This window comes from Bos indicus, chromosome 16 (assembly GCF_029378745.1).
Source record: "Bos indicus isolate NIAB-ARS_2022 breed Sahiwal x Tharparkar chromosome 16, NIAB-ARS_B.indTharparkar_mat_pri_1.0, whole genome shotgun sequence".
In the NCBI taxonomy this organism is placed as follows: Eukaryota; Metazoa; Chordata; class Mammalia; order Artiodactyla; family Bovidae; genus Bos; species Bos indicus.
The window spans coordinates 40,844,141-40,967,179 of NC_091775.1; the positions used below are offsets into that span (position 1 = coordinate 40,844,141).

At 37.5% G+C, this 123,039-nt stretch overlaps 1 protein-coding gene across 7 annotated transcripts; it reads left to right on the top strand.

Annotated features, from left to right (window-relative positions):
* Positions 1–19,069: 19,069 nt before the first annotated feature.
* Positions 19,070–108,603, top strand: SUCO (SUN domain containing ossification factor). 7 transcript variants are annotated; one of them, XR_002182481.2, is made up of 25 exons: positions 19,070–19,270; positions 42,445–42,553; positions 44,536–44,646; positions 46,929–47,089; positions 51,564–51,701; positions 51,933–52,086; positions 55,951–56,074; positions 56,758–56,894; positions 57,928–57,995; positions 64,646–64,753; positions 67,066–67,171; positions 69,692–69,712; positions 69,913–69,968; positions 70,689–70,780; positions 71,557–71,622; positions 77,470–77,538; positions 78,476–78,566; positions 82,135–83,295; positions 90,875–90,962; positions 93,650–93,754; positions 95,626–95,780; positions 96,227–96,318; positions 96,598–96,688; positions 105,311–105,366; positions 106,573–106,648. XR_002182481.2 is itself a non-coding variant. In XM_070768180.1 (24 exons), exons 1-24 carry the CDS (start codon positions 19,209–19,211, stop codon positions 107,014–107,016), a joined length of 3,774 nt encoding a protein of 1,257 aa, XP_070624281.1. In that variant the 5' UTR covers positions 19,070–19,208; the 3' UTR covers positions 107,017–108,603. The 7 variants fall into 7 exon arrangements, 5 of the variants coding, with proteins under 5 accessions (XP_070624281.1, XP_019832028.2, XP_019832029.2 ...); XR_011560792.1 differs by having other exon boundaries at positions 106,576–106,648; XM_070768180.1 differs by lacking the exon at positions 96,598–96,688 and having other exon boundaries at positions 106,573–108,603.
* Positions 108,604–123,039: the final 14,436 nt, after the last annotated feature.

The following is a 123,039-nucleotide window of genomic DNA, read 5'->3' on the forward strand; positions in this document are numbered from 1 at the left end:
AAGCATATTAGCTCTTCTCCAGCCAGATAACCATCTGCTGGTCTTTGAGAAGTAAGAGATTTGTTAGGTGATTTTTTTTTTTTTTTTTTAATTTAAGATTAAGGCCAAGGATCTGTATTGGCTCCTCACTGGAAGGAAATGGAAACAGTTCCACCCAGGGCTGCTGTCCAATGGGAAAAAAAGAGAACAGGACTATTGGAAGATTGAAGAGGCATTCAAGGCCTTCTATAATACGCCCCAAACTACCTTTACAGCCTTATCTCCTGTAGTCCCCTGACACGCCTGTAGCCTTCTCTCAAGGTAGACTGAACTTATTTCTCTTCCTTTAGTCTATGAGGCAGGCCCCAGACCTTAGCCTATATGCTCTTCCCACTGCCTGGAAAACACCATCCCCTTCCTAAAACACGACAGGCACACAGATGGGACCTCACGTGGTCCTTCTGCCGGGGAAAGTGCGTCTATCCGTGAAGGCTCCATCCTCAGTCCATATCTTCCTCCGCCTTCCTTGAGTGTCTCACCTTGCTCCATCTCTTCTTCTCTGAACACCTGTGGCACTTACTTGTGTCAGGCAAAATTTCACCTCCATGATGAAAACGTACTGACAGTGAACCTGAAGATGATGCTCTTGATAAAATTCAGCATGCTTTAAAAAAGCGGCATGTGTGTGTCTCAGTGAAGAGAGGGTGAGGAAAGTAGACGATGAAAACAGAGAGACTAACTAGAGAGAAGTGATGAAAGTAAAATATCACCTTCTGGTCCCGACTGTGTACCTTCCAGAACCCTTTTTCACTAGTCCTCTTGTATAGCTGTGCTAATTGTCTCTCTCTCTCTCTTCACTTTGGCCTTCATCCTGCAACTCTCAGTCATACTGATAGTAGAAACTCAGCAAGGCTTCTCAAACTCCAGTTCAACATTTTAGAAACATCTTTTCCATTTGGAGACACCACTATACATACCACACACACACACACACACACACACACACACACACAAACACACACACACTATATCCCAGTTGGCCAAATGTCCACTAAATTGTGCTTAACTTCCTAAATGCTGCCGCTGATATTGCTTTTGGCTCTTTCTGCATCCTCTTGGCCAAAACTAAAACCTGAATAGTTTATATTCTTCTCCCTTCCCTTCTCTAGCCTTTTCCTGAAAGTTTGAACTTGTTGTTAGAACAGCTTCAGGCAGTCTCCCTCTTGTCCTGCAGTCTAGTCTGCGCATACGCTGAAGGCTTTGACACATCAGACAAAACCACCTGGCGCTTTTGTTCTCTAGTGTTTATGTACCCATATCCTTACAATTTGGGATCACATACTCTCAATAAATTGTGAAAAATAAATTGTTAAAAAGCATTTTTCAATACCCTATTTTGCTTCTAGCTGCTGCTGCTAAGTCGCTTCAGTCGTGTCCGACCCTGTGCGACCCCATAGATGGCACCCCACCAGGCTCCCCTGTCCCTGGGATTCTCCAGGCAAGAACACTGGAGTGGGTTGCCATTTCCTTCTCCAATGCGTGAAAGTGAAAAGTGAAAGTGAAGTTGCTCAGTTGTGTCTGACTCTTCACGACCCCATTTGCTTCTAGAGTAAAGACCTATTTGAGAAAGATAATGGAAACCTTGTAGACCTTCAGATAAAATCCTAAAAAGCATTTATATACATATACATACATATATATATATATATTCATAGCCATACACATGTCAAACTTGATAATTGATAACTCATGTGGTTTATTTATTTATTTTAATTGGAGGATAATTACTTTATAATATCGTTATGATTTTGCTATACATCAATATGGGCTTCTCTGGTAGCTCAGATGGTTACGAATCTGCCTGCAGTACAGGGGACTTGGCTTTGATCCCTGAGTTAGGAAGATCCTCTGGAGAAGGGAATGGCAACCCACTCCAGTATTTTTGCCTGGAGAATTCCATGGACAGACCATAGGGTCGCAAAGAATTGGACATGACTGAGTGACTAACACACTTCATAGGTATACAAGTGCCCCCTCCATCCTAAACTGCCCTCCCACCTGCCTCCCCACCCTATCCCTCCAGGTTGTCCCAGAGCACTGGTTTGAGTACCCTGTGTCATGCATCAAACTTCCACTGGTTATCTGTTTTACATATGGTAATATATATGTTTCAATGCTATCCTCTAAAATCATCCCGCCTTTGCCTTCTCCCACTAAGTCCAAACGTTTGTTATTCATGTAGTTTTGAGATGAAAGAACAATGAAACAAATATGTAAAATATTAGGAATAAATCTTTCCTTCCTTCCTTCCCACTTTTCCTTTCTTTCAACAAATATTTAATACCTACTGTGTATAATATCCAAGCTTTCCAGGTGGTACTGTGGTAAAGAATCCACCTGCCAATGCAGGAGATGCAAGACACGTAGGTTTGATCCCTGGGTCAGGAAGATCCCCTGGAGAAGGAAATGGCAATGCACTCCAGTATTCTTGCCTGGAAACCCATGGACAGAGGAGCCTGGCGGGCTACAGTCCATGGGGCTGCAGAGTGGACAAGACTGAGCACAGCAGTACATACATACATGTATTTGCTGCTACAGGGAGTGCTTATGCTTACTGTCAGTCACTCAGTGTGTTTGACTCTTTGCTTCCCTTTGGACTGTAGCCCACCAGGCTCCTCTGTATGTGGTATTTTCAGGTAAGAACCTGCTATATATGTATTCAGTACTGTAGGGAATAGAAAGATTAAAATACTCACCTCTGTCCTAAAGTCTCTTTCAGTCTTGTTAGGAAGACAAGGAATGATGGAAAAGAATATATGATACAAATATTAAAAGATTAATACATAAAATGTCATGAAGTAATATGTGATTATGTAACAAATAAGTGGCATAGTGAATTAGTGCTATGATTTTGAGGTAGACATCTTTGTGAATTAGGTGGTCCCAGTAGGCTTCCTAGACAAGGAAGAGTTTTAGCTGGGCAGAAAAGAGAAGTGCAGGACCATTTTGATGGCGGGAACTAAACTAGTGGATTAAAAGACTGTATGTGGGATTAAAATATTGTTATCAATAATGTGGTCTCAATGAGATTTTTAAAAAAGATGCTTAGAAAAAGGAAGGACAAGGAATACAGAAAAAATACTAGCTGGTTGACTTTGAGCAGTGGAATGATTGTTTTCTTGGTAGTATCTGTATTTTCCAAATTAACTATCATGAACCTAAAAAAAATAAGATGTGATGAAACGTTGAAAAATCATGCATCAACCTTTGTTGACTTTTTGATCACAAATCTTCTAGTGACAACACAGGATTATCTCGCCTAGCTCATGTTTACAACAGGCCACTCAATTATTTTTCTCACAGAAATGCGTGTGTGGGGATTTCCATGATTAATGTTTTGTTTGATATGTTAGGTAGCTTTGTGTTCTCTTCCTTTCAGCGTATTAGCCATTGTTCCAGTTATCTTCTGAGTAATAAAATCATCTCCATACCTAGAGGAGTAAACAGGGCTTTATTGTGCTCATGGGTTCCATGAATCGGACGTAAGTGTATGCAGGGAGGATTCATCTTTGCACCATGATGTCTGGGCCCTCTGCTGGAAGATGAAAGGTTTGGGGTGACAACAGCTGAAGTCTGGAATTATCCGAAGGCTCCTTCACTCAGACAATCTGGCAGAGGATGCTGACTGTTGACTGGAAGTCAACATTCCGATAGCTGAGGCTATCGGCCAGAACATCTCCATGCGACCTCTCTGTGTCTCCTGGGCTTCCTTATAGTAGGAAGTCATTTTCTTCGGGTGTTTCCAAGTAAGAGAACTAGGCAGAATCCATAGCTCCTTATTTATTTATTTATTTGCAAGAGGTATTAACTGTGGCATGTAGGATCTAGTTCTTTGACTGGGGATCAAACCCAGGCCCCCCACCTAGGGAGCATGGAATCTCAAAACTGGACCGCCAGGGAATTCCCTGTGTCTTCTTTTCAGATCCTAGAAGACACAACCTTGGAAATCGCACAGCCTCACTTTCACCACAGTGTATTGGTCCAGGCAGTCACAAAGCCCACCTCCTCCTCTAGTTTCAATGGGAGGAGAGAGAGTCTCTGCCTCTTAATGGAGGAGTGACAAGGTTCCAGAAAAACACGGGGAACTAGACAAGTTTATGTGACAATTTTCAGTTCAGTTCAATCACTCAGTCGTGTCCAATCTTCACGACCCTATGGACAGCAGCACCCCAGGCCTCCCTGTCCATCACCAACTCCCGGAGCTTGCTCAAACTCATGTCCATGGAGTTGGTGACACCATCCAACCATCTCATCCTCTGTCGTCCCCTTTTCCTCCTGTCCTCCTCCTGACAAGGGCAATTTTGGGAAGATAAAATCTACCACAGCTGTTGTCATGCTTTTTCTTGCAGTTAAGTCAGTTGTACCCAATTGCTGCTGAAAAAGCCAGATGAGCCAGATTTTCAGGCCCAGATCTTTTTTTGATAGCTGAGAGATCCCTTAGTGCAGTGATATCAAGTATCTGCTGCAAGTTGATTTCCCGCTGAAGAAAGGCCTCACTTTCATCACTGAAATGGTTTGGTTTATAGTCCGGGAACTGCTGCTTATTAATATGTTGACCAAGACCAGGAAGTTCTGTTGAGAGATACCCTGTCTTATTGAAATTTATGTTCTGTGTTATATTTATGTCAGATTTTTTTGTTTTCTTTTGGCTATGCTGCATAGTACATAAGATCTTTGTTCCCTAATCAGGGGTCAAACCCTGTGCCCTCTTCATTGGAAGCTCAGAGTCTTCACCACTGAGGGACCACGGGAAGTCCCTTATGTTATATTTGTAAATACAGATATAAAGCCATTATTTGGGTATGGAAGGACAAAACAGACCCAACAGAGGGAGCAGGGAAAGAAGGAAAGTGAGTACGTGGGAGAGAGGATGAGTGGAAGGAGCTTTTTTAAAAAATATCTTCCACTCATCGTTGCCAAGTGGGAGATCTAGGTTGATAGCAGTTGGGGCCTGGTCAGCAGAAGATTAGCAGAATAATCTCCAAACCATTCTGCTTAGGTCTGTGAGATGTAGAGCCAAAATTAAAAAATGAGACTCCAGCCTTAGGATGTTTACTTGTCTCAATGAGCATGGGGAGGAGGAGGGCAAAGGAAAATCTCATACATATATACTTCACTTGTTCACTCTACAATGAGGATGGGAGTTGTCCATTAATCAGAGTGGTGGTACAACTTAAAAACTGACTGAAATTAGAATCAAGTTTATCAAATTTCCCCACAGCCACACTTTTAGTCCAAAACAATGGAGATGCTTTATATACTCCTGTACAGATAATGGCTCAAGGAGACGAGGGAACAATGTCTTAGAATAGTGTTTCCAAACTTATTTGACAGCAAACACCACCTCTTATGTATGGATTTCAGGGACTGTCTTCTGGAGATTCTGATTTTGTATTTGTAGGGTGGGCTTAAGAAACCATACTTATTACAGAGGATTCCATTACAAGGAAAATTTAGAAAATTGAGATCTAGGAGAAATTGCAGTTGACCAAAGAGGAGTGAAAACCCAAAGAACGGCTTGTGCAAATAAAAAAAACAGAAGCACAGCTCATTACATGCTTTGTGTACCTTTCACAAGTTGACTGAATCTACATCAGCAGGATTGCAGATAAAAACAGTAAAAATAAATTAATTCAAAATACGTCTGTCAAGATATTTCCAACAAATGTGAGTCTCTGACTAAAAAGTACATAGTTACTCACAACTGTGCAAATAAATGCATCACGTTAATTTTTTTAGCCTATAAGTAGTTTTTGAAAAAAGGTAAAATCAAAAACATACAATGTTTAAATTTAATCAAAGTCATTTTAAAGGATTCAAAATTTAAATTCTCCTCATAATGATCAAAAATCCCTTTCATCTTCATCCTTATTCTTCAGGAATAACCTTTCTTTTTTCTCTCTTTCCAAACTTCTTAGAGTATGTTTTTGTTTTCAATCGTATCTTGGAAGATGGAACTTTAACTACTGCCAGTCCTAATAAAGTCCTATAAAGAACGAATGTATCTAAACATTCTAAAAACGTGAGACTAATGTTCTATCTTATATAAGTAATATAAGGAGGGTCGTATTGCTTCACTGTAGCTTTGAGGTTTTTTTTTTTTTAATGTAAAATTACATTTAATGTAATTTTAAATGAAAGAATGGACACAAAAGCTCTAACTCTGAATATAAAAGATGCCCAATAAATTTAAGTGTCCCACTTTATCAGTCATTGTCAGCATCCCCAGTATCTTCCTCATAGGTCGACTTGATTCAGTGGCTCCTTTGTACCAAGACTCATGCTACGTGCTGTGGCGGTGACAGAGGTGGAATAAGATACTTCCCATCCCTCCAGTGAAGGACCCACTAACTGTAGTGTGTGTCAGAATATAATAATCCACACTACAACATTCACAGAGTGGAGGGATTGCACAGCAGGATTCTGCCACACTTTATAAAGTGGCTTTTCAGCCGATCTACAAAAAGTTTCTATATAAATGCAATAATCTCAACAACTTTCCCTAGAAGCATCCTTGTTACTCTTCATTAATTATTTGGCGATATGGAATGATGAATGTATAATGCTTTCTTATCAGACTTTCCCAATGAGTTCAATTAAATGGTTTGAGTAATTTCAGGGTCACGTATTGAAAGTTGTTTTGTGGAAGGAAACTGCAAAGGCTCTTCAATGCTAGTTTACCTTGAATATCGTTTCATGCAGATCCTTTAAAGATTTACTGACTGACATGCCTTAATATCCCATTATCTCCCTGTGCAAAATGAAGAGGTGAAATTACTTGATCTATATAACAATCTTCACAGTTTAGGCCTCAAAACAGGATAATGACTGAACAAGGAGGCAAAGTAAGTATGCCTCAATTATCCAAGTAGTTGCTTCACGTCATGGAAAAGTAGAAAGATGGTTTAAAAATAGATACAGATAACAGAGGGAAGCAGAAATTTTTAGGCCTTGGAAAAAGTTACATTTTAAACACTAAATAGGTGGTTCTAAAGCAGGAGTAGCCAGAACAGTTCTAATAACTGGCTTTCCTATTCTAAAAGAGAAAAATAATCAATAGGAAAGTGTTCATTTGCTCCACACCTCCACTTTTTATTATCTTCTTATATTTGACTCAGATTTTTAAGTCTAGGCACTGAATGAACAATTGTGAAATCAACACATCATAGCAGGTAGTTTACTTTGTTCCACAGATCCAGTACAGACAAATGGAAAAGGAAAAGAATATGAATACATGAAAAACATGAATTTATTTTGCCACAAATCACAAACATTATAATGAAATATCTTAATTTGGGGGAGTACCCTCATGGGAACTAGGCTGGATCCTAGTGGCCAGCATTCCAGGCTTTCGTTGCTGTGGCCCAGGTTCAATCCTTGGTCGGGGAACTGAGATCCCACAAACCATGCAACATAGCCAAAAAAAAGAAAAGAAATATTAATTTTTTAAAAATCCAAAGTTTACATGCACATAAGAATCAAACAGTTGTAACAAAGTTATGAAAAAATCAATTCCCTACTGCTCACCTCCTATTTCTTCCTGATCAAAAATCAACTGCTTCTACTACTTATTGTCAGCTATTTTCATATTTGCCTCCATATCCCAAAAACTGTATTGTTATTTTTTGTTTCTATTTTTCCAAGTTTTAGGCATTATTGATTGACATTCAGTTATGCAAGCTGAGGATTTTGCTCTTTTTTCTTTTTCCTGACCAAGGACTCCTACCAGAAACCTATAATCTTTCCAATCCTCCCATCCTTCTCATGCAGTTATAATTTTGTTTGGATTTAATTTTACTGTTTGTTATTAAGATCATATAAATGTTAATCACAGATGAAACTTTCTGCATGGCTGTTTTCTAAATTGTTATGTTTTAGTTTTCTAAGTGCTTCTCACTAATTCAACTCTTTATTTCATAAACATCTAAGTTTCCACCAAATCACTCAGATCCAGTAGATGTTCTACAGATGTCATCTTCTTGACAACATCTCTCTCAGGGCCGCTGACCTGCACCAGTCTGCATGGCTGCCTCTTTCCTATGTCTGGTTCTCAGCTGTCATGCTGGGTTCTTTCTTCACTATCACCCTGGGGATCCCTTTCACCTCTTTCCTCTGTACTGGATTTCCTGTTTCCTGTATCAAATGTCTTCTTCTTTTTGGTTTCCTCCCTTGTTTTGGTAGAGCAAAATCTCTTTTCATGAGAAATTCCCAACAGGTAAATTTGTTGAGATCTTGCCTGTCTCAAAATGTCTTTATTCCTCCTGGCACTTGGGGATTGATTGATGGCTTGAATGAACAAAGAATCCTTGGTTGGAAATAACCTTCCTTCAGTATTTTGAACATGCTGCTCCATTGCCTTTCAGCTTTCCATGTAAATGTAGACAAGTCTGAAACTAGTATTAATTCCTGATTCTTTGTGCATGGTCTATTTTTCTCTCCTGTCTCTAAAACTTCTGTGATCTTCTCTTTGCCTCCATTGTTCTCAAAGTTCACAGTGGGGCACCTTAGCGTTGGCCATGTTTATCCAGTATGCTGGTCCCTTTGACTAGGGAACTTTCAATTCAGAAACTCTGAACTCTAGGAAAACGTCTTGAAAATTGTTTATTATCTCATCTATGTCTTCTCTCTTCTTCTATTTCAGATACATGTCTGGACTTCCTGGATGAGTCCTTTATCTTTTTGTCTACTTTCTAGATGATTTCCGCAACTTTATCTTCCAATTTTTTTCTGTAGAGTTTTTTTTTTTTTTTTTTAATTTCATAGCTTTACTTGCTAAGAGTTCTTGGAAGATGTTGACAGGTTCCTTCTTTTTAGTATCCTGCTCCTGTTTTATGGTGGCAATATCTGGCAATGTTACAATTTCTTTCTTTCATTTAAGATTTCTTCTCACTTCATAGTCTCATTTCTTCTCACTTCAAGTTAACAGCTGCTCCTATTTGTTCTCTCTCTTTGAATCTTTGAAAGTAGGGTGCTGTCACCACATTTCACTCTTCAATATTTCAGCATAAGTCTCCTTAATGTGAGGACATTTCCTACATAATGGTATTATCATATCTAAGAAAAAATAATTTATTAATGACCAGTGCTTATTCAAGTTTTTCCAACTGATTGTCATAAAAAATACTCTTCTTCTTCTTTTTTTTTTTTTGCATGATACTTTTGCTTTAAACTATGCTCAGTTCAGTTCAGTTGCTCAGTTGTGTCCGACTCTGTGACCCCATGTACTGCAGCGTGCCAGGCTTCTCTGTCCATCACCAACTCCTGGAGCTTGCTTAAACTATGCTGGATGTTCCCAAATCCAAGCTTTACCTTTATATTCCCCTGATAATAAATCTATAGTTTTTTTTTTCTTTCTTTTTTGCTGGTGGTAGGGGAAGGGCACTCATTTAGCCATGTAGAGCAGTGGAGGGTCTCTATTTTTTAATTTGCAACCCCTTTCTACTACCACACTACCAAACACACATACCATCAACCTTACTTCCCATGGTACTTGGTGTATTGTTTCCTGAATGGGCTTTCTGGGGATTCTGTGTCACAATCGAAGTCAGTTCTTGCCATTTCCTGTTGCTAATTAGGGTTCATTTTTTTCATGTCTGCTATGTTGAAGATTATTATTTATTGTTCAAACAAGAACATATTTGAAAGTAAAATTTCCCACTATTATTAATTATGCCAGTACCATCAATAAGGGTAAACCAGAATTGTCCTTGGAAGGTCACATTAGGAAGTTGTTTCCTTATCAATATAATTTTCAGCTTTAAAGTTTTGCTCTTTTGATTCTCTCACCTGACCTCTCCATCCTTGTGACTTTATGTACAAAGAACAAATAAAACTTTCCTGTTGTTTTATGGAGTTTTGTGAGTAAAGGTAATTGTGTGTGTTCAACTGTATTATTTTTACTCAACTTAATGATCTTGAACTCACTGTGATCACTTTGTACTTGGCATCACTTTTTGGTATTTTAATGTTCTTGCATGTCTTGTTTCTTGTTCTTGAAGGCTATCGAAGGGGATAGCATCTCTAATACTTAGTCTTTAAAGTCATCATATGATCTAATGTGAATTATTTTATGTACATATTCAACAAATACCTGTTTCTTTATTTTTTGTTTAGAACTCACTATCACTGATTATGTCAAACACAGAGTACCAAATAAATGTCAGGCAAACCAAAATTATAAGGTATGTGGTAAAAATTGTTAAGGTAGTTTTTAATTAAATTATAGAGTTTACTGTTCTCTATACCTGAAATAGGTTCTCCTCACATCTCTATCTATTCAAATACTACTCATCTTTCAAAGCTTATCTTAAATCTACTACATTTTCAGGTCTTCCCTGATGATTTCCTTGAAAGAAAAAAATTTCTTTTTCCTCTAAAATCTTGTGACACATATGATTTGTATTGTTTGTTGCATTTATTCCATGTCTTATGTATCTTATTTCCCCTAGTGCAATGGCTTTCACTTGATTTTTACTGCAGCCCACATTAAGACATATGTTTTATACTGCAACTCAATATGCATATACACATATAACAGAACACACACAAATATACAACATGCATACATGTGCATATATATATGACATTTATATCACTGAAACAGTAGTAACTGAGATAATATTACCCCTTACTGAGACACTAATATTTTATAAATTATTACCTTTTGCTTTTTAAAAAGTTCTACTGATGTCCCTGAAAATTGATTACTTGACCCTCTAATGAGTTGTAACTCACAATTTAAAAAATAACGCCCTACTGCAGGGATTCTTGACTTAGAATCCAAATATGAATTCACTGGTCCATGAACTTGGACAAAAAATAATTATGTCTTTACTTTCACTAAACTTTTACTGAAATTTAGAATTCTCTCTTATTACAAATGGAGGTAACTAATCTCAGAAATTTGTCACTAATAGAAGTCTCCATGTCACATGATACATATTGTGCTCCTGCTGCTGCTAAGTCGCTTCAGTCGTGTCCGACTCTGTGCGACCCCATAGACGCAGCCCACCGGGCTCCCCGTCCCTGGGATTCTCCAGGCAGGAACACTGGAGTGGGTTGCCATTTCCTTCTCCAATGCATGAAAGTGAAAAGTGAAAGTGAAGTCGCTCAGTCATGTCCGACTCTTAGTGACCCCATGGACTGCAGCCTACCAGGCTCCTCCATCCGTGGGATTTTCCAGGCAAGAGTACTGGAGTGGGGTGCCATATATTGTAGGTATCTTAAAATACATTTTAAACTCATCACTCTTTTGCTGATTGAAAATCACCACTGGCAATGGTGGTTTAGTCACTAAGTCGTGTCCAACTCTTGTGACCCCATGGACGGTAGCCAGCCAGGTTCCTCTGTCCATGGGAGTTTTCAGGTAAGAATACTGGAATGGGTTGACATTTACTTTTCCAAGGGATCTTCCTAATCCAAGGATAGAACCCACACCTCCTGCGCCTCCTTCTTGGCAGGTAGACTCAATTACTAATCACAAATTTGCTTTAAAATAGTTTCACAACTGTATTTCAGTTTAATTGGTTTCCTTTGTAATCTATTATTTTATTTTATTCCCTTACAAATACTCTGAAGGCTTCCCTGGTGATTCAGACAGTGAAGAATCTGCCTGAAAACACTCTGAGAAGGGACTCATGTGTATCATGAGCCTGCCAAAAGGGTGCAGTCTGGAAGAAGATTAAGAAACTACAAGAACACTGAATTTCCTGGAGACAAATAATCTACTGCAGCACCTTTCATATAAAAAAAGCTCAATAAATATTTGTTGAACACATTATTTCCCCAGATTACTCAAGGATAATTTAAACCCAGAAAAGTTTAGTCACATACACGTCAAACAGTATTATGCTAAAAAGCTAATTTGGCTACTTGTAGTGGAAGAGATAGTTGGCTAGTATCTCTAGTCAGTTGCTAAAACTTAGGGGTTTGCTATTCCTAGGAATTGAAAATATTGGGCAGATTGTAATTTGGTATGATTAGACAAATGAAATAGTAACTAAGTAAAAAATCATTTTTTTGGCTCCTGTAAAAAAAACAAAACATCATGTTTTACATATATAACACATGACCTCTTTGCATAAGGAATTGATACACTGCTTGGGGAGATAGACATTAGGAGAAGTGAGAACACAGGGGTTTCAGAACTTGGCAAGCAGCATGGGCTGTGAGACGGTTGAGTCCTGAAAGGAAACAGTGGAGGATATGTCTTATACTGTCAGCTGAGTTGGATCCTGAGAAACTTTAAAAGCAGTACTTTATTCAACAAATATTTCAATGCTATTGGGGATTTTCTTTCCTTTTTCTTTTTTTTCCTTTCCAAAGAAAGGATGTGATGGGCAAAGATGTTTGTGTTTGCATGAGCTCTTTCCTTGGCCTGGAATACTCCTTCCCTGAATCCCTGGGTAGCTACAGATCTCCACCCAGATGTTTCCTCCTGGGGAGACCTGCCCTGACCCTTGCCCACCCAAGACATCCACCCATCAGCACCCTTCACACCCCTCAATCTATGCATCTTCTTCCCGGCATCTTGTCCTCTATGGGAGGTTCCTCGCTGTCCCGAGGGCTGGCACTCTGGGCCTTGGATGTGCCTGGCCAGTGGCAGGTGGCCACATGGACAGTACCATCCCCCACGTGGCTGCCAGTACTGCCACCCACAGGTCTTGAGAAAGCAGGTGCTGTGTTCCTCCCATAGGACGTGGGCACCATTAGGACTCATTACATCCTAGGTTCACGTCCGAACTTTGATGCTTGGGTGACCTTGAGGAAGTTACTTAGTGTGCTCATGCCTCAGTTTCTTTATCTGTACAATGGGGACAAGGCTGGTGCCTATCACATGGTGTCACAAGGATTAAATTAATTAATATGTGAAAACACTTAGCACAGCCCCAGCATGTGGTAATGATATCATGCAGGGCTCTGTGGGGCCCCTGGGTACAAGGCCTTTCTGTGTCCCCCATTTCTTTGATTATAGGAAATAGCCTTCATTCAACCCCCATGAACTTCCCTGAATTCCAATGGGCAGAGTCAAACAAGTAGTTGTTAATTACGGAAGGGAGACCAGGTAGGACAAACTGTTAAGAGCAGTGTTGGGCAAGGTGCTATTTCCCCATAAAAGGATACACACAACAATATCTTTGACTTGTATTGTAGATATTGAAACACCTTCTAGATGGGAGAAGTTAACAATTAATGATGGTGGGCGGCCCACAAGCATGTAGACCCCAGACCAGTTTGACCTGAAGGTCGATGATGCTGACTCCTACTTCAGTTCAGTTTAGTTCAGATCAGTCACTCAGTTGTGTCTGACTCTTTGCGACCCCATGAATTGCAGCATGCCAGGCCTCCCTGTCCATCATCAACTCCCGGAGTTCACTCAAATTCACGTCCATCGAGTCAGTGATGCCATCCAGCCATCTCATCCTCTGTCGTCCCCTTCTCCTCCTGCCCCCAATCTCTCCCAGCATCAGAGTCTTTTCCAATGAGTCAATTCTTCGCATGAGGCGGCCAAAGTACTGGAGTTTCAGCTTTAGCATCATTCCTTCCAAAGAAATCCCAGGGCTGATCTCCTTCAGAATGGACTGGTTGGATCTCCTTGCAGTCCAAGGGACTCTCAAGAGTCTTCTCCAACACCACAGTTCAAAAGCATCAATTCTTCGCTGCTCAGCTTTCTTCACAGTCCAACTCTCACATCCATACATGACCGCTGGAAAAACCATAGCCTTGACTAGATGGACCTTTGTTGGCAAAGTAATGTCTCTGCTTTTTAATATGCTGTCTAGGTTGGTCATAACTTTCCTTCCAAGGAGTAAGCGTCTTTTAATTTCATGGCTGCAATCACCATCTACAGTGATTTTGGAGCCCCCAAAAATAAAGTCTGACACTGTTTCCACTTAGCTCACCGCTAACACATCAGAAGAATGTCCACGAGCTGATCCTGCCCTCTTTGGACAATTGATATAAAACTTTTCACTCTTTTCCATAAGTTAGGACCCACAGTTTTGAGGACATGAGCCCGTTGTGGCCCCCTTTGCCTGGCAAAACAATAAAGCTATCCTTTCCTACTTCATCCAGAAAAAAAGGATGTGAAGGAGGTAATGTTTTAGGAAACTTCACCTGAGAGCATTATACAGGAGGGACTGGGGGCCATGGACTTCCCTGGTGGCTCAGATAGTTAAGATTCTGCCTGCAATTCTGGAGACCTAGGCTCGATCCCTGGGTGGGGAAGACCTCCTGGTGAAGGGAATGGTAACCCACTCCAGTATTCTTGCCTGGAGAATCTTATGAACTGAGAAGACTGGTGGGCTACAGTCCTTGGGGTTGCAAAGAGTCAGACACAACTAAACTATTAGCACCCTGAAGGACATAACAGTTAGAACTCTTAACACGTCATCATCAATTGCTTTGTTTCACTCCCTTTTGGGAAATACATATTTGTAAATACTTGCCAGATGCTTCCACCAGAACCTAAAGCTCAATACTACACTTCTAAAATCAAACTAATCTTCCTTACAAACCTGCAACTCCTGACTTTTCTATTCATGTCACGACCACATGCCTTCTCAGAAGTCCTCTTAGATTTCTCCCTCTCCATCACCCACTTCCTGAGTCATCCTTTCTCTGGCTGATTTCATTACTGCTAAACTCATGTATTTTCAAAGTAGACATTGAAAAGCCAATGTACCCAGTTGAGAAACCATGTTTTAGCATGGTTAACCAGTGATAGAAGACTAAACTGGTGGTCATAAAGTGCAAAGATTTTAAGGGGAAATCTTTTGTTATTTGCAATATAAACAGAACTAAACAGACTGACATTGCAGTTTGTGATTCTTCTGTTAAGAAACTGAGTTCTCAGGCTGTCCTAGAGAACCAAGTTTTTCTTATCTCCTTCTGAATTCTACCTTTAGTTCCTCAAGTAGCTACATCATCAGAGCTCTAAGGTAGATTTGGTAAAGTAGTTTAGGCTCTCCTCAGGCAAGCAAGCAATTTTAGTTGGTCAGTCATATCTGATTCTTTGTGATCCTTTGGACTGTAGCCCCTCAGGCTCTTCTGTCCATGGGATTCTCCAGGCAAGAATACTGGAGTTGGTTGCCGTTTCCTTCTCCAGGGGAATCTTCCCAATCCAGGGATCAAACCCGCCCCCGCCCCCCCCCCATGTTTCCTGTATTGCAGGCAGATCCTTTATTTGCTGGGCCATCGGGGAAGCCCTCCTCAAACAAGGAGTGGCTAAATAAAACAGGCACGTCCTATTCTATGCACATATCTATACACACTCAAAGAAACAGCAGCAAATGGAGTAAAGACAAATAATAATAAATCTCTATCTCTACTGTATCTATATGTAGATAATATTTTTAAGTGCTGATCACCACATTCACCCTTCTTCCCATCTGGTTTAGTCCCTTTCCTTGTCTCTATATTAGTCTTTTCTCAGTTCTCTGGGCTTTCACTGATTTTTGTCCTAACTAATTTTACTCTGGAAGCATCTAATTTCATTGAGCCTCAGCTGTTCCTCTGTAATACACAGTGTCTCAGTATTTTATAATATTGAAAAGGGCAGATAAATTTTCAACATATTCAAAATATGTCGAAGCTTGCTCACCAAATACCACCAACTTGAACAAATATGTCTTCTCTGGGGCTTTTAAAGTGTGATTTATATATGAGACAAAGTACAAAGGAGCTGGCCAGAGGGGTTGACTTCTTATCTGAGATCTGCTGGTTTTTTTTTTCACCATGAGCAAACAGAGTATCTGATTTTTATCCTGGCAGGGACTTAACCTGTCCAGTGTTTCTATGTCTTTAACCTTTTAAGAACAGGAGAACTCCTGTTCACCATGTGTCTTGTCCTTGGTGACTCCCTAAATAATCCAAGGATCTGCAAGGCACATAAGTTACATGTGTGTAGTCAATGCTTCATAGATTTTATAGAATTGGGTGATTCTGTTATAGGAGGGTTTCCCAAGCTAGGCATTTTTGACTTTTCAGGCCAAATCATTTTTTGTTGTGTAAGGCTGTCTTCTGCATTGTAGGATGTAGCATCCCTGGTCTCTACCCATTAGACGTAGCACTTCCTCAGTTGTGATAACCAAAAACGTTTTTAGACTTGCCAATTTACCCTCAAGGGAAACAGTTGCTGCTGGTTGACAATCACTGTAGTACAGTTAAGAGGTGGTAGATGGTGGTTAGTTAGCTTGCACTAAGATTAAATACACATTTTTCTTGCCATTTTCTGGCATGTGGTATATATTTAAGTATGAGGGCAGTTATCTATACTCAATTTATTTTATATGATACTTATTTTATCACATTTATTGTGCTAGAATAAAATTTATTCCATTATTTTTTCTCATATTTAACAACCATGTAGAAGAACATCTAGTTTTTCAAAGGTCAGCTCCACGGAACTTCTCTTATCCTATCTGAGGCCTCAAAACAAATAGGAATTAATGCAAATAGAAACTCAAGTGAAGAACTTAATTTATGGGGAAATTGAATTTATGCAGAAGCAAGTTCTATTTTATGTAGTGATGGTAGAATAAGTGTTATGTCCAGCCACTACTTGAAGAGAGGCTGGGATCTAGAGTTGACCTGGGAGTCAATTGTATAGCTGAGAACTGAAAGTATGAAAAATCCTAGAGAAAAATGAAAAGCTAAAGGGACTGAAGATTAAACCTTAACATGAAGCTATGGACATGAAACTAGCAAAAAGAGAAAAGGATATTTATTGCTTGAAACAATAGTAGCCAATGATTCATTAATAATAAGGGAATGACAACCCTACCACAGGGGTCACTCTAAAACCTCAACTGTAAGAAAAACGAAGAAAGAAAGGAAAGAAGGGAGGGAGGAAAAAAAGGAAGAAAAATTCTATCTACTAGTTGTATGTGGACTTGTGGGTTTGGAGTGAGAAGGACAGGATACAAGAGAGGCACCTGATAACTTGTCAGGCTTGAAATGAGTATGTATTCTAACAGAACTTTGTTGGCTGTGATCTATGGAGAAGCAGCTCAGGAGCACCTGTTCTTTGTCCTGAATAACCTAGTTCCTGGAGTGAAAGGAAGAGGGTGCCCAACATGGTAAAGAATGTAAAATAATCCCCATACTTCTTTTGTCCCTACTGCTACTGCTAAGTCACTTCGTGTCCAACTCTGTGCGACCCCAGAGACAGCAGCCCACCAGGCTCCCCCTTCCTTTAAATTTACATATTAATCATTTGATATTGCTCTTGGGCTAGTTAAGTGCTTGCCTACTGCAATGAGAGAGATAAAGAGCCTTTATTGTCATACACCAAAAGGGTCATGAACAGATCATTCTACATTTTGCAAGAAAAATTAGTTTAGGATGAATTCCTCTAAAACCAAATCATGCTTTGTAGAATTTTTTTAAATATCCAGTTGACTTATAGCAAGAATTTTAGAATGAGTCAAAACATTCAGTTTCCTGGGAATATAATTAACAAACAATTCAACCTAGAAGGTTTACAAGGAATTACATGGCTCAAGATTAGATGGACATTTTACGGAGTCTTTTTTCCTTCAATCACATAAGCAGTAAGTGCCTCATACTTTTGCTTTGACCACTGGACAATCGGACAGTTGGTCTCCATTCTCCCATCGTCTGGATGCTTTCTGGAGAAGGTAGTTCCGAGTTTCTGATAGCCAAAAAAAAAAAGGGGGGGGGGAAACACCATTGACTTATATTTCTTATTTTATAAAAGAAAATAAGCGACTCGGTAGCGACTAACTTCCCTGGTAGTGTCACAAGTCTGAAACAAATGTATCACCAGGGATAGAAGAATTGCGGACTTTCAGGCAGACGGTCCCTAAACTAGCTTCTGAGAGATCTCTAGAAGCCTCAGGGGCATAAAAATCTCGGGTGGGTACATTGCTCATTTTACAGATTGAGAAGCGGTCATTTTTTCGTCTCAGACGGTAACGAAAGACGTGCGAAGGCGACCAATTCCCCCGATTTCGGTGAACCCCAGAACTTGAAAGTCCCAGCAGGAGCCGCAGTTTTCCTTTCTGACCCCACCACAGCGAACCCAAAGCACGAATCCAAAAGAATAGAGACGAATCGAGCCAATTCCAACAGAGGAATCCGGCCGGCTGCGAAATTCTCCCTGAGGCGGAAAAGATGAGAAAGTCGTCCCACTCCAACCAATCAGGTTAGAGGAAATCTTGGCACACCCCCTTCCCGCCAGCCAATCAGCATCTAGTTCGATGGGCCCGGCCCACTGACAGGGAAAACGCCTTTAAAATTTTATTAGTATAGCTTCCCACCCACCTCCCCCCCACCGTCATTCTAGGCCTTTCCACAAACTGCGGTCAAAAAAGGAAAACTGCATGTAACACTTCCAAAGCTTGTCAGTCTTTCGGTAAGAAGCGAAACCACAGACCTCTTAAAACAGTGATACTAAGAGGGACAGGGACAGGGACAGAGAAACGAGCGTTCTATAGGGAGGTTTCTATAGGGAGAGAAAACTATAACTCCCAAGGGCCTTTGCGCGGACTACGCGCGCCCCGAGCAAGAGGGCGGACCAGCGTAGGTAAGAGGCTGAGGGTCACAAGGGTGCTCTAGGACTTCCTGAAGTGGGCGGGACTTGAGGTGGGCGGGGCGGTGGCCACCTCCGCTCTCCCGCTTTGTGGCCTCCTCCTTCGGCGTCAGCCGCCAGAGACGTCGGAGGGGGCGTGGCCCGCGCGGAGGCTGGTGGGGGTGAGAGCGCCGCGGGACGTGGGTGACGCGTCTCCTTCCAGCTCAGCGGTGTGTGAGGTGTCGCGGCTCCGCTGGCGATTGGCTGTTGAGAGGCGAGTGCGCAGCGGCCGTTGGTCGCCGGCAGCACGGAGCGAGAGCCGGGGCGGGCGGGGGTGATATGGGGCGGCAGCGGAGGTGGCGGCTGGAGAAGGCGGGCGCGGACGAGCCGGCGGCCGCGGCGGAAGCGGCGGTTCCCGGAGTCGTCCCGTGAAGCGCCCGGGTCGGCGCCGCCGTGGGCCCCTGGGAGAGGGCAGCCAGCGCGCGAGCCGCTCAGGAGCCTGTCCTCCAGCGCCGCAGCCCTTCGGACTCTCGGTCTCATCCTCACTCTCCTGCTCCGGCTCCTCCATCTTGGCCTCGGCAGTGGCAGCTGCAGGGAGGATGTGCCGCCTTCTGGCAGGGGGAAGAAGGAGGAGAAGATGAAGAAGTACCGGCGGGCCTTGGCCCTGGTCTCCTGTCTCTCTCTGTGTTCCCTGGTCTGGTGAGTAGCCGCGACCACACGGGACTTTCCCTTGAGGGGAGACGGGGCAGGGAAAGCCCGAGTCACACCCCCAAATTATCCTGGCTTTTGGGGTGCGGGTCTCCGAGGCGCGTATGAGGCAACAAACACATTATTCCGTGACTTCCCGGCGGACTGGCCTGGCAGCACTGTGTGTGGAGGTTTTCATGGTGCATTTTGGAATTTACAGAGTCTTAAGTGGCAGAGGAAGCGCCCAGGTGCCTTTGTACCCAATTACCCTGGCCCTTGGCGATGGAGGGGTGTTTGGGTAGTGTTCAGATAGAGACTGGCTAAGTTGTTCGGGCTTAGTACCAGCCACTTGTTTTCATGGTGTGCGAAGGGCAGAAAGCGTGTCGGATGTGGCGTGTTCCCGATAGGCGATTTTAACAACGTGACTTGGGAAGGTGAGTAATGTACGAACAGTAGTTCTCCTGGCCCTTTTCTCTCCTGGTCTTTGCCTCGGATACTTTTGGGGTTGCTGTTCTTGGAAACTTTGGGGGGCGTTATGAAGCCCTTTTTCAAGGAGTAGATGATAAGCTGTTCAGTAGCTGAGTGTGTCTTAGGTGTAGTGTGCACGGGTGTTTCTGATCGTGTGCCTCGGATAATGTCCCTTAGTAATAGAAGGATAAGCCCTGCATTTTGAAGGCGGGAAGAGTGCTTTGTCTATAAGTTTCTGTATGGAGTTTCTGTTAATCCCTGGCACATTTGGGTTTTTGGGGAGGAGCAGAGAAAGCTAGCTTATCAGTCAAAGGATCGTTACCATTGCACTTGAAAAATCCCTTCTGTACTCCGAGGGGATTTCTTCAAAGCTGTGTGATGTTTGCTGATTAAACAGATGCTTCTTCAGTCAAAGTGATTTGCTGTTACATTAAAATCTAGGTAAACTAAGTTTCTTGTTTAGCTTATTTCCGCAAAACACCAACAGCTGTTTTTCATTAATGTGGGGTGTCTAACGGATTCCAAAGACACTGAAGTTGTACCAGAAAATAATAGATAAATAAGAAAAGAAGACACTTGCCTGGCTGAAGAATTTTGAGTGGTAGGTTGATAGACGTTTTAGAGAACAAGAAATTTGACCTTTTTGACATTTACTCTCAACCCTTTAGCAAGACCAGTGTTATCTCATCTTAATACTTATCAGCATCACGTTGGGTACAAAAAGTGCTTTTAGGAAGTGAGTACACTCACTCATTTTAAATTTAAATTTGTACGTGAGAGAGGGAAACCTTGTATTCATAACCACTTCTTTCTTTTGGCTGTTTAGTTGTAGGTTATGTGTTTTTTCTCTTTCTCCCTGATCTTGCCCATCTTTAGACCATGTTGTTATTCTTCTTTACTTTGTGAAATGGTTTAGGGCAAAGAGGTTACACTTTTCATTCACATTTAAAACACACCAGGATCTCTGATTTTTTTCTTTTTTAAGTTGAAATATACCTGACATATAACATTGTGTAAATTTCAGTTGTAGAACATATTGATTTGATACATTTACATATTGTAATATGATTACCATTGTTGAAATAGTTAAGCACCTCTATCATATTACATAGCCATTTCTTCTTGTGGGAATAGTTAAGATCTAGTCTCAGCAAGTTGATAATTATCATAAAATAGTGTTGTTTATACTAACTATTCAGTGGTCTTCAGGACTAACTTATCTACCAGTTGCAAGTTTCTACCCTTAAATGGAATTGAAAAAAAATTGATTGGTGGCAGTGAAATCAAGCATTTTAGTGTAGTTTTAAAAATCATTTGTGAATTTATAATAACTTGCTTCTATTATTTTGTTTAATTTCTGGCTGTCTTTTGCTTAAGCTAATCTCAATATGGTTTCTCATCTTGATTCATTAGAAATAGTAATGAGCTCATGACTTGTTGTTCATTTGGTCAGTCATGTTCAATTCTTTGCGACCCCATAGACTGCCAGCACATCAGGCTTCTGTCCTTCACTGTCTCCTGGAATTTGCTCAGACTCATGTCCATTGAGTCGATGATGCCATGACTTGTTAGGGGAAAAGAAATCAGTTGGCCTATTGAAAACAATAGTCATAAAGTTCTGTAAAGTTTGTTGACTTTCACAATGAAAAGTGGATATTGAGGGTTTAAGTAGTGCCAAATTTAAGAAGCTTTTGTTTAAGAAACAACTGAGTTAGTTTGTTTTGAGATTTGTTTGCACTGCCAAATTCAGAGAGATTTTAATTGCTCTTTACTGAAGTGGTTGGGAAGGCATTAAAGTAGAATATTAAGGCTTGAGAATTTTTTGGAAGGGTCATGATGAGATCAGGAAGAGGAGTGGTGTATGGTGTGATTGGTAAAGAGACTTTTCTTCCTTGGGAAATTGGAATAATGAAATTAAGTCACTGACTCACCTGGCGATCTGGTCCTTGCTACAGTCTGGTCTGTTAGGTCATTTCTCAACATCTCCATTCTCCCTTAGCTTGATGCCATTGTAGGGTTCAGCAGGTTTTGCAAAACAGTCATTTTTGTCTTTGTCATTCATAAAGTGTTGCAAGATTTTGTGATTCTTTTCTTTTTTAAGTTGTATCATTTTGTAGATTTTTGAGTGCTATATGTTTATACTACAACACTCTAGTTTCTAAATTTCCAGCCTCCTCATCCTACCAATATTACTGCATTTTATAACCACCTTATTTATATTGTCACATATTTACAGATCTTGATTATGTCTCCTCTCTCCTTTTGTCTTTCCAGCCTGGCGTTCTAACCTTAGATTACTTTCACAGAAGACCCATCCAATCTTTATTATTCATTCTGGTTGCTATTTTTTTCCTTTTTTCATACTTTTGTGTGATTATCAAGTAGCACAGAGTATTTTAGGCATAAATGTACTATAACATCAAGAATAATTATGATAGCTATTATTTATTGTCAGCTGCCTCTTTGTCAAACCTGTGGTGTATACTTTGTACATTTTAGCGCTTTTAATCTTCAGCACCTTTAATCTTCACAACCACCCTATGTGTATTATTGATAAATTAATTTTACATTTTATAGTTGAGGAAATAGAGAAGTAACTTGGCTAAGGCAAAGCAACTATTAAGTTCTGGAGCTTGGATTTGAACCTAGGCTGCCTGATTCATAGGATCCTTGATTGCTGTAATCCTTTGACTATGGGCCAGAAAGCCTATATTGTAGTTATGGCTCCATCACTTAATAGATCTGTGTCCTTGGACATGTTTTGTGGTGTCTTTGAATCTTATTTCTTATATCCTAAAAGTGGGAAAACTAATTCGTTCACAGCCCACAGGGTTGTTAGGATGATAATATGAGAGAGAATATATATGATAGATCTTTGTAACATAGTAAGGGTACATTATCTATGTATTTCACCATAAACTCATTCAACAAAGGTTTTTTGCTCATTATGCTCATTATGTACCAGATGTTGTTACTGGCATTGAAAACCTGAAAATAGGGTAACCAACTTATCCTGGTTTTAGCAGTAAAAGCCCCAAGTCCCAGGAATCCTCTGTGTTAGTTTCCTATTGCCCCTGTAACAAGTTACCAAAAGTTTAGTGACTTAAAAACAACATACATTTATTATCAGTTTTGTGGGTCAAAAGTCCAAAATAAGTCTTAACTGGGCTAAAGTCAAGGTGTCAGCAGGCCTGGTTCCTTGAGACTCTAAGGGGAAGAATCTACTTCTTGACTTTTTCAGCTTCTTGGGTCTGCTTGCGTTCTGTTGATCGCCATTCAAAAAAGGAAAAAAAAAAAACAAAACACTTGCCTTAAGTGGTAGATATTCAGATTTTTTTGTGTCCTCCCCTCATCAGAAATTAAAAGATGCTTACTCCTTGGAAGGAAAGTGATGACCAACCTAGACAGTATATTCAAAAGCAGAGACATTACTTTGTCGACAAAGGTCTGTCTAGTCAAGGCTGTGGTTTTTCCTGTGGTCATGTATGGATGTGAGAGTTGGACTGTGAAGAAAGCTGAGCAGCTAAGAATTGATGCTTTTGAACTGTGGTGTTGGAGAAGACTCTTGAGAGTTCCTTGGACTGCAAGGAGATCCAACCAGTCCATTCTGAAGGAGATCAGCCCTGAGTGTTCATTGGAAGGACTGATGTTGAGGCTGAAACTCCAGTACTTTGGCCACCTCATGCGAAGAGCTGACCCATTTGAAAAGACTCTGATGCTGGGAAAGATTGAGGGCAGGAGAAGGGGACGACAGAGGATGAGATGGTTGGATGGCATCACCGACTCAATGGACATGGGTTTGGGTGGACTCCGGGAGTTGGTGATGGACAGGGAGGCCTGGCGTGCTGCGATTCATGGGATCACAAAGAGTCGGACACGACTGAGCGACTGAACTGAACTCATCAGAAAAACATTGTGTGTATAGCTTTATTATGTACTTAATTGTTTATAAGATTTATACATGTGCAAATATGGCATTAGTATATTTATATACTAATAGTGTACGTAATAAGTGACACAAAGTAGGTGGTTAAGAAAGGTGAGAAGGAAAATAATCTTAATACTTTGTTAACAGACCTTTTTGTTCTTATTTAAAAAGTAATAATTTGGTGAGAGTTGTGTAATTGACTGACTAGATTATTTTGCATCATAATGGGGATGAAAAATAGCTTGTACTTGGCCCTGCGATTTTGTTGTTGGCTTATGCTTGCCTTAGTATTATCTTTGTGGGAATTTTTTTCAGAGCCACTTCTCCATGTTGTGAGAGTCAGTTTAGTTAAAACTAAATAAGTTAATCCCCGAATCTGCTTCATTGGGCACATGTAAATGACATTACATCACAATATGCTGGAAGTAAAATATATTTTATGGTTTACTGTTTGTGGAATTTTCATTCTTTCCTTCACTTTCAGACTGTATAGTCTCTGCTGTTATGACTGGCTGACCTTTAGATGGAGTGTGAATCCTTATATTAATCTTGGTAAAGCTAAATAAATTAAAAGTTAACTTTTTTTTAGAGCATTTTTAGGTTCATAGCAAGATTGAGCAGAAGGTACAGAGATTACCTTTAATACTTGATCTCTGTCTCCACCACATGCAGAATTTCTTCCATTATCAGCATCTCCCACCAGAGTGGTTTAATTTATTTAAGACTAAAAAAGTCAATTTTTTTTCTTTTTGCACCGAAAAGGATCATTTGGAGGCGCTCATATTTAGAGCTAATAAGAGAGGAGCCTGACATTTAAACGATTCTCATACATTTGACAGATAGTTACAAAAAATAGTTTAAAAGGAAGACTTTGTATTCTATAATAGATATGGTCTATCTCTAGCTGTGTGTCCTGGGACAGGTTAGCTCTGTGAGCTTCAGTTCTCATCCATAAAATGTTTTGAGAATGGTGAAGTGGCAGTCACAGTAGGGGAGAGTTGATAGATAACCTAATTCAGAGTAGTCTGTTTTGTTGGCCTTTTTGGCCTTAGTATTAATAGTAATTTTTCTGAGGGTATGTCACCTAGTTTTCATTGATTTAAGAGGTTTATTGCTTGGTTTGTAATTTTGTCTCTGTACCCTTTATTTTGCGTTTTCTCTGACAGTTTTGCTGGTTTCTTGCTCATTTGTTAATATGCATAAGTGAGCAGAAAAATAAGAAACTTGATTTTTTTTTTGCTTATATTTGTATAAGCAGTCCCCCCCCCCCCCCCCCCCGCCTTTTAAAGATAATGATTAGAAATTTCCTTGGGGAAAAATTTTTCCTTGAAAAATCCCTACTCTGTCTTTAATCTGGAGATTTTTTTCCCTATGTTTTGTTTCTATAACTCTTTAAAGACTGTAAATCTGCTTTTCTGAATCAAATACTATTCAAAATAAGTAAAATAATAAAATAACCCTTCTTCTCCAAATCATTGATGACTTTAAAAAAAAGTCTGTCTTGTTCTGGGAATGAAATGTTCAGCATGGCGAGTGTACGTAATGATAATGTATTGTATGTTTGAAAGTTGCTGAGAGAGTAGATCTTAAAAATTCTCATCACAAGAAAAAGCATTTGTACTAGTGATGATGGATGTCAGCTAAACTTTTGTGGTGATCGTATTGCAATAAATACTAATATTGAATCATATTGTACACCTGAAACCAATATAATGTTATATGTCAGTTATATCTCAGTAGAAAAAATTAAATACTTTCTTATGGAACTTTATGTGAAAAAGTTTGGGAAGAAAGTTTATTTTTAGTCTGGGATATACATTCCATAGAAAATGTCTGGTACTTAAAAGAGGTCTTGGGTTGTTAAAAACAGTGTCAGATCCCTTCAGACAAATGAGATGAAACCAGATTGCCTAAATAGGAAAAAGTCTGTGAAAGAAGGTGTATGATGTCTTTGTGTAAAAGCTGAACACGTGTTTTCAGTAAAAAAATGATAAATAATTTACTTATAATATCCTTTGGAATTATTTTTTAAAGAAGTGGATGTATTTCATAGTAGCCTCTTTAGATTATTAAACATCCGAGGATGTATTGGAATAGATGCAAGTAGTAGACAGTAAAAAATGTCTTGGCAGACACTGAAAAAAACAAAAGATGTCAGCACCAAACTTACCTTTGGATGTTGGTTATTTCATTTTTCAACTGTTCATGTACTCTTTAAAGTATCTTTCACTTTCTCAACAATCTGAATAGAGAAATGAATCTGCATGTATACCTAATAGTCTAGTGCTTTTTAATGAAAGGAAAGAGATAAGTTTACTAAAAATTTAAGTGCTTTATTATTCTCTCAAGTCATCTTTATGTAGAAACATTTGTATATTTGAAATACGTTAGTGAGAAACTCAATACCTTTTGTTGGAAACCTGTACATGTTGCAGATGGTACTTCAGTGCCAGGTGTAGTTCACCTGTTTTGTTTTCAAGGCTGTATTTTAAGTAGTTTAAGAAAATAAAATTGTACATGTCTCAAGGGAATGAAAATTGCTTTTGAGTATTTGCGGTATGTCAGTCCTTTGGTATACATTTGTTTCATAAATGCTGAGTTTTTTGAAAGAAAATTTGATTTTATTTTTAGGACTTCATTTTTGTAATGACTCAGTTAAAAATTATATTTTTTGTAAAAGTAACACTTTGTTAGAAAATGTTTTGTAGCATTGACATAGCTCATAAATACTAAGTTTATTTTGTATTTCTTATTATGGAGTATTTGAAATCAGTAACAGGAGAAAATGTGTAAAGTGCTTAAAACAGTGCTTTGCTCTTAGTAAGCCCTGTTCTTATTATTCACTCAGTCTGGATACTTTGGCAGAAGTTGGATCCTAGGCTGAGGTATCAGAGTTCAGAAACAGGAATCCATATGTTTGTTCAAAATATTATTTGGTTGCCAACAATATATTGGATGTGGTGGGGGTTGCTGAAGAAGCAGGAGACTTGAGCTCTGCCCTGAGGAGTATACAAGTTGATGTCAAAGTATACAAAGGTACTGGTATAGTGAAAATGGCATGAAACCAAGTTAGAGCTTGATTGTAATCCTTTCCTTCCTGTATTAACAGTGAACCTTTTTGGGTACTTATTTTTGTTCTAAGTGCTTTATCCGCACTAACTCATTTTGACTTTATTAAACTCTTTTTGAGATAGTCACCACATTTTAAAGAGACTAAGAAAGGCACAGAAAAATTAACCAACTTGCCAAAATTATCCGTAAGCAATGAACTAGAATTTAAGTAGCCTTTGAATCTGAGCCTGTGCTCTTAAGCACTACCCTGTGCTACGTGGAGGCTGACAGGTGGCCTTAGGCAAGTTTCTTTACCTTTTCTTTGTCAGTTTTCTTATCTAAAAAATGAGGTTGACTGGATTCACTCAATGAGGAATGAATATTGAAATTACTCATTCATGAAGCTTTAAAAAAAAGTGCCTAAGCCACTTACCTTGGAAGTTTGCTAAGTTTGGAATATTCTTTTGTGTGTTCCAGTAGTTACTACTACATTAAATGAATTCTGAGATTTTTCTTTTGCACTTTTAACATTCTAAGGTACCTGATTTGAGCATTGGTGAACAGTACAAAAAGCTGAGTTGGTTAGTAGGGGCTTGAAGAGAAAAACTGGACAGGAGTTGTCAGGTAAGACTTCGTTTTAAGAGAAATGACGTCTGTGGTTTATAAAACTTGGCTTCTGTGGAATACAGGCGCTTTACAGACTGAAAGAAGATAGACTGGTGCTACTAAGATGAACAGTGGCCTTTCCCTAGTTTGCATGTGTGTGTGCTTCTGCTTGCCTGCCTTCAGTGGGCAGACAGTACTTAATTGTCAGGAGAAATGAGAAAGAGTTGTGGGTAAAGGAGACAGTGTACTTGATATGGGTGGAAATGATAGTAAGCAGACAAACCAAGGAAATAAAGTCATTCCTTGGTATTTGTGGGGGATTGCTTCCAGGACCCCACCTCGATGTTTAAGTCTGCTTTGTAAAATGGCATAGTCACTTTGCCCTCTGTATAAACGGATTTGGAACCTGTGGATGCAGAGGGCCAAATGTTTTCTGGAGATTATGATGGGTTTTGCAAGTTAAATCAAGGAGTTAGGCACCGAAGATCCAGCAAGAGAAGTGGTGTTTGGAGACTATTATTTTGACATCATTACTAGATATTTCTCAGAGAAGAACGGCTGGAGGGATGAATACTAAATGAAAAGCAATTGGAATAGTTGAAGTTTGTCATAACAAGGACTTAACTTGGCAGTAGAGATGAAGAGGATGTGTTGAACAGAGGTTTTGAGCAAGTCAGTGATAGGTTTGGTGATAGGTTGGCAATGCAGTAGAAACAGCATTGGGCTATGATTCAAAGGAACTGGGTTTTGGTTTGCCTCTGACCAGCTCTTGGTTTTTGATACTGCCTTTCTGTCATCTATCTCAGTGTCAAAAGATGTTTACTGAGGCTTCTGTTTGCTGTGTTTGGCAGGATTCTGGTGGACAAAACAAAGTAGCTGCTTTCTTGGAGCTGACCATGGTTGAGAAAATAAATTCTAGGGTCTAAAATTATGAATCTGAAATAAAGTTCAAAGAGAGGAGTGAAATTTTTCCTTTTAACTTGGGCAACTAGAGGAATTGGAGGTGTTAAAAAAGAATTAGAGTTGCAAAGAGTTTTAAAAGAGAAGGAGCTTTCGGTTGAGATGAGTAGAATATCCGAGTGGAGACATTTTATTAGTGAAATTCTGTCAGTCGTGTCTTACTCTTTGCGGGCCCATGGATGATACAGTCCATGGAATTCTCCAGGCCAGAATACTAGAGTGGGTAGCCTTTACCTTCTCCAGGGGATCTTCCCAACCCAGGGATCGAACTCAGGTCTCCTGCAGTGCAGGCTGATTCTTTACCAGATGAGCCACAAAGGAAGCTACAGGGGGGATGTTATATAGGCACTTTAATACAGACTTCAGTAAAGACGACACTTTGGCTGGAGCTGTTCTTGTAGAGGGGATCATTTAGGAAACAAAATCTTTTGACTGAACATGGAGTTGCTGCAGATACTTAGAACAAAGAAAGGTGACGAGCAAACTAAGGCTCTGAAGAGAAGGAAGAAACTAGGGAAAGAAGTTTAATGAGGTCAGAAATAGAAAAGTCTCAGATAGCCTGAGAAGCTTGAAAATTGAGAAAAGGACCTTGTTTTCAAAAGAGAGAGGTGATTGATAAACTTTTGTGAGCAGAAATAGAAAATATTTGGAGAGAGGTAGGTGTGAGTTCATACACATTTGTTTGGCAGCCAGAAGGAATGCAAGAGGTTGGAGTAGCTTCCTGTATGCTTCAAATTATCCAACCCATTTTCATCTGAGGTTGATTTGCTTCAAAGTATCCAACCCGGTTCTATCTGAGGTTGATTGAATCCAAAGATGCTGAGGGCCTCCTGCAAGGGACGTGAGCATCCATGGATTTTGGCATCTAAAGAGGGTCCTAGAACCAAGATACCTAGACAACTGTTTTCACTACTTTGGAATTTGATAAATGAAAGACCATGAGAAGGACAGCAGCTGATAGCAACTGCTGCCATATGAATGCATATTCTATGCCAGACTAAGCATTGCACAGATAGATTCAGGGGATGAGGTTTGATAGAGTGCCTGCAGAACTATGGATGGAGGTTCGTGACATCGTATAGGAGGCAGTGATCAAAACCATCCCCAAGAAAAAGAAATGCAAAAAGGCAAAATGGTTGTCTGAGGAGGTCTTACAAATAGCTGAGAAAAGAGAAGTGAAAGCCAAAGGAGAAAAAGAAAGATAAACCCATGTGAATGCAGAGCTCCAAAGAATAGCAGGGAGAGATAAGAATGCCTTCCTCAGCAATCAGTGCAAAGAAATAGAGGAAAATGATAGAATGGGAAAGACTAGAGATCTCTTCAAGAAAATTAGAGATACCAAGGGAACATTTCATGCAAAGATGGGCTCAATAAAGGACAGAAATGGTATGGACCTAACAGAAGCAGAAGGTATTAAGAAGAGGTGGCAAGGATACACAGAAGAACTATACAAAAATGATCTTCATGACCCACATAACCATGATGGTGTGATCACTCACCTAGAGGCAGACATCCTGGAGTGCAAAGTCAAATGAGCCTTGGGAAGCATCACTACGAACAAAGCTAGTGGAGGTGATGGAATTCCAGTTGAGCTATTTCAAATCCTAAAAGATGATGCTGTGAAAGTGCTGCACTCAAAATGCCAGCAAATCTGGAAAACTCAGAAGTGGCCACAGGACTGGAAAAGGTCAGTTTTCATTCCAATCCCAAAGAAAGACAATACCAAAGAATGTTCAAACTACTACCTAGGTGTACTCAATCTCAAGCTAGCAAAGTAAGGCTCAAAATTCTCAAAGCCAGGCTTCAACAGTACGTGAACTGAGAATTTTTCAGATGTTCAAGCTGGATTTAGAAAAGGCAGAGGAACCAGAGATCAAATTGCCAATATACCGCTGGATCATAGAAAAACCAAGAGAATTCCAGAAAAACATCTACTTCTGCTTCATTGACTACGTTAAAGCCTTTTACTGTGGATCATGAGAAACTGTGGAAAATTCTTCAAGAGGTAGAAATACCAGACCAACTTAACTGTCTCCTGAGAAATGTGTATGGAGGTCAAGAAGCAACAGTTAAAACCGGACATGGCACAATGGACTGGTTCCAGATTGGGAAAGGAGTATACGTCAAGGCTGTATATTGTCACCCTGCTTATTTAACTTATATGCAGAATAGAAAGTGAAAGTGAAGTCGCTCAGTCGTGTCTGACTCTTTGCGACCCCATGGACTGTAGCCCACCAGGCTCCTCAGTCCATGGAATTTTCCAGGCAAGAGTACTGGAGTGGGTTGCCATTTCCTTCTCCAGGTGATCTTCCCAACCCAGGGATTGAACCCGGGTCTCCCGCACTGCAAGCAGACGCTTTACCATCTGAGCCAGCAGGGAAGCAGGATACATCATGTAAAATTCTGGGCTGGATGAAGCATAAGCTGGAATCAAGATTGCCAGGAGAAATATCAATAACCTCACATATGCAGATGATACCACTTAATGGCAGAAAGCAGAGGAAGTAAAGAGTCTCTTGATGAAAATGAAAGAGGAAAGTGAAAAATCTGGCATAAACTCAACATTCAAAAAATGAAGATCATGGCATCCAGTCCCATCATTTCATGGCAAATAGATGGGGAAACAGTGGAAACAGTGACAGACTTTATTTTCTTGGGCTCCCAAAATCACTGCAAATGGTGACTGTAGCCATGAAATTAAAAGACATTTGCTTCTTGGAAGAAAAGCTATAAGCAACCTAGACAGCATATTAAAAAGCAGAGACATTGCGTTGTCGGCAAGAGTCCATCTAGTTAAAGCTATGGTTTTTCCATTAGTCGTATATGCATGTGAGAGTTGGGACTATAAAGAAAGCTGAGTGCTGAAGAATTGATGCTTTTGAATTGTGGTGTTGGAGAAGACTCTTGAGAGTCCCTTGGACTGCAAGATCAAACCAGTCAATCCCAAAGGAAATCAGTCCTGAATATTCATTGGGAGGACTGATGCTGAAGCTCCATTAGGACTTTGGCCACCTGATGCGAAGAACTGACTCATTAGAAAAGACCCTGATGCTGGGAAAGATTGAAGGGAGGAGGAGAAGGGGGCGACAAAGGATGAGATGGTTGGATGGCATGACTGACTCGGTGGATGTGAGTTTGAGCAAGCTCCGGGAGTTGGTGATGGACTGGGAAGTCTAGTGTGCTACAGACCATGAGGTTGCAAAGAGTGGGACACAACTGAGCAGCTCAGCTGAAGCATTGCACATGCATTATTTCATTTTCCTGTTTTACAGTGTTTATATTGAGACTTACAGCTTTTGTAATTAGTTTGTCCAAGAGAATGCACATAATAAAAGGGGGAACCTAGGATGTAAGGGTTGGTTTATAAAGAAGGCTGAGCACCAAAGAATCGATGCTTTTGAATTGTGGTGCTAGAGAAGACTCTTGAGTCCCCAGGACTGCAAGGAGATCAAGCCAGTAAATCCTAAAGGAAGTCAACCCTGAATATGCATTGGAAGGACTATTGATAAAGCTCCAATACTTTGGCTACCTGATGCGAAGAACTGACTGTTTGGAAAAGACCATGATGCTGGGAAAGACTGAAGGAGAAGAAGGGGGTGGCAGAGGATGAAATGGTTAGATAGCATCACCATTTCAATGGACATGAATTTGAACAAACTCTGGTAAATAGTAAAGGACAGGGAAGCCTGGAGTGCTGCAGCCCATGGGGTCACAAAGAGTTGGACAGGCCTTAGTGACTGAACAACAACACGTTTTGACTCTGAGGTCCATGCCCTAGCCACTACACTACAAAACTTTGTCTCTTGGGGCTGTTATCTAAATCAAGCGGTAAACATTGCCCCTCCTTTGTGGTAGTTCTTATATTTGTATCTGCAGTAACTAGCCTTAATAACATGATCGGTTCTTAAGAGAATGGATTAATGTTATTTTCTCACCTTTCTTTTCATTTATCTGTTGACTAGAGAATATGACATGGGAAATGCAGCGGTACAAAGATGATAGGCTTTGGAGAGATCTAGATTGGTTGAGTGACTTTTGACCAATTAACTTCTGAGGTTAAGTTTCTTTATTTGTAAAAGTTAAATTAATATTTTAATGTAAACAGCTTGACACATTAGAGAAAGACTGTGTTCTCTTCTAGAGACATCAGATACTTAGGATCAGATTGGTCATACTCAGTTTATGCTACATTCTTTATAGGTCCCCCTTTTTCCCTCCACTTTACATCATTACTCTTTTATAGTCTATCTTCATTTTCGCTTCTATCTCCCCCATGTTGGGCATTTACCCTGGAGTATATTTGATGTGTTTTTCCAGTTAATTGTCATGTATTTACTTAGATTTCTGATTTCTTCCAAAACTAATGTTTTGTTTATATGTTTTAAAATTTGCGTAAATGGTATAATGCTATTAATCTCATTCTTTTTCCTATTTCCTTCTACCTAACACTTAAAAAAAAAAAAAAAAAAAAAAACAACTAACTTGTTTTAGTTACTGGAGTCACCGTTATGTGAATTCTGCATAGTGTGACAGATGCCTCAGGAAGGGCTGATGTCATTTATTCACTGAGTATTTATTGAGCCCTTTGCATGTATGCTGCTTCTAAAGAGAGACTTTATACCAACAAATGCATTTGGGAGTATTTTGTTCCATGTGCTTATCTTTTGCTGTCCTAATACTATAGACTAATTAGAGTGGTTTTGTGATAAATCTTCATTATCTGTCAAGGTGAACCACTTTCCTTTGCTTTTTTTGTCAATATAGTTATTCTTAGATAAGTTTTTCCATATTTAGAACATCCTTCAGGTTTTTTTCTCTAGGATTTTCTTAAAAAATTTTTTTTAGTTTATATGGGAGTATATAGTAAATTTACAGTGTTGTGTCAGTTGCAGGCATACAGCAGTGATTTAGTTATGCATATACATGTATCTATTTTTTCTCATTTTCTTTTCCCACATAGGTTATTACAGTGTATTGAGTAGAGTTCCTGGTGCTATATGGTAAGGATCCTTCAGGTATTTTGATAAGAATTATATTGGAGTGCTGAAGTAGTTCAGGGAGAATTGCTGTCTTTACTTTGCTGTCAACAGCACTCCATCTATGAACGTACTAGATCTTCAGTTGTCTCTTCATTTTGTGGTCGTTATTAGAGTTAACATTTTTTCCTCTGTAAATGGTTGTGTAGTTTTTAAGGTTAATTTCTAAATTATTTTTAAAAATTGTTACTGATAATGGTTTATTATCTATCTTGTTATTACTGGGGAGGAAAATATTGACTTTATTGCTTATTTTTTAAATTGAAATAATTTACATACAGCTAAGTGCACATGTTGTCAACTGTATAGTTGGATCAGTTTTGACAAATACATACATCTGTGTAACTCACACCCATCAAGATGCAGAGCATTTCTATCACTCCAGAATGTTTTCTCATGTCGCATTCTACAGAATTCCCTGAAGCAACTGACGATTTGATTTCTATCACCATGGGTTAGTTTTGCTACTTCTGGAAACCTATTTAAATAGAATTAATACAGTATTTATTCTTGTGTCTGACTTCTTTCACTCAAGTGTAATGTTTCCAAGATTTATCCATCTTATTTCATTCATTTGTAATTCATTCCTTTTGATTGTGAGAACCAGTATAATACATTGTATGAATATACTACAGTTTATTTATATTCTCCTGTTGTTGAACATCTGGACAGCTTCCAGGTTTTGGCTATTAGGAGTAAAAGCTACTGCGGACGTTTTTGTACATACAGTTTTCATTTCTCTTAAGTATGTAAAAGTGGAATTGCAAGTACTTAAACAGATGGATATCCTGTGCTTCTGGAGATAGTACCCTGAGAAAGACACATTGCTTATGAAGGATTCCAGCCAGGAATATATAACCTAAATCTGGTCATGATGAAGGGTAAGACAAACCTCAAAAAAGGACCATGGTATTCATGGTCAAAAAAGAGTCCGAAGTGCAGTACTTGGATGCAATCTCAAAAACGACAGAATGATCTCTGTTCGTTTCCAAGGCAAACCATTCAATATCACAGTAATCCAAGTCTATGCCCCAACCAGTAACGCTGAAGAAGCTGAAGTTGAACGGTTCTATGAAGACCTACAAGACCTTTTAGAACTAACACCCAAAAAAGATGTCCTTTTCATTATACAGGACTGGAATGCAAAAGTAGGAAGTCAAGAAACACCTGGAGTAACAGGCAAATTTGGCCTTGGAATACGGAATGAAGCAGGGCAAAGACTAATATAGAGTTTTGCCAAGAAAATGCACTGGTCATAACAAACACCCTCTTCCAACAACACAAGAGAAGACTCTATACATGGACATAACCAGATGGTCAACACCAAAATCAGATTGATTATATTCTTTGCAGCCAAAGATGGAGAAGCTCTATACAGTCAACAAAAACAAGACCAGGAGCTGACTATGGCTCAGACCATGAACTCCTTATTGCCAAATTCAGACTTAAATTGAAGAAAGTAGGGAAAACCACTACACCATTCAGGTATGACCTAAATCAAATCCCTTATGATTATACAGTGAAAGTGAGAAATAGATTCAAGGGACTAGATCTGATAGATAGAGTGCCTGATGAACTATGGAATGAGGTTCGTGACATTGTACAGGAGACAGGGATCAAGACCATCCCCATGGAAAAGAAATGCAAAAAAGCAAAATGGCTGTCTGGGGAGGCCTTACAAATAGCTGTGAAAAGAAGAGAAGTGAAAACCAAAGGAGAAAAGAAAAGATATAAACATCTGAATGCAGAGTTCCAAAGAATAGCAAGAAGAGATAAGAAAGCCTTCTTCAGCGATCAGTGCAAATAAATAGAGGAAAACAACAGAATGGGAAAGACTAGGGATCTCTTCAAGAAAATCAGAGATATCAAAGGAACATTTCATGCAAAGATGAGCTCCATAAAGGACAGAAATGGTATGGACCTAACAGAAGCAGAAGATATTAAGAAGAGATGGCAAGAATACACAGACCCAGATAATCACGATGGTGTGATCACTGACCTAGAGCCAGACATCCTGGAATGTAAAGTCAAATGGGCCTTAGAAAGCATCACTACGAACAAAGCTAGTGGATGTGATGGAATTCCAGTTGAGCTATTCCAAATCCTGAAAGATGATGCTGTGAAAGTGCTGCACTCTATACGCCAGCAAATTTGGAAAACTCAGCAGTGGCCACAGGACTGGAAAAGGTCAGTTTTCATTCCGATCCCAAAGAAAGGCAATGCCAAAGAATGCTCAAACTACTGCACAATTGCACTCATCTCACACGCTAGTAAAGTAATGCTCAAAATTCTCCAGTCAGGCTTCAGCAATATGTGAACCATGAACTTCCTGATGTTCAAGCTGGTTTTAGAAAAGGCAGAGGAACCAGAGATCGAATTGCCAACATCTGCTGGATCATGGAAAAAGCAAGAGAGTTCCAGAAAAACATCTATTTCTGCTTTATTGACTATGCCAAAGCCTTTGACTGTGTGGATCACAATAAACTGGAAAATTCTGAAAGAGATGGGAATACCAGACCACCTGACCTGCCTCTTGAGAAATTTGTATGTGGGTCAGGAAGCAACAGTTAGAACTGGACATGGAACAACAGACTGGTTCCAAATAGGAAAAAGAGTTCGTCAAGGCTGTATATTGTCACCCTGTTTGTTTAACTTATATGCAGAGTACATCATGAGAAACGCTGGACTGGAAGAAACACAAACTGGAATCAGGATTGCCAGGAGAAATATCAATAACCTCAGATATGCAGATGACACCACCATTATGGCAGAAAGTGAAGAGGAACTAAAAAAGCCTCTTGATGAAAGTGAAAGTGGGGAGTGAAAAAGTTGGCTTAAAGCTCAGCATTCAGAAAACGAAGATCATGGCATCTGGTCCCACCACTTCATGGGAAATAGATGGGGAAACAGTGGAAACAGTGGCAGACTTTCTTTTTCTGGGCTCCAAAATCACTACAGATGGTGACTGCAGCCATGAAATTAAAAGACGCTTACTCCTTGGAAGGAAAGTTATGACCAACCTAGATAGCATATTCAAAAGCGGAGACATTACTTTGCCAACAAAGGTTCGTCTAGTCAAGGCTATGGTTTTTTCTGTGGTCATGTATGGATGTGAGAGTTGGACTGTGAAGAAGGCTGAGCGCCAAAGAATTGATGCTTTTGAACGGTGGTGTTGGAGAAGACTCTTGAGAGTTCCTTGGACTGCAAGGAGATCCAACCAGTCCATTCTGAAGGAGATCAGCCCTGGGATTTCTTTGGAATCCCAGGAATGATGCTAAAGCTGAAACTCCAGTACTTTGGCCACCTCATGCGAAGAGTTGACTCATTGGAAAAGACTCTGATGCTGCGAGGGATTGGGGGCAGGAGGAGAAGGGAACGACAGAGGATGAGATGGCTGGATGGCATCGCTGACTCGATGGACGTGAGTCTCAGTGAACTCCGGGAGTTGGTGATGGACAGGGAGGCCTGGCGTGCTGCGATTCATGGGGTCGCAAAGAGTCAGACACGACTGAGCGACTGATCTGATCTGATTTAAAAATAAAAGGATTATGTCCTTCAAAAGTGTCAGTACCACATAAGATAAAGACTAATAACTGTTCCAGGTTAAAGGAGGCTGAAGACACAGGACATGGTCTTAGACTTGATTCTGGGCTTGGGGTTGAGGAGGGGAGGGGGAGTGCTGAGAGGACACTACTGGGACATAGATTATTGTGTCAGTGTAACATTTCCTCAGATTGTTAATTGTAGTGTGGTTGTGTAAGAAAATATCCTTATTCTGAGGAAATACGTACAGAGATACTTCGAGATATATTACACGCAGTGGGGAAAGAGAGGGCCATGAACTTGCTGTGAGAATGGCAAATGATGGGACAAATGGGTCACAATAGGTAGAGAGGGTTTGCGGTTGTTCTTTTTACTATGTTGGCATTTCTTCTGAAAGCTTGAAATTATTTCCAAATAAAAAGTAGGGGGTAAAAGATTGGGATTTCCTTTTCTCTAGATAAGGTGTTGATTAATCCGCTCAAAATTTTTAAATTATTGTCAGTGATTTCCAATTTTTGTATACTTTGTCCCAGTTTTGTTATTTTTCTAGAAACATCCATGTCTTCTGAGTTTTCAAATATATTAGTATATGTAGCTGTTAATATTTTATGATTTTAAAAAGTATGTCTTGCCTGTGGTTATTTCATGCTTTTAGAACATATTTTGTTAATTCATATCACCAACTCTCCTTTACCAGTTTTTCCAGAGGTTTGTCTTTTTAATATTTTCCTTGGAGAACCAACTTTTGGTTTTAATCTTTTGGTTTGGTTTTCTCTCAGTGATTTCTGTCCTTAAGAGTCTTCCTTTTTTCCTTAGATTGAAACTGTCCTTTATCTTCTTGAGTTGAAAGAGGAGCTCTTTTGTGTTCAGTTTGTCTCCAGATATGCTCAGAAGGATAGCTTTCCTGCTGCTGTTTTACCTGCATCCTACCTACCAGTTTTGACCTGTAGTCTTCTGCTCTAATATTTTGTAATATGCCCTATATTTTCCTCTTTAATAAAAAATTATTCTGCTTTATAATTTAGTTTACAGGTTTTAGAAGGTGGTTAGCTTTTTCTATCCTAAATGACACTCAAATGCAAATTTTACAAGACTTTTAATTACATCTACTCTAAAAGTTAATACCTTTCCATATGAATGGTGAATCCATGCCACATTAGCGGGGTGGGGGCGGGGAGGTGACAAGAAGAGACAAGTGTCCTCTTATTTTCCAGATTCTATTTTTTGAGTTTGTGTGTTTGTGTGAGGGGGTGGTGGATGGGTGGTTGAGTTGGGGAGGTAGTGGTAGTGGTCGAGGCAGGAGATGGGGCTGATGGGAAGAGGAATGAAAAGTGATTGAATTTTGTTTCTGCTGTGTGCTGCAAAACAGTTCCCCTAAGAACCCTCATTAGTAAGTATTTGTTAAACACCTAATGTTTGCAGGTTTTGGCTATGTGGGGAGGGGCTAAAGTAGTTAGGGATATGAAATTGATTCTCAAAGAGTTTAAGTGTAAGACGATATACTTGGCTCACAATCAATTTCATCAATAGTAATAGAGTCTGAGGGGAGAGTGTCAGGGGCTCACAGGGGCTCCATTTATCTTGCTAGTTGTGATTTCTGGTGCTGAATTTCTTAAAACTTTTGAAAGTAATTTCATCAGGCTTGGGGTTTTCACAGTACAGTTTTTGAAAGTTGCTTCAGTAGTATGGAATCAGATCCATTTAGTCATGCAGCAAAGTGCCCTCAGCTATTTTAATGTGACCCAGTGATTCTTAATGATGGGGCATGCGTATCTAATTCACCTGGGAGAACTTGTTGACAGTAAAGAGTGTATTATAGAGATTCATTGTTCTTCAGTGTAGTTGGTGTGGGTTTGTGTTATTTCATTTTACTTTGGTGATTTAAAATTTCTTGACAGTTCTTAGTTGGTGATCATTTTTATCTATTTTAGGCTTTTTTCTTACACACAAAATTAAGGATATCTTTGCAGGTCTGTCTTTAATTAGCATCTGTCTTTATATAGGGACTGATATATTAGAGGTAAACAGTGATACTATTGATAAGGCTACTCTATAGCTTTATCAATAGGGTAGATAAGCTAATAATGTATTACATACTAATGTCAGGTATACTAGGGTTCTTCAGAGAAATAGAACCTACTTTATATGTAAAATGAGATGTTGAGTCACACGATTATGGAATCTGAGAAGTTCTACTGTCTTAAAGCTGGAGACTGAGGAAACACAGTGGTATAATTCAGATCAAGTCTGAACGCCTGTTAACCAGTGAAATAGAAGATATAATCCCAGTAAAAAGGCTAGACATGAGACGCCACAGCTCAGATAGTGAGGCAGGGGAAAAAAGGGCGAATTCTTCTGGTCAGTCCCTTAAAGGATTAGATGATGCCCACTCATATTGGGGAGGACAGTCTACTGAGTCCACTGATTCATATCTTGTTGTTGTTGTTCCGTTGCCAAGTTGTGTCTGACTCTTTGCAACCTCATGGACTGCAGATTCCAAAGCTAATCTCACCCCAAAAGCTCCTAACTTCAGATAATGGAATTTGATTATGTGATAGTAAAAATAAGTCTCATGAGATTTAATGTCTTTTGGCTGTCTTCACACTAACTGTGAATATTGGGATTTATATATACATATACACATGCAGAATTACTGATGATAAAAGTAGTATATGCTCGTAGTAGAAATTTAAAAAGTATAGAAAAGAATAAAGAAAATAAGGGGGCATAATCACCAAAATTCTAACACCCCTAGTTTTGAATATCTGAAACTTTTTGTTGTCCCAAATGTGTGTATATATACACTGACAAATACAACTACAAACACCCATGTGAGAAACAATGCAAAAATCTGTCAATAAAGAAATGTTTAATAAATAATGATATATCTATATGACAATTTGAATAAGTAATATATTCTTATGGCTCAAAATTCAGAAGACTTAGAGTATTAAAAAGTGAAAAATATCCATCTATCCAGTCAATCAGTTTTCCACCCTGGAGGCAACCACGGTGGTGCTTTTTTTCCCTTTTGTTTTTAATTCTTTCAGAGAAATTTATGGACCTACAAGTGCCTTTAGTAAACATGTGCGCACATAGTAGCATACTATATGTGTATGTTGTTATGTACTTTGCTCTTATTTGATTTTAATTTTTATCAAAATGATGTAACAAAAAGTCAGGTAGCTCTACAAGGATTTTTGTTTATTTGCTTTTGCAAAGAAGTCAGTCCTTCATCCCTCTTTCCTCATTTTTCCTTTCCAAGGAAACCACTTTGATCTTTTACCTGATGAATTTTGTTTACTTCTTTGTCTCTAAAATAATTGTTTTAATGTCACTTTTAGGTATGTTACTGCAAATGATCAGATTCTCCTGGTAATGTAGTTCAGTCATAATTTGGATTAGATCAGTATTCATGACTATAAATGATACAGCTGAGCCATGTGGTAAAACATGGTTACTTTTCCTTTTTCTGTTCTACTTTTCCATTTTCATGGGGCTAATATTTGACTTGTGTTTTCTTATTTTTCTCTTTAATTACAAATTATCTGCTAGTTGTGTAGATCTGTTCTTGAGATTTTCAGAGACTCCTCTAAGTTGTGCTGTTAATTCCGTCCTCCAAAAGAGGACTCTTCCAGAGCTTCTGATGACCTCCAGTTTAGTTTCGGTTGCCCTCTTTGTGTACATACAGCTGTCATCCATGAAATTTTCTTTGCAGTCACTCTGGGAATTCTCTTTTACTCTTTCATCTCACTACTATATTGTTGTAATTATTGTGGTTTCTTAGATGTCTAATTTCCCCACATTAAAATCTTATTGACTATTCTGTTTATATTGGAGAAGGCGATGGCACCCTACTCCAGTACTCTTGCATGGAGAATCCCAGGGACGGGGGAGCCTGGTGGGCTGCTGTCTGTGGAGTCGGACATGACTGAAGCGACTTAGCAGCAGCAGCAGCAGCAGCAGCATGCTGTTTATATGAACTTTAGAGTCAGTTTGTCTAATTTTTTTAACGCTTTCTTTTTTGCAACTTCAGTGTGTGGTTTTCAGATCTTCCATATAACTTTGAATTGTGTAAAACTGACTCTTTTTTTTTTTCAACTTAAAATAATATCAATTTCAAATATTTTTACTATTAAGAACACAGAACACATATGTGTGTTTGTGTAGAACATTTCTCGCTAAGTTTATATTTGGTATTTTATTGTTTCTATTATAAATGGGGACTTTTCTTCTGTTAACTCGTACAACTGGTGGTAATGATTTGAGCAGAGTATCTGTTGATTTCTTTCTTAATTTTATACCTGCTGCTACTGCTAAGTTGCTTCAGTTGTGTCCGACTCTGTGTGACCCCATAGATGGCTGCCCACCAGGCTCCCCCATCCCTGGGATTCTCCAGGCAAGAATACTGGAGTGGGTTGCCATTTCCTTCTCCAGTGCATGAAAGTGAAAAGTGAATTCGCTCAGTCTGACTCTTAGCGACCCCATGGACTGCAGCCCACCAGGCTCCTCCTCCGTGGGATTTTCCAGGCAAGAGTAATGGAGTGGGTTAGGAATATTATTTTATACCCAAGTCTTCTTTTAACACTTTTTAGTTTTCCAACCATATAAACTCATTTGCAATTAATGATAATTTTACTGTATCCTTTCTCATTTTTATACTGCCTTTGTCCTCATATTATGTAATACTAGTGATAATGGACATTCTTGTCTTGTTTCAGATCTAAATAGGGGTATTTCAGTTTCTTCACTGATTATGATAGTGACTCTTAGGCTTATGTGTTATGCATGTACTATGTATTCCCCATGTTAAATATCTACTTATTACTATTTTATTAATTTCAACATCTTGATGCCTGCATAAATTTATCAAATGTCCTTTGGTGAGGATAATCTTGAGATTTCTTTTCCTTGGTATTTTTGCATAGCAAAGTAAATGTATTTTAAACCATTTTGGAATATCAGAGCTAAACTCTACTTGACCATAACAGTGGTGTGTTACATCTTTGGTATGTTAATGGAGATTTTTTCTTTTTTATTTTCTTCAGAACTTTTGTGTTTGATTCCATATGTATTATTAACCTATAGTATTTATATATATGTACTGTTTCCATTAATTTTTGATATCATTGTTACGTTCCCTATAAAATAATTTGGAAGCTTTACTTCTATACTTTGAAATAGTTTAGGTAGCTTCAGCATTATCTGTTCTTAAATATTTGGTAGAATTTAGAATATCAGTGGCATCTGGAGCTTTTGAGGAGGTTAGCTGTTTGTCAGCTTTCTCTGTTCTTTCTGTGATAATTGTCAGATACTCTTATTATTGTGAAGTATTTCCTGTTTTACCTTTGTGAGATTAATGATGCCTAACTTGGAGTGCTGATAACACTATATTTTTCTTAGGGTATTAAATAAAAAAACCTTTGTCTTATGTACATTTGTCTTCATCATTAAATTGTCAAATTGTCAAGAACATTAGGATAAGAACCATCTATTGGTCTATTGCCTCAAATTCTAGTTCATGGTATGGAATATGTTGTTTTAACAGCCTTACTTTTTTTTTTTTTTTGATGGTGTCGGTGGATGTTTTACAGGCTTCCCAGTTGGCATGTGTGTTGTAAAGAGAGTTCTTCAGCTTCATCGTATTACTCTCAAGATGACAATTGTGCACTAGAAAATGAAGATGTACAATCCCAGAAAAAGGTACCTTAAATAAAGATGAAGTTGTAATTTGTGTATTAGCTTTCTGTCTTCTCAAAACATTTGGAATAAAAATATTTCAAAAATACTGTGACATTATTTTTGATGGAGATTTATAATTTTCTTTGCTATACTTTGAGAAGTTACTTAGGTAATTCTGAAATTAACCTAAAAATATTTATTTATTTATTCTTATCGCTTGTATTTGGAATATTGTAGTCCTACAGTATGGAGAAGGCAGTGGCAACCCACTCCAGTACTCTTGCCTGGAGAATCCCATGGACAGAGGAGCCTGGTAGGTTGCAGTCCATGGGTGGCTAAGTCGGACACGACTGAGTGACTTCACTTTCACTTTTCACTTTCATACATTGGAGAAGGAAATGGCAACCCACTCCAGTGTTCTTGCCTGGAAAATCCCAGGGACGGGGGAGCCTGGTGGGCTGCCGTCTATGGGGTCGCACAGAGTCGGACACGACTGAAGTGACTTAGCAGCAGCAGCAGCAGCAGTCCTACAGTAAGGAGAAAAATAGTGCCTGTTCAGAGAACTGAAAACTAGGACTTTCTTTTTAATACTTTAACTACTTAAAGTGTTTCTAAAGAAACCTGAGTCTTATAAATTAAAAACTATTAGAAATGAGAATTATAGAGAGAATCTGAAATGATTGGCTATGTACTTTGTTTCATACATTTGGGTAGAGTGAATAGACAGAGGCCAAAAAATCTGATGGTCTCTAAATAGTTTATTATTTTATCATTTTAAATGGTAAAAGGTGGTTATTGACTTCAGCTAGATTTGGCTCCCCCTCATCCCCCCCGAAAATCAATGTACTTACTTTAAATTAGAGGAATAATTTATACACACTGTAAGATATTCATCTTTGTATCCCCTTCCCATCCCCAAAGGAACCAAAATTTGCGTTTCTTATTAAAACACTCAGACCATTTTCTTTGGGTGTAGATACATCATAGCTCACAAATTAATGTTTTAATTTTTAGTAAAATGTCATAAATATTGCACAAGTTGACTTCCCCTCTTCCCCAGCAATATCTTGTGGATACCTTTGTATGTTACTGTATTATTTTGAATAGCTACATTTTTATTCCATTATATGGATGTGTTAAATTTATTTAAGTACTTTTTTGATTGAGAGGCTCTCAGCTGTGTTTATACGTGCATGTTTGTATCTGCATTTGTGTGTGTGTGTGATTGTGGATGCATAAACTTTAAATTATATGCTTGGGTGTTTTCTTTTTTTGGCATGATGTTTAGAATGGATTTATATTTCTGAGTTATACAGGATCTGTTTCAAGAATAGAGCAGTTAAAATTTTGAAGACTCTTGCTGGATACCTCTCCAAAAAAAGTGTGATTGTATGCTTCTATGCACAGTCTGTAAGACTTAAAGCTAATCTCTTCTTTGATGAGAAATAAGACTTAAATGTTAAGAATGATTTAAGCAAAGCGTTAAGGAAGGGGAAATAGACATTCTTTCAGTAAACATTTGGTTACCTATTATGTTCTTTACAGGGTTAGAATATGATGGATATGAACTTTGCTTTTATGAAACTTGTATGCTAGAATATACATTTAAAGACAATATATCTGAAATTCTAACTTAACAGTATCAAAAGAGATGACACAAAAAGCTATAAGCGTATATATTTACCAGATATTTACTGATCTTACTGTGTGTCTAACATACAGTGCTGGGTGGTAGGACTAAAGTGCGTATTAAGAAATCAAATGTAGTGTATGTTTGGAAGGCAGCTATGCTCATTACTATACCACTAGTGTACACATGTAGTATACATTTGAAGTGAAGCAGTAAGGAGAGTAATACATGAAGGAAGACAATAAGCATGGAAACAAAATTATTAAAATCACAATCAAGTGTTTTGGTTGTATAGAAAGACAGTCTTAATATTGCTTCAGGACTATTTTGTGAAGCAGTTTCATCAGTCGGCCTTTTCTTTGTTGCAATATAGGATGAAAGAGGGGGACCTGTCAATGCTGAATTATCGGGAAAAGTAGGTTCAAGCTTACCTGTTCCTCCAGAAGAAAACAAATTAAAAGATGATTACATTGTGAATGTACAGGTAAGATTTGTTGCTTTGATTTTTTAATGATATGGCTTTTCAAACCACTTTACAACATAGAATACATTTATTTGGTCAACATATTGTGTATTTTTTTTCCCCTTTCTTTTTGTGATACCATGCAACAGAATTACCAATGTAATAGTAAATGTGACCATTTTCCTTGTAGTATGGGTTTGGCTGTAAATCTTTCTTTTTAGGTTCATTTTGGCTCAGTATAATTTATCTTCTCTCAGGTTTTCAGCTGTCAGGGGACATTTTTTCTGACTTAAAGTATTTGTATGTAGAATACAGAATATTTTGATACCAAATTTTATCACTTAGTGTGGAATATTAATAAATAATCATTAATAGATTATGTTTTTTCCCCTTTTCTCTGATATTATATCCTAAGTATTTTTCATTTTGTATACCAGCTTTTATGAAATATGTAAAACTAGACCAGAGTGTAAGTTGATCAGAATGCTGATGCATCTGGAAACCATTTAATATCAGGAATAACTGAAGAAACTGGGGATGTTTGATCTGGAAGGAAGAAGGACTAAGGAAAAACTAAATATCTTAAATATTAACGAAAATAAATTTCAGCTTAAAAGGAGGGAAAATGCTCTTAAAAAAAACACAGCCAGAGTTATTTTATTGGGTTATCTAGGGAGATATAGTACATTGCATTTTAATGAATTTTGGAGGAGGTTTGGAAAAGATTTATGCGTAAGAGTAAGGGAACAGTGATCTCTGTAGCCCTTCAGTTATATGTGTATCCCAAACAGTCTTGCCATTGTTCATTTTCCTGAATTTTCCTCATGGTATCCTCTTATTCAAATATATTGAAGTGCTTACTGCATCTTTAGAGACCTGTGCTGTTCAGTACAGTGGCCACTAGCTACCTGTGGCTCTTGTGCATTGGAAATGTGGATAGTCCTAGTTGAGATTTGCTGTAAGTATAAGATTCACATCGATTTTGGAGACTTAGTATTAATAAAAGAGAAAAAAGAGTGTAGAATATCTTATTAATTTTTTATGTTGAATGATAATGCAGTATTTGATAATAATGTGATAGTTCTTTTCTCAAAGCCTCCGTCATAAAATACAAACTATTTGTATTCTTTTGCTAACTTTTCATTCCAGTGTAAATTCCTCAAATGATCACATTTCATTTTATATTCTTATTTTATAAAGAATTTTTGTTTTATATCACATTATTTATTTTATGTTCTTTTATATTTATATTCTTCTACATTTTTATTTTATATCACATTCCTTATTTTATATTCTTCTGACTCTGCCTCTTATTTTCTTTCTGCTGCTGTACTGCCTTCTCCTTTTCTTCAAAGTCCTAGTTCTTCTAGTTCATAGTAGTCCTTAGTTTCTCTTTTCTTTGAACTGAGCATGAGTACCTCTCTCTCATTTGATACTCACTTAGTAAGTATTGTCTACTGTGTGCTAGGTACTAGTACATGCGAGGCACTAAGAGCATGAAGATCAAGAAAACATAGTCCGTACTCAAGACATTTATAATGGAATTGAAGAAGAGAAATAAATAAGGGCAATTGAGGTGTTATAGATGCTGTGATTAAAGTCTATACAGATAACAGTAGAGGCATAGAAGAAGGGGAATGGCTAATTCTATATGGAGTTGGTTGGTGGGGGAAGTACTTATAAGAGGTTTTCAAACATAAGTAGGTATTAAGTACATTTCAGATTATGTTTTGGAAGAGTGAAACAACATACAGTCCTTAAAAGAGCAGCCAGAATTGTGTATTGCTTTGTAATGTTATTTATGCATGCCTTGTATTGTTATTTCTTGATACACATTATCTTCTAAACTGCTCAGGGACAAAAAACTATATGGTACACTATTTTATACTAGTTTAATATATACTATTATATATTAAATTCTAGTATATAGTATTTTATACTAATAAATAGTAATGCTATTTAATAGATACTGTTTCATGTATTTACATAAGATTTCTGTGTTGCTATAGGATACATTAAGGTAATTATAGTAAGAAATTTTGTAGGTCCTGATACAAAATAGGAAAGAAGAAAGATAAGCTGCTTTGTCCTGGTTTATGAAATGCTATGACAAATCTATAGAGCCTGTATTGTAATATGAGATGTATTCCTTAGGGTGTTTGTGTTAGAAGAAGGGACTTTTATAAAAGTAATTTTTTAATGAACATTATATTGTTACTTTTGAGACATACTTTTTATAATATCATCTTCAAATAAAGAGAGAATTTGTTAATCCCAACATTAAATACAACTGACTTTTTTAGAAACAGGATACGGAGTCAAAAAAGTTAAGTCCATCTGTGACTGAGACACTCCCTACAGTTGATGTTCATGAAGATTCTTCCAGTGTAGTTGTGGACAGTGAAAATACTGAAAATATTTCCAGTTCATCTACCTCAGAGATCACTCCAATCTCAAAACTTGAGTAAGTCATTACAAAGAAAAAAAGAACATCATTAGATAATGACAGAAGAATTTCTTTGATACTGAAATTTGACCTTTAGTCTATATAGCAGACCTATACAATAATGCATTTGTTTTGTGTTTTTTTAATGATCTTACGGCATAATGAGTATTTATACTTCTGTCTAACTCAGGGAAGCTGATTGTATCCCAGGCATGAATTATCTGCATAATATAGGTAAAGTGAGATTCTTGTTTAAGAAACATGGTGCTTAACTGAATAATCTTTCCTATAATTATCAAAAATTCCAATGTCAGAGTATTCATTTCCATTAAGTATTACTGTGTTATTCCATTCATAATATGTCTTTGTATGATAGCTAACTTTTTCAAGCTTGATAATAAATATTCAGAATATTTAGATATATTTGGAATATTTTGTTTCTTTTTCTCTCTTTTAAAAATGTTTTACAGCATTTTTAAAGGCTACTTTCCATTTTCAGTTATTACAAAGTATTGGCTCTATTCCCCGTGTTTTATACTACATACTTGAGCCTGTCTTATACCCAATACTTTGTGCCTCCCACTCCCCCACCCCTATTTTGTTCCTTCCTTCAGAAAAGGAAAGAATACCCATTTGAATGCAGAGTTCCAAAGAATAGCAAGGAGAGATAAGAAAGCCTTCCTTAGCAATCAGTGCAAAGAATTAGAGGAAAACAATACAATGGGAAAAACTAGAGATCTCTTCAAGAAAGTTTGAGATGCCAAGGAAACATTTCATGCAAAGATGAGCACAATAAAGGACAGAAATGGTATGGATCTAACAGAAGCAGAAGATATGAAGAAGAGGTGGCAAGAATACACAGAAGAACTATACAGAAAAAGATCTTCATGGCCCAGATGATCACGATGGTGTGATCACTCACCTAGAACCAGACATCCTGGAATGTCAAGTCAAGTGGGCCTTAGAAAGCATCACTACGAACAAAGCTAGTGGAGGTGATAGAATTCCAGTTGAGCTATTTCAAAGCCTAAAAGATGATGCTGTGTAAGTGCTGCACTTAATATGCCAGCAAATCTGGAAAACTCAGCAGTGGCCACAGGAGTGGAAAAGGTCAGTTTTCATTCCAGTCCCAAAGAAAGGCAATGCCAAAGAATGTTCAAACAACTGCACGATTGCACGCATCTCACATGCTAGCAAAGTAATGCTCAAAATTCTCCAAGCCAGGCTTCAATTGTACGTGAACCGTGAACTTGCAGATGTTCAAGCTGGATTTAGAAAAGGCAGAAGAACCAGAGATCAAATTGCCAACATCCACTGGATCATTGAAAAAACAAGAGAGTTCCAGAAAAACATCTATTTTTGCTTTATTGACTACGCCAAAGCCTTTGACTGTGTGGATCACGACAAACTGTGGAAAGTTCTGAAAGAGATGGGAATACCAGACCACCTTACCTGCGTCCTGAGAAATCTGTATGCAAGTCAGGAAGCAACAGTTAGAACTCGACATGGGACAACAGGCTGGTTCCAAATTGGGAAAGGAGTACGTTAAGGCTGTATATTGTCACCCTGCTTATTTAACTTATATGCAGAGTGCATCATGCGAAATGCCAGTCTGGATGAAGCACAAGCTGGAATCAAGATTGCCGGGGGAAATATCAATAACCTCAGATATGAAGATGATACCACCCTATGGCAGAAAGTGAGGAAGAACTAAAGAGACTCTTGATGAAAGTGAAAGAGGAGAGTGAAAATGTTGGCTTAAAGCTCAACATTAAGAAAACTAAGATCATGGCATCTGGTCCCATCACTTCATGGCAAATAGATGGGGAAACAGTGACAGACTTTAGTTTTGGGGACTCTAAAATCACTGCTGATGGTGACTGCAGCCATGAAATTAAAAGACATTTGCTCCTTGGAAGAAATACTATGACTAACCTAGACAGCGTATTAAAAAGCAGAGACATTACTTTACCAACAAAGGTCTGTCTAGTCAAAGCTATGGTTTTTCCAGTAGTCATGTATGGATGTGTGAGTTGGACTATAAAGAAAACTGAGCATTGAAGAACTGATGCTTTTGAACTGTGTTGTTGGAAAAGACTCTTGAGAGTCCCTTGGACTGCAAGGAGGTCCAACCAGTCAATCCTAAAGGAAATCAGTCCTGAATATTCATTGCAAAGACTGATGCTGAAGCTGAAACTCCAATTCTTTGGCCAACTGATGCAAAGAACCAACTCTTGGAAAGACCCTGATGTTGGGAAAGATTGAAGGCAGGAGGAGCAAGAGACGACAGAGGATGAGATGGTTGGATGGCATCACCGATTCAATGGACATGAGTTTGAGTAGGCTTCAGGAGTTGGTGATGAGGGATAGGGAAGCCTCGTGTGCTGCTGTATGTGGGGTCACAAAGAGTTGGACGTGACTGAGCTACTGAACTGAACTGAACCCTCCCCGTTGGTAGCCACTAGTTTCGTCTCTATATCTGTATGTCTGCTTTTTTTTGTTACATTCACTAATTTGTTTTATTTTTTAGATTCCACAGATAAGTTATCTCATACAGTATTTATCTTTCTCTGACTTATTTCACTTTTAGCGTAATGCCCTCCAAGTCCATCCATGTTGCTGCAAATGGGTAGATTGCATTCTTTTTTTTTTTTTTGCTGGGTAGCATTCCATTGCATGTGTGGATATATATACAACAGGTTCTTTATCCATTCATCTGTTGGTGAACACTTAGGTTGTTTCCATGAGTTGGAAATTGTAAATAATGCTGTTGTGAACATTGAGTACATGTATTTTTTCAAATTAGTGTTCTGTTTTTTTTCGAGTACATACAAGTGAAATTGCTGGGTCATAGTTTTAATTTTTTTGAGAAACCTCCATACTGTTTTCTATAGTGGATGCACCTATTTACATTCCCACCAGCAGTGTGCACGGGTTCTCCTTTCTCCACATCCTTGCCAACATGTGTTACTTACTCTTTTTTTTGGAATTTATTTAGTTTTGGCTGCACTGGATTTTCATTGCTGTGCATGGGCTTTCTCTCAGTTGCAACGAGTGGGGATTATTCTCTAGTTGGAGTGCACAGGCTTAGGTGCCCGGCAGCATAGGGAATCTTAGTTCCCGGACCAGGGATTGAACCCAGGTCCCTCCATTGGGAGGTGGATTCTTAACCACTGTACCACCAGGGAAATCCCTGTAAACTTTTTGAGAATAGCCATATGACAGATATCTCTTTGTGGTCTTGATTTTCCTTTTCCCTGATGATTAGTGATGTTGAACGTTTCCTTAATTTAGAAAATCTGTTTTGTACGCCTAGTTTCAGCAACAGTACAAAGAACAAAAACCCCTTTCTTTTAATAGTATATTAAACATATCCTTTGTCAAATGAGTTAGCTTATGTAAAATGTATAGGATAGTATCTGGCATAGAGTAAGAATATATGCATCAATTAATACAATTGTTATCATCAGTAATATTTTTCTCTTTTCTAGAATATGAGGAACTGGGTTTAGGAGTTTGCCCTGGTAAGGGACGAGGGAACAGAAGACATGCTTAGAAATAATGATAGTTTTTAAAATTTTAAAATGTTAAACACTTAGTATTTAAGCCTAGATACTATATATCTGAACAGTACATCTTATTTTCTCATTATATTGAACATGATTGTTTAGTGAAATGAAAGTAAGGTAGGGAAAGACTCTTGAGAGTCCCTTGGACTGCAAGGAGATCCAACCAGTCCATTCTGAAGGAGATCAGCCCTGGGATTTCTTTGGAAGGAATGATGCTAAAGCTGAAACTCCAGTCCTTTGGCCACCTCATGCGAAGCATTGACTCATTGGAAAAGACTGCTGCTGGGAGGGATTGGGGGCAAGAGGAGAAGGGGACGACAGAGGATGAGATGGCTGGATGGCATCACTGACTCGATGGACGTGAGTCTCAGTGAACTCCAGGAGTTGGTGATGGACAGGGAGGCCTGGTGTGCTGTGATTCATGGGGTCGCAAAGAGTCAGACACGACTGAGCAACTGATCTGATCTGATCTGATATTTTAAATGAAATTATGAAAGTGCTTTAAGAACTTTAGTGAAGCATTTTGAGATAATAGATGATTTCTTGATACTGTAGGCAATAACTCTAATATTGGTAGGATGTACTAATAGAAGTGAAACATGAGAGAAGATGCATTTAGAATAAATAATTTAAAAATCTTATTTTTGACAAAATCAAATATTAACCTACAATATTTTGTTTTAAATGTTGGTAATTAGCTATTTAGAGGCCAGGCAAGAGCACCAGCAGATCCAGGGTCTACAGTTCACATGTTTTAAATCTTTACACAACTTACAGTATGTGAATTCTTGAAAACCCTCTGTAGAACTATAAAGCATTTTTTCCTGGCTTGGATTTGTTTTGGAAATCACTAATATCACTTTTAACTTATGCTGCATTATGTCCATTAAATTGTCAGATCGTCTTTTTTGTTTCTATTTTAGTGAAATAGAAGACTCTGGTACTATCCCTATAGCCAAGCCAGGGGAAACTGAGCATTCTGAAACTGATTGTGATGTTGGTGAGGCCCTTGATGCAAATGCTCCAGTTGACCAGCCTTCCTTTGTCAGTCCACCTGAAAGGTGAGTGTGAGCTGTTGTTTGTCCTTTATATGATTCTATAATAAATGGCAGTGTCACCTTTGAGTAGACTTTGGTGCATACTTAATTCAGCTTTATGATTGAGAGGAAACTTCTTTGTGCTCCTTTCTTGGTTTACTTTGTATTCATGTACACTTTTTATAGTTTGGATTTGTGTGTACTTGTTATTCAGCTGAAATTTGTTGATTTAATATGCCTTTTGATTTCAAATAGCCTTGTCGGCCAACATATAGAAAATGTGTCATCTTCGCACGGCAAAGGAAAGATAACAAAATCAGAATTTGAATCAAAAGTTTCATCAAGTGATCAGGGTGGTAGTGATCCAAAATCTGCATTGAATGCTTCTTCAAATAATTTAAAAAATGAGGTAGGTAAATAACATGCACTGTCTCCTACTTTGTTACACAATGCATTTTTGTTTTTAACTAATCTTGTAATTTGTTAATTGTATTTGCCATAAAGTTAAGGGATCAATAGTTAGTGATAAATGTGGAACTGAGGTGAAGTGTGCTCCCAGAGAGCAAGTGGTTACTTCATGAAACTATTGCCAGTGTAATGTTCATATATAAAGTTGTCCCAAGTATGACCTCTCTTTGGTTGTATTTAATTATAAATGGTTTTCTGCCGCCATAGACTGTTTGGTACCAGATGCATAAAGTCCTTTTTTAAGCAATTTTTAAAGAGAGCTTTATAGAAGTTTTGATTGTTTTAAGTATCTTCAAACTATAACTCAGTAATACAGGATTAAATTTAGGCTCTTCAACTAGAATTATTTTAAAGGGACATTTTACCCTTTGTTATTTGTGTGCAAAATACAACTAGACCAGCTTATATTAACGAATATGATTCTTAAAGGCAAGGCTCATCCCTGTATAATAGTTGTATTTTCTTTTCTCTTTTTGAGTTTTTACTTTGACTTCATGTGGAGGCCAGTACACAGGCCAGTACAGAATTTCCTGAAAGAATGTTGGCAGAGAAGTGTATTCCCTTCATCTAAGAAATAACTAAATAAAAGAGAGAAAGGCCACTCAGTGAACTTAACAAAAACAAAATGAGGAATCGGAGTTCAAAGTACTGAGTGCCACATCTGTATTTGTTTGTTTCTCATTTAACTTTTCTGTTCTCCACTTTTTCTTTTACATATTTTCTGTGAATCTGCATTCATTACTAACTAAATTTCATTCTGGAGACCTGACTATCATTGGGCTAGCTGTTTCTGTAATGCTGCTTATAAATGTAGGAAGTTAACATTTCATAGTCCAAGATCTTGTAGGAACAATTTTCCAGTGAAACCAAGACAAGTGTGTGTTACGGTTCAGTTGTCAAGTACCACAGGCATAAATAAAATTAGACAAACATTACAAAAATGTCTTCTTTGAGCTATTTAAGTACCAAATCTAGAATTCAAGCAGTGCAGCTAGTTTTGCCCAAGATTTGCTTGTTCGCCTTGACCATTCACAGCAGTGTCTTGCAGATCCTTGAGATAACAGGGATAAGCTCTCCCACTCACACAGACTTAACTGGGCAGAACTATTCTCAACTGGATGGTGTATAGAACTACTGGACACTCTGTGATAACGTTCATTCTCTGACAGCTCTTTTGGAGTATTAAATAATTTACGAAGTAATTAATTGTAAATTCCATTCCTTTGCTTGTTATAATGCTTTGCAAAGTAATTTTATTGTGTTGTTTAGTTTTTATATTTGTTGCTAAGAGGTGAGAGAGAGTGCTCTGCCTGGCCCTCAAAGAGTGTGTGTGTATTCTTACTTTTTATTGTATTTCTTTTAGTATTTGGGCTTTACTCTCAAGCATCTCAACTAGATTAATTTTTATAAATATTTGTTTATTTTCTCACTTAAACTAAATTTTTATTATTTAATTTTTAAATTAGTGTAATGTTGGTCTTTTAGTTTTATTTTCTGTGTATTAGTTTTTAAATAGCTACATACTTTTATAAGCTTGTGTGTTCTGCAAAACACTCCCAACATGGAGGTTGTAGAGGAACCAATTTGCTAGTTTGTCTTCCTAAAGCAAGATTATAGAAATTCGGGTTGGTGTGTTATACTAATATACAAATTAGCATTAGTACTCAAAAATGTACCCTAATATGAGATTTGTGCCATTTACTGAAGTGAGTGAGTTTTAGTCTCTCCATTGTGTCCCACTCTGCAACCTCATGGACTGGAGCCCACCAAGGCTCCTCTGTCCATGGAATTCTCGAGGCAAGAAGACTGGAGTGGGTTGCCATTTCCTTTTCCAAGATTTATGGTCTAAATAGATTTTGTATACTTCTCAAGGCACTATTAATAAATGCATTATGTATTGTTTTAGGAAGACAGAAATAATGTTAAAATGGAATGAACATCCTTGCATACATTCTTCTAATTAAGGTTAAAATGACAGATTGAATTGTATGCCCTCTCCAGTTACATATCTTCTCTCTGCTTCAGATATAACCACTATCTTGAATTTGTTTTTTGTTTACATTTTAGAGTATATTTTTAAGCTTTTTTCAAATATTCACTGCTATAAACAATACATACTATTATTACTTGGCATATTTTGAAACATAAAATGATGTCATTCTTAAATATCATTTTACTCAACATTGTTTTTGAGTTTTATTTATTCTTTGTTTTCACTGTTATATTTGATTCTACCACAATTTACCTGTTCTTCAATTCATAGATATTTAGATTATTTCTAATTTTTTGACATTATGAATAGTGCTGTAATAAGTGTCCTTATGCATATTTTCTTAGGCACATATGTATGTTTTAATTGATATTTATACATGGGAATTAAATTATTGGATCATAGAGTATGCATATCTTTAATATTGCTAAATGTCACACTCACTTTAGCAGTCCATAGATGTCCGTGGCTCAACAGGCTATCACATTTTAACCTCCATCAGTTTGGTATACTTTATTATCTTTAGTTTTCATTTGCACTCCCTGATTTTACTAAGAGTGAACACTTTGTATTTTCTCTTTACTCAGTTGGCTGTTCCTCTTCCACTTTTCCCCATTATTGATTTGTAGGCAGTATTTATGGTTAGTAATAATCCTTTGTTGTCTGAATGTGTTTCATATATTTCTGTCTGTGGCTTATTGAACTGTGTGGTGTATGGCCTTTTGATAAATTTAATTTTCAAATTGTAATCTAGCCAGATTTTATCAGCCTTTTAAAAAATGCTTTCCTTCATCTTGCTGAATCCTGGTACAGCCTGAATCATGAAGATATCTTTTCTATACTTTCTTTAAAGCTTTGCTTTTCACATTTAAGTTTTTACAGCCACCTTAGAATTTTATATAAATGATACTTTAATTTTTAAATTTTTTATTGAAATCTTTGGTGGCTCAGTGGTAAAGAACCACCTGCCTAAGCAGGAGTTGCATGTTCAATCCCTGGGTCCAGAAGATACCTTGGAGAAGGAACTGGCAACGCATTCCAGTATTCTTGCCTGGGAAATCCATAGACAGAGGGGCCTGGCGGGTACAGTCCATGGGGTTGCAAAGGGTTGGATACCGCTTAGTAACTAAATAACAACAGCAACAATAGCTGATTGATAGTGTTGTATAAGAGTTGGACACTACTGAAGTGACTGAGCACGTTGTGTTACTTTCTGTTGTATAGAAAAGTGAATCAGTTGCATATATATGTATATCAACTTTTTCTTCAGATTTTTTTCCCCCAGTATAGGTTATTACAGTGTTCCATGTGCTATAATGTAGGTCTTTATTGGTTATATAAATGGTACTTTTTATTAAGGATTTAGTAGAAACAGTATGCATGCATGTATGCAAGCTTAGTTGCTCTGTACTACCTCTAAAATTAGCTTGCTTTAATATATATTACTTTAATGTAGATTTTAAGGTGGATTCACAGCAATTATAGTATCTGTACAGTTTTTGTATGGGTAATTGTTGGCTTATGAAATTATATAGAGTTTATTACAACCCATGCTAATACTGCTAACATATGAAGGGATTCATCCTGTGATACTCAGGTAGAAGGTTTTAATTCTTCAGAGAGAAACTCAGCTTTTAAGTTAAACCAAAACTTTCCTTTGTATGTTTTTGTTTTTTCCAAAATACTATCATTCATTATAAAATTGGACTTCTAGTTTAATTTGACAGAAACATTTGTATTTACTAGTATAATTTATTCTGTTTTCTCTGTATTCTTTGAAACCTGAAATCTATTTATTTTTGACATTTCTTTCAGAGTTCTGATTATACAAAGCCGGGAGAAATTGACCCTACACCTGTCACAAATTCCAAAGACCCAGAAGATATACCAACATTTGATGAATGGAAGAAGAAAGTTATGGAAGTAGAAAAAGAAAAAAGTAAGCACTATAATGTAATTTTTTTAAGGGATTGGTTTAAATATGCAGTTTCTCTTTTTAATTGGTAAAATAAAGTAAAACTTCTGAAAACTTTTTAAAGGTGAAACTTACCAATATGCTTTTGGTTGCCCACATGGAATTTGTCTATGTCTGTGTCTTATTAATCTTAATTAAAATACATTATTGTAAATTATTAAACAAGGCTAAAATAAGATAAAGTGGGCAAAGCAGTGATTTTCCATCTCAGTTTGTAAGAGGAAAGTTGAAACATGGAAAGTTCTCAGTCATAAAGCTTTAAACTGTAAACAGAATTGGACTAAAGTATTACACTTTCTCTTTGTCATTGTAAAAGTCTCAGAGTTAAAAATTTTGTTGGGGTTAGTGATGGATAAACTTCTTTTTTTTTTTTTTAAACTTCTATCCTTAATACAGTAAAATGTATATGCAAAAGTTTTGATTCTCATAGTAAACTTCATTTTATGAATTACACTAAGCATAAGTCAAGTAATGTGGATTTTTGTAGTTAATTTGTTTACTAAGGATATAAAGCTATTTCATATGGGTTTTAAAAACATTCTCTTTAGTATTAAAACCTGGACTCTAGATGGCAGCCTGTTGTTCTTGAGATTGTTTGTTGTGGGTATTTTCAATCATAATCATCATATATATATGTTCATAATAAGGTTTGTCTGCAGGTCAGTCAATGCATCCATCTTCTAATGGAGGTCTACATGCCACAAAAAAGGTCCAGAAAAATCGAAATAATTATGCTTCAGTAGAATGTGGTGCCAAAATTTTGGCAGCTAACCCAGAAGCCAAGGTACTTAAGTACAAAATTCTTCTATACATATAGGAAGCTAGAGATTTTATTAAATATAAGCAGTGGTTTCCTGGAAACTATATTTTAACGTGAGCTATTTTCCTAATCCACTAATAAGTGCAAGATTATGCTTTTAAAGACATAATTTCTTACGTGAATTCTTGGTGTATTGGTTTATGCATTGCACCATTTTTTTTTAAGAGCAGTTATAGGTTCCCAGCAAAATTGAGAGGAATGTCCAGAGATCTGCCATATGCCCTCTGTCCCCACATATGTTAGTCTCCTCCATTACCAACATCTCCCACCAGAGTGGTACATTTGTTATAGTTGATGAATTTATATTGACAGATTGTTACCCCCTGAAATCCATAGTCTACGTTAGAGCTCACTCTTATATATTCTGTGGGTTTGGATAAATGTATAATGACATGTATCTGTCATTATAGTATCATATAGAGTATTTTTACTGTCCTAAAACTCCTCTGTGCTCTACCTATTCACTTCTTCCGTCCTCCAGCTTTTGACAGCCACTGATCTTTTCACTGTCTCCCTAGTTTTATCTTTTCCAGAATATCATATAGTTGAAATCATACCATATGTAGCTTTTTCAGACTGACTTCTTTCACTTAGTAATATGCATTTAAGTTTCATCTGTGTCTTTCCATGACTTGATAGCTCCTTTCTTTTTAGTATTGAATAATACTCCATTGTCTGGATGTACCATAGTTTATCCATTCACCTACTGAAGGGCATATACTTGGTTTTTAAACTTTTAAAACCTGTGTTTTAAAAGGAAATAGCTAATAGGAAAAATCATTTTGCTTCTATAGCAACAGATGTTTAATTTTAGTTGTTTTATTACAAGCCTTACTTAGCATAGTATAGACAAAACTTGTAAATTTTAGCCGCTATTATGCTTTCTTCCCAGGTGTTTTAGTCTCTTAGGCATATTTTAATATCTAAAAATATAGAAAACCTAGAAAACTTGAGAGTTGAAGTAAATGTTTTTCTTTAATTTATTCCCTTAAAATAGAGCACATCTGCTATTCTTATAGAAAATATGGATCTTTATATGTTGAATCCTTGCAGCACTAAAATTTGGTAAGTAATATAAAATTGAATAAAGTATGCTTCATATATATATATAAACCTTTTATGTTAGGGTTAGATTGATTTGTTCATATATTCACTTAATAAGCATTTATGATTGGTGTTGGTACTATACTTTCCTTAGGTTCTGGGGTCTAAGGACCTAAAATGTCTTTCTTTTTAAGGATGTCACACAAAATTGACAGATCTAGTTCAACAATTATCAAGTAGTATGAAAAGTATGGCTGAAAAGATACTGTAGAAACAGAGATGATATATAACAGCAGAAGAGAATGAGCTTGCTAGAAGAGGTGATTTATGAACTAAATCTTGAAGAATTAATTCCTTGAATTCATAAGTAAGTCACAGATAAGGGAGACAGAGGTATTCAGGAATTGTAAGAAGAGACCAGCTAATAGGAGCGAATGTCTTCTGGGCAGCTGTAAGTAGGAGCAAACTGAAGAAGCTGTTTTAGTGATTTCAAGAATAGAGGTACAACCTAGAGTAATCATGAAAGATGAGCCAAGAGACTCAGTTTAGCAGTAATTAGGCCATTCATGCTATGTATACACAGCTTAAAAGTTTCTGAGGTTTATCTTAAAGACCATAGGGAGTAATTTTAAGTAAGGTAGTAAGTAAGGTAGTTTTAAGTTTAAGTAAGGAAATGACATGACCTCACTGGCATTTTGGAAAGTGTTTTCCTCAAAAGATGGCCTACAGCATAATGCAGTTGGAAGCAGTGAAACCAGTTAGAAACCTGCTGTCATAGCTTATGTGGAAAATAAGGGCTTTAATTAAGGCATGGCAATTTGGATAAAGAAGAGAGAGGAAAATCTGAAAAATGTTTATAGCAGTTAAAATTGACAGCTTTTGCTTAGAAATCGGATGTGAAGAAGTCAGAGGCATCTGGTAAATCTCCATGGATTTTGGCTTCATTGCTTCAATCTAATTCTTCCATTAACTAAGAATATAGACAAAGAAACTTATGGGGGATATATAGGGAAAATAATGTTTAATATGCCAAAAGTTTTATTAGATTACTTGGTTTCATTGATCAAAAACAGCTATTTTAAAAAAGAATTGAGGTAAATCACCACTATTTTACTGATTGATTAATGATGTGGTATAGTCACTAAGTCACGTCTGACTCTTTGCAACCCCATGGACTGTAGCATGCCAGGCTCCTCTGTCTGTGGGATTTCCAAGGCAAGAATACTGGAGTGGGTTGCCAGTTCCTTCTCCAGGGGATCTTCCCAACCCAGAGATTGAACCTGCATCTCCTGCTTGGCAGGTGGATTCTTTACCACTGAGCCTCCTGGGAAGCCCGTTTTCCTCTTTTAGATAATTGTTTATTCACACTTTTCCGATTTACAATAATACATTTATCATAAAATTCTCTTATATATGGGAATTTGTTTCTATACTCTTTGTCCTGTTCCTTCGGTCAGTTTATCATTACCTGCAGAAACACCACACTCTTTAGCTTCATACACCTTAATACCTGGTAGGGCAGGTTTTTGTACCATATTCTTCAGGACTGACTGGATTGTTCTGCCGCTGCTTGCTTTCTTTTTTTTTTTTCTGTTAAATCTTAAACTTATTCTATTGAGTTCCCCAAGTGTCCCATTGGATTTTGTTTGGGATTGTATTGCATCTTTTGCTGACTTTTAAATTTTGAGTTTACCTTATCCTATATAGGGCATATCTTTAAGTTGTTTTTAATGTCTTTCAGTTATTTTTTTTTAAACTTTTCATGAAAGTATTGTGTATCTTTTGTTAAATTCATTTGTGGGTATCAGCAGGAAACTAACACAACGTTGTAAAGCGACTATACTCCAGTAAAAATTAATAAAATGTTGTGTTTAGACATCCAGTTTTTTTTAATGTATGAGTATTAGATCCAGCTACTTTTTTATAGTCTCTTATTTTATTAGTTTATATGTAGAATCTTTGAGGATTTCTGCATAGAAAATTATAGCTTCCCTACATATTTTTCTCCTTTTTAAAATTTTCTAATCCTTTTTATTATATTTTACTTTCTTTTTGTCATCACACGCTGGCTAGATCATTGAGAAAATTGTGCGTAGTGATAGTAGGCAGTTTCATCTTATTCCTTATTTTGAAGGCAGTGCATCTAACCTAATACTTATAAGATATGTTTTTTGTTTTTGTTTTTGTTTTTACTGAAGTGTAGGTGATGCTAGTGGTAAAAAACCCATCTGTGAGTGCAGGAGATGTAGAGATGTGGGTGCAATCCCTGGGTTGGGAAGATCCCCTGGAGAAGGGCATGGCAACCCACTCCAGTGTTCTTGCCTAGAGAATCCCATGGACAGAGGAGCCTGACAGGCTACAGCCCATAGGGTCACAAAGAGTCAGACAAGACTGAAGCGACTTAAAGCACATAGTTGATTTCCAAAATTGTATTAATTTCAGGTGTACAAAATAGTGCTTCAGTATTTTTCTTGATTATATTCCATTTAAAGTTATTGCAAAATAATGAGTATATTTCCCCGTGTTGTACAATATATCTTTGTTGCTTATTTAATCTGTGTATAGTATTTTATGTCTCTTAATTCTGTACCCCTATCTCGTCCCTCCCGTTCCCTCTGCCTCCTGTTAGCCACGAGTTTGTTTTACTTTCTTCTTGTCTTCTTCGTCATGGGTGGATCGACTCTATGTTCGTGGGGTCATTTCTGGGCTCTCTGTCCTGAGCTGCTGATCTGTGTGTCTTGTTTCTGTATCTACCATGCTGTTGTGATTACTGTAGGGTTGTTGTATAATCTGCAGTTAGGGAGTATGATATCTCAAGCTTCTTTTTTCTCAAGATATTCTAAATTTGAATCTCAACTGTAAAGCCTTCCATGTTTCAGGGAAGATGTTAATTTTAAATTAAATATGTGATTTCAAAGATAGGACATTCATGTGGCTCAAACTCAAAAAGGTGTTTAAAAGAGGTAGAGGAGCTACAATGAGAAATACACTTCCAGTCTATCATCTATCTTCCTATTCACTGTTGAATTTTTAGATACCTTTTTATTTTCTTTATGCAAAAACATAGAGATTTTATTTATCTCTCAGTTTTCACAGCAGCATATTATACATAATATTTATCACCTTGAATTAAGTTTTAACTTAAAATTTTCTGGTGATGATTCTATTTCATTCATACATAAAACTTTTTCTTTCTTTTTTTTTTTTTTTTCGATAACTTCATGAAATTCCATTATATACTTGTACCAAGATTTAACTACTCTTATGTTGATAGTATTTGGGTTGTTTATAGTAATCTTTTGCCATAACAGATAGTTATTATAAATAAGCTTGTGCATGCATTGTTTCATACTTGTGTGAATAGGTGGCAAGGTTTAAAAACCATATTTAAAAGCAGTAATTATGAGACTGTATGTGTGCTAAGTTGCTTTAGTCTTCTCTGACTCTTTGCAACTTCATGGACTGTATAGCCCACCAGGCTCCTCTGTCCATGGGATTCTCCAGACAAGAATACTGGAGTGGGTTGTCATGTCCTCCTCCAGGGGATCTTCCTGACCCAGGGATCAAACCCTTGTCTCTTAAGTCTCCTTCATTGGTAGGTGGGTTCTTTACCACTAGCGCCACCTGGGAAGCCCATACGTGAGTTTTCTAGAAAATAGAAAATAGGTTTTCTATTTCTTCTCAACTTAGTTTTAGTAAATTAGTTTGGTTAATTACATTTTTCTAGAAATTTGGCTTTAATCCATTTTGAAGGTTTTTGTAATGAAGTTGTTCATGATATTCTCTTATAGTTAAAAAATCTTTTCTTTGTACCTTTGCAGATAAGTCTAAGGTTAGCTCTGTTCTTTCTCAAGATTATTTTGGCTTGGGGTATTTTGTGTTTCCACCTAAATTTTAGAGTTATGCATTCTAGTTTTGTAAAAATGTCATTGGTATTTTGGTAAGGATTGCATTGCATTTGCAGATTTGTGTAATATGTTCATATCATCTAAATTTTGACACGTGGTATTTTATCAAAGTACTCTTATATTTACGTTTGCTACTTCACTGATCTTTTAAGATTTCTGACCTACTATTAATTAAGAGAAGTATGTTGAAATTAGATGTGTCAGCTTTTATAGTTTAACTAATTTACATGTGTTATCTACTTCTAAGAAAATATAAAAGATGAGGCTTAGATAAAAAAGCATTTTAAAATCAACCTTTATGAGGCACAATAACATATGTACTACTAATTTTATATATATATTATGAATGTTTACTGCTGCTGGTAAGTCGCTTCAGTCGTGTCCGACTCTGTGAGACCCCATAGACGGCAGCCCACCAGGCTCCCCCGTCCCTGGGATTCTCCAGGCAAGAACACTGGAGTGGGTTGCCATTTCCTTCTCCAGTGCATGAAAGTGAAAAGTGAAAGTGAAGTTGCTCAGTTACACTTTAATATAAGTTTTAGAAATGTTAAATCTTGGTGGATTGACTGTACACCTGGTAATACATTTGTCCAAAAATTTATTTTAATAGTATCAATAATATAGCTCATATCTTCTTAGAAATTGAGAACGTTGTATGCAAAAGAGGTAGAGGAGAATTTGCTTTTTCTTATTAGTGCTCTATTAGATTTGTAAATAAAAAGCAAAATCTGAGTCTGATTTTCTTTAATTTCCTCTCCCTGGGGTGGTAGTACAGTGTTTAGGCTTTGGAGCCAGATAGATGTCTCTTTTAACTTTTAACTTTGTTACTTACTTGCTAAATAATTCTTAGTTAGGGCTCTTGATTCTGCCTTTTTAACAGAGACGAATGAACTGTGGTTTGAAAAAGATAGTTAATTTTCTCTGACACAGAAACCTCAAGTTGATATGTGGGGCAGGGGTATAATAGAAAACAATTAAAGGACACATACCACTCCCGAGATGTTGTCCCTGCCTGCATTGCTGTGATGATTTCTTCCTATCACATCCTCATTGTGACCTGTAAGGTGGGAGAAAGCAGAAGTAGAGGTAGCAGCTTCCTTTTGAAGGCTTGACCTGAAAGTTGCACTGGAGACTTCTGCCCATATCCCATCACCATAATTAAGTAACCTTGCCAAGACTGGGAAAAACAGTCTTTGATTAGTGACTATATGCTTGGCTACATCTTTGGAGAGGGGAACAAGTTTTATTTTAAAAAGGCAGAAAGGAAAAATGTGAAGTAACCAATTGAATGATTCTGTAAAATAGAGATAATCTCCTATGCATTTTGGTTGTAAGAATTAAATCAGAGCATGGACATAAATCATCTAAAATGGTACCTGACACAGACTAAACATTCAGCAACCGTTAGTTTACTTTTTATCAGGAGCTGTTCTCTGAATCATGGCTGTTCTTACTTACCATCTTCTGGAATTCAGTTCTGTTGCTCCCCAACATTAACACAATATGTTAATTGTAATGCTTTTAATTTAACATTTACTTGTCAGTGTATATAATCTCATTTGATATAATAATTAGTTTATTAAAGTATTGATTAGAGTCCTAGATGTCATGAGTATTTCTTTCCCCAAATGCCAAGCAGAACCATACTGTTAATGTTTTCCTAAATAGCAATATTTTGTGGCATCTTTTCCAGGTCCATGATACGTATCTCAAATATAATTTTTTTTTTTTTTTCAAAAATTTCACACACGTGATTTCGTATAGTTCCATAATAATCCTTACTTTTCTTTCCCTACCCCTATTTGCCATCCCCTGTTCCGTCTCCCCACTGGTAACCGCTAGTTTGTTCTCTGTACCTGTGAGTCTGCTTTTTTTTGTTTTATTCACTAGTGTGGTGTTATTTTTAAAAACAGTTTTATTGAAGCGTACTTGACATATAAAAAACTACATGTAAAATAAATTGTAAAATGTTAAAGTGTACAATTTGATAAGTTTTGATATGTATTCATCTATGAAGCCATCACCACAGTGAAGATAATAAACATAATCTGTCTCCCCCAAAATTTTCTTCATGCTCCTTTATAATTTTTCTCTCCCACCCCTTACCCCCATAGCAATTACAGATCTGTTTTCTATCACTATACATTGGTCTGTATTTTCTATATTTTTATATAAATGCAATATATAGTTTCAAGTATCATTTTTAATAGCTGTTTGTTATTTCATTGTCTGAATGGGGCCATAATTTGTCAATCAATCCTCTGTATTAAACATTTAGGTTGACTTCCCTCCCCCCAGCCCTCACTTTTATAAACTGTGCTTTGATATATTTATTAAGATGCATATACAAGGGTGATCATTTGGAGCTGTGTGTCCATAGATTAAATTTCTAAGAGTATATTGCTGAATCAACAGCTGTGGTACCTTTTGAGATAATATGGCCAAACTGCCCTCTAGACTAGTCAGGTGACACTCTTACTAGTTCTTCGTCAAATCATTCCTTCTCCAAGAATGAGCTTTGTCATTAGAAAAGAATCTTTATTAAAAAAATACTGTAGGACAAAATCAGTATTTTTCTCCCCACTAATGCTGTGCTTGGGGAATACTTAGGGGTGTTCTTTCTCAAATCCTCTTCCTTCCTTACATTTTTTTAATGAATAACTTAATGGAGGCCTAGTTTATGTAAGCTGTTAATGTCGTGTTTAATATGAATTGTTATTCTAGTTGGTTTATCTAAATAATTGTCTTGTGCTCTTTTTAAAGGTTTGTTATTGAACTCTGTGAACCAATTCAAGTAAAACAGTTTGATATTGCAAATTATGAATTATTTTCTTCTACTCCTAAAGACTTTCTGGTTTCTATCAGTGACAGGTAAATTCTAAAGCTGGTTTCTATGGAGTTAATATTGGATTTTCAGAATAAAAATTTTAAAATGGGTCATGTTTTAAAACTTTAATTATTTTGTTTTTTGTTTCAATCAACTTGTATCCATTTGGAAGAACAGTAATAATACTGTTGTAGGGTAGTCATTTGTTAGTTTACTTTCATTAACTTATATAGTGCTTATAACAACCCTCTGATGTTAATCCCTTATGAGATGAAACAGAGAGAGATTAAATAGCCTATCTAGGTCACGTGATTTGTGAGTTGGACAACCAAGATCCAAACATAGATCTCTATGATTTTGAAGTCCTTACTTTTAATTATTATGCTGTATTGCTTCCAAACATTTCTTTAAAAAGTTATTAAAAACATATATGAATATTTCATTTTATATCATTTTATAGCATATGATTTTGTTAAGGTTTATTTTAAAAACTTTGGTATATATGTGTGATTATAAGGGAAACATACATTCTAAGGAATTTGGTAGAGAATCCCAGTTCTATCAATGAAAGATACTGTATTAACATTTTAATACGTTCCCTTCCAGTCTTTTATACACATTTATATGTTTATCAGATCAGATCAGTCGCTCAGTCGTGTCCAACTCTTTGCGACCCCATGAATCTCAGCACGCCAGGCCTCCCTGTCCGTCACCAACTCCCGGAGTTCACTGAGAGTGAGTCTCAGTGAACTCAGTTCAGTTCAGTCGCCATCGAGTCAGTGATGCCATCCAGCCATCTCATCCTCTGTTGTCCCCTTCTCCTCTTGCCCCCAATCCCTCCCAGCATCAGAGTCTTTTCCAGTGAGTCAACTCTTTGCATGAGGTGGCCAAAGTACTGGAGTTTCAGCTTTAGCATCATTCCTTCCAAAGAAATCTCAGGGCTGATCTCCTTCAGAATGGACTGGTTGGATCTCCTTGCATAGTTCTATCAAAAATCAGTTTTGATGCTTACATCTTGAGAATATCCTTTTTTTTGTTTTAAACACATCGTTTTTAATAAATACTTGATATTTTCCTCCAGATGGAGGTATTTGTTCATTCCATAAATGCTTTTTGAGTGCCCGCGATGTTACCATGTAGGATGCTGTTATTTATTTAATCCTTCTTTTATTATTGACTATTAAGAATTTTCTGTGGTGTTTCTTCCCCTACCCTACATGTAGCATTGCCTATATACAGTTTTCAAAATGATTTCTGAAGATCTCTTACTCATTTTTCTTTAACTAACTTTGCTCAGATCATTTCCTTTTTCCCTAAGCCGTAATTTTCTTACCTGTCAAATGAATGTGTTCAGTTATGACAAGTAAAGTGTATTTTTTTAGTGTGATAAGAGAATACTCATTACTTTGAGGGATTCTCTAAATGCTGTAGTAAAGAAAAACAGTAGTTTGGGGCTTTTACATTAGATTTCCTTTAAAATCGGAAAAGCTGTGTAAGTGCTGTGAAATTCAAATATGATAGTAAATGACTTTTTCTGTTTCCCTTTCAACCAGTACTTATGCTTTATATCATCGCACACTTCAGTTCAGTTCAGTCGCTCAGTCATGTCCAACTCTTTGCGACCCCATGAACCGCAGCACGCAAGCTTCCCTGTCCATCACCAACTCCTGGAGTCCATCCAAACCCATGTCCATTGAGTCAGTGATGCCATCCAACCATCTCATCCTCTGTCGCCCCCTTCTCCTACTGCCCTCAATCTTTCCCAGCATCAGGGTCTTTTCAGATGAGTCCGCTCTTCACATCAGGTGGCCAAAGTATTGGAGTTTCAGCTTTAACATCAGTCCTTCCAATGAACACCCAGGACCAGTGTTCTCCTTTAGGATGGACTGGTTGTATCTCCTTGCAGTCCAAGGGACTCTCAAGAGTCTTCTCCAGCACGACAGTTCAAAAGCACCAATCTGAGCACACACACACTGGTACATAAAGAGTAGTACCTCATCCTTCCAAAACACTCTCTTGGCTACTTTCTGTTTTAAAGCCTCCAGTTTACTTGGAAGCCCTCTAAAACTCCAAGAGGCACTCCTGGTTCTTTTTGTCTTCTTCTTGTCTTCTATTTGATAGTGTGATTTTTCAAGATAGTCTTTCTTCATAAGGAGAAACCTGTCAGAGTTTAGTTGGAAAAGAAAATGTATTTATTCAACTTGATGCTTAACTCATATTTAAACTATGTTAAGTGAATGTGTTACCTGGAGAGGGGGAAAAAAAGTACAAGATCTCATTTGAAAATGATAGGACCTCTCAATGTGTGATTTATGATTTTCTAAAAAGGAATGTTAATTTTTTTTTTATTTTCTAGATACCCTACAAATAAATGGATTAAGCTGGGTACTTTCCATGGTAGAGATGAGAGGAATGTCCAGAGTTTCCCTTTAGATGAACAGATGTATGCAAAATATGTGAAGGTAATGTTTATCTTTACAGAACTGTGTTCTATAATGAAACATACCTATTATTCATACTTGATACCTCACCTATTTAGAAATAAGAAAAATTAAGAGGAAATGTATTGCTGTATTCCTTTTAATAAAATAATTCTTTCTTGAATATATTATTTTATGGGACAAATACTAATACATTCCCTTTTATGTAACTGGAAACCTAGGCTGGTTTTTTGATATCGTGGCTTTGATGAAATTCCAAATTATAACTCTTAATATTTTTGAAGTCTTGATATAAAATGTCATCTTTATAATATTATGTTTCTTTATATTTTAAAACCTGAATCAGTTACTCACTGCTGTCTTTAAAGCAGGTCTGGTTTCTTATCAAAATCTGATTCTGAGATTTCTATTTTAATGCCCAGTTATTTTTCATTATAGCTTTTTGTCTTTTGTATATTCAGGTGAAATATTATATGTCTAGGTAACAATTTCAAATAAAGTTTTAACCATTTAAATTCCTGCTGCAACCTAAATGTCCATTGACAGAAGAACGGATAAAAAAGCTGTGGTACATATATATGATGGAATATTATTCAGCCATAAAAGAGAACAAAATAATGCCATTTGCAGCAACACAGATGGACCTAGAAATTGTACTGAGTGAAATAAGACAGAGAAAGATAAATATCATGTCATATTGCTTATATGTAGAATCTAAAAAATGGTGCAAACGAACTACTTACAAACAGAAATAGAACTACAGATGTAGAAAACAAACTTATGGTTACCAGAGGGTAACGTGGAGGGTAGGAGGAGAGATAAATTGGGAGACTGGTATTGAGAAATGCACACTACTATACATAAAGTAGGTAACTAATAAGAACCTACCATATAGCACAGGAAACTCTTCTCAGTACTCTGTAATGACCTGTATGGGTGAAGAATCTAAAAGAGTGTGTATAAAAGAGTGTATATATATATATATGTATGTGTATATATATATATGATAAATTTTGCTGTACAGTGGAAACTAATGCACCATTGTAAATCAACTATACTCTAATAAAAGCCATAAATTCCTACTGCCTCTCTCACCAGTCTTGAGGTGGAATTATCTACCAAAATAGAATTATTATCACTCTTGAATTTAGACAAAATATGGGAATTTCTTACTCCTTTTTACTTCTTCCTTTTTTTCTTTATGATACTATAGCCATACCTTAAAGTACAACTGTGTTGTTAGTAAGACCTTTTGGAATGACAGCAGCTCTAATTTTCTTCCTAATTATTTCTTCTTTAAATGTGAAAACTTAAACCTACCTACTCGTCTCTTGGGATTTTACTTTCTGTGTCTTTTGTAAGCATGTATTAAATTGGCTTCTGTAAATGGGTAAACTTGTAGTATTCCTACTCTCCATATAAAAATATTTTTATAAATATGCTGTTTTTAAAGTACAGTTGATATTTTCAGTTAATGATTCAACAGTGTTCAGAAAAATGATGATACATTTTCAGTTTCTTTTTAAAGTGAGTTCTGAACCAGTTTAATGACCTTTTTATGTATCAGTTTCTATACTGTAATGCCAAAAAAAAATACATAAAATACTTTGGCAGATGATACAATACCTGATTTTGCAATGAAAACAACTCACATGTTGTGAAATAGTTCCAAGAATCATTCTTTATAGAGTCTACTTTGTTAATAACAGAACATTTTATTAGTGATAACAGAAAAATCCTATATAAAGCTCCCTACTTTGTCTTCTTTATAATGGGAGACTATAGAGCATTTTGATGACTGGTTTTCTTAAAAGCCCTATTTGGTAGATTTAAACCTAAAAGCAAAAAACATTTACTTCTGATTCTTATTTTATATTGATAAATGTTATATAAGTTTACCTGAGTTTTGCTCATCCCAAAAGAATTAAAACCCATATTTTAAAAAATGCTTTTTAATAGCTTATATTTTAAAAATGAATTGATAAATATCCTCTAGTTCTATAAGTTATACTTAAAATAGTAGTATGTCAGAAATCCAAATTTTCCCCAAAATAGTTTGTATATAGTATTGTGCAAGAATAAATATTATTTTTTATTATGTTAATCTTTTTATCAATATGTATGTTCATTAGATACGTATAGCCACATATAGGTATCAATGTATTAATATGTAGGTATATACATGATAACATTTATAATATTTAGTGTAATATAAGACAGGTTATTTCTAGATATGCTTTAATTACTTTTAGAATGCTTTCAGATCTAATGGATAAATAAAACAGCAGCAGTGGATTTTAGGTTAAAGTTAATTTATTTCATTACAGTTGCACTATATTTTCTAGTTGTGATGGTAAAAATAAATGCAAATCATTGCTTTGGTTTCTGCAAAGAAATGAGTACTACAATGTTATCCATCACAGTATATTGCTTTCTATACTTTAATTATACAATATAATTTACAAATATTGAATGTTGCTTATGGCATGTTATTCAGACTTCGGAACTGATTTCTTTTTCTTTTCCTTTCTCTTGCTTCAGATGTTCATCAAGTACATAAAGGTTAGCAACCTTCTCTTTTGCAATATTGAATAATAGGGCATGACATATTATTGCATGGCAAAGCAAAACTTTACAAATACTAGTTTTGGGGAAAATTAGGACTTTATTTTTAGAAATACTGTAATGAAAAAACAATATTTTGTTAGATAATTTCACATACACTGTGCTGGCTTGCCATTTTGTGTGCTTTTATTCTTTAGGTGGAGTTGGTATCACATTTTGGATCAGAGCACTTTTGTCCATTAAGCCTTATAAGGTAATACAGAGCAAAAATATTTACGGAGTGGTTTAAAAAGAAAAAAAGGCAACATAAAAATCCCAGTATATTTAAAGTGAAGAAATCATTTGTTATTACGTGAGATAACACCATAAAAAAGATACTGCTAAACCTTTCTTCCTTTTGCATACAGTTTAGAAAAGTGTAAAAATTTAGATAGGAATTTGGCATGTATCATTTCTAATTTTTTTTGAGAATTTATATTCATAATTATATTTTTGAAAAAAGTATTTTAAATTTTTTATGCTGAACTATATGTATTTTGCAGTTTCATTTTGTATCTATCAGTATGATTTGATAATGACCGTAATAGTATATTTCTGATTTCTTTAAACTGCTATGTAAGTTTCACAATCTGAATAAACCACGATTTGTGAATCCTCCTTAAAAATTTTTTTTTCCTTTGTTAGGAAAAAAGAACCTTCATTTTATATGTTCAGTTTAGCTTGCTTGATACGATGATAATAAATGGAAACATTTTAGGCCAATAAGTCATTGGCCTATTAGTCATTATATTTTTAAATGCCTTAAATAGATTAACATTGTAATGAAAACAGTGGATTGAGAAAGTCATTGTTTTTGAGTTCCAAGTTAACGATGCTCAAAACAACCAAAATTATTATAGTTTGTCATTTATTATGAAGAGATGAGTCTTAATAAGACATTAATGAAAAACTTCAATGAAATTGTTGTTAACAGGGTTTTTGGCACTAGCATGGTGGAAGAATATGAAGAGATTGCTGATTCCCAGTATCAGTCAGAACGTCAAGAACTATTTGATGAGGACTATGGTGAGTGATTTTTAAAAAGTAACTATTTATGTATATGTTTTTGTTTTTTAAATGGGTAAATGTAGGTCACTTAAAAAGACTGCCATGATGATTAGTCTTTAGTTTATTCCTTGTTTTTAACCCTAGTAACTAATTTTCTCCTAAACCTATTTTCTAAAATAATTTTCTGCTTGTTGATCAGTTATTTGACTTGAAACTCCCTTTCATTACCCCAGTGCTAATAAATTATGGTTATATCCCTATGCCAGGCCCCAAAGCCTATTACTCAAAGGCAACTGACATAGTAGAATTGAGCATGAGTTTCTTTGATTTGCCTTTAGCCTAAGAGCAAGCAAGCAAGCATATTGAGGCATGAGTTTTTGAGAAATTCCCATGAGCCTGCAGAGGTCAGAGAATGTTTTATGACACCTTCCATTTCTATTTTGTTAAGTTCTTGTTTTAAGATGTCTTAAACTGTAGTCTGAAAAATCTAATTTTTGCATTCCCTAGTTTTCCCATAAGTGAAGTCATTTACTAGGGGTTGGTAAACTACACTGAAAGCTTGAATAAAAGTCTTATAAATGTGATTAAAATTTTTGCAAGCAGTAGAAATATATTCTTTGGTTTTTATCTGTTTGATAAATGGTTTATGAATTTCCTTTTTTGTGAATGTGCTTTGGATGTATAATGAAAACTGTAAAATTGTTTTGTCAACTGACTTGACATAATTTGTGCTTTTAAACATATCATCTGAGATAATTCTCAGCATAATTAACCTTCATTTTCTCTCTGAACAGATTACCCACTGGATTATAATACTGGGGAGGATAAATCCTCAAAAAACCTTCTTGGTTCTGCTACAAGTGAGTATTTGGGGGTTTTTCTAGTCACTATTATTAAAGTATATCTCAACTTCTGTTTCCCGGCATATGTGAACATTTTGTTTTGAAGTTTAGGGGGCTCCTTCTGTCTTAGTGTTGAACTTTGAGTTGAAATCAAAGAATACTTTTTTAAAGTATTTTCATAGGAATAAAGTAGAATATATGTAAACAAAGAAGAGAGGCAAAATGCAAGCATAGGTCGGTTCTTTTACAAAAATGAAGTAGTTGTATTTTTAGGCAAGTTCCTTAGAGTGAAGAATGGGATATGAATTTACTTGGGGAAAGAATTGTTAAAGAGGTCCTAGACCATATAAATAAGAGCATCTAGGTAATCATACTTGGTAGGAAAGGAGTTTATTTTGGAAGTGGTACTCATCAGTGAAATCCTACCAAATGAGGATTTGTTAATGTATGGATATGGTTAGTTTCCTGATTAATTATAAAGCATAAAGGCTGTTCTTATTCATGATAATGGTGATTCCCAAGCAGTAACAATAATAGTGATAATAATACACTCTTTGTAAACTGAAAAAAAAAAGGACTAAGATACTAGTTGTTTAGCTTCTTGTCTTGCCAGCCTATTATCTGAACTTATAGATAGGCTAGCCAAGTAGACTCCTGGAAAGACCTTTACCGACTGACAGTTTATTTTTACTGTTAGAATGCAGGTAGGTGTATTTTACATTTGTTATTTTTGGTTAGTCCCCCAAAATAAGGACTTTTTATTTGGAGGTTAATAATTGAATTTAATGAAAGTAAATCTTAGTAACATAGAAGACGATTTGTGCGTTTTTATTTTACTCTTGAGTTGTTTGAATCCCAGTCTGTCTATATTGTCTTCATAGCTTTTTAAGGTACTCAACCAGTAGTACCTATACTTAGGCAGATATTTGGGTGACTACACTATATGAAATTAAGAGTCACTTGTCTTTCTTCTCATCTTTTATCTTTTTCCCTTTCTTCCTTTCTTGTCCTCTCCCTCTCCATAGAAGACTATAGATTTCAGTGGACTTTCTTAGGGAATAGGAAAAAGAATGTTAAAAAATAACTGCATAAAGGGAATGCTTTTATGTAATATTTAACTTTGTTATAGATTAGCTTAATATATTTTTACTCTGTTGCTAGTCAACTGACTTTTTAGATATTATTGATTACTTTTAAGTGTATCCTTAGCAATTTCTTGGAGAAGGCAATGGCACCCAACTCCAGTACTCTTGCCTGGAAAATCCCATGGACGGAGCAGCCTGGTAGGCTGCAGTCCATGGGGTCGCTAAGAGTCAGACACAACTGAGCGACTGAGCGACTTCACTTTTCACTTTCATGCATTGGAGAAGGAAATGGCAACCCACTCCAGTGTTCTTGCCTGGAGAATCCCAGGGACGGTGGAGCCTGTTGGGCTGCCGTCTGTGGGGTTGCGCAGAGTCGGACACGACTGAAGTGACTTAGCAGTTAGCGATTTCTGCTGATGATAGCATTAAAAACAGGTGCCTCATTCGCTGCTATGGGATAGTTTTTTAGAAATGAGACAATGATGCTATTTTATTTAATTGGATGTTAAGATGTTTGTTCTTGTCCTTAAATTTGTAGTTTAAAATTTATATTTTAAATTAAATATATTTATTTATATTTAATATATTTATATTTAAAGTTTATATTACGTAATAGTCATCATATCATAATTCAGTAATGCTGATTTAGCTGTGAGGCGGCATTGTTATTTTATGGGGTCAGAAAATAGCCCCAGACTAAAAGTTCTCTAGTTTTTGGTGGTTACTGGGAACAAAGGAGCACCTTCCAGAAGTAATGATTTACTATAGTTTTAGATAGGGGAAAATTTTGTTGATATTTTGCTTTCTTTCTCTATCTTCCTGTGGGATTAACTCCAAGACAGCATTAAAATGTTTTCAGTAGAGGACATTTCCTTATTTGTAATCACTTCTCTGACTGATGTATTATTTTAATTAATGAGACATAGAATTTTTTTAGACCCTATTTTCTGGATCTTTTTCCTTGAAGATATGTTTCTTGGTAACACATTTCATTTTTGTTTCTATGGCTTTCTGGAAGAGCAGTCCATTTACGTTCTGGTGTTCCTAGGTGTTGAAAAATTTTGTATAGTGGAGACAAGGTGGATGGGAGGATATCAGCTGAGCCCAAGTATGAGAGGTTTAAAAAGATATCCATTTCTTGATGTTTCAGAACAAGAGAGGTGGTAGTAGCTGAGTGATAAGACTTTGCTGTTATTAAGTTAATAAGCATGACCTAATACTGCTGCCTTTGATATCTATATCCTTCTGGTTTTCTCTGAATAGTCTAGACTGGTTTTGAGCTTGACCTAGTTACTTTCTCCAATGTAATATAATGTTAGGAAAAAATAACAAGGTGGAATCAGGCCAAAGAGCTCGTCTCTGGCAGTGGAATGTCTGAATTTGACTATAATCATCACCACTTTCTAAATTAGCTTGAAATTGGCCAATTTTGCACCTAATTTATTTTTAATATTTACACAATGTCTCCAAAACAGAATTCTGTGCCTTTAATTTAAAAGAGAAACTCTTTTTTTCTTTTGCTATTGAGTAATTGGTAGTCACAGGAAATATATGTCACCAGAGTATGTTGCTTCTAATGGGACTTGATTGTCAAAGAGCATGCATGCTACTCTAATAAGCATGCTGCTTATTTAGACATTTTTGATATTATATAATTTACTGAACTTCCAGAAAGGAGAGAGTACTATCTTAGAGCAACATTCTTGGCTTTCTATGTTTGCCAATTCTGGGACTCTTCTGCCTGAATCTTTTGTTTACATTCTTGAGCTAGAGCATTTACATATTTTACATCAACAGAAATTCTTCGTATCAATCTACTCTACTTGTGCTTGGTCATGTGGGTCTTCCAGGCCACTCTCTACTTTGATATTCTTGCAAGTCTGCCTTTACTTCTAAATATGATCTGTATTTTATTAGAGTCATCAGATTTGCTAAGGGCCAGATTTCTGCTTCTCTTTCTGCATAAGTTTAAGACAAACTGTAGTTTTTGTTTTAAGTCAGAATACTTTTTATGAATGTATTTATTTTAAGATCCTAGAAGGAGTAACAGAGAATGAAGGTAGGTGTGTTGCAGAGTTAGTAGCTCAGTACACATAGGAGGAAGTAGTTTTTTTACTGGTTTGTCTTGTGTTGTAGCATAGGCGTTTGGTTTTCTGTATCAAAAAGAGCCATTGGTGTGTTGGGGACTTAGTGTATATAACATGTTGATATTTGGTCCGTAGGAGAGAGTTTCATTCCTAAAGTAATGGGATGGGATGAATAAGTTACCCAATTCAAGAGAAAGGAGTTGGCAAATCCATGAGAAATTGAGAGCAGGAGTCTAGTATTGCACTATATTCCAAATTGTTGCTTTTACCCTTTAGCCTTTCTGAAGGCTTTTCAGTGATTAGATTATGATCGTGACAAGTAGTCATGTGTTTAGATGCAAAGTGAGACTGGTAAGAAAATTCACAAAGCTGCTTTCTCCCAAAAGAAAAAAACTGTATTTGACAGCATTCTGTGAACATAGCAAGATTATTTCTTAATAGGTTAAATGGGCTGAGAAAGAAGAATCTGCCAGATTTTGCTTTTGTTACCAAATGGCTCTCTGAAATAATAAACAATATTTTTAAATGATGAGTAGTATGTACAAATCTTCCTTATTTTAGGTACTAGTATAAAAATTTATATTAAAAAGTAGTACTCTAAAACTTCTTTCTCTACACAGATCAACAGATACAGATTTTTAAAGCTTTTAATAATAATACCAAAAAATTTAAATGCAAAAATTTGAAATCTGAAGTAAGATTGCCCTTTGAAGCAAGTATAAGGGACTTAGAATATAAACTTAATTTCAGAATTTGGGTTCTGTGAGCAGTCAATTTTGATTGAACTTCAGCTGTCAGGCTAAGTAGAGGATCAGATACTACTGTTGAAATATTCAGTGCAGTTCAGTCGCTGAGTCATGTCCTGACCCTTTGTGACCCCATGGACTGCAGCATGCCAGGCTTCTCTGTCCATTACCAACTCCAGGAGCTTGCTCAAACTTATGTCCATAGAGTCATCCAACTATCTCATCCTCTGTCGTCTCCTTCTCCTCCTGCCTTCAATCTTTGCCAGCATCACTGTCTTTTCTAATCAGTCGGCTCTTCACATCAAGTGGCCAGAATATTGGAACTTCAGCATCAGTCCTTCCACTGAATCTTCAGGACTGATTTCCTTTAGGATTGACTGGTTTGATCTCCTTGCAATATTGGTTGACATTAAAATTTGATTTATGAGGAAATACAAAGTTTCCATTGCTACTTAAGTTTTGTTTATAAGGGAATGGAGTTTCCATTTCCTGTTTTTATGCTGAGGTGTCCTTTAGCCTAAGATCTAAGACTGCTTCTCTGTTTTTACAGTTTCCCAGGTGAAAGGACAGGATTGACCAATAATCCTAGATATTTCAAAAGCAAATATAAAGCTTTTGTGTGTTCAAGTAATGATTGGAAACAAAGTACCACTGCTTGTTGTCTTTCAGATTATAGAATCATAGTTATGTAAAGTTTAAAATTAATAATTATGTACTACTAGTTATCACATTTAAAAGTCTAAAATCTCCTATTTTTACCTGTCATAAAACGTATGTTTACAGTATCAGCACCAGGTGACAGTGCTTGGCTTGTTCCCAACCTTCTGAATATGCTAGCTTTTCCTTCTTTAGATCCTTTCCTACTTCTCACATCTCTGGTTTTCATGAATGTGTGATGAAAACTCAGATCTCTTTTAGGAAAGGAAACCAAGATGGAAAAAAGTGATGAGGTTTAATATGTAGCCCCTGCCAGATGTTAGTATTTTAATGGTAGAAAAACCTGGTGAATTACCTTCTAGTAGAATTTCAGAGATTAGATTGGAGTTGGAATTTAATTTCCTGTGAAATTACATTTAATTACTAGAAGGAAGTCTTCTGTTCCAAGCCAGCTTTTTATGGAGTTATGATATTTCGTGGTCCTCATGTATCTTCAGCCGTTTATGTAGATATTAAGGTTTGTAGCACTTTACTCATCATTGAGATAACCACTTTGGAAAGAGAGGAAGAATTAGAAAGTATGCAGATTGCTTTACCTACAGCACTTAAGTTTTATGACTTTGACTTTTAATTCATCTTCCTGTGCCTATATTCACCCAGTTCAGAAAAGAATTTGTCATTTATTGTCCATAAAACATTGTTATAGGTCATCAAAGGCATGATTCTATGCAGTGTCAATTTGGGATTTAACCATATTACTTAGATATTTTATATTCATAGTTGAAAATAGTCTTTCTGCTGTCCTTTGAAGAATAATCTTCCTATTTATTTTTACCTATGAAAGACACATGTTTAGGAAAAGGATTTTTTGTTTGTTTTTGGTTTAAACTGTAGAACCTTTTTTTTAAAAAAAAAAAAAACAAGGCTTTTCTGTAAATTATGGGTTTTGGTTGTCACATTTTTTTCCTGTCTCAGTGCAGGCTATATGCTGAATATAACTTGAATCTTGTGATATGCTGAAGGTAGTATTTGCTGAAAGGTTTGGAGAAGTTTTGTAAAAAAAGTATAATTAGATTTTAAAATCCTTCTGAATATAAAAGTTCAGATTTATATATAATACTTTTTGCCTGAAATTTGTATCCTGTATTGGACTAATAGTAAGGTGAGCGAAAACGTAATTAGTCCAAAAAATGCAAAAGACCATTACAAATGGTTTTTTACTATCTGATATCAGTTATATGAAAATATTTAGGTGTATTAGTATCTTTTTCTGATTGAATTTTGTTTTAGATGCCATTCTAAATATGGTGAATATTGCCGCTAATATTCTGGGAGCAAAAACTGAAGACCTGACAGAAGGTACCTAATCATTTTATGGGTCTTTTAAATATATGATACTCCAGGGGTCTTCCTAGTTAGTAAAATTAATTAATAAGCCAAGCAGTTTGGTTTTTTTATTTAGAAATACAGAAACCATTCAAAGGAACTTGCCAATCTTCTATTATTCATTGTTTATTTGAATTTCACAAGTTCTCTTTAATAAATAGGATCTTGTCTATATAAAAATCATTAATTTGATTTTTCACTCTTAACCTGCTGTAGAAGTATTGATTTTATCCCTAGTTCTTTCCTGAGGTTTTGATGCTCTAATGGTTACTTGAAGTATGCTTTTATTTACCAAATAGCAATTCAATTTAGAAAGTAATAGAAATATGAATATTATGAACAAGGGGAAACAATCTTGCCCTTTTTTTGTTTTCAAAAATACTTCATTCCATTTATAAAATAAGTCATGGGGTTGTAATATATAACATGGGGAATGCAGTGTGGTGGCAGATGGCAGCTAGACTTATTGTGATCATTTTGCAGTGTATACAAATGTCAAATCACTACGTTGTACACATGAAAATGGATATAATGTTGTATGTCAAATATACTTCAATAAAATTTAGTTCTAAGTGCAAACTTAAAATGTCCCATTTATTTCTTCTTACTCTCTTTAGTTAACTCCAGTGTCTTATTAATCATGTAAGATTACGCAAAACTCATAGTTACTTGCTTTAATTTTCTGAGAAGTTGAGAAAGAATATGCACTACTTATAGTTGTGACTTTCAATGATTATTTCTTTTTAAAAGAACTTGATGGAAAAAAAAAAAGCAGAGTCTGCAGTAGAAAACCTGTTTGCCTTTTTTCTTCTCCCTTGAGAATCTAAAGTTCCTTATTTGTTATAGTGAAATATTTTCATGGTATAGCTTTTTAAAATTAAACTCAATATGGACATCTTTCTTAAAATAGGAAATAAAACTATATCTGAGAATGCTTCTGCCACAGCTGCACCCAAAATGCCTGAATCAGCTCCTGTTTCAGCTCCTGTTCCATCACATGAGTAAGTTATATTGGGATATTAGAGTTCTATTAAAAGGGAGATATACTTGTACATAAAAAGGTATTTGTGATCTGTGGAAAATGAAAAACTTCGAATCATGGGACAGACATTCCACAGCCACTTAAAACATCTTTGAGTTGCTTTTTGTATACTGGCAGTTCACCGTAGATAGACCAAATGTGCGTTATTTTGATATAGTGTTACTTTTATTATTTACAATACTTAATCTTTTCCTTATTGCAAATAATTAACTCTGCAGGTATAAGTTTGAGGACACATTTTAAAGACCTGTTTTTATTGAGTTTGGATTTAAAGCCTTGATTATTTATATATCTGTGCTATGCCTAGAAAGCTATACAGGATACCTGAAATACTTAGAGCAGTGATTTTTAAACGATGTGTTGGTCACACAGCTTACTCTTGGAGTGTTCAGTTTCTGAAATTGAATGATACAGGTCTTTCCCCAGGTTGCAGTGGTTACTTTGGGCAGGGATATATATGCGTCAGTCAGTCAGTTCAGTCGTTCAGTAGTGTCCGACTCTTTGTGACCCCATGGACTGCAGCACACCAGGCTTCCCTGTCCATCACCAACTCGGAGCTTACTCAAATTCTGGTCTTTTCTAGACCAGAGGTAGAGGTGATTAAGGTTTGTACCTCAACCTCTGATCTAAAATAGATAGGCTTATTAATGATTTGGGTTATTGGGATAATCTGGTTATAGTTATTATAAATTTAGCTATGTATATTTCATTAGATATACTCCCTGTAAACTTTGACAGACATTTCTCTCAGAGGAACTCTACATAATGAGGCAAGATATTTACATGAAACAGTTCAAGGTAATAAGTAATGAAACCTCAGTGAGCTTTGGAGCTGTAATTTCAAGGTACTATGTTAATTTAAAAATGAGATTTTTGTGCTTTGACGGGCACAGTGTCAAATTTGCGTTTTCCTGAAATATAACATTATGTGTTACTGATTCCTAGATGGTCCTAAGAAATCTCTGGGATAGAAATTCTTGCTGTTTCTAATTATGTGGATCTGTCTCGGTTTTGTAACTAGGTTCTTCAGTGACTAACACATAGTATGTCTTTATTTTTCAAAACTAATTTTATTTTACACACACACACACATTTACCCCTTCATGTGTGTGTGTGTGTAAATATTTATTGAAAGATACCACATCTGGCTAATGTAGCAGTTTTTACTCTTTTGCTTTAGAGTTTTGTTTTTTAGTAGATATTCTTACATAAGTTTCTTTACTTAATGTTTCTTCATGTATGTTTGTTTTAAATTCTTTTTGATGATTATATGGCAGTCCTCTGAAAAAAATAAAAGAATCCATGATACAGTATCACTCAAAAGTTTTTATGAAATGATGACTTACTTTCTTTTCCCAGGTTTGAGTTTCTTAAAGTGTAACTCTGATTAGAGTGTATATAGATGATAGGGCTTCCCTGGTGACTCAGATGATAAAGAATCTGCCTTCAGTGTGGGAGACCTGAATTCGATCCCTGATCTTCTCTGGTTGGGAAGATTCCCTGAAGAAGGGCATGGCAACCCATTCCAGTATTCTTTCCTGGAGATTCCCCGTGGACAGAGGAGCCTGGCAAGCTACAGTCCATGGGGTCGCAAAGAGAAGAACACGACTGAGTGACTAAGCACAGCACAACACAAAGATAGTATAACTTAATTTTTACCAAATTATTCAATTTAGTTGTAAGAAATATTGTGTAGAGACTATATACAGCTGTCTATATCTGTATCATCTGTTAAGGGAAGCTTAGCCTAATTATGTTTTAATTTAGTCTGTTTACTATTTTATTATCAACAAAATGAAAGTCCAGCTTTTAGATATTGTCTTTTAAAAAAAATTTTCTGTAGAAAAAAAATTTTTTTTAAAATGTGGACTATTTTTAAAGCCTTTATTGAATTTGTTATGATATTACTTTTGTTTTGGTTTTTTGACTCTGAGCATCTGTGATCTTAGCCTCCTGCTGCTGCTGCTGCTGCTAAGTCACTTCAGTCATTTCCGACTCTGTGCGACCCCATAGACGGCAGCCCACCAGGCTCCCCCGTCCCTGGGATTCTCCAGGCAAGATCACTGGAGTGGGTTGCCATTTCCTTTTCCAATGTGTGAAAGTGAAAAGTGAAAGTGAAGTCGCTCAGTCGTGTCCGACTCTTGGCGACCCCATGGACTACAGCCTACCAGGCTGCTCCGTCCATGGGATTTTCCAGGCAAGAGTACTGGAGTGGGGCGCCATCGCCTTCTCCTGACCAGGGATCAAACTCATACCCCTGCATTGTAAGACAAAGTTCCAGTCAGTGGACTGCAAAGGAAGTCCCTAGATACTGGTGGTTGTTTTTTATTCCTACTTTTGCTGTTACGATATTAGACTTCATTTAAAGACATTTCCTGGCAATTTTAGTAGTGTTTCACAGTAGGAAAATTTACATATGAAGATTTCTTTTTGGTATTCAAATTACTTTGTTTTTTTCAAATTATACCTTTGTTGCTACAAAGCCTGCACCTAGAAATTCATTACCTTTATCTTGGAAGGGACCACATAATTTTCAACACTGTTCCCACCAGCTTGAATTCCCCACTCTTCCCTACTGGACACGCATACTCCAGAGACCAAAGATAGGACTAAGTTAGTGACACTAATAGTTTATTATTAGCCAGGATTTTCATTACAATGGTTAAGTATTTAGCTTTCAATAGCAGAAAATTAGCCTAGATAATACTGTGATTATTTGGGGGGAGTAGGGATATTTTCTTCTTTCTAGAGCAGATAATCCTGTGTGTGTGTGTGTAATGCCACATTGAAATTCCTCAAATCTCCACAGAGAAATGATCTTTGAGAAATCTGCAGATGACCCTTGAATAATGGGTTTGAAGTGTACAGATCTATTTACACGTGGATTTTTTTCGTTAGTAAATACTGCAGTACAGATGATCTCGGTTGGTTGAATCTGTGGATGCAGAACTAAAGTATAGAGGAACTGTGGATATGGAGGACAGGCTGTAAGTTACACAGTGTGTAAGGCTGCAGCTCTGACTCGCTGCATACAGTTCAAGGGCCAACTGTAGGATGACTCTTGAAAGTAGGATACTCAGGCACAAAGTGCATTCGTAGTCCTGGGTTTTTGTTCTAACTGGGACTTGCATAGCCCTTGGGTAGCTCAGTTTCTGATATAAGGGGTGATAAAGCTTGTGATATTGATGAATATGGGAGGAAGGATACTATCTTCACTAAATGGAAATATATTCAGTAAAGGTACTATGTTCAGTAAATGGAAATATTCGCATAACAAACTATTCTTAAATAGGGATTAAAGACAAACTTGATTTGGTAAATATGGTGATTTGAATCATCTGGCTTGTCACTTGATAGATTATCTTTCTGTACCATTCCTGAATAATACTGTTTTTATAATGAAAGTGATATAAAGGATAGTAATTCATTCAAAGTAAATTTGAGTGTTTTCTGTACTGCCCCTTCTTTTTATCTTATGTGTGATACATTTATTTTCCTTAAGCATAATTATGGATATGTATTTCTAGGTTTGAAACCACTGAAGGACACGTACATGACATCGAGTCATTGTCACCAGATACTACAAAAGAAAGTCCCATTGTACAGCTAGTTCAAGAAGAAGAGGAGGAGGCAAGTCCTTCTACAGTGACCCTTCTGGGTAGTGGTGAACAAGAGGATGAAACATCACCTTGGTTTGAGTCAGAGACACAAATATTTTGCAGTGAACTCACCACAATTTGTTGTATTTCTAGTTTTTCGGAATATATATATAAATGGTGTTCAGTTAGAGTTGCTCGTTATCGGCAACGCAGCAGAACTGCTCTGAGTAAACAAAAAGAGTATCTTATGTCAGCTGAACCACCACTAGTACTTCCTGAAGAACCAGTAGATGTTTCATTATTGCAGCCTCCAGGTGGAGAGCCAGACAGTAATAAGGAAAAGGACACTGAAACCAGTGTTCTAGATGATTTAAGTGGTGTGCTCCAGGAAGATTTGATTAATCACACTTTAGATGCAATTGAACTTGAACCAAGCCATCCTCAAACTCTTTCTCAATCTGTTCTCTTAGATGTTACTCCAGAAATCAACTCATTATCTAAAATAGAAGTATCTGAGCCTGTTAAATATGAGGCAGGGCATTCACCATCACAAGTGATTCCCCAAGACAGTTCTGTTGAGGTTGATAATGAAACAGAAAAAAGATCTGAGAGTTTTAGTTCTATAGAGAAACCAACTGTGATCTCCGAAACAAAAATACTTGATAAAGTAATGGATAATGTTGTAAAAGAAGACATAAACTCCATGCGAATTACCACAAAGCTATCTGAAACAATAGTGCCACCTGTAAACACAGCTACTATGCCAGACATTGAAGCTGGGGAAGCCAAAATGAACATAGCTGACACACCAAAGCAAATTTCCACTCCTGTGGTGGATTCTTCTTCATTACCTGAAGTAAAAGACGACGAACAGTCTCCAGAAGATGTCCTTTTAAGAGGGTTACAGAGGACAGCTACAGATTTTTATGCTGAATTGCAAAACTCCTCAGATCTAGGATATGCTAATGGAAATCTTGTACATGGATCAAACCAAAAGGAATCAGTATTTATGAGACTTAATAACCGTATTAAAGCCTTAGAAGTTAACATGTCTCTCAGTGGTCGCTACCTGGAGGAACTTAGTCAAAGGTAAGCTTTCTTATGAATTAGCACAATCTACTTTGCACAGTGAGTTAAGTAGCAGAGTCTAATCTGACTAAAAGAGAGGATTTAATTATCTCATGATTCCTTGGGGACTCAATGGTTAAGAACTTGCCTCCAATGCAGGAGACATGGGTTTAATCCCTGGGTCAGGAAGATCCCCTGGAGAAGGAAATGGCAACCCACTCCAGTATTCTTGCCTGGGAAATCCCATGGACAGAGGAGCCTAGCAGGCTATAGTTGATGGGGTCGCAAGAGATCAGACACAGCTTAGCGGCTAAACAATGAATGTAATAGAAATAAGCAGCATTTTAGCTGGAGAGAGAAAGTTATTTGGATGTTGGTCAGTAATTTTAAGAAGTGATTTTCATTTTTAGAAATACTAAGTGACATAATAAATTTGAATTATCTATATCAGTTTCTCCTTTCTCCTGTTGCTTAACTTTAGCTACTTTTGCTGTTTCATTCCCAGAGCAGTCATGGAAAAATTAAAGTTTATAGACCTTAAAGCTCTTTGTGGAACTTGACTAGGTATTAATTAAGAATTTAAATAAGTGAATACTGGAATAGACTAAACTAGATAATTAGGCAACATTTGAACTCTTTCAGCAAGTATCCAGAATCCTAGTCCTAGTTGTAATAATTTATCTTCTTGTGCTTATAAAATGCCAGAGGCAATGTCAGTTTGCTTATGCAGTGATGAAGACCCCTGGCACAGTTCTCCACTTTTTAAGCCAATTTTTGTTATTGTTGTTGTTCCTTAAGTGTCATTGTGCCTTAGGACTTTTCCAACATTTTGTAACCACAAGGAGCTCAGTGCCCAGAATTTCTGAAATACTACCTTTTCCTAATCCTCCTAAATTAAAATGCTACTAATGAAATGTCTCTAAAGTCATTCAGTTCAGTTCAGTTCAGTCGCTCAGTCGTGTCCGACTCTTTGCGACCCCATGAACCGCAGCAGGCAGCCCTCCCTGTCCATCACCAACTCCCGGAGTCCACCCAAACCATGTCCATCGAGTCGATGATGCCATTCAACCATCTCATCCTCTGTGGTCCCCTTCTCCTCCTGCCCTCAATCTTCCCTAGCATCAAGGTCTTTTCAGATGAGTTAGCTCTTTGCATCAGGTGGCCAAAGTATTGGAGTTTCAGCCTCAAAATCATCATTATATGCTAAAAGATATTGCTTCTTAATTCATACATATACTTTATTGGCAAATTATACGTGGGTGTGTGTGCATGCTTGCATCATAACTTGCTCAAGCCTCTCCCCACTCCCACCCTTTTTACGCCCACTAAGGAACCACTGAAATCACGCATGGTAAACCTTTTTTTTTTAATGGAGATGTAATTGATGTGTAACATTATGTTATTTCGGGTATAACAATGATTTGATATTTGTATATGTTCTAAATGATTACCACAGTAAATCTGTTAATATGATCACCATGTAGTTACAGGTTTTTTTCCTATTGATAAGTTTTAAGATCTACTCTATTAGCAACTTTGAAGTATACAATCCAGTATTATTAACGGTAGTCAACATGCTATATGTTATATTCTTATTCAGTTCAGTTGCTCAGTTGTGTCCAACTCTTTGTGACCCCATGGACCGCAGCATGCCAAGCCTCCCTGTCTATCACCAACTCCTGGAGCTTACCCAAACTCATGTCCATTGAGACAGTGAGGCCATCCAACCATCTCATCCTCTGTCGTCCCCTTCTCCTCCTGCCCCCAATCCCTCCCAGCATCAGAGTCTTTTCCAGTGAGTCAGCTCTTTGCCTCAGGTGGCCAAAGTACTGGAATCTCAGCTTCAACATCAGTCCTTCCAATGAACACCCAGGACTATTCTCCTTTAGGATGGACTGGTTGGATTCCTTGCAGTCCAAGGGACTCTCAAGAGTCTTCTCCAACACCACAGTTCAAAATCATCAGTTCTTCAGTGCTCAGCTTTCTTCACAGTCCAACTCTCACATCCGTACATGACCACTGGAGAAACTCTAGCCTTGACTAGATGGACCTTTGTTGACAAAGTAATGTCTCTGCTTTTTAATATGCTGTCTAGGTTAGTCATAACTTTCCTTCCAAGGAGCAAGTGTCTTTTAATTTCATGGCTGCATTCACCATCTGCAGTGATTTTGGAGCCCCCAGAAATAAAGTCAGCCACTGTTTCCACTGTTTCCCCATCTATTTGCCATGAAGTGATGGGACTGGCAGCCATGAAATTAAAAGACGTTTACTCCTTGGAAGGAAAGTTATGACCAACCTAGACAGCATATTAAAAAGCAGAGACATTACTTTGTCAACAATGGTCTGTCTAGTCAAGGCTGTGGTTTCTCCAGTGGTCATGTACGGATGTGAGAGTTGGACTGTGAAGAAAGCTGAGCACTGAAGAATTGATGCTTTTGAACTGTGGTATTGGAGAAGACTCTTGAGAGTCCCTAGGACTTCAGGGAGATCCAACCAGTCTATCCTAAAGGAGATCAGTCCTGGGTATTCATTGGAAGGACTGATGTTGAAGCTGAAACTCCAATACTTTGGCTACCTGAGGCGAAGAGCTGACTCATTTGAAAAGACCCTGATGCTGGGAAAGATTGATGGCAGGAGGAGAAGGGGACAACAGAGGATGAGGTGGTTGGATGGCATCATTGACTCAACGGACATGGGTGTTTGGGTGGACTCTGGGAGTTGGTGATGGACAGGAAGGCCTGACCTGCTGCAGTTCATGGGGTACCAAGGAGTCAGACATGACTGAGTGACTGAACTCAACTGAACTGATGGGACCAGATGGCATGATCTCAGTTTTCTGAATGTTGAGCTTTAAGCCAACTTTTTCACTCTCCTCTTTCACTTGAATTAAGAGGCTCTTTATCTTTAGTTCTTCTTCGCTTTCTGCTATAAGGGTGGTGTCGTCTGCATATCTGAGGTTATTGATATTTCTCCCGGCAATCTTGATTCCAACTTGTGCTTCTTCCAGCCCAGCGTTTCTCATGATGTACTCTGCATATAAGTTAAATAAGCAGAGTGACAGTATACAGCCTTGACGTACTCCTTTTCCTCTTTGGAACCAGTCTGTTGTTCCATGTCCAGTTCTAACTGTTGCTTCCTGACCTGCATATAGATTTCTCAAGAGGCAGGTCAGGTGGTCTGGCATGCCCATCTCTTGAAGAATTTTCCACAGTTTGTTGTGATCCACACAGTCAGAGGTTTTGGCATAGTCAATAAAAGCAGAAATAGATGTTTTTCTGGAACTCTTTTGCTTTTTCAATGATCCAGCGAATGTTGGCAATTTGATCTCTGGTTCCTCTGCCTTTTCTAAAACCAGCTTGAACATCTGGAAGTTCACGGTTCACGTATTGCTGAAGCCAGGCTTGGAGAATTTTGAGCATTACTTTGCTAGCATGTGAGATGAGTGCAATTGTGCGGTAGTTTGAGCATTCTTTGGCATTGCCTTTCTTTGGGATTGGGATAAAAACTAACCCTTTTCCAGTCCCATGGCCACTGCTGAGTTTTTCAAGTTTGCTGACATATTGAGTGCAGCACTTTCACAGCATCATCTTTCAGAATTTGAGATAGCTGAACTGGAATTCCATCACCTCCACTAGCTTTATTTGTAGTGATACTTCCTTAGGCCCCCTTGACTTCACATTCCAGGATGTCTGGCTCTAGGTGAGCAGTCACACCATCATGCTCATCTGGGTCATGAAGATCTTTTTTGTACAGTTCTTCTGTGTATTGACTATGCCAAAGCCTTTGACTGTGTGGATCACAATAAACTGTGGAAAATTCTTCAAGAGATGGGAATACCAGACCACCTGATCTGCCTCTTGAGAAATTTGTATGCAGGTCAGGAAGCAAATTAGAACTGGACATGGAACAACAGACTGGTTCCAAAGAGGAAAAGGATTTCGTCAAGGCTGTATATTGTCACCCTGTTTATTTAACTTATATGCATAGTACATCATGAGAAACGCTGGACTGGAAGAAACACAAGCTGGAATCAAGATTGCCGGGAGAAATATCAATAACCTCAGATATGCAGATGACACCACCCTTATGGCAGAAAGTGAAGAGGAACTAAAAAGCCTCTTGATGAAAGTGTAAGTGGAGAGTGAAAAAGTTGGCTTAAAGCTCAACATTCAGAAAACGAAGATCATGGCATCTGGTCCCACCACTTCATGGGAAATAGATGGGAAAACAGTGGAAACAGTGTCAGACCTTCTTTTTCTGGGCTCCAAAATCACTACAGTTGGTAACTGCAGCCATGAAATTAAAAGACACTTACCCCTTGGAAGGAAAGTTATGACCAACCTAGATAGCATATTCACAAGCAGAGACATTACTTTGCCAACAAAGGTTTGTCTAGTCAAGGCTATGGTTTTTCCAGTGGTCATGTATGGATGTGAGAGTTGGACTGTGAAGAAGGCTGAGCACCGAAGAATTGATGCTTTGAACTGTGGTGTTGGAGAAGACTCTTGAGAGTCCCTTGGACTGCAAGGAGATCAACCCTGGGATTTTTTTGGAAGGAATGATGCTAAAGCTGAAACTCTAGTACTTTGGCCATCTCATGCAAATAGTTGACTGTTGGGGGCAGGAGGAGAAGGGGACGACAGAGGATGAGATGGCTGGATGGCATCACTGACTCAATGGACGGGAGTCTCAGTGAACTCCGGGAGTTGGTGATGGACAGGGAGGCCTGGCGTGCTGCTGTTCATGGGGTCGCAAAGAGTCAGACACGACTGAGCGACTGATCTGATCTGATCTGTGTATTCTTGCCACCTCTTCTTCATATCTTCTGCTTCTGTTAGGTCCAAACCATTTCTGTCCTTTATTGAGCCCATCTTCACATGAAATGTTCCCTTGGTATCTCTAATTTTCTTGAAGAGATCTCTAGTCTTTCCCATTCTGTTACTTTCCTCTATTTCTTTGCACTGATCACTGAGGAAGGCTTTCTTATCTCTCCTTGCTATTCTTTGGAACTCTGCATTCAGATGCTTACATCTTTCCTTTTCTCCTTTGCTTGCACTTCTTTTCACAGCTATTTGTAAGGCCTCCCCAGACAGCCATTTTGCTTTTTTGCATTTCTTTTTCTTAGGAGTGGTCTTGTTCTCTGTCTCCTGTACAATGTCACGAACTTTGTCCATAGTTCATCAGGCAGTCTATCAGATCTAGTCCCTTAAATCTATTTCTCACTTCCACTGTATAATCGTTAGGGATTTGATTTAGGTCATACCTGAATGATCTAGTGGTTTTCCCCACTTTCTTCAATTTAAGTCTGAAATTGGCAATAAGGAGTTCCTGATCTGAGCCACAGTCAGCTCCTGGTCTTGTTTTTGCTGACTGTAGAGTTTCTGCATCTTTGGCTGCAAAGAATATAATATATCTGATTTCGGTGTTGGCCCTCTGGTGATGTTCATGTGTAGAGTCTTCTCTTGTGTTGTTGGAAGAGGGTGTTTGCTATGACCAGTGCATTCTCTTGGCAAAACTGCATTAGCCTTTGCCCTGCTTCATTCTGTACTCCAAGGCCAAATTTGCCTGTTAACTCCAGATATTTCTTCACTTTCTACTTTTGTATTCCAGTCCCCTATAATGAAAAGGACATCTTTTTGAATGTTAGTTCTAGAAGGTCTTGTAGGTCTTCATAGAACCATTCAACTTCAGCTTCTTCAGCCTTACTGGTTCAGGCATAGATTTGGAGGATCACCGTGATAGTGAATGGTTTGCCTTGGAAATGAACAGAGATCATTCTGTCATTTTTGAGATTGCATACAAGTCTGCATTTTGGACTCTCTTGTTGACCATGATGGCTACTTCATTTCTTCTAAGGGATTCCTGCCCACGGTAGTAGATAATAATGGTCATCTGAGTTAAATTCACCCATTCCAGTCCATCTTAGTTTGCTGATTCCTAGAATGTCGACATTCATTCTTGCCATCTCCTGTTTGACCACTTCCAATTTGCCGTGATTCATGGACCTGACATTCCAGGTTCCTATGCAATATTGCTCTTTACAGCATCGGACCTTGCTTCTGTCACCAGTCATATCCACAACTGGGTGTTGTTTTTGCTTTGGCTCCGTCCCTTCATTCTTTCTGGAGTTATTTCTCCATTGATCTCCAATAGCATGTTGGGTACCTACCTACCTGGGGAGTTCATCTTTTCAGTGTCCTATCTTTTTGCTTTTTCATATAGTCTTATTACTTCATCATTTTAAGTTGTACCCTTTGCCCACCTATTCCCCCTGCAATTGACAATCACCAGTCTGTTCTCTGTATCTATGAGTTTAAGATTTTTGTTTTTAATTCCACATGTAATTGAGATCATGTGATATTTGTCCATCTCTGGCATGTTTCTCATAGCATAGGCCCTCAAGGTCCATCCATGTTGTCACAAATGGCAAAACTTCCTTCTTTTTTATGGTTGCATAATATTCCATGGTATACACACACCACATTTCTTTATCCATTCTTTTGTTGATTAGTTTGCTTCCACTTCTCAGCTATTGTACATAATGCTGCAGTGAATATGGGATGCAGGTATCTTTGCAGGATAGTGTTTTTTGTTTCCTTCAGATAAATGCTCTAAAGTGGAATGGCTAAGTCATATGGTAGTTCTGCTTTAAATTTTTTGAGATACTACCATACTGCTTCCTGTAGTGTCTACACCAGTTTACATTCCTACCAACTGTACAAGGGTTCTTGTTTTTGTACATCCTCTCGAACATGTTATTTTTTTGTCTTTTTGATAATAGCTATTTTAATAGATGGGGTGGGGGGTGATAACTTCATTGTAATTTTGATTTGCATGTCCCTTATGATGTTGAGTATCATTTCATCTTCTTCCATCTATTTGTTTTCTTTGGGAAAATATTCAAATTCTCTGCCAATTTTTAAATGGTTTGTTTTTTGCTGTTGAGTTGTATGAATTCTGGATGTACTCAATATACTGGGTATTAACCCCTTATAAGATTAATTAATGGCTTGCATATATTTTCTCCCATTTGGTAGGTAGCCTTTTCATTTTGTTGATGGTTTCTTTTTCTGTGTAGCTTTTCAGTTTGATATAGTTCAACCTGTTTTTGTTTTTGGTGTTAAATCCAAAAAACATTTCTGACTGAATTCAAGGAACTTACTGCCTATGTTTTCTTCTAGGAGTTCTGTTGTTTCAGTTTTTACATTTAAGTCTTATATACATTTTGAGTTTTTTGTGTATGGTGTAAGATAGGGGTCCAGTTTCTGTTGCTTGTGGGTGTTTGGTTTTCCTAGCACCATTTATTGAAGTGACTGTCCTTTCCCCATTCATAGATAGATCTTTTGTTATAAATTGACTATGTATTTGACCGTAAATCTTCTATAGCAACAAGGAGCATAGAATTGCTGTTGAGGTAGCAAATACCTCAAGGGACCTCTTTATTTTACCTTTATAAGTTTTCCTTTATTGCACAGACCTCAATAAGAGTCATTTTCGGAAATATGGCTTTATCTCGTATGTTGAAATCAGAAGTATATTTCCAAAAATAAATTAGTAAATAAGAAATTAAAACCAATTTAAATCAATTGTTACTCCATAGGTACCGAAAACAAATGGAAGAAATGCAAAAGGCTTTCAATAAAACAATAGTGAAACTTCAGAATACTTCAAGAATAGCAGAGGAGCAGGTTGGTCATCTTCATGTCTTACTTTTTACATAAAGTTCCATTGAATTTTATAGGCCCTGTCTGGTTAGAAGGATCAGTAATGTTCGTTCACTTTTTCCCTGATAGTTGATGATTACTCTGTAATACAGTGCTTTCTATTTCTAGCCCTTAGTATCAGTATATACCCAAGAGAAAATTTTCTTGAGCATTATTCATGTTACATTTCAAGATTTGTATGTATATATATGTGGGTAGAAGAGTAGTGGTCTTTTTTGAAATTTTGTTAAACTCTAAAATAATTTGTGGGTTTCTATATAGACAGTTTTTTTGTTTGTAAGTAAGAACAGCTCTAGTTCATTTTAATCCTTGTATTTTTTTCTTCTTCTTTTCTCTTATCTCTTACTTAGAGCTATACAGTGATACAATAGGACTGGTGATAGTAGCCATTTCCCTGTCTTGTTGATTTTAAGGGATTGATTTCTGTATTTCACCATTAAATGTGATGTTCATGAATAATTGTTTTTATGGTTTGTTACCATGATGAAGAAATTTTATACTTTTATAAAGGCTATTTGGGACTAAAGGATGATGAAATGAGGTAAAGAAGTCTCAAGTTGCAGAGTTGCATCTTACTCTGAATTTGTGACACATAATTGTGGTTCCAAGTAAAATTCTTCCAACCTACTTTTTTTTTTCAGTTGAGATTTGAAAGTTATTTGCATATTCTAAGTACAAGTTCTTTATCAGAGACAGGCTTTGCAAATATTTTCTCCCAATCCATTACTTGTTTTCTCATTCTTTTAAAGAGCAGAATTTGTTCAAGCCCTGTTTACCTGTTTTCTCTTTGCTCTGCAGAAACTTTGCCTAACCCAAAGTCACAAAGATTGTTTGCTTATGTTTTCTTTTAAAATTTCTATAGTTTTAGTTTTACATTTGGTTTATGATCTATTTTAAATTCTATGTGTTACAGTGTTATAAAGTATGGATCAAAGTGCTTTTTTGTGAGGACTAGGGGATTGAGAAACGTGAATATTCCTTTCTTCCAGCATCATTTGTTGAAAAGACTATCTTTTCTCCACTGAATTTTCTTTGCACTTATTTTAAGTCAATTCGCCATATACATGTGGCTGTGTTTCTGGGCTTCTCTTCTGTTTTGTTCATCTACTTGTCTTTTTGTTTATACTACACTGTTGTGATGGCTAGGTATATAGGAACTCTTGAAACCAGATAGTGTGAATCCTCCAACTTTGCATTTCCTTTCCAAAATTGTTTTGGCTAATCTGGATTTGACTAACATAGATTTTAGAATTTGCTACCAGAAACAAAAACCTGTTTGGGTATTGATTGGGATTATGTTGAATTTATAGATCAATTTGGAGAGTTGATGTTTTAAATAGTCTTAAGTCCTCTGTCCCATGAACACAGTATTTATTTAGTTCTTTATTAATTTTAATATTTCCCTCTATATTTTCTGTTTGTTTTCTATGTAAGTCTATGTTTTATGAAAGATTCTTTAAGTACTTTAAAAATAATCTTGTGTACCATTAGCACTATTGGAAATAAATCTTGATTAGAAGTGTTAACCAATATCATAAATTTAATAATTTATCCTTTAAAACTGTCTGCAGTTTATCAGTGTTTGTCAAATGCGAGTCAAAAGAAACAGTTTAATGACTCACATTCAGCATTTTAAAAAGATGAAATAGGATAGAAAGTACCACAGTGGATCACAGTGAGGGAAGTAAGTGAAACTTCTTGTTACAGTTTTATACATCCACCTACTCTCCACCCCCACCCACCCCCATACATAGTCCAGACTTAAAACTTATTTAAATGTAAAGTTGAAATATTTAACTTTAGAATCATAAATGGCTATGTAGATATTTCACATAAGATCCTAAATTAAAGTGCTAGATTTTCTTGACTTCCTGCTGCCTTCTTTTCCTTCTTCCAAAATTTACTAGTAAGTACACATTTTCAGTACAGTCTGCTTAGTGTAGGTTCATGACCATGAGCATATTGCATAAGCTTCTAAAATATGCATGTAAGTGATATTTTAAATAAATATATGTTTGCTCATTTTAAGTTTCTAAAATTCTGATAGATGGGTGTTCTTGATGATTTTCTTTTCACTGGTGATAACCTAGCTTTGATTAGATGATCCATTGTCGTTTTTTGACTGTGTGACTTCCTAAGTTTCACCCTATCATGCTCTGAAATAGAACTTTTAAGACCTTCTTGGTATGAGCCTGCTTTGTATCCAGAAACATTCTTCAAAAATTTTTCAGTGTGTCTTTGTATTGACTGCTTTGGTTTAGAAAAATCACACTTGACAAAATGACAATTTTGCAGATAGCTGGTTATATACTGTTTTACACATACAGAGTCCACATTAACTTGAGAAGTAGTTTATTAGAGTTTGCTAGGCAATATTCTACATGGTAGCAGTGAATGGCAAAAGGTGTTTTTGTTTGCTCAGGTCGGGGAGAAAGGTTGAAGTCTTAATTAGATTCTTAAGGGTTTTAGATTTTTTTTTTTTAATTTCTGGTCCAGATTTATAATATTCATTCATTAAGAGCTACCTATTAATATGTCACTCCGCCTTGAGGAATTTAACAGTTTTTCTAGATTATTTTATTTGAATTTATAATGTAGCTAATGTGTACATGAAACACAAAGGAAAATATTTATTTCTTCCTTTATTATAGGATCAGCGGCAAACTGAAGCCATCCAATTGCTGCAAGCACAGCTGACCAACATGACACAGCTTGTTTCAAATTTATCAACAACAGTAGCAGAATTAAAACATGAGGTAATTGTTACTGATGGTACTGTAGGAAACAGTGTCATAAAGATTGGCTTCATATCTAAGAACTTTAATCCAAGAAGATTGTCATTTCTAGAGAGCTTTTACAGAACACCAGAATGTGGTGGTTTAAAGTTATGGAAATACATTAATTATCATAATGCTTTGGAAAACATGGCTTTCATAGCTTAGGCCTTAGCTACAATACAGTTATAAAGCAGTTCTATTAGGCCTTTTGAAAACCATTGGTAGTTGCAGTATATACTTCATTTTCAGTTCAGAAAAGCTTATTATTAAGTTGCTTGCTGCTGCTCAGTTGTGTCCAACTCTGTGACTCCATGAACTAGAGCCCACCCGGCTCCTCTGTCCATGGGATTTTCTAGACTGGACTGGAGTGAGTTGCCGTATCCTCCTCCAGGGGATCTTCCCAACCCAGAGATTGAACCCGTGTCTCTTGCGTTTCCTGCATTGGCAGGTGGATTCTTTTATTTACCACTGAGCCACCTGGAAGCCCCATTAAGCTGCTTAATGAAACAAACTTTTCATTGATTTAAGAAGCATTTATTGCAACACAAATGTGTGTCAGGCATGAACTATCCAGTCCTTGGTTTAGGCATACAGCAGTCAGTAGCCCCTGGTAGAGAATGACACGTTTATGTGTGGACTGGTGGTGCTCTAAGTGTTGCTGCTTTGGCTCAGGTGGTGTTGGAAGGCTTACCTGAGGAAGTGGCGTTAGAACTGAGTGCTCAAGAGAAGTTAGCATCCACACAGAGCTTGGGGTCAGAACAGGCCTGTTAGTAGCAGAAGTAGGACAAAGGGCCTGTGATTAAAAACAGTGCAATGTGCTTGGGGTCGGAAAGAAGGCTGGTGTGCAATACATAACAGACATCATTCCACCTACCTCATCCCCGGATTCTGTAGTTTGCACTGTGGCCTGGCATTCCTGTGGGTTTATGCACTTGGCCCATGAAGCCAAGTGCATAGTTTCTTATGTTTTGCTTGATAATTAATTTTGCAACAAAGGTCTTAATTCACAAAAACAAAAAACAAAGCTGGTGTAGCTGGAACAGAGTGAATGTGAGAGGTGAGGGTAAGAAATGAGTTCAGGAAATCGGCAGAGACCTGATCATGTAGCCCTTTGTAGGCAGTTTAGAGTTTGAGTTTTATTCTCATAATTGCAAGTCATTGGAAAGTATTAAGTAAAGAAGTAACATGGATCATTTCATCGACAGCACTTTGAGCTCTCTACTTGCTCTGTGGAAAATTGCTTCTTCGAGACCATCTAGAGCGCAAGTAGGGAGGAGACCAATTAAGGAAGTGATTGAAATAGCCTGAATGAGGTGATGTTGGCTTGGTTTAGGATTTTAGGAGTGGGGAATAGTGTGGAGTTGCTAAACTCAGGATATAGTTAAGAGATAGAAGGACAAGCTTGTTGGGAATTTGGATGTAGGTCATAAGGAATTAAGGGTGATCCTTAGGCTTAAATCACTGGGTAATGGGTGGTTTAGTTTTGTATGAGAAAGACAGGTAGGAGCATTTTTTTTTCCTCACTCAAAAGGATAGTACAAATGATAAAAAATGAAATGTATGTGGCAGAATGTAAGATTGGAGAACATAGGTGAAAGGCATACATATGTCCATCGTACTATTTTTTAAACTTTTCCATGGGTTTGAAAATTTTTAAAGATTGAGAAGGGGAAAGAAGAAAAAGGAGAATGTTGCCTTTGTAGTACATTTGCAAAGGACTTGGCCTGCATTTATGATTTTGAAGAACTTTGAAAAAAATGTTTAAAATGGTTTGTCCTTTGAACTTTAGATTTCAGTGTTTTTTCCTAATATGATTTTCAAACTGTTATTAAGCTCTCTTCTCATCTCAGGTTTCAGATCGACAGAGCTATCTTGTCATATCTTTGGTTCTCTGTGTTGTCTTGGGACTGATGCTTTGTATGCAGCGTTGTCGAAACACTTCCCAATTTGATGGAGATTATATTTCAAAACTTCCTAAAAGTAATCAGTATCCAAGCCCTAAAAGGTAAGTCAGCATTATTTCACAATTTTCCTCTTATTTGAGAAACTTGAGCAAGTGAAAGATACTGAGATAATTTCTCTCCCCATATGATTATCTTGAAACCAAAATGTTAAAAACTTGGAACTAGTGAGAGGGTCCTGTGCCTGGAAGGTTCTGTAGACTCTGATAGAGAAAACACTAAGTACGTAAAAAACCCATGTAGTGGTTGTGAAAGATACTTCAATGTGGAATTCAAAGGGGGAGGAGGAGAATAGGTATTTTAATACAGCACCTTTTAGAGAAGAATTGGTGAATTTTTTTTTACATGTGGTATCTATAACTGGAGTGTTACCTTAGAGATAAGTCCTATATGGCATGTACAGTTTTCTAGCATTCACCTAACCCCAAATACAGAGTAAATTATATGTATTTTACTCATCATTCCCAATGTTGATTTTTCTTAATGTTAGGTGTTTTTCTTCCTATGATGATATGAGTTTGAAAAGGAGAACTTCATTTCCACTCATCAGATCCAAGTCTCTACAGTTAACGGGGAAAGAAGGTAGATTTTTGTGCATATGTAACATGTATACAGAAAAGTGAATCTAGCTTCCTTCTAGAACAAGTATAATGTCAATGTTGTGTTGGAGACCGTCTGCAACCGAACAGTGGGTGTGAGTGGCCTTTGTGCTGTGTCGAAGCCACTACCATTTCCACACTTTACCTTTGTTCCTAAAAGTCCAGAGGGTGGGGCGGGACGGGGGGCTTAGTTTAATTAGCCATTAATTAGCCATTGATAGCCTGTTTGCACATGCTCCTGTTTAGAAGTATTTCTTTTTAGAAAGGGGTGTTTGAGAAAGTTCAGCAGATATGGAAAACCTGAATGTGCTCCCATAGTATCCTGTGCTTATCTGCTTCCTCTTCCTACACAGGTAGGACTCCTTTTGTCTCTAGGACTGTGAGGCACTTTATGAAAAATAAATCTTTTTCTTTTTTACAGTCCAAGGTCTATAATAGTATTCCATAGTCTAACACTTGATGAATACTTAAATTTAATAAACGAATGAATGTGTACTGAGTGGCTTTCATATATCAGTACTTTTTTTTTAATTTTATTTTTTAACTTTACAATATTGTATTGGTTTTTGCCATATATCAACATGACTTTTTAATATTAGTACTGTAATTAGTGCTTACTGAGACATATCTTCATAGCAATATTAAAATAATTAATCGTATATTTCAGCTAATGCTTTTTTAATAATCATTGGATTCTCTTTCTTTAGGATTTAGTAACTGAGCAGTGTGTTTCAATTGATTAAATCATTCAGGCAATCATTCCTGTGCTGCTCTGGTTTACTGTTACCATGAAACTTTACGGACTGAATCCGTAAACATGTATGTTTACTTAAAAATAGTAAATTTCTTCCTACTTCCTGCTCTTTTCTTTTTTTTCTTTTGGCTGATACGTCTTTTTATAATTGAATTTTTTTAATGAAGTATAATTTGTACAGGATTTTATACTTAATCATTTATAAAGTTTGGTGGATTTTCACAAACCATACATAACTATGTGAGCATCACCCAGATTAAGAAGTACAGCATTATCTAGCACCCCAGAAACTTCCTTGTGCTCCTTAGTCATTACCCATTTCCTCTCAGTAGAGTCACTGCTTATTTTGATATTGTGAGATTCACCATGTCGTTGAGTATAGTTGTAGTTAGTGTTGCCTTATGCAAACATACTATTCATTATTCGTTTCCATTGGATTATTTTCTTGCATACACACATCTGTTGGGTATATAGCAGAAATGGAATTGCTGGATCATAAGATCCAGATCATAAGATCCACTTTAGTAAATACCACCACACAGTTTGCCAAGAATGTTGTGTGAACATTCAGCTGTTTTTTAGAGTTCCATTTGTTCTACATCCATATTAAGATTTAACATTTAGTATTGTTGATCTTTTAGCTGTATTCGTGTGATTATGAAATACCAATATGTTGAGGTATTTTTCCTTCTCAGCATTTCTAGTCCCATTCTAAATTAGTTGAAAGCCTGACTGTTTCTTTTCTTTTTATGTAACTCTTCAAGGCCAGGTAGAATATAGCCTTTTGTACCTGATAGTAGTATTACTTGTATTTTAAACAACTGTATCATCTTGGTTCATCTTTATAATTTAAAAAGTTGAGTACAATAGTCAAGAAACTAATTCTGATTCTGCTATTCATTAATTCATTTATTTCTTCTCCTAATTTGAATTAAATATCTTCTTATGAAATTTACTATTGTCTACTTTGATTTTAGCCATCTTTGTACTTGCCTTATTTTTAATTCCAAACTCTATGAGAAGGGCCCATTTCTTATTTTGTTTTCTTATTGTAGTAAAAAAACATACAACATAAAATTTACCAACCTGAAATTTAAGTTTCTCTTAGAAATTTAATTGTTATATATATACTTCAGTAATGTTTAGTATGTTCACAATGATGTGAAACAGGTCTCCAGAAGTGTTTCATTTTGTAAATCTGGAACACTGTATTTATTAAACAACTACCTTTTTTCCCCTTCCTCCCAGCCCCTGGTCACCATCAATGTGTTTTCTGTTCTTGTGAATTTGAATATTTCAGATACCTTATATAAGTGAAATCATGTATTATTCATCTTTCTCTGACTGGCTTATTTCACTTAGCATAATGTCCTCAAGTTTCATCCATGTTGTAACATGTGACAGGATTTCTGTTTAAAGACTGAATAATATTATGTTGTACAGATAGATACTATACTTTGTTTATTTATCTCTTGATGGGCACTTGGGTTGCTTCTGCCTCTTGGCTATCGTGAAATAATGCTGTTGTGAACATGAGTGTGCAAATACGTCTTTAAGTCCTTGCTTTCAGTTCTGGATATGTAGTTGACCCTTGAACAGTGCTGGAGTTAAGGCCACCGAATCTGTACAGTTGAAAATACGTGTATAATTTATTGTTAGCCCTCCATATCCGTGGTTCCTCCATTTTTGAGGTTCTGCATCCATGGAGTCAGCCAACTACATATTATGTAGTTCTGTAGTATTTACTGTTGAAAAAAAATCCACATATAAATAGACTCACATATCCATGTATAAGTAGACTTCAAACCCATGTTATTAGAGGGTCAGCTGTGTACTCAAGCGCGATTGCTGAATCATATGGTAGTTCTATTTTGTGAAGAACCTTTACAGTGTTTTCCATAGTGCTTGCATCATTTTACAGTTCCACCAACAGTGCATAGTGGTTCCAGATTTCTCCACATCCTCACCAATACTTGTTTTCTGTTTTGATAGTAGCCATCCTGATGGGTGTGTGGTGATACCTCATTTTGCTTTTGATTTGTGTTTCTCTCATGATTAGTGATGTTGATCATCTTTTCATATGTTTGTTGGCCATTTGTAAATCATCTTTGAAGAAATGTCTATTCAAGTCCTTTGCTCATTTTAAAACCAGGTTATTTTTTGCTTAATTGTAGGAGTTCTGTATATTCTGGATATTAATCCTGCATCAAGTATATGATTCACAGATACATTCTCCCATTCTGTAGGTTGCATTTTCACTCTGATGATTTTGTCCTATGATGGACAAAATCTGTTTAAGTTTGATGTAGTCCTCTTTGTCTCTTTTTGCTTTTGTTGCTTGTACTTTAACTAGTACATCCAAGAAATCATTGCCAAGGCCAGTGTTATAAAGTTTTTATAACTTTTTGGAAAAAGAAACTTTGTAACACGGCTTGGATGTGACATTTAAAGTACAAGCAGCAAAAGCAAAAACAAAGAGGACCACATCTATTTTAAGTTAATTTTTGTATATGATGTAGGATAAGGGTTCAACTTCATTCTTTCGCATGTAGATATCCAGCTTTCTAGCAGTGTTCATTGAAGAGACTGTTCATTCCCCACTGAATGGTCTTGGCACCCTTGTTGAAAGTTATTTGACCATTTGTGTGAGGGTTTATTTCTGGACTGTTTTTTTTCCCCCTGTTGTTCTGTATGTCTGTCTTTATACCAGTACTGTTTTGATTACTGTGTTTGAAATCAGGCAGTGTGAGTCCTATAATTTTATTTTTCTTTTTCACAATTGCTTTGCCTATTTAAGGTACTTGGGATTTGATATGAATTTTAGGATGCATTTCATTAAAAAAAAGAATGCTATTGGAATTTTGATAGGGCTTATACTTAATCTGTAGGTCGTTTTGGTAGTATATGGACATCTTGACAATATGAAATCTTCCAGTCATGAACGTGAGATACTGCTCAGTTTGTACCTTCTTTAATTTTTTTCATCAGTGTTTTATAGATTATACTTAGATTTGCATCTCTCACTTCTGTTGACCATCCAAGTAGACCTAAACTATTTTGATTTTTGTAATACATTTTTGTTGTGAAATACCAAAAAGTGCATAAAACTGAAATGTACAACATGCAGAGTAATTATAAAGTGAACACCTGTGTAACTAACACCCAGATCAAGAAATAGAGCAAGACCAGCACTTTTGGTATTGCTTTTTGTAGAGGTAACTATCTTGATTTTTGAATTAGTTGTCATCTTCATTTTCATAAGTTTTACCATCAGTGTTTGTGTTTCTCAGCAATACAATTGGATTTTTGCCTGGTTTTGAGCTTTTGATAAATGAAATTATACTATATATACTCCTTTTGCCTTCTTTCCTTCAACATTCTATTTGTAAGGTTCGTATACATAATTGTACTTCATTTTCAATATTGTATAGTATTTCAGTAACTGACTAAATTACAATGTAGTTATCCATTCTGCAGTGTTATTTACAGTTTGGGGTTATTACAGATAATGCTGGTGTAAACATTCCCTTTGTTTGTATATAGGCAGAGAGTTGCCTAAGTTTCTCTAGGAATATTTTTGTTGTTGTGTTGCTAAGTCATTTCCTATACTTTTGCAAGTCCATGGATTTTTGCAAGCCTACCAGTCTCCTCTGTCCATGGGACTCCCCAGACAAGAGTACTGGAGTGGGTTACCATTTCCATCTGGGGTGGAAGGAGTGGGGGATGGAATCTTTCTGCCCCAGGAGTTGAAGCTGCCTGCTTGGCAGGCGTATTCTTTACTGCCGAGCCACCTGGGAAGCCCCCTCTAGGAATATTACCTAGATGTAAAATTGCTGGGTTGTAGAGTATGCTAATCTATAAGTTACAAGATAATGGCATACTTTTCCAAAGTGGTCATATCAGTTTATCCTTCCACCAGTACCATGAGAATTTCCATTGTCTACACTTTGGCCAGCGCACAGTCAGAATTGTCAAGTTTTAAAGTGTTTGTTAACCTTATTTTAGTTATAATTTGCATTTACCTGATTACTAGTGAAGTTGAGCATGCTTACTTAGGCCTTTTAATCATTTGACTTTCTTGGACATTGAAATTTTTGCCTGTTCTTTTATTTGGTTGTTTACCTCTTTCCTGTTGGCTTATAGTTATTTTTAAAATTTGTATCCTAATTGTTAGTTCGTTAATGTTGCAGATAATCTTATTTCACTCTTGAGGCTATTTATTTTCTTTTCTTTTACATGGAGTCTTTTTAAATAAGAAAAAGAAGCTTTTAATTTTAATGTAATCAAACTTCTGGGATTTTTTTTTTCCCGGTGTGGTTATTGCTTCTTCTGTGTTGTTTAAACAGATTTTTTTTTTTTTTTTTTTTTTTTTACTGTTTATGGATGATATTCTCTTATAGTTCTAGTGTTTGGTTTTTATTTTTAGATTTCTAAGATACCTGAAATTGATTTTTTGTATGTGGTTTTAGGTAGGAAATCCATTGTAAAATTTGTATGAAATTCAGTTGTTTTAGGTTGCTCGGCCATTATTGGGTCTTTGTTTCCATGTTAATTTAGAATCATTTATTAAGTGTTTCATTGAAAAATTATTAGGCTTTTGGTTGATTACATTGATTCTATGTATCAATTTGGGAAGAACGTAGCATCTCTGTGTACTCCAAAAAGCCAAACTTTTGAAAGTTTTATTTCTAGAATATTTTTCGATGTTGTTGAAAATTGCGTTTTGTGTGTGTTTGTGTTTATTGCTGGTATGTAGAAAAGCAGTGGATTTTGGTGCTATTGACATTTGCCATATTCTTTGATTCTCTGCTTGCTGGATCTTCGGATAGAGGAGTGTTAAAGTCCCCAGCTGTAATAGTAGGTTCATCTGTTTCTTCTTGTAGTTCTACCAGTTTTTGCCTCATGTATTCTGCCATTCTGTGAGATGCATACAGAGTAAAGATTGTTATGCTTTTTGGATAATGGACCCCTTTATCATCATGAAATACCCTCTTTATCCTGAATAAATTTCCTTGCTCTGAAGTTTACTCTCTCTGAAATTAATATGCCATTCCTGCTTTCTTTTGATTTGTGTTAGCATGGTATATCTTTCTTCATCCCTGTGTCTTTAATCTCTATGTATCTTTATATTTAAAGTGGACTTCTTATGAGCAACATATGGTTGAATCTTGTTGTTTGATCCACTTTTACAGTCTTATAAATTGGTGTATTTAGGCCTTTAAGTTTAAAGTGATTTGATATTTATCCAACTGTATTTGCTATATTTGTTACTGTTTTCTATTTGTTGCCCTCATTCTTTATTCCTGTTACTATCTTCCACATTTTTTCTGCCTTTTGTGGTTTTAACTGAGCAAATTATATGTTTTCATTTTTTTCCTTTCATAGCATATGTTAAAAAATTATGACTTTTTTTTTTAGGGTCCCAGAGTTTACAGTATACATTTACAACTAATACAAGTCCACTTTCAAATAACACTATATTACTCTAGAGGTAGTACATATATTTTATAACAACAAAATATTTCTAATTCCTCCCTTCCATCCCTTGTATCAGTGCTGTCATTCTTTTTATTTTTACCTAATCTTGTCTATTTACATAAGCATACTCAAGTACTTTGTTGCTATTATTATTTTGAACAAATTGTTATGTTATGGATTAAGAATAAGAAAAGTGAAAGTTTTTATCTTCCCTTCCTTTATTCCTTCTCTGATGCTCTTACTTTATGCAAAACTGGGTTTCTAACCTACCTTATTTTCCTCCTTTCTAAAGAACTGCTTTTTAACATTACTTGTAAAGCAGGTCTGTTGGCAATTTTAGGTCCTCAATTTTAGCTTATATCTTTGATTTTTTGAAATTTGTATATGATAGGCCTCGTTGTAGTATTTTGGGCATTTGTCCTGCTTGTTGTTCTAAGTTTCCTGGAGCTGTGGTTACTGTCTGATGTCAATTTGAGAAGATTCTGTCATTATTACTTAAAATATTGCATCTATTCCTTTCTCCCTTCCTTATCCTCCTGTGTTCTCATTACTTGTACGTTACACCTTTTGGAGTCATCCCATGGTTTTTGGATAGTCTGTTCAATTTTTTTTTTTTTTAAGTCTTGTTTCTCTTTGTATTTTAGATTTGGAAATTTCTATCATCATATTCTCAAGTTTAGTGGTTCTTTACTCAGTCTATTAATGAACCCAGAGGCATTCTTCATTTTTGTTCCTGTGTTTGATCTCTATCTAGCATTTTTTAAACTCCTTTTTAGAATTTTTCTGCTTATATTATCCATCTCTTCTTGCATGTTGTCTGATTTTTTTCAATTTACATCCTTAATGTATTTTTTAAAAAAATTCCTGATCTAATAATAATGTCAACATTTCTGTCACATCTAACTCTGGTTCTGATGCTTGTTTAGTCTTTTCAAACTATGTTTACCCTTTTTAAAATGCCTTGTAATTTTCTGTTGAAAGAGGAGTATAATGTACAGGTCATCTCTAATTTATGATGATTTGACTTGATTTTTCAACTTTATGATTGTGTGAAAACAACGTGCATTCAGTAGAAACTGTACTTCGGTTGTTGATGTCTCCCTGGCTAGGAATATGCAGTATGATTCCATGTTGCCAGACAGTGGTGGCAAGGTCTCTGGGAAAAAATGACTTGAATTTCACTTGACGGGCCTGGATTCCTGCTTTTCCTTCAGTTGTGGCCTGGGATTACTTACTTACTTAGTCTTGACAGCCTAAGTAAGTGCTGTTGATGCTGCTGCTAAGTTGCTTCAGTCGTGTCCAGCTCTGTGCTACCCCATAGACGGCAGCCTACCAGGCTCCCCCGTCCCTGGGATTCTCCAGGCAAGAACACTGGAGTGGGTTGCCATTTCCTTCTCCAATGCATGAAAGTGAAAAGTGAGAGTGAAGTCGCTCAGTCGTGTCCGACTCTTCGCAACCACATGGACTGCAGCCCACCAGGCTCCTCCGTCCATGGGATTTTCCAGGCAAGAGTACTGGAGTGGGAAGTGCTGTTGGTGACTTACAAAAAACATTGCTTTTAGTGGAAAATTCGATCTGAAAACCATTAGCAGTCATTCCTAGAAGTAGATATGGTGTTTTTTTTTTTTTTAAAAAAGCAATTTGAATGAGATTAGTAATCTAGTAGAAATGACTATTTAAAGGAATCATTGGATATTTTTATATATTTGATGACTTTCTCTACAAGTTTCTAAGACATAATGTGAAAAATAATAATTCATTGAATCATGTTATTAGTAAATTTCTGGTACATGAAGTTTATTATGAACTTGTTACTTACAAACTTAACGCCTGCATCAAACCATAAATCATTTACTTTTAGTGGGTTGAATAGGACTAAAATCTCATAGCCCCTCTTTTATATGTACATTTATCTTGTCAGTAAAGCTGTCTTGAATGTGCTTAAAGTAATGAAACCTTAGAACCTTAAGTATTTTTGATTTTCTTATCGTACCAGAGTGTTCTGGTATTGATCACAATAAATCATAGTTTTGATCACAGTAAATCATAGTAATAAACAATTAGGAAAAACTTGTTAAACTTCCTTTTGTGTGTATGTTCCTTGAACTGACTTTCATACTATGTGCTTGTTGCACATAATTAACCCATAATTGCAACACAATGTGGAGTTTAGTCTTTTAGAAAAATGTTCATATGATCTGTAAGTTTGGTATTAGCTTACCTGGTAATGTTATTTTTCTTATCAAGTTCAGAGGATAGAGGGTTCCCAGGTGGCTCAGTGGTAAAGAATCCGCCCACAAATGCAGGAAACACTGATTCTATCCCCAAGATAGAAGATCCACTCTAGTATTCTTGCCTGGGAAATCCTATGGACAGAGAAACCTGGTGAGCTGTAGTCCATGGGGTGGCAAAAAAGTCAGACGCGATTTAGCGACTAAACAACAAGAGGGTAAAGCTGGTCCAAACAAGGATCCTTACTGTGTTGGTTGAGAGCCAGCTGTTAGTTAAAAACTCAAGTTATTCAATGATGACCAGTCAAGCCCAGGATAAGAATGGTGCCCTCTTCTACCTTGTTGCTTTAGGTTTACTAATTTCAAATGCATAAATATATGTTTAACCTGTTACAAATATAAGTTCATTGGTTCTGTTATGAAAATAATCATAAATGGATAATAGTTATAGTATTTAATCATAGTAGAATCTACTTTACATTTTATATCTGCCTTTTTGTTTTTTCTTACAGTAGACCCAAGTGATTTGTACATTGTAGAACCCCTCAAGTTCTCTCCAGAAAAAAAGGTAATGCTTTGTTTCCTTTCAAGTGTATTGGTGTGTTATGTGGATGTAGATGAAGAAATAGGTGAAAGTTTTACTGTAACCTTTACTGGTCCTTAAACTTACTGTTTATTTTCAGTTATGATAATGATTTGTTTACAGGGTCTGCAAACTGTTGCCCATAGGCCATATATGGCCTGTTTTATTATGATCCTGGAACCATTTTTAAAGGGTTATAAAATAAAAGTGAATAGGAGAGAGAGTATGTGACCTGAAAAGCCTAAAATACTTAGTCTCTGGCTTTTACAGAAAAAAGTTGCTGACCACTTGTTGATACTCATTCTTTATTATCAGTGCATGTCAGACAGTGTGTATACCTATTCCTGTAATCCTCATATCAACCTGAAAATGATACTTTCCCCATTTTTTAAGTGAGAAAACTGAAACTCAGAATTTGTATCTTCTTTAAATGACCTATTAAAGAGGTGGCAAAAATCAAAATATACTTAGACTTTTTTGGTTACAAGTGCGGGTTTTTCCCATTTTGCCTCTGAAAGTAAGTTGTACTCATTAGAGGTCCAGGTAGCTCAGTGGTAAAGAATCTGCCTGCCAATGCAGGAGACGCAGGTTCTATCCCTGGGTCTGGAAGATCCCTTGGAGAAGGAAATGGCCACCCACTACAGTATTCTTGCCTGGAAAATCTCATGGAGTGAGGAGTCCATGAGGTCACAAAAGAGTCAGACACAACTTAGCAACTAAGCAAACAACGTTTGTCTCTAGGCTGAAGAACTTGACCATTAAAACCAAATGGCCTAGGATTCAGTCCTAACTTGGCCACTTACTGCCATGTAACTTGGACAGGAAATCAAAGTTATGAACCTTAGTTTTCTCATTTGGTAGTCAAGGACAAAATGCTCACCTTTCAGGGTTAGGGTTAGTAAGATACACATGAAAGCAACTGGAAGAATATATAGCACATAATAAGCATTCAGATACCTAATCTATATTCAGAGGTGACAGATAAATGAAGAATTTGGTTGAGTAGTATTACAAAGTGGAAAGCTAATTATGGCAGTATCTGTATAGAACATAACAGTATGTTTTGCTGTTTATAGTACTTCCACTTTCCACCAGGAGGTGGCACTTTACTCCAGTAGCTCAGCTCTCTGAATGTTTGATTAGGTACTGTCATAGGTCTAATTCCTACCCTTTCTTTTACTTGTGTTAAAGAAGAAACGCTGCAAGTACAAAACTGAAAAAATTGAGACCATAAAGCCGGCTGATCCATTGCACCCTGTAGCCAACGGAGACATAAAAGGAAGAAAGCCTTTTACAAACCAGAGAGATTTTTCTAATATGGGAGAAGTTTATCACTCTTCTTATAAGGGTCCTCCATCTGAAGGAAGCTCAGAAACTTCATCACAGTCAGAAGAGTCTTATTTTTGTGGCATTTCAGCTTGCACAAGTCTGTGCAATGGACAGTCTCAAAAGACAAAAACTGAGAAGAGGGCTTTGAAACGAAGGCGATCTAAAGTCCAAGACCAAGGAAAATTGATAAAAACTTTAATACAGACTAAGTCAGGATCACTGCCGAGCCTGCATGACATAATCAAAGGAAACAAAGAGCTCACCGTGGGAACATTTGGTGTTACAGCAGTCTCGGGACATATCTAAAATTAATCAAACTTTTCATAGTGGAGACTTTTCCTTGTTGTTATTTGAAGAACAGTCTGTGGTATTTGAAGGGTATGGGGAGGGAGAACATATTAATGGGAAAAGTATTCAGAAATTATGATTTCTGCCTTTTTAAAAAGTAGGTGGGATTATGTCAATCTTGGTTAATGAGCTGCAGTTTTACAAGACTGCAAGGACAATGGTAGACATTTTATAAAGATGTTTTTTCACAGATTAATTAATTACTGGGACAAAAGTAATTTGGAAGCCCAGTTCCTTGGGTGGGATAGGAATGAAAGCCTAAACCTCTTCCTTTAGCTTTGTTCCTATTTCTTGCACCTTCCCATATTTATGTGCCTTTTGTCTATTTATAATGCCACTGGAAGAGGAGGAAGAACTTTTTCTGTCATTTGATTTCTTTTATAACTTTGTTAGTTTTTGAAGCTGCAAACACTACAAGGCTTTAAAGTGATCTGCGCCTGGCGTTCAGTAAAAATCAGTTAAGACAGTGTAAAGATCCTAAAGACTTGGCCAGGTAGACTTTTGTTTAGCAAACTCACCTGAAACAGACACTTGATGGAATTTTTAGGTCTATTCTTCTAGGTAAGTGGTGATACTTTTAATGCTATTTTCAGTTAACTTATTCACACTAGTTTCCTTTGGTTACTAATTCAGTGAGAGGAAAAAACAACTACGTGATTTTTTTTTTCTTCAAATGATTGGTATTTGCAAATAATTTTTTTTTCCTATAAATTCACGTGTTAAACACATTTAGCCACTTTTAAGGGTTTCCTTTAGCTATGGTACATTTTAAACATTCACAATAAGCACTAATCCTCTTGACTTTGAGATTGTTGTTTTCTCTTAAAAAAGGAAAATTTAAAAGTTTGTCCAGTGAGTCCAGGCCTCATAATCACTGCCTATGTACATATGCACAGAACCAGCTAGTGAGTTTGTCAAGCCTTGTCTAATTGGTCAAGTCTAAAGGGATTACTACTCCTTGGTGTTTGCTTTGTATTGGCTACAAATGTGCAGATATACATGTGTGCTGTCAATGTGTTTGTATTCATTTTGTCTCTTTTCTTTAAAAATAATTGGCAGTGACTTTGAATCAAATGATTTCTAAGTATGTGTTTATACAGTAATGGAGTAAAAGTGGAAAGTTTCTTTTTGAAAGGGAGAGAATTCACTGTTTTGTGTTGTAAAATTTAAGTTATAAGTTATTGAGCACTTTTAGTAATAACTTTTAAACTTGTCTAATACCTTATGGGGGTATTGTTCGTAATGTGACTTATTTAAAGCCTCTCTTGTTTGTTTAAGTTGCTGCTTTACGGTAACAATATGTTTTAGATGATTTACATTTTTTTCCAGTCTGTACAATTAGCCATTCAGAGCAAGAGGGCCTGATTGTATAGAAACCCATTGAAAAGAGGTCCAGATGAGAGCAGAGGTAGAGCAGGAAGTTACACCATCTGTGTGCAGCATCCAGGGTTGTGGAAAGAAGACTTTTAATAATATAACTACGGAGCTGTAGTGCCATTAGAAACTGTGAATTTCCAAATAAATCTGAACACTTGTCTTTATTAATCACTGGCTCTTCTGTTCTTTGAAGGAGAACTTACAAACTTAATACTCTGAACATAGATTCGTTTTTAAAATTAAAATTTTTTAAATTTTAAAAACGAATTTTTAAAATTAAATACAGCAGCATCTTGTTAAATATGTGATTACATTCAGCCAACTACAAACTGATTGAACTTTCACATAAATATTTTGTTCCCTATACAGTCAGAATTGCACCATTTCAAACACTGAAAGAGAGTTTTAAATATTCAGTGGGCTACACATATGTGCCTTCCTCTTACTAGGTGCCATCTCTAAGACTAATTTTAAATTTTTTACATATATAAATATAGCACATTTTACAATTTGGGGTTTGTTTTTCCTCTCTCAGATTATACTTACATGAAGATTAAAAGCAAAAAGTCTTGCCAATAATAGATTTGTGCCTGGTGAGAAGCAAATTGTGTGTGTGTGTGTGTGTGTGTATAAAATAGGCTTTCAATGTTCCTTGGTAATTAGCTTCATTTTATTTCTTCTGATATTAAGAAAAGCTTTAAAACAGTAAGAAGAAAGCGAGGGATCTGTAAGAGCAAGAATACAAAGTAAAGAAGTCCTTTTAATTGGATTTTTTTTCAGATACAGTTATAAAATTTGAGGAATGAAATCATTTTATTAAGTAAGCCTTGCACAGAAAGGTAGCAGTTCTCTATTCTCTGTCACTACACCCCCCACACTCCCATGTTGCACCCTGACCTTTGCCAATCAAGGATTTCTTTCTCCCTAGCAGCAGCTGTTTTCAGCACTGTATCGCCAGTCACTGTGCTTATTTTGCCACTTACTTGCCAGTTTTTGATGTGCCCCTAATTTGAATATGTAAACTTGTCTGCATGAATATAAAGTAGATATAAATGTATATTTGTTACTCTAGTCAAACAAATTTAAAATCATAGTATAATAACCAACATGTCCATTTGGAATTGTTTTAATTCTCCATTTTATATAACAAAACCATGCAACAGAAGCATGAGACATCCCTCCAAACAATACAACAATGATGGCTTTCTTAAGCTCCCTTTACACCCTGATTTTTCTTATCCCATTCCCAAATCATTTTTCTTTCACTAAAAGGAAAAGTTCTCTTTGCTGTAGGGGAGGGGAAAAGCTGACACTCTCCAAATAACATTTTCAGATAAACCTAATTTTTTGTTAGGGCAAAGACAGTGCTTCCTGTCTTTGTCCTTGACTTCCAGGAGTGGCTGAAAGATGGACTTCCCTTTTACCATTTCAACTCAACACCCTTAAAAGTCAACAGTTACAGGAGAGGAATCACGATGATGGAGGAGTAGGATGTGGACCTTACCTCCTCCCATAATACAGCAAAAGCACATCTACGAGTGGCATGATTCACACTGAACATCTACTGAATGCTGGCAGAAGACCTCAGACTTCAAAAGGCAAAAAACCTTTCATGTAACAAGGTAGGACAAAAGAAGAAAGAGGGAGAAAGGAATTGGGACAGGACCTGCACCCTAGGGAGGGAGATGTGAAGGAAGAAAGGTTCCCCCACACTATGAAGTCCCCTCACCTGCAGGGAGATCAACCTAGATGGAGGGGGAGCTTCAGAGCCTTGGAGGAAGAGTGCAGCAACTGGTTACAGTGGAAGGACCTGCACAGATGGTTCACACCTCTGCCCTGTGTACCCTGGCTGACATGCTCATCTGTTGGTGTGGTGAGGCTAGGTGCCAAAGCTCGGGCTTCAGAGTCAGACCCAGAGAGAGAGGGATTGGCGGTGTAGAGACAGCCTGATGAGGCTGGAGAGTGGCGACTAATCGTGCACTCAGAGGAGGCCGGGGCCTGCCAGAGAGGCAAGACACCACTGTTGGGTAGGGGGGGCACATTAGAAGAGGGGCAGGACCACCATAGGGGAGCTTTGTTTCCTGTACCTGGTCTCTCTGGCAACAAGACACCACCTAACATGAGCTCTGGGGGTAGGTGCAAGCTGCTGTCACTGTTATGGGCTCCAGAGATGGGCACAGGCCACTCCCATAACTAGGGACCCATGAGCAGGCACCAGTTGCTCTCCTTGGGAGTAGGCAGGCTGTCACTGCTACTGAGAGACACAGGAGCAAGTGCCAACTGCTAGCCTTGCTGTCCCGGGACATCATGGACCACTGCTGCCCCTGGGAGGCCTGGGAGGGGGTCCTGATCATGGTCCCTGCTTACTGGGAGTGTGCATGGGCCTTTGTGCATTTTTCGATGGCAGCCAGCACACACTGCTGGAAAAGACAGCAAGCATCCAAACTAAAAGCAGTCCTTCAATTCCAGACAAGGTGGCAGGAGTAGAAGGACTTGAACTTCCCTCCTCTCATAAAAACACCAAAATCATAAATAACTGCTTAAAGACCATTGACAAGAAAGACTGGAACCTACCAAAAAAGATACTTTACATCCAAAGATGAGGTCTCAATGTGATGGTAGGAGGGGCCCTTTGACTGTGTAAATCAAATCCCATACCTGGCAGTTGACCAACTCACAGACTAGAAAGTAATTTTATCACAGAGGTTCTCCCCATCAGGAGTGAGATCTGAGCCCCATATCAGTATCCCTAGCCTGAGGGCCTGGCATCAGGAGGAGGAGCCCCCAGAGCATCGGCCTTGCAGGCCAGTGGGGCTTGAGTGCAGGAGCTCCACAGGACTGGGGGAAACAGAGACTCCACTCCTGGAGGGCACACACAAGATTTCACATGCACTGCGACCCAGGGCAAAGCAGTGACTCCATAGGAGCCAGAACTGTATATATAGGGGCTTCCCTGGTAGCGCAGTGGTAATCTGCCCACCAGTCCTGGAGATGTGGGTTCGATCACTGGGTCAGAAAGATCCCCTGGAGAAAGAAATGGAAATCCACCTCAGTATTCTTCCCTGGGAATTCCCACGGACAGAGAGGCCTGGCAGGCCACAAAGAGTTGGACACAAACAAGTTTGGCCTTGGAGTACAAAATGAAGCAGGGCAAAGGCTGTTTTGCCAAGAGAACACACTGGTCATAGCAAACACTCTTCCAACAACACAAGAGACTACACATGGATACCAACATATGGTCAACACCAGGTTGATTATATTCTTTACAACAGAATATGGAGAAGCTCTATACACTCAGCAAAAAAGCAAGAACAAGACCTGTGGAGCAGACTGTGGCTCAGATCGTGAGCTTCTTATTGCAAAATTCAGGCTTAAACTGAAGAAAGTAGGGAAAATTCTGGGCCATTCAGGTATGACCTAAATCAGATTCCTTATACAGTGGGGGTGGTGAATAGAGTGCCTGAAGAACTATGAATGGAGGTTTGTAACTTATAGGAGGTGGTGACCAAACCATCCCAAAGAAAAAGAAATGCAAGAAGGCAAAGTGTTTGTCTGAGGAGGCTTTACAAATAGCTGAGAAAAGATGTGAAAGGCAAGGGTGAAGGGGAAAGATAAACCCACTTGAGTGCAAAGTCCCAGGGAATAGCAAGGAGAGATAAAGCCTTTCTAAGTGAACAGTGTAAAGAAATAGAGGAAAACAATAGAACAGGAAAGACCAGAGATCTCTTCAAGAAAATTGGAGATATCAAATGAACATGTCATTCAAGGATATGCACAATAAAGGACAGAAACAGTAAGGGCTTCACAGAAGCAGATGAGATTAAGAAGTAGCAGCAAGAATACCCAGCTGCAAAAAAACAATGACGCAGATAACCAAAATGGTGTGGTCACTCACTTAAGAGTCAGACATCCTGGAGTGTGAAGTCAATTGGGCATTACTATGAACAAAGCTAATGGAGGTGATTGAATTCCATCTGAGTTATTTAAAATCCTAAAGGATGATACTGTTAACGTGCTGCACTCTATCTGTCAGCAAATTTGGAAAACAGCAGTGGCCACGGGACTGGAAAAGGTCAGTTTTCATTCTAATCCCAAAGAAGGGCAATGCCAAAGAATGTTCAAACTACCATAAAATTAACTCTCATTTCCTATACTAGCATGGTAATGCTCTAAATCCTTCAAGCTAGGCTTCAGAAGTACATGAACTGATAGCTTCCAGATAGACGTACAAACTGGGTTTAGAAAATGCAGAGGAACCAGAGATCAAAATGTCAACATTCACTGGATCATAGAGTAAGCAAAGGAATTTCAGAAAAACATATACTGCTTCATTGACTACTCTAAAGCCTTTGACTGTGTGGATCACAACAAACTGTGGGAAACTCTTCAAGAGATGGGAATACCAGACCACCTTACCTGTCTCCTGAGAAACCTTTATGCAGATCAAGAAGCAACAGAATCAGACATGGAACAACAGACTAGTTCAAAATTGGGAAAAGAGTACATCAAGGCTGTGTATTGTCACCCTGTTTATTTAACTTATATGCAGAGTGCATCATGTGAAATGCTGGACTGGAGGAATCCAAGTTGGAATCAGAATTGCCAGGAGAAATATCAACAACCTCAGATATGCAGGTAACACCACCCTTATGACAGAAAGCAAAGAGAAACTAAAGAGTACTGTGATGAGGGTGAAAGAGGAGAGTGAAAAAGTTGGCTTAAAACTCAACATTCTGAAAACTAAGATAATGGCATCTGGTCCCATCTCTTCATGGCAAATAGAAGGGGGGAAAGTGGGAAAAGTGACAGATGCATTTTCTTAAAGACTCCAAAATCACTGTGGATGGTGACTGCAGCCATGAAATTAAAAGACGCTTACTTCTTGGAAGGAAAGCTATGACAAACTTAGTTCAGTTCAGTCGCTCAGTCGTGTCTGACTCTTTGCGACCCCATGAACCGCAGCATGCCAGGCCTCCCTGTCCATCAACAACTCCTGGAGTCCACCCAAATCCATGTCGATCGAGTCGGTGATACCATCCAACCATCTCATCCTCTGTCATCCCCTTCTCCTCCTGCCCTCAATCCTTCCCAGCATCAGGGTCTTTTTAAATGAGTCAACTCTTCGCATGAGGTGGCCAAAGAATTGGAGTTTTAGCCTCAACATCAGTCCTTCCAATGAACACCCAGGACTGATTTCCTTTAGGATGGACTGGTTGGATCTCCTTGTAGTCCAAGGGACTCTCAAGAGTCTTCTCCAACACCATGGTTCAAAAGCATCAATTCTTCGACACTCAGCTTTCTTTATAGTCCAACTCTCACATCCATACATGACCACTGGAAAAACCATAGCCTTGACTAGATGGACCTTTGTTGGCAAAGTAATGTCTCTGCTTTTGAATATGCTGTCTAGGTTGGTCATAACTTTCCTTCCAAAGAGTAAGCGTCTTTTAATTTCATGGCTGTAATCACCATCTGCAGTGATTTTAGAGCCAGAAAAATAAAGTCAGCCACTGTTTCCACTCTTTCCCCATCTATTTGCCATGAAGTGATGGGACCGGATGCCACCATCTTAGTTTTCTGAATGTTGAGCTTTAAGTCAACTTTTTCACTCTCCTCTTTCACTTTCATCAAGAGGCTCTTTAGTTCTTCTTCACTTTCTGTCATAAGGGTGGTGTCATCTGCATATCTGAGTTTATTGATATTTCTCAGCAGTCTTGATTCCAGCTTGTGCTTCCTCCAGCCCAGCATGTTAAACTTAGACAGCATATTAAAAAGCCCAGGCATCACATTGCTCAACAAAGGTCTGTCTAGTCAAAGCTATAATTTTTCCAGTAGTCATGTACGGATGTGAGAATTGGACCAAAAAGAAGGCTGAGCACCAAAGAGATGATGCTTTCAAATTGTGGTGTGGGGGAAGACTCTTGAGAGTCACTTGGACTGCAAGGAGATCCAACCAGTCAATCCTAAAGGAAGTCAACCCTGAATATTCATTGGAAGGACTGATGGTGAAGTTGAAGCACCAATACTTTGGCCACCTGATGTGAAGAGCCAGCTTATTAGAAAAGACCCTGATGCTGGGAAAGATAGGGCAGGAGGGCAGGAGGAGAAGCGGACAATAGAGGATGAGATGATTGGATAGCATCACCAACTCAATGGACGAGTTTGAGCAAGTTCCAATAAATAGTCCAGGACAGGAAAGCCTGGAGTCCTGTAGTCCGTGAGGTTGCAAAGAATCAGACATGACTGAGTGACTAAACATATATATATATATATATATATATATATATATATAATGAAATATTATTTAGCCTTAAAAGAGAATGAAGTAATGCATTTTGCAGCAACATGGATGGACCTGGAGATTATCTAAGTGAAGAAAGTCAAACAGAGAAAGACAAACTGTGTGATAGCACTTAAATGTGAAATGTGAAAAATGATACAAGTAAACCATAGAAAACATAAGTAGAATCATGTAGACATAGAAAACAGACATAGACATACAAGTAGACATAGAAAACCAGCTTATGGTTTCCAAAGGGGAAGTAGAGAGAGGGATAAACTGTGAATCTGGGATTAAGAAATGCACACTACTATACATAAAATAGATACACAAGGACCTACTGTATAGCACAGGGAGTTATATTCACTATTTCATAATATGAGAAGAGTATGAAAAAGAAATATATGTCTAACTGGATTATACACTACTTCATACACTATTATGAAACAAATACAACACAGCAAATCAACTATACTTAAGTAAAAAGAAAAAGGATGAGTCTTTCTTTCAAGAGATATTTTATTCAATGAGGTAAAATATTTTGTGATCATTATGTATTTGGGATGGACCACCACAACACTTAACTTTAAGGGGTAAGGAAGTTTGCACAATCCAATTCTAAGAACCAGGCAACATTCAGTAGAAATGAACAGTATTTTTATCACTGGTCACGAAAGGTCTGCTCTCCTCAGGAGCAGACAATCAGAATTCTTATCTATTATGGTTTATGGAGGAGCTATTCCACGTCAAGGTCAGGAGGGGTGGCGGTGAGGAGATACCCTCGTCCAAGGTAAGGAGCAGTGGCTGCGCTTTGCTGGAGCAGCCATGAACAGATACCCCACGTCCAAGGTAAGAGAAACCCAAGTAAGACGGTAGGTGTTGCAAGAGGGCATCAGAGGGCAGACACACTGAAACATAATCACAGAAAACTAGTCAATCTAATCACACTAGGACCACAGCCTTGTCTAACTCAATGAAACTAAGCCATGCCCACGGGGACACCCAAGACAGGCGGGTCATGGTGGAGAGGTCTGACAGAATGTGGTCCACTGGAGAAGGGAATGGCAAACCACTTCAGTATTCTTGTCTTGAGAACCCCATGAACAGTATGAAAAGGCGAAATGATAGGATACTGAAAGAGGAACTCCCCAGGTCAGTAGGTGCCCAATATGCTACTGGAGATCAGTGGAGAAATAACTCCAGAAAGAATGAAGGGATGGAGCCAAAGCAAAAACAATAACCAGTTGTGGATGTGACTGGTGGCAGAAGCAAGGTCCAATGCTGTAAAGAGCAATATTGCATAGGAACCTGGAATGTCAGGTCCATGAATCAAGGCAAATTGGAAGTGGTCAAACAGGAGATGGCAAGAGTAAACGCGACATTCTAGGAATCAGTGAACTAAAATGGACTGGAATGGGTGAATTTAACTCAGATGACCATTATATCTACTACTGCGGGCAGGAATCCCTCAGAAGAAATGGAGTGGCCATCATGGTCAACAAAAGAGTCTGAAACGTAGTACTTGGATGAAATCTCAAAAACAACAGAATGATCTCTGTTCATTTCCAAGAAAAACCATTCAATATCACAGTAATCCAAGTCCATGCCCCAACCAGTAACGCTGAAGAAGCTGAGGTTGAACGGTCCTGTAAAGACCTACAAGACCTTTTATAGAACTAACACCCAAAAAAGGTGTCCTTTTCATTATAGGGGACTGGAATGCAAAAGTAGGAAGTCAGGAAACACCTGGAATAACAGGCAAATTTGGCCTTGGAATACGGAATGAAGCAGGGCAAAGACTAATAGAGTTTTGTCAAGAAAATGCACTGGTCATATCAAACACCCTCTTCCAACAACACAAGAGAAGACTCTGTACATGGACATTACCAGATGGTCAACACTGAAATCAGATTGATTATATTCTTTGCAGCCAAAGATGGAGAAGCTCTATACAGTCAACAAAAACAAGACCAGGAGCTGACTATGGCTCAGATCATGAACTCCTTATTGCCAAATTCAGTCTTAAATTGAAGAAAGTAGGGAAAATCACTAGACCATTCAGGTATGACCTAAATCAAATCCCTTATGATTATACAGTGGAAGTGAGAAATAGATTCAAGGGACTAGATCTGATAGAGTGCCTGTTGAACTATGGTCGGAGGTTCATGACATTGTACAGGAGACAGGGATCAAGACCATCCCCATGGAAAAGAAATGCAAAAAAGCAAAATGGCTGTCTGGGGAGGCCTTACAAATAGCTGTGAAAAGAAGAGAAGTGAAAAGCAAAGGAGAAAAGGAAAGATACAAGCATCTGAATGCAGAGTTCCAAAGAATAGCAAGAAGAGATAAGAAAGCCTTTCTCAGCAATCAATGCAAATAAATAGAGGAAAACAACAGAATGGGAAAGACTAGAGATCTCTTCAAGAAAATTAGAGATACCAAGGGAACATTTCATGCGAAGATGGGCTCAATAAAGGACAGAAATGGTGTAGACCTAACAGAAGCAGAAGATATTAAGAAGAGGTGGCTGGAATACACAGAAGAACTATACAAAAAAGATCTTCATGACCAAGATAATCATGATGGTGTGATCACTCACCTAGAGCCAGATATCCTGGAATGTGAAGTCAAGTGGGCCTTAGAAAGCATCACTACAAACAAAGCTAGTGGAGGTGATGGAATTCCAGTTGAGCTATTTCAAATCCTGAAAGATGATGCTGTGAAAGTGCTGCACTCAACATGCCAGCAAATTTGGAAAACTCAGCAGTGGCCACAGGACTGGAAAAGGTCAGTTTTCATCCCAATCCCAAAGAAAGGCAATGCCAAAGAATGCTCAAACTACGGCACAATTGCACTCATCTCACACGCTAGTAAAGTAATGCTCAAAATTCTCCAAGCCAGGCTTCAGCAATACGTGAACTGTGGACTTCCAGATGTCAAAGCTGGTTTTAGAAAAGGTAGAGGAACCAGAGATCAAATTGCCAACATCTGCTAGATCATGGAAAAAGCAAGAGAGTTCCAGAAGAACATCTATTTCTGCTTTATTGACTATGCCAAAGCCTTTGACTGTGTGGATCACAATAAACTGTGGAAAATTCTGAAAGAGATGGGAATACCAGACCACCTGACCTGCCTCTTGAGAAACCTATATGCAGGTCAGGAAGCAACAGTTAGAACTGGACATGGAACAACAGACTGGTTCCAAAGAGGAAAAGGAGTACGTCAAGCCTGTATATTGTCACTCTGCTTATTTAACTTATAGGCAGAGTACATCATGAGAAACGCTGGGCTGGAAGAAGCACAAGCTGGAATCAAGATTGCCAGGAGAAATATCAATAACCTCAAATATGCAGATGAGACCACCTTTATGGCAGAAAGTGAAGAGGAACTAAAAAGCCTCTTGGCGAAAGTGAAAGTGGAGAGTGAAAAAGTTGGCTTAAAGCTCAACATTCAGAAAACTAAGATCATAGCATTTGGTCCCATCACTTCATGGGGAATAGATGGGGAAACAGTGGAAACAGTGTCAGACTTTATTTTTGGGGGCTCCAAAATCACTGCAGATGGTGACTGCAGCCATGAAATTAAAAGACATTTACTCCTTGGAAGAAAAGTTATGACCAACCTAGATAGCATATTCAAAAGCAGAGACATTACTTTGCCAACAAAGGTCCGTCTAGTCAAGGCTATGGTTTTTCCAGTGGTCATGTATGGATGTGAGAGTTGGACTGTGAAGAAAGCTGAACGCCAAAGAATTGATGCTTTTGAACGGTGGTGTTGGAGAAGACTCTTGAGAGTCCCTTGGACTGCAAGGAGATCCAACCAGTCCATTCTGAAGGATTCAGCCCTAGGATTTCTTTGGAAGGAATGATGCTGAAGCTGAAACTCCAGTACTTTGGCCACCTCATTGGAAGAGTTGACTCATTGGAAAAGACTCTGATGCTGGGAGGGATTGGGGGCAGGAGGAGAAGGGGACAACAGAGGATGAGATGGCTGGATGGCATCACTGACTCAGTGGACATGAGTCTGAGTGAACTCCGGGAGTTGGTGATGGACAGGGAGGTCTGGCATGCTGCGATTCATGGGGTGGCAAAGAGTCAGACATGACTGAGCGACTAACTGAACTGAACTGATGGTTTATGGAACTTTAAAGAGTAAGTATAAAAATGACTCAAATCCCCACATGAAAAAGAATATTGATTTGAGGGAGTGTGAAATGTTAATGTGTCTCACATCAAAGAGGCTCAGCTTAAATATAACAACTAGTAACACAGCAGAGAGCGGAAATTGTGGCTCTTCTTTTCTCCCCCAAGAGTCTCTGATCTCCCCCTACAGCCTCAGAGCACCCTTCACATGAATCGCAAGAGCCTCACTAGGGTTTTGATCTGCATGTTTCTATGAATCCCAGAGTGACCAAGTTTATCAAATCACTCAGAAATACCTTAAATATTTATCACAGGGCCATATTGCCTATCCCAGGCTAACTCTGGCCATTGTTTGCCTCATTATGTGTGCTCTGTTGCTCAGTCATGTCCGATTCTGTGACCCCATGGACTGTAGCCCACCAGGCTGTTCTGTCCCTGGGATTACAGGCAAGAATACTGGGGTGGATTGCCATTTCCTCCTCCAGGGGACCCAGGGTTTGAACTAGCATCTCTTGAGTCTCCTGCATTGACAGGTGGGTTCTTTACCACTAGTGCCATCTGGAAATCCCTGGCAATTGTTTGCCTAATTATAGTTAGAGCAAATAAAGAACTCTAGGCATTTTAGGGAGAAGGCAATGACACCCCACTCCAGTAGTCTTGGCTGGAAAATCCCATGGATGGAGGAGCCTGGTAGGCTGCGGCCCATGGGGTTGCTAAGAGTCGGACACGACTGAGCGACTTCACTTTCACTTTCTTCCATTGGAAAGGGAAATGGCAACCCACTCCAGTGTTTTTGCCTGGAGAATCCCAGGGACAGGGGAACCTGGTGGGCTGTCGTCTATGGGGCACAGAGTCGGACACGACTGAAGTGACTTAGCAGCAGCAGCAGCAGGCATTTTAGAGTGGTGGTGTTTTTTTTTTAACTATAGTGTGGATCAGTTTAGAGCTATCTCTGACAGCTTCTCTGATGGCTCAGTGATAAAGAATTCACTTTGCAGTGCAGGAGATGCGGGTTTGGTCCCTGGGTTAGGAAGATCCCCTGGAGGAGGAAATGGCAAACCACTCCAGTACTCTTGCCTGGAAATCCTATGGACAGACGAGCCTGGCAGACTACAGTCCATGGGGTCGCAAAAGAGTCAGACACTGCTACACACACACACACACACACACACACACACACAGCTGTTTGATTGTAAAAATGAGTCTGAACTGTAAACTGATTCAGAGACTATTATTTACAGTAAAGAAATGATCAATTCATCTATTTTTGAAAAATGGCTGTGAGTTTGTATTTCTATTCTGCAATATTCATGAAAGAGGAGTCACATAACTAAAAGACAATTAAATGAAATTTAAAGAAAAGATTTGTCCTCAAGATTGCCACTGGGGAACATTAATTACTAATATATTTCAACTTCCTATAAGAAGAATTACAGATGCAAACTTCCACTGGTAGTTAGATGAACTTATTTCCCCCTCATCACAAGTTTTGTAGGTCTAGGACTCTTTCTGTGGAATCAAGCAACTTAACTGATTTATTACCCTTAGTTCAAAAAGGATCCAACAGATGACCCTTTATTGCCTGACCCATTTCAAAACTTCCTATTCAAAACACTTTTCCTGAGTAATACAGCACGCAGTACTTTTTTAAAAACTTTTTTAATTTAAATAAAATTTTAATTTAATCAAATATATATCCAAAATAGTAACATTTCAGCGTGCCACCCAGTACTTGAAAATCCTCATAGACCAAGAATACATTCTCCTAATGTAAGGAGCCCTTTAGAAGGGCCAAGCAGACCCAATCCAGGTGCTGCTGGGCTATGTCAAGTCTTGTCTCATTTTCTTTCATGGCATAGCCTCCGAAGAAGAGAAAGTCAGGTCCACCTGATCTCCTGCCTTAGTCTGGGCCTACTCCTGTCTCTCATGGGCACAGCTTGGACAAGTCCATGTGGGCATCCACCCACTTGCCTGCACACACACACATGACTTCCATGAAACAAACCTCATAACTTTCAGAAGAAGACTCTGTATGTACTCATTTAGAAAAAGATGTTCTAACAACGTTTGTCCTTTCATGTATCCCTGTACTATTATTGTTATAGTATAATGATAAAAATTTTCTTAGATATCTCTGTCTCCTCTTCCTCACTAGAACTGTGAGGTTTCTGAGATTACATACTTAAAAGGATATGCCTTCTTCAGTTATGTCTTAACTCAGGTATTCCTAGTTAAATTCTGTCTAAAACATCATTTGGGTTACTTTGCAATTTTGAAGCTTCCCCAAGAAAAAATGCTGAGGCCTCAGATGGGGCTGTTTTAAGACAGTCCCTTAACTTAGGAACTTCAGTCTAGTAAGCAGGGGTTGACAAGAGAAACGCAGAGAGACAGCCATTAATAGTATATCATGTTTAAGTGCTCTAGTTAGAGGAACACAGAGGGTGTACCACTGTCTGGGCAGAGCAGATTTCAGAGAGAAACTGAATGAATAGGAGTTTCCCAGGCAATGGAAGCAGTGGTGGTAGACATTGTTGGGCAAGGGTAGGATTTGGGACTACCCTGAATGGCCATCAGAGGGCATTTTACCCATAAAAAGCCCTGAAAAGCTCAGAGGCATAAGGCACATTGAGCTTCATGACCATAGCTGGTCACTAACCAGATGAACTTCAGTTTCTCTCCCAAGGCAAAGATCATCAGATTCTTACCTCTCATCTTGGGCTTTCTCTTATTATATGAAGATGCCATTATTGAAACACCACATGAGTTTTTCTGCTTATGGAGATTAATTAGTAGGTGTGGGGCCTCCAAATATTATCTCTTCTCTGTTGTTACCAAACCAAACTTGGGTCCGCTTGCCTGTGACAGTAAAGCCAGTCTCCAGACACCAGGTTGTGGGGAAAGAAAGTGAAGCATTGGTTGTAGGGTGCCAAGTAGGGAGTTCGGGACAGCTAGTGCTCAAAACCTCTTTGGTGGCTCAGACGGTAAAGAATCTGCCTGCAATGCAGGAGACTCGGGTTCGATCTCTGGTTTGGGAAGATCCCCTGGAGACGAGAATGGCAACCCACTCCAGTATTCTTGCCTGGAGAACCCCATGGGCCAAGGAGTCTGGCAGGGTGCAGTCCATGGGGTAATAAGAGTTGGACATGGCTGAGCAACTTTCACTTCACTTCAGTGCTCAAAAAGCTTGAATTCCCCAGTGGATTTCAGCAAGGCATTTTGCATCTCAGGGCATGGGATCAGCTCATAGACAATTCTCTGATTGGTTGATGGTGAGGTAATAGGGTGGAGTCACATCGTTAATCCTCAGGCTCCAGTATGTCAGAGCCTCTGTGCTCCTGAGTATCAAGTAATTTCTGCCATTTGGTGGTAGATTTTCCCTGGGTTGGAAAGATCCCCTGAAGAAGGGAATGCAACCCACTCCAATATTCTTGCCAGGAGAATTCCATGGAGAGGAGCCCGGCGGGCTACAGTCTGTGGGGTCACAAAGAGTCAGACACAACTGAACAACTAACACTTTCACTTTGGCATCTGTAAAACAACTTGGGAAATGTGCATCAGATATTGTTATCTAGATACTTGCAAGAGGAGCTAAAGCAGAGGACATGGGATCCCCCATAGGGTCCCGCTCAGTTACGTTGAGACTGGAGGCTTATGTTTAAGATAATGGCCAACAGGGATTAAGAAAGTAGCCTTTGCTGTGATTATGGATCCTTACAGGTCCTTTCTATTCTGGGCTAATCTGCTGAATTAATTTATAGATCTATAATCTGTGACACTTTAGGAATTTTTAATCTCTTTCAGGCACAGAGTGGGGAAAAGTGTCACTTCCTCATTTTCTTCATTGCATTTCTCCATGAAGGACATAGAAAAAAATTCCCAAGTCAAATAAGAGAAAAATCTAAATTTTAAAATTGGCATGTGCTGTGCTCAGTTGCAGAGAAGGCAATGGCACCCCATTCCAGTACTCTTGCCTGGAAAATCCCATGGATGGAGGAGCCTGGTGGGCTACAGTCCATGGGGTCGCTAAGAGTCGGACACGGCTGAGCGACTTCACTTTCACTTTTCACTTTCATGCATTGGAGAAGGAAATGGCAACCCACTCCAGTGTTCTTGCCTGGAGAATCCCAGGGACGGGGGAACCTGGTGGACTTCCGTCTCTGGGGTCGCACAGAGTTGGACACG

Bases quoted from the DNA above. Each gene is read 5' to 3' on its own strand.
- SUCO (XM_070768180.1), top strand. From the start codon at position 19,209: ATGAAGAAGTACCGGCGGGCCTTGGCCCTGGTCTCCTGTCTCTCTCTG. The intron at 71,623-77,469 runs GTGAGTATTTGG...ATTTTGTTTTAG, and splicing joins CCTTCTTGGTTCTGCTACAA to ATGCCATTCTAAATATGGTG. The intron at 95,781-96,226 runs GTAAGTCAGCAT...TCTTAATGTTAG, and splicing joins CAGTATCCAAGCCCTAAAAG to GTGTTTTTCTTCCTATGATG.